General features: G+C 52.5%; 4 protein-coding genes across 6 annotated transcripts; 1 reads left to right on the top strand and 3 right to left on the bottom strand.

Moving 5' to 3' along the window:
* The first annotated feature begins 44,728 nt into the window (after positions 1-44,728).
* On the top strand, positions 44,729-60,116 carry Onecut3 (one cut homeobox 3). The gene is made up of 2 exons (XM_020183299.2): positions 44,729-45,914; positions 59,815-60,116. Exons 1-2 carry the CDS (start codon positions 44,729-44,731, stop codon positions 60,114-60,116), a joined length of 1,488 nt encoding a protein of 495 aa, XP_020038888.2.
* Positions 60,117-64,409: 4,293 nt separating this feature from the next.
* Atp8b3 (ATPase phospholipid transporting 8B3) lies at positions 64,410-89,031 on the bottom strand. The gene is given in 33 exon segments (XM_074053310.1): positions 64,410-64,501; positions 66,166-66,181; positions 67,542-67,669; positions 67,902-68,040; positions 68,168-68,298; positions 68,301-68,406; positions 69,752-69,835; positions 74,045-74,268; positions 74,361-74,727; positions 75,007-75,118; positions 75,315-75,390; positions 76,699-76,810; positions 76,942-77,047; positions 77,049-77,074; positions 78,427-78,539; positions 78,618-78,677; positions 78,680-78,861; positions 79,207-79,436; positions 79,528-79,559; positions 79,845-80,007; positions 80,009-80,054; positions 80,163-80,353; positions 81,171-81,259; positions 81,777-81,935; positions 83,884-83,966; positions 84,427-84,501; positions 84,603-84,671; positions 85,163-85,224; positions 85,615-85,713; positions 86,469-86,582; positions 87,202-87,332; positions 87,815-87,873; positions 88,943-89,031. Coding segments are annotated over 33 exon segments (3,765 nt in total).
* Positions 89,032-92,358: 3,327 nt separating this feature from the next.
* Rexo1 (RNA exonuclease 1 homolog) lies at positions 92,359-118,498 on the bottom strand. 2 transcript variants are annotated; one of them, XM_074054549.1, is made up of 16 exons: positions 118,362-118,498; positions 102,382-104,156; positions 101,408-101,512; positions 100,547-100,757; positions 98,451-98,614; positions 97,258-97,389; positions 97,000-97,123; positions 96,049-96,162; positions 95,825-95,962; positions 95,564-95,677; positions 94,829-94,902; positions 94,362-94,472; positions 93,835-93,950; positions 93,611-93,749; positions 93,343-93,463; positions 92,359-93,276 (listed from the first exon to the last, which is right to left on the bottom strand). In XM_074054549.1, exons 1-16 carry the CDS (start codon positions 118,375-118,377, stop codon positions 93,188-93,190), a joined length of 3,543 nt encoding a protein of 1,180 aa, XP_073910650.1. In that variant the 5' UTR covers positions 118,378-118,498; the 3' UTR covers positions 92,359-93,187. The 2 variants fall into 2 exon arrangements, with proteins under 2 accessions (XP_073910650.1, XP_020038875.1); XM_020183286.2 differs by lacking the exon at positions 118,362-118,498 and adding an exon at positions 117,988-118,253.
* Positions 118,499-122,105: 3,607 nt separating this feature from the next.
* On the bottom strand, positions 122,106-132,743 carry Klf16 (KLF transcription factor 16). Of its 2 annotated transcripts, none has more exons than XM_020183295.2 (2): positions 132,140-132,743; positions 122,106-124,401 (listed from the first exon to the last, which is right to left on the bottom strand). In XM_020183295.2, exons 1-2 carry the CDS (start codon positions 132,603-132,605, stop codon positions 124,100-124,102), a joined length of 768 nt encoding a protein of 255 aa, XP_020038884.1. In that variant the 5' UTR covers positions 132,606-132,743; the 3' UTR covers positions 122,106-124,099. The 2 variants fall into 2 exon arrangements, 1 of the variants encoding a protein (XP_020038884.1); XR_002213582.2 differs by lacking the exon at positions 132,140-132,743 and adding an exon at positions 124,865-128,020 and having other exon boundaries at positions 124,264-124,401.
* Between the last annotated feature and the right edge of the window lie 8,098 nt (positions 132,744-140,841).

Below are 140,841 nucleotides of genomic sequence, written 5' to 3' on the forward strand. Positions count from 1 at the left end.
TCAGGACACTCACACGCCCTCCCCCTGCTCTAAAATGCATGGGGAATCCACCCTTCCTCCGAGTGTCCCACTCATGGTAGTCTTTTCTTTGCACGTGTGGGTATATCCCAGACAGTCTGTTCTTGCTGATTCACAAAAGCATATTGTGAATACTTTTCCAAGGAATCAAATACTCTACAGCATCCCTTCAAATATGGGGACATGAGCATGTCATTTATCTGACATGTTCCTTTCTGGTAGACACTTAGCAGGTTTCCAATCTGTTTCTTTTTTTCTTCTTTTTTTGTGGCAGTACTGGGGCTTGAACTCAGGGCCTTGAGCTTGCTAGGCAGGACAGGCAGTAGGATGCTGGGAGCGGGGGCTGGGGAGGGGAGTTTCAGAAGCTGCACAGCCCTGAGCTGTGCCACTGAGCTGTGTACCTAGAGATGATTAAAGTTGTGTGCTATGTAGATTTTACCCCTACGATAGTGTGGACCTGAAGTGTCCCCCAAGTGCCTATGTGCTGAAGGCTTTGTCCCCAGGCTGTGGTGCCACTGGGAGTCGGGGGAAACTTTACAAGGTACGGGCTAGTGAGCACCACTTAGGTCACTGGGGGCATGTCCTTGAAGGGGATGTGGAACTCCAGTCTCTTCCTCTGTCCCTCCTACCTATGCCACTGGTGTAGCTGGGATCACAGCTGCATGTGTCTCTATTACTGGCTTGTTTGTTGAGATGGAGTCTTGCTAACTTTTTGCCCTTGCTGGCCTTAAATCCTGATCCTCCTGATCTCCACATTTGGAGCAACTAGGATTCCAGGCTGAGCTACCACAACCAGTAACACATACACAGCACTTGGGTCTCCAGTCTGGTGAGCTATAGCAAATGAATCACTCCCATGGGGTGTGACAAGGTGAAAGGCTCAGCCACACCATTCTGCCGTGCTTCTAATGCATGAAGTCAAGGTTGTCATATTATCCGTTATTTCTGTTTCCTTTGTGGGAATTCCCTCCTTGTGGTTTTTTCCATTTTGCTAGTCTGTGGTCATGAGGAAGCAGAGTAAGTTAGATGTCCATCCAGGGGGGTGCTGGTAAATTACACCAGGGTCTGTCCCGATGGCTGAACCCTCTGCAGCTGTTGGGCTTTCCTAGCCCAAACACCAAAGAATATCACTAGGTGAAAATCACAGTGTCAAGATCATCAAAGGACAAACACAGAGATGCACAGTCTTGAATAAGCCCTGTGTCTGGAGGTTCCTGGGAAGAGGAACAAGAAGAGGATCTTGCTGACATGTTCCATTGTGTACAGCTGAACCTTTTTTTTTTATACTGGAGCTTGAACTCAGGGCCTATACCTTGAACTACGTCACCAGCCCTTTTTTGTTCTGGGTTTTATCGAGATAGGGTCTCTCAAACTATTTACCCTGGCTGACTTCAAACCTTAATGCTCCTGATCTCTGCTTCCTGAGTAGGTAGGATTGCAGGCATGAGCCACTGGCCATTGAAACAAATTTCTTTGAAACAGGGTCTCACTATGTAGTCCAGGCTGGCCTTTAACTTATGATCCTCCTAACTCAGCCTCCCCAGATCACAGGCATGTGTCTATATACCCAACTCTGAAAAAAATTTTAACCACTGCATAGAATAAATATGTTCACGATTTGCACATCGCCACTGGTGCCGTCATCTTCAGAGAGCAGAGCCCCTCCTGACCCAATGTCAGACACCCCATTCTAGCTGACATTTGCACCTTATCTTGGACCCTACCCCACTCCCACCCATCACGTGTCATCTTGCAGTCTCCATCCTTCTTCCTGGACTTTGAGACTCATTCCTCCACCTGCAGATTATTCCTGGGAGACAGGACATTCGAGAATTATCCCTGGCACATGCTGTGTTTATTGGATGACAAGCAGACAGATATAGGGGCAGGGACACAGACAGAGGGGGTCCATGCACCACAGCAATCAATGAAATGTTAGCTTGTGGTACAGTTGGGGTAGGCAGTGGAATGAATGAGTGAATGAATGGATGATGAAGCCATGATGGACAAGTGAACACACAGGCAGACTAGACAAGTAAATGCTAAAAGCAATAAAGTGGTGGGTGAATGGGGGATAGGTAGACAATGGAAGAGTTGGACTGATGGACTTGTGATTGGACAGTTGAAGGATGAACAGATAGATGAGTGGTTGAATGGGTGATGTATGAATGGATGGGTGGATGAGTCTACAGATGACTGATGGATGTATGGTAAAAGTATGCATAGTGAATCAGTGGACAGATGGACAGATGGTTGAGAGGATGATGGGTGGGTGGATGGATGGATGAGAGATGTTTGGATGGATGGAAGGACATATTTTGGGTGATGGATATATGAATGGATGAGTGAATGAATCTATGGATGGAGGATGGATGTATAGTAGAAGTACAGATGGACAGATCAATGGACAGATGGAGGGATGAATACACAGATGGGTGTACTGTGGACAGGGAATGGCTGACAGAGGGATGGATGAACAGATGGATGACTAGATACATGAATGGATGAAAAGATCAGTAGGTGGCAGTTGTTCCTGTGAGTCCCACCCCAGTAGGGCAGCACAACATCATCGCTTGGCTCACAACTGCTGCACTTCTGGGATTGGATGCAGCCACCTGCCTCCTATGGGCCTCAGTCTGTAAGGGACAGGGGAAAGGGGACAGGGAAGCAGGTGCAAGAGTCCTCCATGCTACCTCTCTTCTCAAGTAAGGGCAGGTCCAGGAGCAGCCAGTGGGGTGGAAGATGCAAAGCAGTAATTAATCAACTGGAGGGGAGAAGTGTGAATGCTTAAAGACACAGGGACACCTGGCAGCTCCAACCAATTAGTGACCAGCCCCATGAGCAAGCTCTCTGTGGTGTGACAAAGTTGATTACTCCAATTAATTTTGTATTGACTCTGTGAGTCTGCTGGGAGAGGGCAGGCTGACCCAGGAGACAGATGTCACCAGCCACCCATAGCCCTGGCCCAGCTATAGCCCAGAAAGTGAAACCCTCCCTGCTTGAAGGAGGGTTGTGAGACCTTGGGAGTGGGTCTGTTTCATGTCTCCTGAATGCAGACAGGTCATGGCTGTGACTCACACCAAGACCTGCCACACTCCCATCTTTTTTTTTTTTTGCGGTACTGAGGCTTGAACTCAGGGCTTACACTTTGAGCCACTCCTCCAGCCCCCCCTTTTTTTTTTCCGCCCAAGCTGGCTTGGAGCCACAATCCTCCTGATCTCTGCCTCCTGAGTAGCTAGGATTACAGGCATGAGCCACTGGCACCAGCACACCATCTTGGCAAAGCCGGGAGAGGATGCTTTAGGCCACACCCCTCTCCAGCCTCAACTTCCTTGTTGACAGTGGCAGGGAAGGTCTCAGGGCAAAGAATCTTCCAGGGCTGGCAAGTGATGGTGTAATGGTCTCGATGTCTTTCATGGCCAAGGCTGCCAGATTGGAGGAGATGGGACAAGGGCACCATGAGCCAGACACTCATAGGTCACAAAGCTTTTCCCCACCGCAGCTTCTACAATAGCCCAGACTCACCTTTCCTGGACGTGGAGCAACTTCTCTACACTGGAAGGTGTTATACCAAGCTACCACAAGGCTTTAAGACAACACAAATTTACCTTCTCACCATCAGGAGGCAGAAGTCTAAGTCCAGGTTTGGCAGGGCTGGTCTCTCCTGGTGGCTCCAGGGAGGACCTGAGTTCTGCCTGTTCCATCTTCTAGAGGCACCACATTCCTTGGGTTGAAGTCCCTTCCTCCCTCTTCAGAGACAGCAGCACAGCATCACCCAGTCTCTCTCTGCCTGTGACCCTCCTGCCTCCCTCTTATGAGAACCTAGGTCCCGGATGATCCAGAATGACCTATCTGCAGGGTCCCTGCCATATAAAGAAACCATGGCCACAGGTCCCAGGGATTAGGATGTACATGTTCTTGTTATTCTGCCAGCCTCAGAGAGGCATCTCTGTATGGAGACAAGGCAGTGCCCTAACTCTGTGGTCAGAAGCTGGATACAGCCATGCCTGAGGCACTATGAAAAGACCCCACATGCTTTAAAATGAGATTTGTGTAGGATACAAGGGTACATGCTGCAAAGATCTCCTCCAGGAAACAAGAAAATGTTAGGTGCACTCTGGAGGGAAAGAAAGCAGATGCAGATTTTCTAGAAAACAAGCTGCAAGATGAAATGCCAGGAGAAGAGACTACAGAGAAAGACATTCCAGGACTGAGGACCCGGTGTGAGGAGTACACAGGACAGGGCAAAATTTCAAATATCATTAGGTGTGGTGTGAATCTGAATCAACACTACATGAAATAGATCTATAGTAGAGAGCAGGAGTTTGAGAAATTATTCCGGAAGGCAGAAGGGAAAAAAAAAAAAAGAGTATTGAGTCCCAGAAAGAAGAGAATCCTACAAAACACAGAAGAAAATTCTCATCTGTTGAAGAAAGGGCGGCTTCCATCTTTGTGGCAAAATTAAAGTAAAATAATGAATGTTACACTTCTGGAGAAACTGGTGCATTACAAGGACTAAGAAAAAAGTAGAAGAGTGCAAATTTAAAAAGGACCATCTAAAAAGTCACAGCCCAAAGGAAATGTGATGAATAACGTTGCATGGGACTCAGGGGCAATTAGGGGAAAAACTGACCATTGGAATCAAGCATGAGCTTTAGTTATGAAAAATGTGTTAATTGTGACCTACTTATGAAAGTCTATTTTCCATTGCTGTAATACCTGAGACAATCAACTTTTTGGAGGTTTCAGCCAATGGTCTGATGGACCCATTGCTTTGGCCTGTGTTAATACCACACGTCATGGCGGGAGCTGATGGTATAGCAAAACTGCTCACCTCATGTTGGAAGTGAAAGAGAGGAAGGGGCCGGACCCCACTGTCCTTGCCTGCTTATGTGCCCAAGAATGATGAGGACTGATTTCAAAGGCTCACTCACATTGTTCAGAGTAGATTTGCTCATGGTAGCCTCAACCTGGAAATAACCAATTACCCCAGTAGCCAAAGCTCCACATTACATCCCCACCTTTTTTTTTTTTTTTTTTTTTGGTGATGCTGGGGTCTGAACTCAGGGTCTCATGCTTGCTAGGCAGGTGCTCTGCCACTGAGCCATTCTGCCAGCCCACAGCCTACTTCTTAAGGGTTCTGCCACCTCCCAACAGTGTCATGGGCTGGGCTCCGAGCCTCAGCATGTAAACCTGTAGAGGACCCTTGTCCAGATCTCAGGACCAATGTGCTACACTAGAGAGGAGCTCAAAGCTGAGATAACAGAGTGGAGTAGGTACATGGGGACTATCTGTACCACCTTACTTTTTTTTTCTATAAATGTAAAATTGCTGGAAAAATAAAGTTTATTGAAAGAATCTACAAAAGGGAAACATCAGGCTTATTTCAGATTTCTCCTCTGCAACCTCATATTCTAAAGACAATAATGTCAGTTGTGATTTTTAAAAAAGTTATTCATTTTTATTAGAGTAAACAAATTGTACAGTAAGGTTTCACTGTGATATTTCCATACACACAGAAAATGGACTTCAAGCAAACTAACCTCTTAGATCAGTGTTTTTCTTTTGAGACAGGGTCTCACTGTGTGGCTCAGGCTGACCTAGAATTTGAGATCCTCCTGCTTCAGTCTTCTGAGTGCTCGGATTGCAGGCGTGTGCCACCACATTTGGCTAAAATAAAACAGTGTTGTAGGGCAGGAGTGGTGGCTCATGCCTATAATCCTGGCTACTCAGGAGGCAGAGATCTGGAGGATGGAGGTTCCAGGCCAGCCTGGACAAAAAGTTCAGCAGACCCCATCTCAACCAGTGACTGCATGGGGTGGTTCATATCTGTTATCCCAGCTACATGGGGAAACACAAATGGGAAAACTGAAGTTCAGGCCATCCCAGGCATAAAGCAAGACCCTATCTCAAAAATAACCAATGCAAGCCAGGCACCAGTGGCTCATGCTTGCAATCCTAGCTACTCAGGAGGCAGAGATCAGGAGGATTGCAGTTCAAAGCCAGCCCAGGCAAATAGTTCACGAGACCCTGTCTCGAAAAATCCATCACAAAAAGGGCTGGTGGAGTGGCTCAAGGTGAAGGCCCTGTGTTCAAGCCCCAGTACTGCAATAAATAAATAAATAAATAAATAGTACAATACAGAAAGGGCTGGCAGAGTGACTCAAGTGGTACAGTACCTGCCTAGCAAGCTCCAGGCCCTAAGTTTAAATCCCAGTACCACCAAAAAATAATGCCCGATAAATGTTTAAGACTGGAAAGAATATTGGTTATGCCTGTGGACCATGATGACTAAAGTAAAAATAAACTATGAAGTATGAAAAAGAAGTAATGGTTGGTTCAGAGCAATTCCAGACTACTTTAGAAGTAATGAGAACTCACCTCATCAAAATACACGGGCTACAGCAGGCCATAAATCCCCTGCCTCAGATGCTTAATGTTGCTGAAGGGAAAACCCAGCAAATGTAAATAAAGCCAGCAACCCAAGAAGAGCAGAGCAGAGCAGAGCAGAGCAGAGCAGAGCAGCCCCCACAAAACTAACGGAGGCAGAGAGCGAATTAATAAAGATAAAAGCCAGAATTAATGGCTTAGAAAAGAAGAAAACAGCCAGAATTAATAAATAAAACCCTCTACTGCTGCTTTGAAAAAATACTCTAAAGTACATATAAGCTAGTGTGTGTAAAGGAGAACGAGAGAGAGAGAGAGAAAGAGAGAGAGAGGGAGGGAGGTGAGAATTAGGACACGGAGGCTATGAAGCTATAAATATTGAGGACATTTAGATGCACGAAGATAAACCATTGTAGGATTCTATGCTAATGAACTTGAAAGAGGATAAAATGCATGATTTTCTAGGAAAACATAAATTACCAAAATTGATTTTAATGAAAACCACAAGAGAAATTTGTAAGATTGTGCCAAGCCAGGCACTGGTGGTTCATGGCTGTAATCCTAGCTACTCGGGAGGCAGAGATCAGAAGGATCGAGGTTTGAGGCCAGCCTGGGAAAATAGTTTGAGAGACCCTATCTCAAAAACACCCAGTACAAAAAAGGGCTACAGCATCTGCCTAGCTGTACAGCCAAAGGGGGGGGGGGAAAGACTCTGTCAGAGGGCCACACCCAAAGCCATCAGAAAGACGTATGAACAGATGTGTGTGCATGTACAGCCACAGCACGGGATTCACAGCAGCCCCGGCACATGGACACAGCGTATTCCTTCCATAGTGGAGTATCACGTAACCGTGAACAGGATGAAACTCTGACGCACATAAATGTGGAGGGACCTTAAGACATAGTGAGAGAAGGAGACGTGAGGCACAGTATGAGGCTCCAGTGATAGGAAACATCCAGAATAGGAGAATCCAGAAACAGGAAGTGGATTTGTGGGTGTGGGGATGGGATTGAAGACTAACTGGCACTGGGTTTCTTTTAAAAAAATTTTTTGGTGATACTGGGACTTGAACTCAGGGCCTCATGCTTGCTAGGTGGGTGCTCTACTGCCTAAGCCACTCTGCTAACTCTTTTTTGTGTTGGGTCTTTTTGAGATAGGGTCTCTCAAACTATTTGCCTTGGCTGGCTTCGGACTGTGATCCTCCTGACCTCTGCCTCCCACGTAGCTAGGATTACAGGTGTGAGCCACCAGGGCCTGGTTGGGCACTGGGTTTTCTAATGGGAGTAATTTAAACATTTTGATCTGGGTGTGGAAGTGCCCAGCACACAAGAGGCTGAAGCAGGAGGAGCATGACTTCTGGGCCACTCTGAGATGCATAGCAAGAGCCTCTCTCAAAAACTAAAACAAAACAAAAGAAGTTTTGAAACTTGAAAGAAGTGTTCATTACTCAACATTGTGAATGTAGTATAAGTCACTGAATTTCACTCTGAAATGGCTCATTGTGGCTATACGAAACGAGAGCTGATGGAGCACCTGCCTAGCAAGCATGAAGCCCTGAGTTCAAACCCCAGTACCACCAAAAGAAAAAATATCAAAAAAAGAAAGAAAGAAGCCAGGCATGTCTGCACACTCGGGTAATCTCAGAGCTCAGAAGACGGAGGCAGGAAGATGGTGATCTGAGGCCATCCTTGGGCAAAGTAGAAGATACTAACTAAAAATAAGAAATTAAAAGCAAATGGCCAGAGGTGTGGTAGAGTACCTGTCTAGCAAGCTTGAGGCCCTGAGTTCAAATCCCAGTACTACCAAAATAATAAATAGATAGATAATAAATACATAAATGAAGGTAGAGAGGAAGCTGAAGGCACACCCCAATGGTTTCATGCATGATCTCCTTTGATGCTAACAAAAGAAGGAAATGACCTAGACTTCGTGAGCCCTCTCAGAGCATGGAACATGCTCCACTCCAGTCAGGAAGTGACTAGTGTTTGCCCCAAAATTCATGTGCACCTGGAGGCTCAGAATGCGACATTGGGAAATGGGGTCATTGCAGATGTGACTAGTGACAGGTTGGATTGGCTGGGTGGCTCCAGTCTCATGACTGATGGCTTATAAGGGAATGGGGGTGACATTGCAGCAAGTTGTGTTTTACCAAGGGTCTCCAGAGTCACCAAAAGCTGGAAGTGGGTGGCACAAGGTAGGAACCAGCCTTGGCCATATTTTGACTTGGGATGTGCATGTCAAAACCATGAGTGAATGTGTTTCTGCTACGGCAGTCCCAGGAACCTTGCACAGATGCCCCCACTAATTATTTTACAATGCCAATGACCCCAATAACAAACCTTCCAGAGATAACGCCACAAGGAAATTCTCAGGCCACCTCCTCCTATTAAGGGACACAAAAGGATAAAGTCAATTCTCACCACAGTGAACCAGGGGGACATTTGAAAAAAATAAGCCACAGAACTGAAGTAAAGCTGACAGCTTGGTGGCAGAATTTTGTCATTGTTAGAAACACCCATCCTTGTGCCTCATCTTCTCAGTAGATCAAAGGGGACTGGCCAAAGACCATCCATAGATGCCGAAAACACTGAGCCAAAATTCTGGGGAAGACAGAAAGAGAAGGCCCTGTGTTCTGATGCCAAACACACTGTCAGCCACCATCCTCACGCACTCCATGGGAGGAGGTCTTGGGAAAGAGGCACCCCATTGCATCTTTGTTTTTTTTTCTTGCTGACCCTCATGTACCTTGAAGACAAGAGACAAGGTAGGAGAAATCTTTAAGCCCGAGGTAGATGGAGGGCGAGGACTGAACAGGGAGCCAGGTCCTTCTCTGTGCCATGCCTCCCTGTTCTCTTTCCTTAATGTGTCCCAAAAATGTGCTCAATTCAGGGTAATTTGTGAATGCACACTGTGCTTTGTTCCCACCCTGGACAATTTAGCTAATGCAATGAAGTAGGAAAACAAAATTGCATGGTTATATCACAAAAAACAGGCTTGACACCACAGTTGTGAAGTCAGTGAGAATTTGTTACGGTTGCAATAGAAACTGATACAACTATAATCCTAGTTACTTGGGAGACTGATATTTAGAGGATTGCAATTCGAGGCCAACCTAAGCAAATAGTTCTTGAGACCCCCATCTCCAAAATTACCAGAGCAAAATGGACTGGAGGTGTGGCTCAAGCAGTAGAGTGCCTGCTTTGCAAACCTGAAGCTGTGAGTTCAAACCCCAGTCTTCCCCCACTATACACACAACTTCCCCCAAAAAACTAATACAACTATCATCATTTCCAGAGTGTCATTGTATCATCGAACCTCCCCAGAGAATTTAGGAAAAATCTTCATGAGTTTAAGAGCATTATAGTGTAAATCCAAGATGTCAACAATAACTTTCTACAGACCAGCAAGGACCAGTGACAAGAAAAATTGGAAAGAAAGAATGTCTTTACAATAGCAAGGAGAGGGCTGGAGATATGGCTTGGTAGTAGAGTGCTGGTTCAAAACAAAATAAAAGAAAACAATCAGAAGAATATTCACAGTAGCAGGAGAAGAAAAATAAATCAAATGGTTTTATTAAAAAAAGAAGAAAAAGCAAGTCGGGCACTGTTGGCTCACACCTGTAATCCCAGCTACTTGAGAGGTAGAGATAGGAAGATCATAGTCCAAAGCCATGCAGGCAGAAATTTGAGACTCCATCTAAAATCCTAGGGCTGGGGTGTGGTTCAAGTGATAGTAGGGCTTGTGCAAGGCCCTGAGTTCAACTCCCGGTACTGCCAAAAAAAAATAAGAAAATAAGAAATAAAGGAAATAAACTTAAGAGCCATATAGGACTAAAAAAAAAAAAAAAAAAAAAAAAAAAACCAAGAAAAAAAAAATGCAGACACTAACAATTCCTTCCTGATGGGGGCATTCATTTCAGAATGTATGCAACCTTAAAGGTAGATACACTTTTGTATGTGTCAGTTATACTTCAATAAAGTGAGGGGGAGATGAAACAATTGAAGGACAAAAATCACATGCCAGATGAAAAGACTCAATAATGTAAAAAAATGTCAATTTTCTCTATATTAATCTATAAATTTTTATTTCAATACTAATCAAAATTCCAATCAGAATTTTTTCCACATTTTGCCTCTTGGCCTTTCAAGTGTAGATTTTTTTTCTTCTACAGACAAAAGAAGTGAATAAAATTGTTCTAAAATTCATGTGGTAGAATATATACTCTGGACTCACCAGGGCTTGTTTTTGTTTTTAGGAAAATAGTAGTGTAGGTGTGTGGGGTACTTTGTTTTTTAGAAGAAATTGCAATGTTTCATGGAATTGTAATAATTATACCATTGCAATTTTTCTGGTGGTACTGGAATTTGAACTCAGAACCTCCTGCTTGCTAGGCCGGAGCTCTACCACTTAAGCCATGCCCTCGGATCTATTTACTTTAGTTATTTTTTTTTCCTCTTTATTCATATATTCATATACTCATACATTGCTTGGGGCATTTCTCCCTGCTGACGCCCATCCCTTCTCTCTCCCCTCTGGTTATTTTTCAAATAGGGTCTTGCATTTATGCATAAGCTGGGTTTGAACTGTGATCCTCCTGATCTCTGCCTCCTGACAGCTGGGGTTACAGGCATGAGCCACGGCGCCCAGTTATGTTATAATGTAAGCTATATTAGCTTTGAATATGAGTGAGGTGGTTTTTCATTTTTGGATGAAGGCTGGCTGCTCTTGGTGCAGATATAATAAAGTGTGTCTCTAAACTTCTTTCTTACCTGAAAAAAACCCAATTTGGGGATCTGTATAGCCTCACAACTGTACAGACCTTGGTAAGATGTTCATGGCGGCAGTCTTTGACTTGTCTTGAAAAGTTGGTGACAATGCAAAAGTGCATATCCTGCACATAGGGTTCCTGCTGTTCTCAGTTGGTTGAGACTCTGGCCTGGCCCTTCCTCTTTTGAGGCCCTTTGTAGCGGCTGGAGCGGCCATGCAGCTCCCATAGATAGTGGGAGGCCTAGGCAAGGCCTGCACCTCGATTTCTATGTGCACATGTCACCTCCACTGCATAACAAACAGCCACAAGGTTGAAGGCTAAAATACCCATTATTTATTTATTAACTTTTATCAATTAATTTTATTATTTATTTATTTATTAACTTTTAGGATCTAAAGCACGTGACACAAGTGGTCTACCACTGAGTCAAATCCTGAGCCCTCCGATTTGTTGTAGATTAAAATTTGGAATAGTCTAGGGGTGTAACTCAGTGGCAGAGCCTGCGCTTACCAAGGGAGGGAGGGGGAGAGAGAGAGAGAGAGAGACAGAGCGAGAGAGAGAGAAGAGGAAGGGGAGAGGAGGAAGAAAAGGGAGGAAGGAAAGAAGGAAGGGAGGAAGGAAGGAAGAAAGAAGAAAGAAAACTTGGTTTACAAATTATCAGTGCTCTCGGCTTATAGTCTCACAGGCATGGCCTTGGGGAACCTCTTCCAAGCTCACCTGGCTGCTGACAGAATTCAGGTCCTTATATCTATAAAACACTTGGCAGTTCCTTCAAAGTCAGCAACCAAAAGAGAGGGAGAATCTTGGGAGCTTCTCATCTTACCTGACTGGGCCAGGCCCACCAGGATGCTGTTCTTATTGATTGACTCAAGGTCAATTTTAGCAGGGACTTACATTACATCTGCAGAATCCTCTACTTTGCCATATTAGGGGTAAGCCCATGCTGGACATGGTGGCACACAACTGTAATCCCAGCACTTGGGAGGCTGAGGCAGGAGGATCAAGAGTTCAAGAACCTCACCTACATAATGAGACAGTGTCTAAAAAAACCCAAAACAACAAAGAAGTAATTCCTGGGTAAAACCTACACTCAATGGGAGGGTCATGTACGTTATGTGAGTCATTAAAAGGATGACCCAGTGTGTCTGCTGCCACCCTCTGGCTCTGCTCTGGTCCCGGGTATGGCTGAGGGGAACTGAGTCATCCAGTTGCTTGGACGGTTTTTCCCTGCTTAGCCAACAAGTAGCCAGCCACAGACATGCCAGAGAGCCTGGCATGATAAGCAAAGCCAGCCAGTGGACACTCTAGTTCCGTGATCGAGAGTCCATACGCCTTGCCACATCACACACACTGCTGTGCACCATCGAGGGACTGCAGTGTGTGTGACACAAATTCCTGTGGCACCTGGTGACTGATGTGGTCTGTGTTAAGGAGGGTCTCAGCAGGAGAGACGGTAGGAAACCAAGGCAAGAGTCATAAACAGCGACTGGTGATGGCTCAAGGATGCAGTGCCTGCCTAGCAGGTGTGAGCATCTGAGAAGCCAGAAGAGGAAGACACTGGGGCTGTGAACCTCTTCTTAGTCCTGCTGGTATAACACAATGCCACAGACTGGGTGATTTATAAACAACAGAGGGTTACATGGCTCCTAGTCTGAAGGCCACGGAGCTAGCACCTGCTCGTCATCTGGTGATGACTTTCTTGCTGATGGAGACTCAAGGTAGAGACTCAAGGCTGCGCGGGGCATCACAGGTAAGACAGAGTCAGTGTACCAGCTCGTCTCTCCCTCTTCTTACAAAGCCACTAATGACCTCATGGGCCAGACCCTCGTGACCTCACCTAACCCTCATCACCTCCCAAAGGCCACACCTCCAAACTCCACTGTGTAGGACTTTGGGGACTTTGCTTGTCAGCTTCCCAACACTGTACCAAATGCCTGAGACAATCAGCTTATAAAGAAGGAAGGTTCACCTTGGTTCACAGTTTTAGCGGCTCCAGTCCATTGCCCGTGGATCTTTTTGCTTTGGGCCTGTGGACAGTTATGGCGAATACAAAAGAGGGAAAGGGGAGGAGACTGGGGTCGTACAATCCCCTTCAGGGCCACATCCCAGTGGCCTGAAGACCTCCCAGAAGGCCCCTCCTCTTAAAGGCTCTACTACCTCCCAGTAGCACCAAGCTGTGAACTGAGACTTAGTTAGCACATGGACCTCTTGGGGACATTGAAAATGAAACTAGAGCAGGGAATAATTTTCCAGAAGAGATTTTGGGGAAGCACCTAAACCATCGCACCTGCTATATCCGAGGCTGAGGGGTGCAGGGAGACAGCAACCATAGTAATTTTCCCATTTTCCAGGGTCCAGCAGGAGATCCTCAATGGCAGAACCCAACCAGGTCCAAGCAGCATGGAGGCCACCTGGGTCAGCTCTCAGACACAGAGTGGGGCCTAGGGTGAAGATGGGATTTTTCCAGCACAGTGTTTCTTAACACAAAATGTTTACTTTCTCCATAGAACATTGACACCCGCCACGGAATACTACTAAGCCCTGAAAAAAGAACATGGCTGCGCCATGTCTGTAGGGAAATAGAAAGCTGCTTGACATCTATGGTTGAGGGAACAGGAAAAATGTGACAGGTTGTGTGTGCTAGACACATGCACGCACACACACACACACTGACAAACAGAAAAAAGCCGTGTAGGATGCCCTCTATGCTGGTAGCTCTGGTTATCTGGGTAGTGTCAGTAAACACAGACTCAAGGGGCAATGTGGTACAGACTACCAGGAACATGGCCTGGCTCCAGCCTACACATACCAGCTGTGTAACCTTAGGCAGGTTGTATAACCTCTCTGTGCCTCCATGTCCACATCTGTAAAAGAATGAGTGTGACCACACCCAGGGTTGCTATAAAGGTTAAATGAGGTGATCTAGTAAGCACTTAACAACTCTGACTTTAATTCTTACTGAGTGTGCTTGGGACTGTCTGAATTCTTTTATGACAAGCCCACAAAAGGCAATAAAGTAGAGATGTTTTGAGCATAAACAGTGAAGACACAGACAGTGAAGTTTATATCTTTAGGGGAGAACACATTATCCTTAAGAAACTAGAGAGATGAGCAGGGTGCTGCTGTCTAACACCTGTGATCCTGCTACTCAGAAGGCAGAGATCAGGAGGATCGCAGTTCAAAGCCAACCTGGGAAAATAGTGAGACCCTATCTCAAAAAAAACCTTCACAAAAAAGGGCTGGAGGAGTGGCTCAGGGGGTAGAACACCTGCCTAGCAAGTGTGAGACTCTGAGTTCAAACGCCAGTACCAAAAAAACCCCCCAAAAACAAAAAACCAATAGAGACTAAAGAGATGAGAGATGAATCCTGCTACCTACAAATTAAACCCGGAGTGAAAGCAGAGTGAACAAGGCTGGGGAAATAGTCACGTGCTCCTGGCGGTTGATGTCCTGGAGACCTGACAGCTGGGGGGCAGCGGGGAGCGGACATGCCTGTGATCCCAGTGACTTAGGAGGCTGGCAGGGTAAAACCTCGAGACCCTATCTGAAAAGCAAACTAAAGCCAAGGAACTGGGGCGTGGCTCAAGTGACAGAGCACTGAGTTCAAATTCCAGCACCACCACCAAAAAAAAAAAAAAAAAAAAGAAAGAAAAGAGAAACCCCTCCAGAGATTGTAAGAAATGTTAAGAAAAACATACAGGCACATTAAGACAGGGACAAAATGTCAAGCAATTCATAAAAGCCCTGATAAATGGCCAACATGATTTGATGAGAAAGAAAAATACGATACTGCTCGACTCACAGAACTGAAGAGAACAGTGATCCCTTGCCCTGTGGGGGAGCCCAAGCCAGAACACTTGGGGAGAGGGCTAAAGGCTTCTTTCCAGGTAACTAGTCTTTAATCCATAAAGCAGTGGAGACGTGCCAAAGCCTTCACACCAGGTTTCATCACAACACCGTTAACAACCAGAGACTTCAAGACTTCCTGTGTGTGTATTCAAGAACCTGAACAGACTTGCTACAAAACTCAGAACTCCCAGTCCTGGGACTATTTTCCAAAGAACTGAAAATAGGGATTCAAATAAATACTCATTCATTGCAAGGGCAGGGGGTGTGGCTCAGTGGAAGAGTGCTTGCCTAGTATGTGTGCATGCCCAGTCCACAAAGAATGGTGGAAACAGCCCAACATCTTAGCAAAATGTGGTCTGTTCCCATGGAATATTACTTGGCCATGAGCAAGACAAGGCTCTGACACATACTACAATGTGAAGGGCCCTTGAGGCCATTATGCTCAGTGAGAGAAGCAAACGCACAAGGCTCCATGGTATGTGACTCCACTGATAGGAAATATGCAGAACGGGAGAATACAGAGACTGGTAGACATGGGTGCCAAGGGCTAGAGAGGTGAAGGGCTGACTTTTCCTGGAGGTAGGGCTGCATTTGGGGGTGATGGTCCTAGAATTCGATTGAGGGATAGCTGCATAAGTCTGTGAGTGTGCTGTAGACCATCGAATTGTGCACTTCAGAAATGTGTGCTTTTAGCTAAGCACCAGTGGTTCACGTTTGTACTCCTAGCTGCTTGGGAGGCTGAGGTTGAGAGGATTTCGATTTGAGGCCAGCCTGGGCAAATAGTTGATGAGACCCTATCTCCAAAATAACCAGAGCAAAATGGATTGGAGGTGTGCTTGAAGTGGTAGAGTGCCTGCTTTGCAAACATGAAGCCCTGAGTACAAACCCCATTCCCACAAAAAAAAAAAAAGGGAATAAAAAAGGGAGAACAGCCTGCTTTTCACTTTTTTTTCCTTTCTTTTTCTTATCTTATTTTAGTTTTTGAGGCAGGTTCTCACTATACAGCTCAGGTGTGATTTGGAACTATTTTCCTACCGTGGCCTCTTCAGTGCTGGGATGACAAGGGAGGCTGCCTCTGCCTCGCATAGCTCTTTCTCTTTCTTTCTTTCTTTCCTTGTCTTCTCCTTCCTTCCTTTCTTCCTTTCTTTCCCTCCCTCCCTCCTTTCTCTCTCTCTTTTGCGGTACTGGGGTTTGAACTCAGGGCCTACACCTTGAGCCACTCCACAGCCCTTTTTTTTGTGAAGGTTTTTTCAAGATAGGGTCTCACGAACTATTTGCCAAGGCTGGCTTTGAACCGCAATCCTCCTGATCTCTACCTCCTGAGTAGCTAGGATCACAGGCGTGAGCCACTGGCACCTGGCTTTGTCATTTCATTTTTAAGAAATGAAATTTATCAGCAATCATATTTTCTTCTTTACACTTTTCAGTATTTTCTAATTGTTCCTGACCCTGGTGATGTATTACTTTTTCAGTCAGAAAGAAAGAACAGAGAACCTTTTTGTGCGGATCATGAATGATGTCAGAAGCCATTTTTGTAAACTTCTTATTTATGTACAGTAATCGTGCACATTGGGACATGTTTGCTTGCATAGACCTCAAAAGCTTTCTCTGTGCCCAGTGAGGCTGGGTTTTGTGGTGATGTTCATGATCTTCTTTTAACTACAATTTTACCCCCTTGGACATGCATTATTTGTAGAATAAAAAATAATAGTGGGCTTTATTTTTCTATCCCCAAATTTCCCCCACGCCTCATGTGAATTTGTCCAATGACCTTTCCCGACACTCACAATAATTGATCCTTAATCAAATATTCAAATGGGTGCTCCAGGACAGCGCAGTGATTTGGCCACTTCAACGATAAATAATATTTCTTTGCCTGGCTCCCCCTCTGCCTCACCATATTCCCCAGCCCCTTTTTCCATAGCCCTATCCTGACATTGCCCCCCACTCCCCACCCCACTGGACTCTTGCAAATATCTTTTGGTTTTAAGGGTTCCCTGGGGAAGCCTTGTTCTAAATGAGGTGTAAAAATCTAAGCGGCACAAAAAAAAATAGCGCGAGGTTGGAATCAATATTCTCTTCACAGCTCCATCGATTAACAACCATATTCTTCATTTATTAATTATGAAGGGGGATTTCAGAGCTGCCGTCTCCTGCTTGCTCTGTGACATGGCGGCTTTCCCTGGTTTGCCCACCTCCCCAGCTTTGGGGCTTGTGGTACCCATGCTTAGCGTCCTCATGGCCACTCAGCATCCCGTGGCTGAGCAGGGCGAGAAGGTGGCTGACCCTACCTGTGGGCACAGGATCCCACCCAGACTTGTCTGGCTTTGGGGCTTGCAGCTAATGATTCTATTTCTGTTTCATGGCTGGTTTTCTCAGCTCCCCTCCAAACAAAAGAACAAAGCTCCTTGAAGGGCCTCACTGGCTTTGCCCCACTGTATTGCCCACTGGGTACACGTGCCCAGGGCACCTTTTATGAGAGTGAGATAGAGCTGTCCAAGACAGAGAGGCGGCAGCATTAACCATGGCAGGATCTCCGGGGCTGTCCCACCGAAGTGCCACCATGGAAGTGACAGCTGGCTGCAGGGCCAGTTGTCCTGCCATCTCCTCCGTGACCATGTGGGCTTTGGTTTACCAATCTGTATAATGGAGCCTCTCTCTGATGAGGTAATCCTTCATGTTAGCCCTTATCTGGGCTCAATCTGCTGTTTCTATCAGGGGAATGGCTTTGATCTGGGAACTCATTGGGTCAAGGGACAGGACAGACTCACCTTTGTCACCAAAGCACAGCATCAGGATGACCTAGAAGTGACCTAATAAAATACTGTGGGTGGAAGAATGAATGAGTGAAATGATAAATAGATGGGTAGGTAGATGGAGGGAGGGAGGGAGGGAGTTATGGGTAGGTAGGTGAACGGAGGGAGGAAAGGAAGAGTGGATGGATGGGTGGATGGATGAGCAAATGGGTGTGTAAATCAATTGGTGACTAGGTGGGGATTTAGATATGTGGGTGGATGGATGAAAGGATGAGTGGGTACATGGCTAAAAGGACAGGTAAATGTGGATGAATGAATGAGTGAATGATTTGTTGAATGCATGAATTGCTGGCTGAATGGGTGAGTAGGTAAATGAATGAACAGGTGTGTAATATGTGGGAAAGTTGATAGACAAATAAATAACGGATGAATGGATGGAAGGATGGATGGGAATGTGGGTACAGGCATAGTTGGCTAGGGTAGATAAATGGAAGGATGAAGGATCAAGTTTGGTAGATGGATGGATGGAAGGATGAGTGGCTAGATGGGTAGATGGATGGATGGCAGGATGGAATGAATGGCTAGATAGGTGGATGGAGGAATGGATAAATTGTGGGATAAATGGGTATGCTGATAAACGTATGGCTTATTGACTGGGTGAATGAGTGGATGGATGGATGGGTGGACGGATGGATAGCAGATGAGTGAATGGGTAGATGGGTGGATGGATGGGTGGGTGTATGTATATATGGATGCATGGATCAACAGGTAGTTGGATTGATTGACAGATGAGTGGGCGGATGTAGGAGTGGTGTAGATGAGGTTGGTGAGTGAGGGGAGCACACGGGGGGGGGGGGGGAGGCGGATGGCTGCTGCTGAGGTGTGATGGGTAGGCACAGAGGTGTATGAAACAAGGGTTTAAGTGAGATTCTTTGGCACAGGCTACCCATGCAGCACTTCAGCTTTCTGGAAGTCTCCAAGTATTTCTTGGGGCTGAAGTAAATTTTTCTGTGGAAGGAGCCCCTAGTCCTGGTTCAGAAGAGAACACGGGGTGGGGGTAGGGTGGGGGTGGGGTGGGGGAGACTACAGGCGAGTCTCACGAGTTGCAGAAGCAACCACTGGAATTGGAGCTGGGGTCAGGCAATGCCTGGGGGCGGTGCAGAACAGAATTCCAGGCAAGAAGGGATCTTGGGACGAGTGGGGGCGGTGAGCCCAGCCTCTGCCTCCCTCCAGAGGGTCTCTAACGCCTCAGCCGGCTCCACCCCTCGCCGCAGACTACCTCCCAGGCGTCTCTTGTCGCGTGCACAGTCTCCAGCCACCATGCCCATCAGCCTGTGCCCTGGCGGCCCGTCTGTCCCTTCCCCGCCCTTACCTCCGTGGGGTCCCAGAAGGAGGGGGCGCCCCGCGCTGGGTGCTGGGGCGCAGAGCCAGCCGCGGGAGCTGTCAGCGCGGCGGCGGTGGGGAGGGGGCTCCTCAGCCTGGGTCGATGGGAGCGGGGGCCCAGGCTGCGGTTTACACTGAATCCACAGAAATCACCGGAGCTTGAAAAGGGCTCGATAAGCCATCGATCGCCCGCTGCTGATCGGTGTGCCCGCCGCAGCGGGCTGGGGAGAGGGGGGCGGGGCAAGCAGCCGGCACCTGCCCTCCGCCCTTCCCCCCTCCTCCCCCCCCCACCCCGGCCCAGTTCTCCCCAAGCTGCAGCCCCAGGGCCTGTAAGCAGGCAGGGGCTCCCGCATCATGATGATCTCGCCTCCGCCCTTGGCAGTCCTGACTTCTGGATGGTCCTTCTCTAGTTGTTTTGGGCGACATGAGATTAAGAATGATAACACTTCTGGTCCCCTAGAAGACCTTGAGTTCTCTCTGTGACTTAGTTACCCTGTCCGTAAAATAGGAATTGTAGTATACACCCAGTCAGAATTCTCATCTTCCTTAACTTCTCTGCATCACCCCACACACACTCCCCTACCCCGCCTTGTGGAAGCTATTTCTTTCTCAGCTGGGGGACAGGGCTCCAGGCAGAGGGAACAGTGTCTGCAAAATCTCTAGAAATGGACGAAGCCCCAGGCATTCAGGGAACTACAAGGACAAGTAGTTGTGACGTGCAGTGCAAGGTGAGTGGGGAGAGGTGAGGGTAAATGGGCAGCATTTGGTGTTCAATCATGGAGGTCATAGGGAGCCATGGGAGGATTTGGAGAAGGGTAGTAACATGAGTTGATGAGCATCTATCCAGACCTGTGCTTTGGTATGGCCTTATGGTTGACCTCACCACTCTTCCCCACCCCCCAGGGCCCACTGGTCACCTTGGCTGCCCTACTCCCCTAGAGTCTCTCCTGACTAGCTCTCTAGAGACCTCACACATCCAAATCTGGACCCTCCCCTCCCCTACTCTGTGCCCTTCTATGGCTCTCCATTGCTAATCCAAGGCCTTGGCCTGATGTTCTACCTCATCCCATGACCTGTCCTGCTGCAAGTCTGGTCACATGCTGCCCAGCCTGCCAGGTTCTGCCCCATGCCCAGTGCAACCAGCAGTTGTCGCACTTGCTGTCCTGCCATACCACCTCCTCCAGGCAGGTCCTCTGCTTAAAGTTGCATTCCCTGCACCACATGCCAGTCATCCTTGCATGAAAACCCCTCCCCATTCCTTCCCCACTTTCCTAAATGGAGTCTCCTGGTCCTCTTTGGCTTCTGTATGACTTTCTCTCCCCAGCCAAGTGTGGGGGGTCCCAGGAGCCTGGCATCAGCATCCACAGAGTCTCAAATATAGCATGCTAGCTTTGAGTTTAAAGTTTAAGCTAGGAGGCACAAGGCAGAAGAATTAGGAGAGGGCCAGAACCTTTCTCCAACAGCTGGGGAAACTGAGGCAGAGCAGGGGTGTGGTCCTGATGTTCTCTACTCCCGCTTGCCTTTGAGTCCAGAACCACTCAGAATAACACACACAGCAATTCCCACAGCGAGGGAGAGAAGAGAAAAAGGAGAGAATGGAGATCAGTACTTGCCCCCTACCCCTAGCCCCCTGTCTGGACTCCTCCCTCCTCACCCTGAGTTCCAGCTCCCACCCAGACCCCCATTGGATCAAGCAGGGAGCCTAGGGGCTGCTCCACCCACCCCATCCTCTCCCCCAAAGTCATAGAGCTTATTTCATTCCCGTGTATCTCTCTCACCTCCATGATTAATAATTAAAGAAAATGTATTTCTTTGGGGACCCAGGATAAGTCAGAAATAACTACCGTGTTGGTATGCTGCAGAGGCTGGGGATGCCCAAGAGGAAGGATGGACCAGGAGAAAGGCCACAGGCTTCCAAAGATCTGGCAGCCCTGAGGGTAAGAAATGATATCTTCAAAATCCTAATGGTGGCAGTTATGCGTACCACTCACCAGGAACTGACTCTGGTCCCTGAGGCCCTGGACAGAGGCTTTTGGACTAAATGGGTCCCCCTCCACCCATTGTACAGATGGGGAAATGAGGTTGAAACAAAGAGCACCTACCACCACTACTTTATTCTGTATCTGCCACTGGTCCCTGCTGCAGAAACAGAGGCTCAGGCTTCATGCTGTACCCCACAACCCACTCCCTACACATCCCAGGTGGGTCATCCCCACTCCCCTCCCTTACAGTGTCTCAAAAATCTTGATTCATGCCTAAGTTCTGGGAGCTTTGTGCAAATTTGTTTAACTGATTGTCACAACGACCCCATTCATGAATGAGGAAACCAAAGTTACTGTCCAGGGGCCACTGGCACAGGGATCAAACTCAGGTTGTCCCATGCCACACTTGCAGCTCCTGTCAATACCCCTGCTGGCACCCCTTTCAACTGCCATCTTGGGGCTCCATCCATGTGAGGTGGGGGATGCTTGACCCCATATGGGGCCTGTTCATTGCCCAGGATCCACTGGTTAGAAATCAATGAGGTTAGAAGACAGCAAGATACGCCCATGTCCCAGCAGCCAGAGAGTGGGAAAGTCCACGTGGCCACCTATGGACAAATGGACACGCACTGTATGGTCCCTCTATGGTCGCTTAGCTCTGACACAGGCAACAACATGGAGGGACCTTGAGGACATCATGGTCAGTGAGAGAAACAGACTACAAGGATCCATGACGTTTCCATTGATAGGAAATGTCCAGAACAGGAGACATGGGAAGTGGACTCATGGGTGCCAGGGCTTGAGGCAGGGTCCGGGTGACTGATCAGGGAGATACTGTTGCTTTTTGGGATGACCGAAAATATTTTGGAGCTGCATCATGGTGAAGGCTCCATAACATTACGAATGTACTCAATTTCACCGCATTGTCACTTTGAAGTGGCTTTATAATTTAAAATTTTAACCTTAATTTAAAAAAAAATAGAGAGAGATTAAAGCAGACCTTCCTTCTCACTGAATGTCTGCATTTTAGGAATGTTAGCTCCTGAGGTGGGTAAAAAGCATTAAATTCCTTTTTTCCAGTTATAGATGTTGAGGGGTGGGAGTCTTTACTAACCTTTTTCTTCCTTCCTTCCTTTCTTTCTTTCTTTCTTTCTTTCTTTCTTTCTTTCTTTCTTTCTTTCTTTCTTTCTTTCTTTCCTTCTTCTTTCTTTCTTTCTTTCTCTTTTGGCAGCAGTAGGATTTGAACTCAGGGCCTCATGCAGGTGCTCTACCACTTGAGCCACTCTGCCAGCCCTTTTTTTTTATTGATTTTTTTTCAGATAGGGTCTCTGAGCTATTTGCCTGGGCTGTCTTCAAACCTCGGTCCTTCTGATCTTTGCCTCCTGCATAGCTATTCGGCATGAGCCACTGGCACCTACCACTCACTACCTTCTTACCCCCAGTAGGTTTCAACATGTTATCCTTACTCTGTATTGTCTTGCTATTTGCCAGAACAAAATATGCTGAACTAGCCTTGCTGTCCAAGCGAGGGGAACTTATGTCTCTTCCTGCAGCGGAATGCTGGGTAGTTACTAAAGATGATGGAGGAGACCAGGTGCCAGTGGCTCACACCTGTAAATCCTAGCTACTTCGGAAGCCGAGATTGGGAGGATCATGGTTCGAGGCCAGCCCAGGAGATAAGTTTGAGAGATCACATCTTCAAAAGTAACTAAAGCACAAAATGGACTGGAGGTGTGGCTCAAGTGATAGAACCCCTGTTTTATAAGTGTGAAGCCCTGAGTTCAAACCCCAGTCTCACCACAAAAAAAAAAGACAATGGAGGAGAAATGTTAATGGGAGGGGAAGATGAACACATAATTAAAAGATAGAGACCAAACAACGACTGGAGGTCGTGAGCTCAGTTGGGTGAAACCCCTGTCTGTTGGGTCTTAAAGGCTCCAGGCCTCCTTTGGCATTTTCCTGGGCTCCTAGCCCAGAGCCCTCTGTGCTGAGCAGCATCCTAAGAGCCTGGAGAAGACCATCTTTGTGTTCCCTCCTCTCTCCATGCCCACCTGTAATGGGCTGGGCAGTCTCCAAAAAAGTATATCCAACTGGAAGTGTGGCTCAAGTGTTAGAGCACCTGCCTAGCAAGCACAAGGCCTTGAGTTCAAACCCCAGTACCATAAAAAAAAAAAGTTATGTCCATCATGTACCTCAGAATGTGAACTTATGTGGAAAGGTAGTCTTTGCAGATGTGCTCAAGATAAGATGAGGTCATTATAGCACACTTATAATCCCAGGTACTGGGGAGGTAGAAGTAGGAAGATCTCTGTCTAAAGCCAGCCAGGACAAAAGTGTGAGACACTATTTGTAAACTAAAAGCAAAATGGCTGGGGGAGTGGTGACTCAAGTGGTAGAGTTCTTGAAAGCACGAGTCCTTGAGTTCAATCCCCATTACGGCCAAAAAATAAATAAATAAGATGAGATCAGACTGTATCAACATGGGTCCTAAATCTAATGACCTGTTTTTTTTCTTTTATTATTTATATGTGCATACAAGGCTTGGGTCATTTCTCCCCCCTGCCCCCACCCCCTCCCTTACCACCCACTCCACCTCCTCCTTCTCCTTCCCACCCCCTCAATACCCAGCAGAAACTATTTTGCCCTTATTTCTAATTTTGTTGTAGAGAGAGTATAAGCAATAATAGGAAGGAACAAGGGTTTTTACTGGTTGAGATAAGGATAGCTATACAGGGAGTTGACTCACATTAATTTCCTGTGCGTGTGTGTTACCTTCTAGGTTAATTCTTTTTGATCTCACCTTTTCTCTAGTTCCTGGTCCCCTTCTCCTATTGGCCTCAGTTGCTTTTAAGGTATCTGCTTTAGTTTCTCTGCGTTAAGGGCAACAAATGCTAGCTAGTTTTTTAGGTGTCTTACCTATCCTCACCCCTCCCTTGTATGCTCTCGCTTTTATCATGTGCTCAAAGTTCAATCCCATTGTTGTGTTTGCCCTTGATCTAATGTCCACATATGAGGGAGAACATACGATTTTTGGTCTTTTGGGCCAGGCTAACCTCACTCAGAATGATGTTCTCCAATTCCATCCATTTACCAGCAAATGATAACATTTCGTTCTTCTTCATGGCTGCATAAAATTCCATTGTGTATAGATACCACATTTTCTTAATCCATTCGTAATGACCTGTTCTTATAAAAAGAGGAGCAGACACACAGGAGACACAGGGCCACGTGACAATGGAGTCAAAGACTGTAGCAATGTGCCTACCAGCTAAGAGTTGTGACCAACCACCAGAAGTTGGATGGGACAGGCAGGACCCTGCCCTAGAGCTTCGGGAGGAAGCACAATACTGCCAACACCTTAATTTTAAGTTTCTGGTCTCCCAAACTGTAGAAGAATAACTCTCTGTTGGTTTAAGCAGCCTGGTTTGTGGTACCATGTTATGGCAGCATCAAAAATAAACATAACACCCAATGTGGGCAATAGGAAAATTTGGGAGGGTGGAGGATGCTGGGAAGGGCAGGGGCTCCCTGTTTGTCCCACCATAGTCATGCCTTCCCAAAGTTCTTCATTCAAGAGGGATTCCCACCTGTGTTTTTAAAGATGAAGTCAGAGTGGTGGCTCCAAAAGGGTCTGACATCAGCTCAAAGCTTCAGAGCAGGGTGGGTAGGGGGGAGGATCACTGTGGAGGTGGTGAGGGATGTGGGGGCTCCAGGGGAATTGAGGCCCAAGGGATCCTCAACAGCGCCCCAGTCCCGGTCCTCCTGAGCCTCTGCTCCCACCTATCTATGCTTAGTAGGATCAGGCCAGGATTCAAGAACTTCTTCTTTTTCACCATTCCTGGAAAAAAAAAATGTCCTGGCTTTAAACCCAAACAACTCCAAGGAAGAGAGGGGGCAATGGAGGGAGGAAAGGAAAAATAGGAAAAAGGATGAGAAGGGAAAAGGCAAAGAAGAAAAAGAGGAGTATGAAGGAGAGGAAGGTGAAAAGGAATGAGAAGAGGGGCTGCACCTGTCCTGAGCATACTAGCCTCATTTTTCCTGGTTCCCCCAGTTCTCAGGATTTTGAATGAATGTCATCTGTGGAGCATTCAGCAAAGGACCTGCCTCATTCAATGTTCAATCAGTATTAAGAAGATGTGACTCAAGGCCCTGAGTTCAAAAATCTCAGCACTGTCCAAAAAGCCATGAAGATGAATCTAAGGTGGAAAAAAAGGGGAGGAGGAAGAGGAAGAAGAAGGGGAGGGGGAGAGGAAAGGGGGGAGGAGGATGAAGAGGAAGAGGAGGAAGGGAAGAAGGGGACGCAGGAAGGCTACAGGAGGATCACCCTGCTTGGCCTGCATGCCTCTGTCCGGTATCTGGGGTCAGGGATCCTCATCTGAGAAGGACACATCGCTGTGCCACTGAGATATAAAGCGGTCTGGGACCTCTCACGGAGTTCATACAACAGCCCTGGGTTGGGCACTAGCACATTACAGGTGAGCAATTTGAGGATCAGAGAGCACAGCCACTTCGCGAGTTCACAAGCTGTTGGGGACAGGCTTCGAACCCTCACAATGTAGCCCCTGAGCCCACTCACGGGATGAGGCGGACACCAGCAGACAGAAAGCGCTGCCGGGTTCGCGTTAACTGCCGTCGCTGTTGTTGTCATTATTATTACTATGGAAAGGGGGTGGCTGGGAGAGGGGGCCCTGAAGCCCTTCTCCGAGCTTATTAAGCGCCTCGGGCTGTAGCGATCGATGGCCACTGGGCGCCGGCTGCAGCATCCCTCCCGGCCGCCGCGTCGCGCATGCGCGCTGGAGCCAGATTGATCGGCTGCGCGCCCTCATCCTTTGCAGTTCGGCCCCGCTCCTCCTCCCGCCGTGTTGCCTGGCAACTGCGGCTAGGCGCGCTCCCATTGGCCCGCTGCGGGCCGGCTCCCTGGCTGCGCGTGGTCAGTTGGTCAGCACTGCCGCGGCGTGGCCGAGGGCCTGGCTCCGGGCGCGGGTCGATGCCGCCTCCCATCTGACCTTTCCCAGTGCGGGGAGGGGGCTGAGGGTGGGAGCAGCCGGGAGGATGCAGAGAGCTGGACCATCTTGGAAAAAAGTTTATTGACCCGTTTCTTATCTCGAGGACGCACGGCTTCCTGTGAAGGAGCGATTGAACTGCCAGGGTGGGATGGAGAGGCGGCGAGGACCCCCTCCCTGACCCGCGTGGGACCCCATCTTGCCAGCTTACCTGGCTGGTTCCCTGTGCAGGCTTGGACCCCATTGTGTGCATGAAAAAACAGGACTAAAAGGGCGCACTAGGTGTTCTGAATCACAGAAGGTTGACAGGGCAGGATGGGCCGGTACCCAAAAAGTGGCCAGGGCTGCAGGTCTTCTCTGCCACAACAGTCTGACAACTGAAACCCCAAAGAAAGCCAAAGCACTCACCTGGCATTACTGGGACCCACTGACCTGCTGCCTACAATGCATAACCCTACAAGGAGGAACAATTATTTTAATTAAAATGCAGCATTAGGGGCTGGAGGTGTAGCTCAGTGAGTAGATAGAGGGTGTGCTTAGCATGTTGGGGGCCCTGGGTTCAATGGCCAGCACCAAAATAATAAAATTTAGTGTTGAGACTAAACGGCTGAAGGATGCTGTGAGATATTCATACCCAACCACATTTTATAGAGGTCCGGACCCAAGCCTACAGACTTCCGCCACTGGGTACTTGGGTAGAATTATGGGTACTGCCCTAAATCTTCTAGTTCAGTTAAAAAGCAAAAAGTCCCAAAGCCTTCAATAACGCATCGGGTTTATTAAAATGAATGACTGGACGTCAAAAGAAAGTACTGAATTATTGAATAAAGATATTGTTTATAAAATGTTGAGGTTCCCCATGTGGAGCCCCCAATATCTCTTCTTTCTCTGAGGGTGCAAAACAAAATTGAATTATTTCATGCAAAAGTGTGATCTTTCTAATTTAGCATGCATGAGAACTTTACTGTGTATCCCAAACTAAAACAGGTACTAAGAGATTTGTTTTAATGATCTCGATTAATCCCACATACACCCCAAAGTGGTGGTTTTAAAGAGGAGGAAATTGTCATTACAATTCTACAACTGCTTCTGAGGAAATCTTTTGGACAAAATGGTCACAGCCAAACTCTCCCAGGCCCGGTCTCTGTCCCTTGCACAAATATACTGTACAGAGCTTCAGTCTTCTGGCTACCCTCGCCAGTATTTGCAATTTATTTTATATTTTTCACGCAACACTCCACCTGATGTCTCCAGTCTCCTTTCCCAACCTTTGCGTTTCTAATTCCTAACAGCAGAGGAAGGTTGCATTGACCGGATTGTGTGGGGTTATTTTTGAAAGCAGATGCTGGAATTCAATTTTTATTTTAACCTGGTTATTGAGTAGGGAGGGGGATGGAGGAGGAGGTTGGCGAGTTTATGTGCAAGATGAAAAAGCTGGATTTTATCAAAGGATGAGCTGTTTTGAAAATGGCTGCTTGGAATTCTCATGTATGAACAGCTAAACAACAGCCTGAATACATGCATGTGTGCCAGTGAAGCATGCAATTCTGTATGTATCTTACTGCGTGAGTGAGTAAATGAACACCAGAGTGTATGTGGGTGACCATGCTGTGTGAATGTGCTTGTGTGTGCACATGACTGAGTAGGAGCCTTAATGTGTGTGTGCAAAAGTGCATTGTGTGAGTGAGTGGACAAGGAGGAGAAAATGCTGGGTACTATGTGGGAGATGGCATGTGTATTTCTTAGTGTGTGATGGAGTATGGATGTGCTTGTGTGAGTGGGCACACTTGCACTTGTGTGAGTGCACACATGTGTGTGCACGTGTGCTTAGGGTAGGATACACTTTTGCAGATTGGTGCATGTGTGTGTGTGTGTTTTGTGCTTGAGTGTGTACCTCAGGGGAGTGTGGAGATGGACACATACAAATGCATGCCTGTGGGATTATTGTTTTCTGATCATGATCTCATGTATGTATGTGCACACATGTATGAGCAGTTACACATGAGAGTTGGTGTAAGCATGTGTGCATGCACATGAATGATAGTGTGAGGGTTGCCTGAGTGTGATTGGGCATACATAGATGTGGGTGTGTGCATGTCTTTGTGTAAGTGTGAACACAGCACGAGTGTGCCTTGCACACCTGTGCCAAGATCTGCAGCGCCTGCCCCCCTTCTTAGAGCCTTTTCTCATATGCAGGCCAGGTCCTGCCCCGATGCCTCTTGGATTCTATGTGTGCATCTAGTTCATAAGTGTTGACTTCACTTGAGAGTGCTGTGAGGCCAAGGCCTGTCCAGCCTGAGCATCATTGGCCTGCAGGCCCAGGATGAAACAAGGGGTGAGAGAAGACAGAAATCTTATATGTTCCCTGAGAAAACTGGCCCAGTGCCCTACACACACAGGCCTTACAGTGCCCTGTGGAAGCCCTGTGGGCAAATGGAGAAGCTGAGGCCCAGACAACGGGTCCCCCCACATGCTGCTCTACTCTGTCCCTGCATGGGCTCTGCTGGGTCCTGGCACCATGTCCCTGTTAGACATAGCCAGGTATGGATTTCCAAAGCCGTCTCTCCATCTGGCAGGTTTATTAACCCAGTTCAATGGATTGAGTGATTGACATGTTTGCTTATCGCTCTTCCTGTCTGTCCAGGGACTTGGGCTGAGGTGCCCCCACCTCATCCCCATCAACCCAGGAGGAGAGGGGACACCAGAAGCCCTCAGAGTCAGAGATCAACATGCACATGGTCACAGCTATTCACAATTATACACTCTTGGTGACTGGGTCAGTTCAACTGGATCTTTCTAGAACGTGATATGCCAGTGTCCAGCAAAATTCAAAAAGCAAACTTTAAAAAAGCCAAGTTGGTGAACACAACACTTTTTTTTTGCAGTACTAGGACTTGAATTCAGTGCCCACAGTGCCATGACACATATGCAGGTATAAGGAAAGAAAATTGTAGATGCCAACACTGAAATATAGCTGAGATTTTTGCAGTGAAAAGTTTGGGTTTCTCAAACTAGCTGGCAACTTACATCCATGAGAAAAGCTGCACAGCAAAGCTTGTGGCAACTTTGATCATGACGTCTAGATCTGGATGGCTGGATGGGCCACTTCAGCACCAGATGTGGAGTCTTGCTCAGTCTGGAGGCAGAAGTCTGAAGTCAAGATGTGAGTGCAGGTGGAATAACACCTGTAATCCTAGCTACTTGGGAGGCTGAGATTGGGAAGATCAAGGTTCAAGGCCAACCTGAGCAAAAAGATCTCAAGACCCCATCTCAACCATTGGCTGGGCATTGTGGTACACACATATCATCCCAAGCTATGTGGAAGGTATAAATAGGAGGATGGTGGTCCAGGCTGGCCTGGACAAAATGACAAGACCCTATCTGAAAAAAATAGCTAAAGCAAAAGGGACTGGGTGACTCAAGTGGTAGAGCACCTGCCTAGCAAGCATGAGGCCCTGAGTTTAAACCCCAGTACCAATCAATCAATTGATCAGTCGATCAATAAACAGTAGAATCTAGGGCTGGGGGCACGGCTCAGTGGTACAGCACTTGCCTGGGCCTCAGAGGTCCTGAGTTCCATCTCCAACACCAGAAAAAAAAGCAAATCCAATTCCATCCTGTTTGCACCCTTGCCTGGCTGCCCCTTCTTTTCAGGGTAAAGTGTAACTCCTCCCCCATGCCTGGTCCAGCCCTCCTAAGCCGTGTGATGTCTTGACCACCAGGTCTTTGCCTATGCTGTTGCAGGTAGCCCTGGAAGCAGGAACTTCTCTCCACCTAATGTACTCCTGGGCCATCTACAGCCTTCAGGGCAGATGACTCCTCCTCAGGTGGCTCCCAGCCCTCATTTCAGGCATGGTTTGTCACCCTTAGAGTATGAGCTCCTTTATCTCCCTCAGCCCTATGCCCAGCTCTAGGCCTGGCACAGAGCAGGTGCCAAAAAAGGTCTGTCCAGCAACGATACAGTGGGTACAGTGGGAGAAAGTGGCAGTTTTTCAGTCGCATGTGTGCAATAGGGACTGACAAATGGGGTGAGGGCAGGAGGGTTATTAGCAGACGGTCCAGCCCTCCCGAGCTTCCAAAGCAGAGGAGGCACAGAGCCCCTTTCAAGAGTCCAGTGCCACCTTCTCTTGCAGGGCCCAGCACCCACCCACCTGCGTGAGCCTTGAGCAGCCCATTAAGCGATTTTTTTTCCTTCCACTTACAGCTCGCTGCATCGACAAGGAGATTCAATATGTGCCGAGGCGCTGGCCTTGGAAGAGAGATCGCAGCCGCCTCGATAAAATATTCCCTCTTGTCAGCGCCTCCCCCCAGCCCGCAGTTCCACGTTTGATCCCCTCCCCTAATGAACTGGGCTCTCTTCCCTCCAGGAAGATGAGATGCTGGCCCCTCCCACCCCTACTGCACCCCCACCTTCCACATTCAGCTGGACTGATAGTCAAGGCTGGGGGAGCATATCCAAACTCTGATTGGGGTCACTGCCCCCAAGAAGACCACCCAGATCACTCTCCCAGGCTCAGAGTTCTTGCAACCCTGGTGGTCTTATGCATGTGGAGACTGGAGGCTGGGGTCCAGAGAGGGACCAGGAGCTCTGAAGGGGTCTCACAGAGGTGTCTGGACTTGGAGATTTACTGCTGCCCATTCATTTGACAGAGGGGAGGCAGCAGACTAGCCACATGGGCCAGGACTGAGCCAAAGCCAGTGGCTAGGCAGGAATGGAGTGGGGGTCCCAGGAGGTGCTGGGCAGGCAGGGCAAGGACAGGAGGTATGGGACTGACAGGGGAGGACCAGCATAGTTTCCAGGGCTGGATAAAATGGTGGCAATCCAGAGGGCTGCAGAGACATGAATGAGTGAACCTGGCTCATCTAGCCTGTCCAGACAGGGGGCAAAGGACTGGAACCCCATCAGGGCAGGGCTCAAGGCTGGCAGTTGGCAAGCTGCAGAGGGAGGCCCCCTCCCCAGACCAGAGACCTGCAGTCTGGTTTCAGCACCAAGAGCTGCGCCCAGCTCCTCTGGAACTTCCAGGAGGGGGACTCCACAAAAGACATCACTATATAGAGCCAATCTTCCCCTGTGGGACTTTGGGGGCGGGGGACTCAGGACTTTCCTGGTCATTAGCATCCTCAACAAAATGGGCGACAGCACTCACCTCAGGGTGTTGAGGTCTAGGGTGTGTCAGTGCAGTGTGTGAACCGAGTTGGGGGGATTTTTCTCAGCATCCAGAACACTGCCAAGACTACCCATGGAAAGGGCTCCACAGTACTGGGGGGAGGATGAGTGGGCAAGTGGTTCCAAAACGTAAACTCTGATCCAAGCTCCTTGTTTTATAAAAAAGGGAAACAGACCTAAGTATGTGATTTTGCCTTATCCCTCCCCACAACCAGATTGCAGAATCTTCTCTCTAGGATCAAGGGCCTAACTGGGAAGAAGAGGAAGGGAGGGAAGGAGATGAAGGGGCCTTGCAGTAAGGCCACCACCCACAAAAAGGAGCCACATTCATTGTCCAAATAATAATGACCCAAAGTGGGGGAGACTGAAGTACCAGAGGAGAGTAGGTTGGAGAGAGACAGAGGACACAGGAATGGACTCAGAGGGAGAAGCCCAGGGAATGCAAAAGCCCTGTGGTTGGTGGGCTTAAAAAAGACAAAGAGAAGGGGAAGATGTATAAAGAAAAGGGCACTACAACCGGGTTTTGCAGGTAGAGTAGGTGTTTGTTAGGGAGAGGTGAGAGAGCAGGGCTGTTTGGGTAGAATTAGGGGAGCCTGGCACTTGGGGCTCAGCTGGAAGGATGTCCCCTCTTTAGCGGGGAGGCTGGGGGTAGATAAGGAGGGTCCACTGGCCCGGCTCACAGCTCAAGCTCCACTGGGAGCTTGGCTGGGACAGAAGTAGGTGGTGGGGGGGAAGGTTGAGAAGTGGGCTGGAAAGGCTGGGTCTGCTCAAAGAAACCCAGGTACCTAGTGCAAGGAGAATAAAGCCCAGACATCCAGCTCAGTCTCCCCCCCACTTTCCAGGTTATTAATTTTTCAGAGAAGAAAATGCTTTTTGTATTTTTTCCAGGCAAAATATTGATAATGGGCTTAATGTGTCTTTCCTGCTTTTGTGTCGAGAGAGCTTTTCTGTCCTGCTTGCTGCAAAGGCTGCCCCCTCTGTGAGCCCCCAACAGTCCCCCATCGGCAGCCCCCGTGCCCAGCTGTGAGGCTGGGCATTTGCAGGGACAGCCCTCACCCAAGTCCCCACCTCCACCAGCATAAAGCCAGACACTGCCCACCCCTCAGTGGGTCGATGCACCCTGCCAGGGGAGCTGGTGTTTCCGGCAGCTCCAGGCTGAACTACATCTTCCAGTTGCCTGAAATTTTGCTTCTTTTTCTTGTGGCCTTCGAGACTCAGAAGGTAGGGACCTCTGTTCATTCATTCACTCGGTCATTCATTCATTCACTCCTCACATTGCTTAGAACCTACTCTGTGCTAAGGCCCATGCTAGGGTTGGGGTCACCAACAGGATACATGCCCCTCTGTCCTTGGAGTCCGTAGTCTGGTGGCAGAGTAGGGTAGATACTAAGCAGAAAAATTCCAGGAAAGAAAATGTCACTATAAATTGTGACAAGACCCCTGTAAGAGAATCATAGACGTATGAGACCATAAAACAGGGGAGAGTCAAGGGCTGAGGGCCACCCTGAGGTGGTAACTGCAGCTGGGACTTGAAAGACAAGGATGAGTGGCCCAGTGACAAGGGGCTATGGGGACTGTCTCCTTCTTTGGAGGGAACAGCTTGTTCAAAGGCCTAGAGTATGAAATAGCAGACTTGTCACTCTGGGGTCTCAAACTTGGGTGTGCATCAGAATTTCTGGAAGGCTCAGGAAGCCCAGGTTGCTCTGGACCCTTGCCTCAGGAGACCCCCACATTATACGTACAGATTTAGATAGAAGAGGCGCGGTCTGAGAGTCTGCATTTTTGATGAGTTCGCAGCTCATACTAAGTTTGCTGGGCTGAGCTCAGTCTCTGCTCTGTGGACCACTGAGCTGGCAGAATGAAGACACTAGCCAAACCCAGACCTCCAGGGCCTGGGATGGGGAGGGGGCTGGAGCCAGATGGTCCAGAGCCCTCTATTATATGCATGTGCTCTGGGAGAACTCACCCAAGCCTCTAGGTCTCAGTTTCTCCACATGGAAAATGGGTGTGATAAGCATCCTGATTTCCTGCAGCTGGTGAAATGACACAAGTTGAGTGTACAGTGCAGAGCCTAGCACACAGTAGGCGTTCAATAAATTCTAGTGCCACTGGGAGTGGTGGCACACACCTGTTAGCCCAGCACTCTGAAGTCCGAGACAGGAGGATCAAAACTTTAAGGCCAGCCTGGGCAACACAGCAGAAATGAAAAAATAAAAAATAAAAATAAATGTGAGTGCTGGGTGTGAACACTGGTGATGACTAAGTGGCAGGTCAAAACACAGAAGCCAAGGACATGCCACCCATGTAAGCTGCATCAGTGTAACAAATCCCCATAAACGTACCAGCTTAATGCAATGCTTTAATTAGCTCAGCTCAGGACTTTGGACGTGTCTTGGCTGGCTCACCATCTTAGGGTCTTAGAAGTCTGTCATTAAGGTGTTAGCACTCAGGGTCCTTGTTCAAGCTCACGTGCTTATTGGACTTGAGTTCCTGCTTTCTTGCTGGCTGTTCATCAGGGAGTTGCTCTCTGCAATTGGAGGGCACGCATTGTTCCCTGCTATATGGTTCCCTGCAGGGACCCTGTCAGCAGGAGAATCAGTACCTCCAGTTAGCCAGGATAGAGATTTATACAGTCATCCCTGGGTATTCACAGGGATGGGCTCCAGGGCCCCTCTGGGTCCTCAAATCTACAGATGCTCAAGACCTTATATACAATTACATAGTATTTGTATAAAACTTGTGCACATCTTCTTGCAGACTTTAAATCACCTCTAAATGACCTTTTGCTTTTTGGATTTGTGTGTGGGGTGGAGAGAGACATGGTCTTCCCACATAGCCCAGGCTGGTATAAAACTCATGATCCTCCTACACTCCCCCCACACCAGTGCTGGATCATAGGGGTTCACCACCACTCCTGGCTAGATGACTTATAACAGCTAATTCAGGGCTGGGCACAGGTGGCTCACACCTGTAATACTAGCTACTCTGGAGGCAGAGATCAGGAGGATCATGGTTTGAGGCCAGCCCAAACAAATAGTCTGCAAGACTCTATCTCAAAAATTCACAACACAAAAAGGGGCTGGCGGAATGGTTCAAAAGGTAGAGCACCTGCCTAAGAGGCATAAGGCCTTGAGTTCAAACCCCTGTGTATGTGTGTGGGGGGATAGCTAATACAATGTAAATGCTATGGAAATAGTTTTTACATTGTATTATCCTTTTTCTTGTAGTGTTTTTTGAGACAGGGTCTCATGTTTTCCTTGGGCTGGCCTCAAATGGAGATCTACCTACCTTCATCTCCTGAGTAGCTATGACTACAGACACTTACTGCCATGCCCAGCTTGTTTTTACAGGATTTTGCTGACTTTTTCCTTGGACTGGCCTAAATATTCTTTTTTTTAAAATTTTTTTTATTGTTTTATTATTCATATGTGCATACAAGGCTTGGGTCATTTCTCCCCCCTGCCCCCACCCCCCTGGCTAAATATACTTGATCTCCATTTAGTTAAATCTGCAGATGGAGAGATCCAACTGTCTTACAAAAAGTTGGAATGACATGTGACACCTAGCCATATTCCACTAGTTATAAGCAAGTCAGAAGCCCCCACATACACTGGAGGGGAGAAAGCTATCCAGGATGAAATGCCAGAGGGCTGAGATCATGGGGCCACTTTAGATTTCTGCCAACCACACCTTTCTTGGGCTTGCACACATGCATACAGGCCCACACTGTGCAGATGGGCAAAGGAACTGGTTATAGAGAGGTCATGAGAAACAGGCTCAGAACCCCAGGAAAGGTGGGAGGAATTGGACAAGAATCCGGGCTTAGTTCCAGGCCACCAGAATGGAGAGCAAGAGCTACATCCCTGCACACGGCCAGGAGACGACCACATTGTAGAAGCCCTCTCTTTAGCACCAAGCTCAGGCTTTGGATGTGGGGCTGGCTGTGGCATGAATAATCCTTTACAAATGTTCCCCACCGCACACGCACACCCATCTGCAGGCAGGAGAGGATGTGCTGCTTCAGGGAAATTGGGCTCAGCGTGTGGCCTAGCCAAGCCCTATGCCATCCATGTACCAGGCTGGCCGGGCAACCCCCTTCAGCTCCTGGACAAGTGCATGGCTCAGCTCCCTCACTGAGCAACCCAGGGGAGCACCAGGGTGGAGGTATCATTATAAACCTGACAGGCCACATGTGCCCTGGCCTAGGTCAGATAATGGGACACCAGGTCACCCCAAATACTCTAAAGGTTCCCAGGCCACCAGCAAAGGAGCCCACAGTTCAGAACACGGGCACACAGTAGGTGCTCAATGAAGGAGCAAGACAAGGGACCTCAGGTCAGAGGCAGGATCATACAGGGTCCTCAGGCCCACGCTGACCCCTCCCAGTCACCACCCTGCCACCTTCAGTAAGAACAATGGCTAATGTGGGCAAGCACAGGTCTAGTCTGAGTTTGCTGTGCTGGGACTTGAACCCAGTGCCTCGCACATGCTAGGCAGATACTCTACCACTTGAACTACATCCCCAGCCCTTTTGTTTGTATTTTGTTTTTGAGGCAGAGTCTCTTTAACTTTGCCTCCCTCTCTATCCATCTTCCTGCCTACACCTCCCAAGTAGCTGGGACCACAGACAAGCACCACCGCACCCAGCTACTTGGCTTCTACTAAATCACAATAATTCAATGGGATCCCCATTTTATAGGCAGAGAAACTGAGGCACAGTGGATTGAGTGAAGAGTTGAGACTCCATCAGCTGGGGAGCAGGGCCAGCTGGACTCAGGAGATCTGGTCTGTCCAGCAGTAAAGACCACCACAGCCCAAGTCCATAGCCCACTTCTGTAACTGTCATAGTAACCAGAAGGCTGGGGCCTCAGTTTACCCACACATAAAATGGGGACACTCACCCTTGTCTTGTCCATCTGACAGGAACGGGGGTAGGTGAACTGAAATCAACACTGACAATTCTTTATATATATATATTTTTTGAGACAGGGTCTCCCTATGCAACTCAGGCTGCCTCTGCTTCCTGAGTGCTGGGATTACAGGTGTGAGTACCATGGCTGGCTCTGACCATTCTTAAAGACTTGGAGTCCAGGCCCCACCATGGGGGATTCCCAGGAGAATTTGACTCTGTCTCCATGTCCCTCTCTTGTAGCTCTGACACTTCAGCCACATTGACAGGAGTCAGTTTGACGACTTGAATGCAGGGGGCCCGAGGTTCCATCTCTGGCACCATGAAAAAAGAAAAAAAGAAAGAAAAGAAAGCAAGCCCCAGTGCTAGAAGGTCTAAGAAACAAAATCAGGGGGGTGATGCACACAGACATAAAATCAAGGCTGTAACTCCAGGAGCCTAAATCTACCTGCCCCAGAGCCCTGCTGCCTCCTCCCAGAAGCCTTGGCCTCATTCTGCTCACCTGTGAAGTGGGGGCCTTGTGGCCCAGCTTAGCAGAGTCTGTGGAGATGGACTGGTACAGGGCCTGGAGGGAAAGGAGGCACCTCCCTCCCCTTTGTCCACCCCTGCCCTCCTCCCTCAGGCCTCCTCCCAGCCTCCCAGCATGTTGAGCCGCCTGCTGGCTCCAGCTCCCCCAGGATCGATGGGAGGATCAATCCCAGTGGCAGAACTGGCTGGGAGCTGGGCGGGGGCTCCTCTGGGAGCCTCTTGCCCTTCCTTCCTCCCCAGTGTCCATCCTCCCTGCCTTCTGGTCCCTCACCAGTTATTGCTGCTTAGGAACTGGGCAATTCTTGGTGGCTGACTTGCCACCAGCCCTTTCTAGCAGATGTCCTGAGTGCGCACTGTGAGTGTGCTATGTCCCACTCCACAGATGGGGAAACTGAGGCTCTGGAAAGGTTAGAGATATGGATGGGGGGCTGGCATCTGAATTCAGAACCCATTCTTAACCCTGTGGGATTGAAGCCCTTGGCACTGTAAATGGGCCCGGGAGGCCACCTGCTCCAGAAATGGCTGGTTCAGAACAGCCAGCTTGGACATCCATTCCCCCATTTGTGAAATGGGCATATGAAGGAAGAGTCAAGGGAGGATGCAGTACTGAGCTGGGACTGGACACCGTCCACGTGCACACACTCCATTCTTTATTCTGCTCCCAAGACCTGCAAGACTTTGCTTGTTTGAGGTAGTTGAGAAATGCCGGCTTTGGGAGGCAGGAGCCTGGGATCTGCCTCAGTTTTCTCATCTGTAAAACCAGCAAGGGGTAGCCCAGACAGTTGCTCCATCCCTCCCAGTCCCTTCCTCTTCATGCTGGTGCTGTGACCCCAAGAAAGACCTGTCCCCAACCCTTGGCCTGGCTGTTTCCCAGGGGACCCTCCTAAGGAGCCAGTGAAAAGAAGGACAATGTCCCTGTGTGGCCCCTGCTGGACTCTCACTTCTAGTCTGAGCAAGGGGTGAGGAGGGACTGGAGGAGACTCCTGGGACATTGCCTTCTGGCTTCTGATGCCCAGGGAATTAATATCAGAAATGTTTTGTTTTGTTAAAGCAAGGAAGAGAGGGATTTATTATGGAGGCAATTACGGAGCGAAGCTGTCGGGGGACAAGTGGAGCGCTCCGGAGCTTGTTAGGGAGGTGGGCTGAACAGCAATTACAGCTGTTAGCACCAGAGGGGAGGGAGGAAAAGAGGGAGGAAGGAGGTCGTGGTGGAGGGAAGGGAGGAGGGAGAAAGGAGGGAGGAATGCAGAGAGTGGAGGGGAAAGGAAGTGAGGGGAGGACGGGAGGGGTGGGGAACAGAAGCTAGAGAGGACAGACTCCCAACCTGCCCTCACTCTTAAACAGCATCTTCCTCCATCTGAGGCCAGAAAAAAGCCCCAGCTCCCATCCCTGTCTCCCTGCAGCTAGTCCTGGCTCAGACACCCTATCCCACCAGGGGCTCCTGGAGGGTCTTAGGGGTCTAGAGCCTGGGATGTGGAGACCCTGGCCATATTCCAAAGCCTACTTGGCCCTTCAGCTCTCTGGTCACCTTTAAAAATTAACCACTGTGGGTTGGTAGGGTGGGAGGAGACCTGGAGCCGGCACCAAATCCTCTCCACCCTTTCTCAGGCTGTGAACCACCAGACTGTCAGGTTCAAGGCCCAGAATTGGGGACCCCCTTCCAGTGCAGACTGGGTTGCTCCTTCCTGTCTCTTAGCTGTTTCCCCCACACCAGTGTCCAGGAATGCTGGGTTCCCTGGGATTGTCCACAGGGAGTTCTCTGTGCAGCGACAGTGTGTACCCCCAGAATCCTTCCCACTACAAGCTCCAGCAAGACTTCAGCATGGTCACTACTTACTGGCAACATGGGACACCAAAGGAGTTCACCTGGACACACAGTTTGGCACTCAGTTCAAGGCCACCCACTCTTAAAGCAGCACACTTGCTGGTGGCCTGAGGCAGAGAGCTCAGAGCCTCCCTGTGCCTCAGTTTCATCTCACAAATGGGAAGACTTTAAGATGCTCCTCATAGCTTCCCTCCAAGCTGGCAGCAGGGAGAGTGGAGACTGCTGAGTGCTCCTCCAGGGGATGAGACCCCCCACACTTGGACAGGGAAGAAGGAGGCTGCTAATGATTGAATGGGGAAAGAAACACTTTCCTTCACAACCACATGACTCACCTGTGGGCTTGGGAATAAACAGCTCCCGGACAGAAGAGGGATGCAGCCTGCCTGGCCCCACAGCACAGCGAAGGAGGGATACTTATTCCATCTCCACCCTGTCTATTCCTAAAGGCTACCTGGGACCCTCCCCTGCTTGGCCTCCCAGATGGATATACACAGCTCACTGCCCCCCTTAACCTGGCATTCAAGGCTTGGCTTCCAACACCCCTCACCTCATTGACTCATTCAACAAACATTTTTTAATGGAGGCTTGTGAGGTGCGGGCACTAGGCTGATGCCAGACTTCTGTCCCTGGTCCATTCCCTTTCCAAATTACAAGGATTCTTCATTCCTTGATTTGCCTATCTGACCGGACCCCCTTCACATCCTACAAAACCCAGCCTGTAGGTCCCCTTCTCCAGGAAGGAAGAGATTGCTCCCCCAGTCCTGACCTCAGGGGCAGGGGAGTGTCTGTCTGCTTCTTCCCAGCATAGGACCTCCAAAGACCTCTGCTGTAGGGTGCAGGGTGCAGAGGTGGGTTTGTTAAATCAAGTGATGGACCCAGTTTCCCTTCCTCCCCACATGCAGATTCTGATTGGTGTGGTTGTACTTTCCTTCCCTCCTTCTCAACATGCCTTCCCTCCCAGAAGTGCAGGGGGAGGACATAACTGAGAACGCAGTCTTGCGCAGATGGGTGTGTGTGTGTGTGTGTGTGTGTGTGTGTGTGTGTGTGTGAGCTCTCCTCCTTCCTTCCAAAAGCAGAGGAAAGGGCGCAGGAGTTTTCAGATAAATGGTTCGTAAATGGAGCGCCAGCCCTGCCTTGACGCGCGCACTAGGCTACCAGAATGCAGATATAGCCATGTGTGACCTGCGCAGGATTTCGAAAGCGGGGGTTCTCACTCTAAATTGGGAACTTGGATTGGGCGTGCACCAGGCCTGTCCTCCCGGCTTCTGCCCTCTGGGCCACTGGGTGGACACCTCAAGGTGTCCCTGTGAGCTGGGTCTCCGCAAACCCAGCGGCCCAACCCCAGCGCAGCTCCTGCAGACGCCCCACGACCTCTGGGCTGCAGCCGCGTTGGGACCCCAGCGCAGGGTCTCGGAAAAGTCACGCTGCACCCTGTGCACCTAGGCTCCAGGATCTGAGGGCGGAGGACATTGAGAATTAAATATATATATTTACATTTTTAATCCTCAAAGGAGCCTGCCTTCCAGGAAGAGCACCGAGGGCGCTCCAGGGTTTAACAGCGCCGCGGCTTTGACGTGCCCGAAGTCTCCTTGTCTGCGGCATGAGGTTCACAGCCTGCAGCTGCAGCGGCGGTTGGGCCCCTCCGGTGTGCAGCGCTCGATGCGGGTTTCGTTACGCCCGGGAAGTTGGCAGCCTGTAGCGCTTTCCCGCGCGCTCGTTCCTTGGAGGCCCGGCTAGGGATGTCCTGGGGCCCCCTGGCGTGTTTGGTTCCTTTCCTCTACCCTCCAAAGGCCGCGGCCGCCGGTCTTCAGTTTCCCAGACTACAAAGTGCAGTAAAAACTGCACTTTTCTCTTGAGCGCAAGGCGGAGGGAGCGGAGGGAGGCGGGATCCTGGCCTGGGAGAGGACGGCCTACCTGTCCTCAGCCACATCTAGCCGCGTCGCAGATCCTCCAGCCCAGGTCCCAGATTTGCACCGGACAGGCAGCTAGCAGAGGAAGCGAAAGCGCAGGGAACAGAGGAAAACTGTTAGACCTCGAACATCAGTCGTTCTAGAATCCCACAGCCTCAGCGTGTGGCTTTCTGAATGGAGAAACTGAGGCGTGAGCAGGGTGGTGGATCCCCTACCCGAGCGCCCCAGTCCCTGGTGGGGGTGGCAGTGGATTTCCCTCCTCTAATTATGTCCCTTGAACTCCGTGGCCGGAGGGTGGCACGGAATGCGAAGGACATTCAGGGGGCCCCAGAGTCGCCCCAGACTGCTCCCCAGCCACCCAGTCCTGCTGCCCGGCGCAAACAATCGGTGTTTGCGGAGCGCACGGTGGGCGGCGCGGCACGAGAGCGATGAGGATTCGATGGAGCCACGCGCCACAGCGGGGTTGCTGGTGACCGGGCGGGCGCGGGGATCGATCTGGCGCAGCTGTCGCGGAAGAGCCTGGGGAGCATCCGCGCGTGGCCCGGGAGCCCCCGACCACGCGCAGGGATCCCAACATGTCGAGCCAGCTAGGCGAGAAACCCCAACGTCGGGGCACCGTGAGTGCGGTGTTCTGGATATTCCTGGACACAGTGTCCAAGAGTAGGGGCTTGGGGCACCACGCAGCCCGCGGGGACCCCCGCCACCGAGACCAGATCCCGAATCTCGCTGAAATGAAGCCCGGAGACCGGAGGCAAGACTCGCGGTGATTGGGAACCGAAAGTTGAAGTGTCGCAGGTTTGGGGAGCTGGGGAAGATGCCATCACCGATCTCGGGCTTGAGTCGAGCTGGAGGGGACATTAGTCATCAAAATTTATTAAAACATCTCCAATAAAAGGTAGAAGTGTACACAGCACCTACTGACTTTCATTTCGGTGGCAGACAGATCCCAATCCAAGAATTAGCTGCGAACCTGGCTGGAGAAAGAAAACTTTAAAAAAACTAAAATAGGAGGACAGAGAGCAGGGAAGGCAGAATGGCTCAGAAGGGGATGGATAAAGCCTAGAGACTAAGCGGTAATTCGTTGGGGAATGGTTAAGGGAGATTGAGGCTAGGGCCAGGAGGAGGCCCTGAGCCCTAGACGGTCCTACCCTGTGATCACTGGACACCCAGAGCCTTAGGATTAGCCAGTGCCCAGACTATAGTTCTTGGCTTCTTCCAGGCATGGGCTGGACACAGAGAGGGTGATTGTTGGCTTGGGGCAGCCCAGTGTGTGCTGAGGCACTCAGGAGTACATATGGGGCTCTGGGCATCAATTTCCAATTTTCCTGGAGGGGATACTGAGGCCAGAGAGCTTCTGCCACATGCTAAGATTCCCCTGGGACAGGGGGAGAGTGGGAACACCCAGCTCCCTTCCTATCCATCCCTCCCCACCCACAATTTACCTAATGACCCAGGATCGATCCAGCCCCAGCCACCGGCCTACCCTGTGGACACAGCTCAGTTCTATTTTACTAATTACTAAAAGGACGCTGGCGGGGGATGCAGGCTCTGGAGCTCCAGGGGGTCACACTGGCTTTCTGGGGCCAACAAAATTTTGTTCCAACTCCCAATGAGACCACAGCCCCTACAGAGTGAGATCTCTGTTCCTGGGGGGGGGGCTGTGTCCCCCAGCCTCAGACAGGCCACAGACACCTGGGTGCTCTGTGGCCACCTTAAGGTGTCCTGAGGCAGCAGAGTGGAGGGGACCACTCATTTCAAAGCCACAGATCCACCTATTTTCTTTCAAAATGGGTGCTTCTCCCATCAGAAAAACTGCAGTGTTCATTACCAAAATGAAAATGATAATGCAGTTGTAGGAAATATATAAAGAAACTCGAATAACCTCGAGTTCTCCCCACAGAGCTTCCAGTGCTTGGCTTTTAAAACAACTTCCTTCCGCTTTTGTTTTTCCACCAATACAGACCCCCAGCCTTGTCTCCCACCCTGACTTGGTCTTTGCTTCTGCTTCCTTGAACCCAGGCTGCTATCGTTTTATGGCGGCAATTGATTTTTAGACCCCACAATTATTTTTAATTATCTTGATTATTGCAGGATAGAGAGTTGGGGAGCTCAGACCAGGGCCTTCCACAGCCAGACTCACCCCTCCCCCAGACTAAAAAATTCAGTGTTCCAGAATCATCCCTTTCCCCCCTCTGTCTTCCCACCTGCAAGATGGGTTGATTATGTACTTAACCAGAAATTGTTAGTACTTGTTCTTGTAAATAAGTCCCAGAACTGTACTTTGGGGATGGTGCTGCCACTGGGGCAGAACATAGGAAGAACGGGGGGGGGGGTGAGAAGGGGTGGCAACTGAACCACCCCCACCTCCTACTTGTGGCCTGTAGCACAGGGAAAAGGGTGTTGTGATTCCCCTTCTGGGCTGGACGAGGAGAATATGCCTGGTACACAGTGAGCACTTATGAAATGCTGAGTTCTAAGCACCAAGTACTGGCAAGAGTCTCCTCTAACCTGTTTCACCCAGAACTTGGGTCAGGCTACCCACCACTGCCTGATGCTCCTCAAGTTCTGTGTTTAGGTCAACTAGTTCCCCCCCCCGCCCCACCCCCCGCAACTCCCTGGCACTCAAAGATGGCCCCTCTCCCTCTCTGGCCAATGAGGATATCATAGCCCCTTCCCTGCCCTTTGGCTGGGGTAAGCTGGAAGGCACTCCCTTCCCACAAACCTACTCTCTGCAGAAATCACACCTACACTGGATAGCTATGTCTGCAAAGGCACGATCAAGTGTTAGGCTTGAGGCTTTGACCTTGGGAGGGAGGGGCCACCTAAATGGGTTGCATGTGTGGTGGGGTGTAACTCCCTGATTGAGTCCTCAGGCCCTCAGCTTAGAGCCCTGGGTTTTCCCACTTGAGATGGAATTGGCCATGGGTTAAGAAGAGAGCCCTGATAGCTCTACCCTTCCATTTCCCATTGTAGAGGATGGACAATGGTTACCACAGAGCCAGATATCATGGAGAAGGCTCAGGAAAGGGCTGGGGCTGAGCAGTGAAAATGGGGTTGAAGGGGACACTCAGGTCTAGCTTGGCCACTCCAGGCTCTCCTTTTTGACCTTTATCTTACCACACTGAAATGATCTGGTCCCCAGGGGTCTCTGTGATTATAGGAAGGCCCCTTCCCACCCCCCACCCCCACCCTTTATCACAGTTCCTGGAGGTCCAGGGTCTCACCTGTCTCCAGGTGGTTCCCCAGCCAATGGAGAAGCCCAGGAGCAGGAGGGTTTCACAGCTGGGCTCCCAGGAGGAGAGGAGATGCATCCTCAGCCTCCCTGGGTTACAGGGTGACTGCTGCTCTTCAGTGGCTGGGGCAGGAGGGCAGAAGAAGAACGCTGGAATTGGGAAAGGCCTTTGGTACCCCTGAGGCAAGGCATTCCATTGTATGGTTGGGGAAACTGAGGTCCAAAAGGCTGTACATGGAGCGTGGAGTAGATCTTGACACCCGGGGCGAAATGTAGACTGGGCCGCCCTGCCTTGAATACCTCCTTCTTTCCCCACTTCTCCTCTGAAAAGTTCATGTCAGGGGCTTTGTGACCCCCTGTGTGTGCATGCGGGAGGCTGAGCTTGCAGAAGACACGCCTCCTGGGAGTCTGTGCAGGGTGACATGTGGATAACAGCATCTATCCAGCCATACCATCAAGCATTCCCTGAGAGGTAGTCGGGCGCCAGGCGGGAAAGTCACATTTGGACACCGGAGAGAACCATAGAGACACGAAATCAAAGACACGGAGTACCCCAGGCCCACCTAGGGGTCCTTGGACTCCCCCCCCCCCCGCTCAGTCCGTTGTGCCCCTGATACAAATGGTTCCAACAACTGCGTCCGCAAGCGGGCGCAGGGTTAGGGGGCCAAGAAGCCCCAGTATTGGCCCACTAAGGCGAGTTTGGCGCTGGAGTGGGTAGGGGCAGGCGGAGAGCGAGGCGGCGGGAGGCAGCAGCGGCCGGAGCAGGTGGGCGGGGGCGCTGACGTCAGACCCGGGCCCGGCGGCCGGCGGCTGTTCCTCTTCCACATCCTGGTGGCCGCGCTCGCAGCCGGGCCGGGCCGTGCGTCGCGCAGCCGGGCAGCCTCCCGCGCAGCCACCGGGGAGCGGGCTGGGGCCATGCGGCTGTCTTGAGCGCGCGGGGCCGGCGCCGAGCAGCGCGCGCGGCTGGCGGACAGCCGAGCCGGCAAGGAGCCCGCGTGCAACGGCCGAGCATGGAGCTGAGCCTGGAAAGCCTGGGGGGGCTGCACAGCGTGGCTCACGCGCAAGCGGGAGAGCTGCTGAGCCCGGGCCACGCGCGGTCGGCGGCTGCTCCTCACCGTAGCCTGGTGGCGCCCGGTCGCCCGGGCCTGGTGGCCGGCATGGCCAGCTTACTGGACGGCGGCGGTGGCGCCGGTGGCGCCGGTGGCGCGGGTGGCGCCGGCGGCGCGGGCGGTGGCGCTGACTTTCGCGGGGAGCTGGCGGGCCCGTTGCACCCAGCCATGGGCATGGCCTGCGAGGCCCCTGGCCTGGGCGGCACCTACACAACGCTCACGCCCCTGCAGCACCTGCCGCCTCTCGCGGCCGTGGCTGACAAGTTCCACCAGCACGCAGCAGCCGCGGCTGTGGCCGGGGCACACAGCGGCCACCCCCACGCGCATCCGCACCCTGCGGCCGCGCCGCCCCCGCCGCCCCCGCCGCAGCGCCTGGCTGCCAGCGTGAGCGGCAGCTTCACCCTTATGCGCGACGAGCGTGCGGCGCTTGCTTCCGTGGGCCACCTCTACGGGCCCTATGGCAAGGAGCTGCCCGCCATGGGGTCGCCTCTGTCGCCTCTGTCTAACCCGTTGCCTCCCGCTCTACATAGTGCTCCGCAGCCTCCGCCGCCGCCACCGCCGCCACCGCTGGCCGCCTACGGGGCGCCGAGCCACCTGGCGGGGGACAAGCTGCTGCCGCCCGCTGCCTTCGAGTCACACGCCGCGCTGCTGGGGCGAGCCGAGGACGCGTTGGCCCGCGGGCTGCCGGGAGGCGGCAGCGGTGCAGGTGGCGGTGGAGCGGGCGGCGGGGGCGCCGCGGGGCTGCTGGCGCCGCTGGGCGGGCTGGCGGCGGCCGGGGCTCATGGGCCGCACTCTGGCGGAGGCGGCCCAGGCGGTGGTGGCGGCGGCCCGGGAGCCGGCGCGGCAGCGGAGGAGATCAACACTAAGGAGGTGGCGCAGCGCATCACCGCGGAGCTGAAGCGGTACAGCATCCCGCAGGCCATCTTCGCGCAGCGCATCCTGTGCCGCTCGCAAGGCACGCTCTCCGACCTGCTGCGCAACCCCAAGCCGTGGAGCAAGCTCAAGTCGGGCCGCGAGACCTTCCGCAGGATGTGGAAGTGGCTACAGGAGCCGGAGTTCCAGCGCATGTCGGCGCTGCGTCTTGCAGGTAGGAGCGCAGTGCTCACCACCGGACCCCAGAGCGCCAGCACAAGGTTCCTCAGCGCTGAGCCGGGCGGCACTGGGGTGCCTGGATCCCCTCCCCACGCCCCGACCGTACGCCCCGCTAGCCTGGGGCTCCTCTCAGTTGGTTAGACTGCGACCGTAGCTTCTGACCATTTGTACCTTCGCCGAAAGGAAAAAAAGATTTGTGCGGTCTTCCCCTACCCCGCCGACTCCCCTTCCTCTTTGGGAACCCTAGGCGTCCCTTGTCCCCTTTGTGCTGCCAGGAGAGTCTGAGCCGTTTCCAGAAGCTCTGCTCAGGATGGATAATTGTGTACGTGTATACATGTGTATATGTCTGTGTGCGCGCGCCTTGGGTGTGTGGGGGTGCTGTGTCCCGGGAAATGCCCCGTTGTTAGTGTCAGCTCTGAGTGCTACTCTTCTCCGAACCGCCTTAGACAGGGACAGTTGGACCTCTAGTCCCCAGCCACCGAGCGCCAGATCGGTACACCGCCTCCGCAGCCAAGGCTGGCCCCGCTCAATCCCCAGCCCCCGGCGCGTTCTTCTTTGTAGCTTGTCCCGGCGATCGATAGTCCCTACCCGCCCCCCCCCCCTCCGCTCTGGCCGCTGGCAAAGGTCACCCGAGAGTGGGCGGGGGAGGGGCGGCCCCGGGGACCCTCGGCTCTCGCTGGAGGCCTTCACACTCCGGCCTGGCCGGCTGCCGGGCGTTTGCTTCTTCCTTGGATGCATGCGCCCCTGCCCGCCTTGCTTTCTGGTTTTATCTCTCATTTCTACTTCTCCCTATCCGAACAACTTGCTTTTCTTTCGCTTGCTTTCCGTGGTTCTCCTTATTCTTTCTTCTCTCCGTCTGTCTCTTATCTCTCTCCCACTTAGGCATCAGCCTTCTGGGGACCCGCTCCCTCCTTCCTCCCAGCAGACAACCGTTAGTTCTACATCTGCCCTCAGCAAGGAAGTGGGTCAGCACCCTACATCCTGTGTGTTTGTGGGGATGCAAGAAAAGCCCTGGCCTAGGTAGGGGTCTTCCCTGGCCTTGTTGGGAAGGGGGCTGTGCACCCAGCAGCAGGGACAATAGCAGCTTCTAGCGCCAGATCGATTAGCTTCTCTGCACACAAGGGCGAGAAGGGCGGGGTGGGGGTGGGTGGGGGGGGCTGTGTGTGCAGGCGGGGTCTCCAGCAAGATACCCCATTATCGCAGAGGCAGGAGGGATTCAACTGTACCCCCAGCATGCCCAGCGGGAGGGGGGGCTGGGGAAGAGGAGCAGCAGTTGGAGGACAGAAATGGTCCTGTGTTGTTGCCCCCCCCACAAAAAACTGCTCTCTCTCTACTCCCCAGGCCCATGGAACAACCTCCTGGAGCCTGCACCCACAGATGAACCTTGGTTTCCCCCTTCTGCAAGGCCAGGTGCCTAACCAGAACCTCCTGTGGGGATTTTTAGATTCCCCACTTTGGGACATTGGGGGAAATAAATTGTCTTTCAAGTGTGGCAGATACCTAAGTTCCCAGGGAGGTTGTTTGAACATGTTAGAAATGGCTATCAGTACATGGGCAGTTTTGTGTAAAGAACCCAACCGCTGGGTCCTGTTCCCTACCACACACGCAAGGATTTTGTGTTAGCCCCGTGGATGTTCAGTTGTATCAACACACTGCCCAGGTCTGCTCTGCTCTGCCATGTGAAAACCTCAGGTGGTAGAGAGCATATCCCATATGCTCCTCAAGACTCTAAGAGGCTCTTACCAAACCCCCATTTTGCCCCTGCCTAGCACCTCCTCTCCAGTGCATGTATTTGGGGATGTTGTGTCTGCTATGGTGTACCCAGAAGCCATGCCACGCTCCACATTTCTACCATCTTATGTACTTAAGGTGACCAGTTAGTGGTATTTGAATGACATATTTTGGGGGGGGACACAAAAGATTGTCTATCACAGAAATAAGCTGCTGCCCAGGTGAGAAGTCCCGTGGTGGGGGGAGGAGCCTGTGTGTGGACCACCTAATGTTTAGGAGCTCTTTCACCATGTTCACTTCCCTGGCCCCATGGCCACAGGTCTCAGTGCTCCCCTTCCTATCTAGATGTAACTACAGTGGGGAAACAGGCTGGTTGCTCTTGGCATTGCCGCCTGCAAGCTCTGCAGCTATAGTGAACAGTCTCAGCTCCCTGAGTCTGTTTGCTGTTGAGGAAACATGAATTAGAATCGTGGGCACCTCACGGAGCCTAGGCGGCTGCAGGTGAGCGCAGGGCACTGAGCTTTGGGGATAATGACCAGGACCTCCCGGCCTGTCCCCGCTCTGCTGTGACCTGGCCGCGCTTCTGCCTGCTTAGGGTCACTTCTATACCTGCACATTGCCTGGGATGTCAGAAGTGGTGGCCACGGGTTGCGGGGTAATTAGGCTTCGGCCGAGGCCTTTAGTTCCGGTTGCTGCGCAAATGGAAAGCGGTTAAGTGGCGGCAAATCGCAGCGTTTAGGGGGAGGCGACCGGCGCGTCCTACCCTCAACAAGCCGTGCAGCCGGGTGATGGTCGAAAGCGTCTGCAGGTGCTCGAGCCGCCTGCAGCGAGAACCACCTCAGACTATCCTCCAAGGAGGACTTACCCTTCCTCCTCCGCCTCCCCGATCCGCGCAGCGAGATCCGCCGGCGGCCTCCTCCCCGACCCAGAAAGTTTCCGCCCCTTGCGCGCCAGCCTTCTCGGCCCTCGCCACTGTCCCCAAGCCGCGGAGTGTCCCATCAGATGCGGGCCAAGGGAAGGGACAAAGACGGGTAAAGACACACATGTGCAGCTAGAGAAGGGAAAAGAGCGATGGGGAGGAGAGAGAAGCAGAGAGAGAGAGAGAGAGAGAGAGAGAGAGGAGAGAGAGAGAGAGAGAGAGGAGAGAGAGAGAGAGAAGAGAAAGAAGAGAGAGAAGAGAGAGAAATGAGAAGAAAAACCAAAACAGAGAATAATACTAGGAAGGAAAAAATGAGCTGGGAAGACAAAGAGAAAAACAGAGGCAGGAAAAGGGGAGTTGAGAGCGTTCTGGGGCTACAGGATCTCACATACCCAAGCCATGTCCTCATCCCTCCATTCACTACCTGGTTCCAGGTCTGGCAAGCCTCCCTTGTGTATCTCAGGGCAGGGGAAGGAGCAAAGAGGGAGTCACTGTTTTCTTTGTTTCATGGAAGTATACAAGAAATCCTACAAATATCTGAGTCCCAGATCCCGATGCATAGTCTGCGTGCCTCAGTTTACCCATCTATGAAAGGTGTGTTTAGAGGAGTGAGACCCAGGTTCTGACTCTACCTCTCTGTGATTCTGGGACCCGCCAGTCCAAGTAAGACCCATCCTGCAGTGCCCCCCCCCCATCCTATTCCCACCAAACTGGGAGCTTTGCCCCTCCAGCAGCATATCAAACTGTGATTATGGGAGAAGGGCTGGGGGAGGGGCAGCCGGCTCCTGGCGGGTGGGGGCGGTCGATGAATTCGAATTACCGTCTCTAATTCATCACCGTCGCAGGGTCGATAGCTTTGGCCGTTTTCAAATATTGTTTAAATTGCAACTCCGGAGGAAAAGTATTTTTTGTAACTGATCAGAAAAAATATACATATACATAATAAAATATCAGGAGGCAGCTGAAGAAAGGGACCTGTGTCTCTTCCTCCTTGTCCTCAACTGTTGGGAAGGCAGGAGCCCAGAATCCCTGAGGGATGGTGGAGACCAGAGTGGGGGAAACTGAGGCAGGGAGGGACCCCCCCCACCCCAGGCCCCATGGGTTGCTTAGCCTCTAAATGAAACAAATTGTCCTCAGGATAAAACCCAGAGCTGGTTCTGGAACCGAATGCTAATGGCGCTGGCATAGTAATGGCACATTTGGTGGGGGGAGGGTGAGCAGGAGCTATAGAGGCTGCGTCCCAAAGGATCTGGATATGGAAAGGAAAAATGAAGAGGCAACAGTCTGCCCTCCAGACTTGTCAGGTCCTGCCCACTCCACCCTGCTTCCTCCATCCTGGATGGAGAAGAAAAGGGAGAGTCCATACCACCACGAGCACTGTGGCACTTTGCCTCTGGTGAAAATCTCACTGCCCACTGGCCAGAGGTGCCTCCAGAAAAGAGGTCCCAGAAAAGAGGCCATAGCCCCACCAGGCAGGAGAGAGAACTGTCAGGTTGCTTGGGGAGCTCAGCGATCTGGGCCTCACATGGGCTTTGTCCCTGACTTATCTTGGGCAGAGTCTGAGTCTCAGTTTTCTCATCTGAGAGATGGACACAATTACAGGAACCCCTCAGAGTAGCCAGGAGTGCTGGAGAAGATTGGGGTCTGCAGACTCACATGGGCTGCAGGTGGGGGGAGAAAAGCAGGCATACCCTGAGAAGTGGGCCAGCTGGGATGCCCCAGGCTCACCCACAAGGGACAAGAGATGGAACCCTCTAGAATGATCTTTTAAACTGGATGCAGTGATTATACCCATTTAACAGAGAATCCAGCTGAGGCTGAGACAAGGAAAACCATTTGCCAATGTCCCACACCCTCTTTTTGATGACGAGCCAGGCTGGACGATGGCAGACAGCCCACCCAGCTTCCGTAAATGGAGTGAGGCAGGATGCCTCCACCCTCTGATGCCAAGCCTGGTGGAGTTAAGGGCCAGGGTGTGTGCCCAAGTTTCTTGATATCCTAGGGGTGGCATTCCTGGCAATCTGGACAAAGGTGAGGAAGTTCCTCTGGGCATTGAGACCCAGGACAGCAGCTGGGTGGCTCTGAAGCAGGATGAGGAGAAAGTGACCCTTCTGTGGTGAGCAGCAACCAGCTCTGCCTCTCCACCTCATGGCAGTCACCATTTGCTTGTTTTTTTTACAGGTTGTGAGATCCATGTTTGCCCCTTGGGCTCCCTGATGACAGTATTGTGGGCACATGAATCCCTGTTCTCCACTCTCCACCTCCCCTTAGAGCCTAGCAGAGGCCTTCAGAGAGGAGTGGGGACAGCTTCCAGTCTCCTCCTTTCCAGCTCACGATCCCCACTCAGAATTTCCTGGTGAACTGTTTCCTCTGTCACGCCAGCTGGCCAGGGTTAGCTGAGTCCAGCACTGGATGTCTCATCTGAGCCTGGTAGACAGACATGATCACTACTCCCACCCTATCCGTCATCCCAGAAAAGTCCACAGATGAGTCCAGGGAAATCCATTCTTGGTGAGAGGCTGGGGCTGGCATTCTGCACCTTTACTCTGAAGTCCCCTTAGACTAAAGTCTTACAGCTAAGACCCACCCATTCTCCTCCTTAGATCTCTCCATCCTGAGCTTCTTCCCTATCAACCATTACTACTCTACTCTGAATCAGCCCACCCCAACCCCACCCCAACCCCCCCAGTCACCACCGCCTCCTCCCTGGTCTCCATCTCTACTCCCACCTCTTGCTAACCTCTTCCCCTCAAGCTAAGGAGGCTTTTTATGGCCGCTTTAGAGCTTCTAACACTTCCTTGTCTGTGGCAACCTACTCCCCAATTCTGCCCTCCTGCATGGATAGGGGAGGGCATTTCTGGCTGTCAGGGTGGATGGGGACAAAGGCTGGGAAGTAGGAGTTGGGGTGGCTACTGGAGTGAGGCTGGGCCCCTGGCAGCCTCTTTGTATGAGCTGGCAAGCAGTCCAGCTTAACCAGAAGAGCTCAAGCTGGTTTGAATCAAGTTTTTAATTAAATATAGACCCTGATCAATATGGAAGGTAGTGCTGGGGGCAGGGAAAGGCTGGGACCAGAGGGAGTAGGTTGGGGTCTGAGAGATCCATGTGACATTGGGCAGGCCCTGGACACGGGGCAGGCCTCAGTTTTCCCCCTTGTCAAGTAAGTGTACTTGTAAGTGGGGCTCGGAAACTGGAACCTTCTATCCTCTGGAGTCTTGCCAGGTGGAGAGATCAGGGAGGAACCGTTGGGAAGCCCTGCATACTTACAGAGTCACTACACAAAGCCACAGATTCACAGCAGAGAGAAACAAGAATAGGGAAATGTGTCCGTGATCTGGACCAGTGGCTAGAGAGAGTTGCACGGATCAGCGTGTAGATTCACACTTTGACAAGTGCATAGACTCAGACTCCAAATTCTGAGTTCTTCTTGGGTCTAGCACCTGCAAGACCCCAAGGAAGCTCCGAGGCTCCGGAGCATGTGGAAGAACCTGGTGTCTCCTGCGCGCAGTGCTGCGCAGTTTGAAGACCTGCCCTGGAGGCTGGGGGTAGTGGTTCATGCGTCCTCAGGTCACCACCTGTCTCTGCTTCTGAGCAGACGCTGCCGGACCCTTAGCACTGGGGGGCTGGAAGAGGTCTTGCCTGCCAGAGGCTGTGATGCCTGACTGTAAGACGCTGGGCGCTGAGAAAACAGGGACCTCCGCGTTTCCAAGCGCCTTTGTGAGTCCCCAGGACCGTTGGGGAAGTATATGCTCCTCAGTTTCCCACCTGGCAAACACCGCCCTGCAGTGCTGGGTAGTGGTGCTAGTCCCGCCGCGTTCTGCAAATCCACCCTTTGCTAGTGTGGGATTCAGGAAAACCTAAACACCCACCGCTCAGTCGCCCTCCGCAGCCCAGCGGGACTGGGGCGCACGTGACCAGGCATCGGAGGACAGGGACCCCGGAGCTAAACATCCGCGGCTGCGGAGCTTCAGGGTACCAGGCGCGGATGGGAGAGCGTGGTGACCCGGGGCGCAGCCTTGAGGCTCAGCCTTGAGGCTCCAGTTCTTCCCCACCAGAGCCCCTGGAGGCCCGGTGTTGGGGCGCTGGGCTTCAGAGCCTGCTTTCTGTCCCCGTTCTCTTCCTCCACCTCCCTTCTGTTTTTCCTCATCGGATTTTTAAAGGACATCCTGTATTACTAATTTTTTAAATCAAGGATTCACTTCAGGCTAACCTGTAACTGGGGATCCTCCTGTCTCTGCCACCCCAAGGCTGGGATGACAGGTGTAAGCTGCCATCATGGACTTCTATATTATTTTAAATAGTTACCATATTGACCAACTCCCAAATTTAAATGAAACTGGAGGAAGGCTTCATTCCTCCTTTTTTTTTTTCAAACTCGTTTCAATTTCTCCTCCAGAGGGACTACATTTAAAACACCTTTAGTTGCAAACTCTTTTTATTTCCCTTCTTTTCTTAAAAAACATAGAGTAAACCTGGGTGGCTCAAGTGATAGAGCGCCTGACTAGCAAGCTTAAGGTCCTGAGTTCAACCCCCCCACCACCACCACAAAAAAAAAATACTAAAAACATGAACAATTATGTTGGGTGTCCTCCCCCTCCGCACAAGAGGCTGGGCAGTGAAATCCACATCAGTAGAAAACCACTTGGGTCCCTGTTGCCACCTGGTATTTTACTGTGTGGTCATTTCATTCATTGTTTAACCATGTCTCACTCAGCTCGCATTTAGGCTATTGAGAGACATTTGCGGTCACCCTAGGGCTTCACTAAATATGTCTGAGGGCGGCTCATTCTGCTGTGTGACTTTATCTTGGATTAATTTCCTAATAATTGAAATGCTCAGTCACACACCCATGTTTTCTGGGTTGGCCTCTCTGTCTTTTTTCTTATCACTGTTTCCTTTTCTGTCATCTTTTTCAAATTCATTTCCAACTGCCTACTGCTGTGCTCCTGAATGCCTTATTAAGAATCAAAGTTCTGTGTGTGTTTGTGTGCATGTGCTAACTCAGTTTGCCCAGTGTAAGGGCGCAGGAGTGGGGCATCTCTGTTCCCGAATGTCCAAACCTGAGCTGCCCCTGGGCAGCTACACCCCAGTAGTCCAACTTCCAGATGGGGCCCCCAGGAAAGGGCGGGCCCCTGCTGGTCTCTCTGATAAGCCTTTGAAAACCTCAGAACTAATTTGAAAATGTGCCTATTAAAATCCCATCTGGAAGCTGCTGAGGAGAGGGAGGCAGAGCTTCTGGAGGCCAGGCCCTGCCAAGGTGGGCCAAATCCTCCTCCCCCTTCCAGAGGTGGGCAGGGCAGGCAGGGGGAGGAGAAGGGACAGGTTGGAGACAGAGGAGGGCCTAAGGAACCTCTGAAGACCCTCACTGGGGACAGAGGCTTGGCATGTTCTCCCTGGAGAAGATCCATATTCCCGCCACCAGTGGGAACCCCATTTCTGGCTGGCCCAGGGTGCCTGGTCAGACAAAGGAAGTCAGAGCGTCTGTCCCACCCCCCCCAGGGAGGCTGAGTGACCTTGGCCAAGTCACCCATCAGCTCTGTCCGGCAGAAGCTGGTGTGGAATGCTCAGGGCAGCTCAGCATGGCAGGGACCTGGCGTAGGACACAGAGGGAGGGAAGACGTCACAGAGGTTTCTTAGTCCACCTCTGAGCATTCTGCAGCTGTGCCCTTCCCTGTCACCCGGACTTTGGGAGGCCTGGATTCCTGGTGCCATCCTGGTTTAGGCCTCTTCTGGTTGTGCCAACCTGGTATTGTCACTGTCTCTGTGCTCACCCACTCTCCAGTGTACCCAAGGCCTGGGCTTTGTCTCCAATTCCATCCTCCTGGCCTAAACCCATACCCATGGGCATGCCTGGCTGAGCCCATGCTGCCCCTATGGCCTCACCCCAGTGCCAGCCTCCTCGCCACTCAGAGCAGAGTGAGTCTGTTTCCATGTTTTGGGACAAAATGTCGGCTGCAGCATCCCATGTGTCCCTTGATTATTAGAGTGACATGTTCCCCCAGCCATCATGTTCTGCCCCTCTCACAGCAGTGCCTGACAAATTTGGAATGAATGAATGCCTGGCCTGGCCGCAGGGCTCCACTCTGGCACCCATTCACAACACACTTCATAGACTGCCATGATCCTGCTCTGTGGGGCTGTCATCCTCACCTACAGATGGGGACACAAAGATTATGGGTCACTTGATAAACCAGGAAACCAACATCCACACACCCAAGGTGAGTGTTCAAGACCACTCCAGAGCGTGACCTGTGTCCCCATTGATCTGGAATTGTGAGGGGGGACTGAGGCAGGCAGAGAAGGGCTGCCCTAGCTGCACCCTTAGCCAGTCAAAAGTGACTGTCATTTACTCTGAGGTCCCCCATTGCTCACAGCCACAGCCACTCTCACCAGGTCTGCATACAGCTGCCCACACTTTCCCACCAGCCACAGAGTCCACTCTTGCTACAATCACAAGTTCTCCAGATTGTCACACATAGGCAGCCTGGGCACACATGGACATCCACAAATTGTAGCCAAGTGCACGTGTACAAGCCTTGAGGCCATGCAGCTCCCTGCTTCACCCTCATCCCCACCAGGCCATCAGAGAGTCCATAGGCAACCCACATGGGCACAGAGGTTTGCAAGCTCAGAGGTGCCCTCTGAGCCAAGGAGGAGGCAGGCACTGCACTGTACCCCAGTTCCATACACAGCCACACTGAGGGCTTCTGGGGGGGGAGGAAGGAGAACAGCAGGGAGAGGGACAGGTAAGTTGGGGGGAAGGTGAGGCAGAAAGGAGTTGGTGTCTTTCAGATGGTCACCTTCAACTGCAGCCAGGATGCAGGCAGATCCACTTAGGAGTGACTAAACCCCCAGCCCCCAACTGAGAGGGAGTCCCTGCCACTTGATCAATGGCTTAGCTATACTCTTAGCTGTGCTAGTCCTTGTACAAACACACTCAGCCTTCTGTAGACCCACTCTGTGCTGGGTGACTATGCCCTACAGAGTCAGGGCAGGGCCATAAGAAGGGACAGTGACAGGGGATCCCAGAGGAGGGAGTCAGGGCTCTGCAGAGGGTGAAAGGAAAGGACCTTTGCAACTGGGCCTTAAGGAATGTGTAGGAGTTACCTGGCTGGGACAGTCCAACTCTCTACTCCAAATGTCAGTTTCTCCATCCATCTTCTGTCCAGGAAGCTGGACAGGGGAGAGGGGAGAGGGGAAGAGGCTTAGGACCTGTCCTGAGAGGGGGCAGAACCTCGTGGCCACACAGAGCCCAGGGATTTCCAGATGGAAACAGGGGTAGGTCTTTTCTAACCCTCACCTTACTCAAGACTTTTGTTTCCCATAGTCCAGCAAAGAGAGGACAGGTTGGGACCATTATGCAGTTGAGGAACCAGAGGGTCCAACACTCAGCAGTCTGATGGCCAGCCTGGCCCCTGGGTGGCCTGATAACCCTAGCAACTTTCTAGAAAAGCAGGAAGCAGGGAACACGTGTGCGCTGGGGCAAGTTCAAGGGTTTGAAGCAAAAGGGCTTCCATCCTGAACTTGGGAGTTGCCCCAGTTCATTTCCCTTTGCCCCCCACCACACCGACCAAAAGGCTCAGTCTAGGCTGGGGCGGAGACGGCTGCCCTCTGCCGGAATCAGGAGGAACTGCAGGACAACTGGTCAAAGAGGGCAATCAAGGTCGTGTCCCTGCCCCGCGGGGGCAAAAAATAAGATGATAAGTTTGGAGAGTGAGGGGCAGTGCCCTGGAGCTGGGCTTCTTGACACTGCAGAGCCCCACCCCCCATGACACATGTGCTGTCTCCATCTGAGGATAGTGGTTGATGGTCCAGGACTGCTGGGATTCCCAGGAACCAGGCCACCTCCTAATCCCTAGACCCCAGCAGAGGGGACAGAAGGTGGAGGACTGATGTTGTATGATCAGAGCTTCTCTGACCTTCTGCTCTTCGTCTCCAGCGCTCAGTCCCTGGAGTCTACAAGGAAGTGAGGGCAGGCAGTGGGGGAGGGGCCCCCAGTGGATCCTGCCAGAATGGCCTTTAAGGACCATGCTGTGAGCAAATAGAATGAAGAAAAGGGTGGGGTAGAGAAGGGAGTGATGGGATGAAATGCAGGCTAGCAGGCTTCCAGGGAGGGAGATACTTGAGCCAAGACTTGAGGGAGCTATGAGGCAACTTGAGGAAAGCACATAAGGGAGAGAGGACAGCTAGTGCAAAGGTCCTGGGGTTGGACTGAAATGAGACCAGTATGTCCACAGAGAAAGAGCTGAGGGAGGAGGTGAGGATGGAGAGGTGACCTGGATGGAGGTGAGTGGTCCTGGATAAAACAAGGAGCTGCAGAATGATTCTGGACAGCTGGCTTGTGCTGAAAAATGCCTGTCATGAGACTGAGGCCTACAAGGGGAATGACTTGCCCAGGCTTCCAAGCAAGTCTACTGACCCCTCCAGCCCCAATAACCCCACAGGCCAGGTCTGCCTGCTGCCCATCTGTGTCCAGCTGGGAGCCCCAGGGAATGGGATCACTTCACCTTGTGTTGGACACACACAGGGTGGGACTCTGTAGTATGACAGTGGGGTGGGGTCATGATGCTGATGGTCTATGGTCTGGGTAGAGGGGAAGAAAGCAGGCGTTGAGGGGGAGGGATGGGCACAGGTGGAGGACCTGATGGGGTAGAGGGAGACTGACCCTGAAAGAGGCCATGGTGGTAAAACTGATGCACATGATGGAGGAGGAGGTGATGGAGGAGAAGGAAGTGGTGGTGGTGGAGAAGGAAGTGATGGAGTAGGAGGAGGCAGAGGAGGTGGTGATGGAGAAGTAGATGATGGAGAAGGTGGAGATGGAAGTGATGAAGGAGGAGGTGATGGTGGAAGAGGAGGAGGAGAAGGACTAGGTGGTGATGGAGGAGAGTTGAGAGCCACTGTGCTGACACGTGGAGGTCCCTGTGGAAGCAGTGGCCATGGACCGGGTTCTAGCAAGCAGCTTGTGGAGCAAGCCACGCTGCCTTCAGGTTGACTCCCCATCCTTGCCGCCTGTCCCCAGCTCCGAGAACCCTCTGCCCTCTCTCCCAGCCTTTTTTCCCTCCATAGAACAGGCTCACACCTGCCCTGTGGTTGGGTGGCCTTTGGTGGGGTATGTGAGTGGGTGGTGCTGGATACTCGTGCCTTGGAGGGAGGTTTTCGTCCCCCCACTCCCACATCTGCGGGGGTCTGTGGGGGATGGGCCGATGACAAAAGCTACTAGCAGTAAACAGCTCCGACTGGAGCGGATCGATCTGGGCTGTGAGCAGCTGTAATTAGATTGAACGCTGGGAAAGGGGGGCGGCCCAGCCTCTTTCTGCTGCCATCGACAAAACACGAAGTTTTTTTCACGACTCTACTGCGCCTGGCCCTTCCCCCCAGTCTCTGCCTCGGGGTCCCCATTAGGGACTCAAGGAGACCACACCTCCCCTCTCTCCCTGGGCCGGAAGGGTCAACCGCTTCTTGCCGGCCTGCAGCTGGGCAACCCTGCCTCAGTGACTTGCCATCTCTGTGTAAATAAGGAGAAAAATCCCCTGCTTGTGGAATTATGGTCACAGGGATTGAGTAATAGAATCCATGTAAGGCTCTGCACACCTTGGTCTTGTGAGTGTTCCAAGAAGCATTTAAGATTCTGTCTCCACTGTAAATGAAGGATGAATTTAAGAGAAAATTGTTAGGTGAATGAATGAATGAAGTTTTCAAGAGTGCACAGAAGGGTCCAATTCCTACCATTTTTTTCCCATAGGACTGGGGTTTGAACTCAGGGCTGTGTGCTCTACCATCTGAGCCACACCTCCAGTCCATTTTGCTCTGGTTATTTTAAAGAGAAGGTCTTGTGAACTATTTGATCAGGATGGCCTCCAACTGGATCCTATCGATCTCAGCCTCCCAAGTAGCTAGGATTATAGGCATGAGCACTGGCACCCAGCGATTTTCTTACTCCTTTAATTGTCCCTTTTACCTTGTCTTGTTTCACTGATACATTTCTTCTGAAATGTATTTTTCTATGTTCTTCTCCCTCCCTCTCTCTCTCTCTCTCTCTCATACACACACACACTAGGTGATTTTCTGACACGTTCAATAGCCTGCATCATCTTATTTAATCATAAAATCTGAAGCAGCCAATTAGAAGCTCCAAGCATCTCCAGCCAGAGGGAGAGGATGCAGAGAGGTGGCATGTCGGTTCACACACTCAATGGGTGAACCCCCTGTCCCTGAGAAATGAATCACACAGCTCAGGGGACATTCATTTATTTTTGCGGACATCTGTGGACATTGATCTGGTGCACCATCTGGCCCCAACTATTCTGGAACCCAAAAAACCCAAGCTCACTATGCTGTCCCACTGGGCCACCAGGACTGGCACAGAGGAGGTTAGAGTAGGGAGGTGAAAAGTTCCAGGAAGTGAGACGGGCCAACGGAGATTCTGATCAAGTTCAAGTATCCCCAGGCTTCTGGAGCAGTATAACCCCTCCCTATCTAAGGCCCCTTTCCTTGGACCCTCTTGGCTCCACAGGGTCCCTAGGTGCTGGAGAGGAGAAAGTCTACATAGGTCTGAACCTGCTGTGGGGCCCAGATACCAGTATTGGGCAGTAGATGTCAATGTCAGACTGAACTGGGTCCTAAGATGGTCAGGCCCCACAGGGATAGCGCAAGTGGGGAGTATGTCTGGCCAGTTGTACACCAGGACGTACAGTTAACTGTCTCTTTCCTCCAGTCTACACAATGGGATAACTTACATGGAATTGTGCCCCTGTCATTTCCCAACATGACATCTCCCAGGTCGGAGCTGCAGGGTGTGTGTGTGTGTAGCCAGCAATCCTAATTTCTGCAGTTTTCCGGGTCTTCAGGGTCAGGGTACAGGGTCAAAGTCTGGGGTGGAGGTGTGGGGCTTTGCTGGGGGAGGGGAGAGCAAGGGGTTTGTGGGTAGGAGGCCTAAGGGGATGCCTGAGATGGGCACACTTGGGAATCGTGCTCACACAGTGTTCTTTTCTTTGTCCCCTTCCCACCTTATCTGCTTCCCTATGTCTGTCCCTACCCACTCTCTCTCTGCCTTCCATTTCGGTCTCTGCCTCCCTGCTGCCCCCTCCTGTCCTTTATGCGGCCCCTGCTCTGGACATTTCTTCTGTGTATCTCTGCGTCTCTACTGCCCTTGCTGCTTCCCCCTCCACAACCCCTGTGACTGTCCGTCCCTGGGTCCCCTCCCCTCCCCCCCCGGGCCGTCTTCCTGCCTGCTCCCGGCCTCCCACAGCCTGCAAGCGCAAGGAGCAGGAGCAGCAGAAGGAGCGCGCACTGCAGCCCAAGAAGCAGCGGTTGGTGTTCACCGACCTGCAGCGGCGCACGCTAATCGCCATATTCAAGGAGAACAAGCGGCCGTCGAAGGAGATGCAGGTCACCATCTCGCAGCAGCTCGGCCTAGAGCTCAACACTGTCAGCAACTTCTTCATGAACGCGCGGCGCCGCTGCATGAACCGCTGGGCCGAGGAGCCAGGCGCTGCCCCCGGGGGCCCGGCTGCCGCCGCCGCCGCCGCCACAACCTTCTCCAAGGCCTGAGGCGCCCGCGCCCCCGACGGCCCGGCCCCATCCCCTCCCACCCCACCCGGGAGGGGGCAGCACACCCAGCCCCGGGCACCATGGGCCCCTCCTCCCACGCCCCAGGCCAAAGGAAGCCCCACCCCCAGGGGGCGGGGCACATGGAGTCCCCCCCTCGCCCTAATTCAGGACGCCCAGGGGCCCTCGAGAAAAACCAGGGCTCACTGTGTGTCCCCCCAAAGCGGGTCAAGAAGCACATACTAGAAATATAAACCGGGTATTTAAAGAAAACGAATTTTAAGAAAAACCCTCCTTCGACAGACCCCGCCCCAGGGGGAGGCAGCGGACCTGTCGCCCTTCCCCCTGCCCTTCCGCAGGCGAGGTTCCCCGTGCGCCCTGTGCCCTCCCCAGGAGCTCAGCCCCTTTCGAAGTCTCCAAAGCCCACGACAGGCTGGATCCTCCCAGTGCCCCAATTCCTCCCCCCAAGCCAACCCCTCCGCTGGCAGGAAGCCCCCCACAGCTAAGACCCCAGCCGCCCCTCCCCGCGGCCAGGACCCCTTGTGCCAAGAATCGCCTGCCTTAAAGCCTGGGGAGGGGGCATGGAACCAGCGCCCTTCCCGCCCCCATCCCAGACCGAGGGGGTGGCAGCGCCAACATGCGGGTAAATTCCAAACACCTCCCCCAGCACCTCGGTCTAGTTCACTTTAACTTCACGCACCTTGATGAATGCCACACAGGGAAGACGCAACGCAGGAACCGAAAGTGACACTGGATTCCTCAAGACGGGGACCCACAGAAGTACCTGCCGCTGGAGTCCCTATGCCGGCGCCACGGGGTGCCTCTGCTCGGAACCCTCTGGAATTCACCGTCCCACCCCGGGCTCTCTGGGGTGCAGAACTGGGCCTGCAGAGGACTTTCGGAGTGAACCTTGTCGCTATGCCTCTCTCCAAGGAGAGAAGATGCTCAAGAAGTTGAAATCTGCTTGCTCCATTTTTTTGCCAAAAAAAAAAAAAAATTACAAGGGGAAGGGTCAGAAGTGAAGATGAGCACCCCCACCCCCCAGCTTGCTCATCTTGGCTAGGTGACTTCCAAGACTGGCCAGCAGCTGGATCCAAGAGCCCTCCTCAGGAGTTCAAGATCGGGGCTGGAAGGAACCCTCCAAAGCACTCCCTCCATGGCTGCCTCCCAGGGAGGGGTCCCCCACTTCCCTTGGAGAATGCAAGAGACCTTTCTAGTGATATCCCCCCACAGGTAAAAGGCTACCTCACTCAACGTTCATGTCTGTGATTGGAAAAATCACGCTTGATACCAAAGATTTTCCCCAGGATTTGTGCTGGACCCTAAGGTTCTCTTCCCTGCCCTGCCTCTTCCCCCACCCCAGAGAGTTAGAGAGAGAGAGAGAGAGAGAGAGAGAAAGGGAAGAGGATAGCGAGGTCGGTGAGTGCCTTTTTCTTGAACCAAAGATGTGTGTAGAGTGTCCTCTGTCCTTATCGACTCGCTGTTCTCCCAGCTTAAGCAACCAGTGTGATGCTTCTAGAATCCTGTTGGGGCAGGATTCTGAGTGTAGAGTTCCCATTCCTACTCAGTTCCTACTAAGCAAGTGGTCTGTCTCTCAGACACAGGCACAGGCACAGACACACACTGATATACACATACAATGTACACACTGATACATACCCACACACACACATGCATACATGCACACACACGCCAGCTCCTGTTTCTTTTCATGTTGTCCTGGGTGCTGTGTTTATGTGTGCATGTGGGGGGTGGTCTCAGGATCCCTTCTTCTGCTCCCTACTGATACCTGGGACCCCTCTTTGTCTTTCACCCCCAATTTCCTGCTCTAGAGCTGTCTTGCCGAGCACTGGCAGGTAACACTTCTCTGAGCCCAGTAGGCCCAGGGCCCATGAAAATACTCTGATTTCTTTTAAAATCACAAGAAAAAAAAAACCTTTAGGTCAAAGGTAATGTTATACTATAATATATTTGTTTTATATACATTTGGTGGGGGCGAGGGGGTTGAGACAAGATCCCACTATGAAGCCCAGACTTGCCTCAAACTCAAGATCCTCTTGCCCCAGCCTCCAGAAGGAGCGCTGGGATGGCAGGCGGGTACCATCAGGCCTGACTTGTTTTTTTTGTTGGTTTTTTTTTGTGTGTGTGTGAGTTTGAACTCAGAGCCTACCTCCACCAGCCCTTTTTTATGATGGGTTTTTCTGGGGTAGGGTTTCACAAACTCTTTGCCTGGGCTGGCTTCTACCTTGATCCTCCTGATCTCTGCCTCCTGAGTAGCTAGGATTGCAGATGTAAGCCACCAGCCCCAATTTGTCTGTCTTTTGATGGAGGAAAGACAGGAAGGAAGGAGAGCAATGGAGTGCTCCAGGTCCACAACCTGCTTAGAACCAGAGAGAGCTGCCTACAGGGTACCAGGTTCTGGGAACCCCTGTGCTGGGGGAGACCCTTACCACCCCCCAGCCTTCAAGGTCCTAGGCCAGGTATAAGGAACTTCTCTTGTTCTGCATTGTAGAGTGAGTGTTGCCTAGGAGTCTTCTGCTTGTGGAATCTTCTAGTCACAACAGACTGTGATCAGACCAGGGGAACCTGGCTATCATTGAAGTGGCCCTGGGCTCTTGGGTCCTTTTCCCTTCCCTCTCTTTTTTTCTCCCTCCCTCCTTCCTTTTCCTTTCCATCTCCTTCTTTTCTATCTTTTTTGTTTTCCCTCCCTTCCTCCTTCCTTCCTTCCCTTTCTTTTCCTCTCCTTTCCTTTTTTCTTTTCTTCTCTCTTTCTCAGTGCCCAGGACCTTGCACATGCCAGGCAAGCACTCTACCATTGAGCTGCACCCAGCCCCAGTGGATCCTTTTCAAACACCATTACCACATATCTCGCACAGGAACACGCACACACACGCACGCACTGGCTCCATCTCCCAGTGAGGCCAGGCCCCTCACTAGGCCCAGATGGACCCCATCCCCTCTCAATGTCCATCTGGTCATCACCTACCAAAGACCTTTGTCCATGTGGGAACCCGATCTCCAGCACAATTCCTTCTAGCCTTTGACAATTCTCTCTGAAATACCTCAAAATATTTAATGTATAGTTTATGTGATTAAAAAAATCCTTAGCTAGTTTTTGGAATACGTGACTTGAAGCTTTATACCGTTAAATTATAATTTTGCAGACGATGGCATGTCGTTTCTTTGACCGCTTCCGTGGGAGACGTATTGAATGTCAGGGCAGTGAAGCCGGTGGCCAGAGGGAGGGTGAGGGCGGCGGTGTTTACAGACTTCTTATTTCCACAAGTCTTTGAGGAAAGAGGGCATGTGAGAGACAGGTGTACCTTTCTGTTCCCTGCCTTGTTCTGTTCCTCGTTTTTTGGAGTCATGTCTTATAAGAGTATTTATTATTCTATGTGTTCTGTGTTCAAATGTAATTTAAGAAAAAAAAGGAAGAAAAATGAAAAAAAATACGAGATGGAATTTGATTTGATGCATGGCTAATGTACTCTTTCTTGCCAATAATGTAATAAGTGATGGGGGGGTGGGGTGGGGTTCCATGTCACATGTTGTACTTCATGCCGGAGTCAGTGCTGTTCTGTGGTTCTTTGAGCTGCTCTGTGTCTTTATTCCCCTTTCTAAGGAACTGTGTTCAGCAGGTGCCAAGGTCCCAGGTGGAAAGGAAGGGGAGGGTCCCTGAGCAAGCTGGACCTGAGCACTGGGGACCTCCTTTACCTCCTGACCTCTGCATGACACACTTGCCTGCTCCAGCCAGGGAGGGGCTGCTGGCCTGGTTCCTGGATCTTGGATGCACATGACTGTCCACCTTCCCCTACCCGGGCTGGTTACACTTTAGCATGAACCCTCAAGTGTCTTGTTCAGAGAGAGACAATCAGGCAATTTGGTTCTTGTTGTCCAGGTGGGAAGAGTGGCTGGGTGTACTCCAACTTCTCTAATCCTGAGGCCCACCCACCTCCACCAGGACACCCTTAGCGGCACCGCCTCCCCCGCCCAGGACTGGGCATGAGTTCACTTTTCTGCCTGGCCTGGGAGGTGGGAGGATGCACCCCTGCAGCCAGCCCTCCCTCCTGTCAACTTCGGAACTCTGGAGAACAAGCCCCCCATCATGATGTCTCCAGCATCATGAAAAAGGACTCTGGGGCCATGTCTCTCTGCCTGACTGTTTTTCCATGAGAGCAGGTTTCTGAACCACCCCCAGTGGCCCTTGGAGGGAGGAAAGAGGTGGACAGGTTGACTGGGCACTCCTTGTGCTTCCTCCCTGGGAGGTCCCAAGGATGCAGGGTGAGAGGTGACAGCTCACTTCCCAGGACAGGGCCCATTCAGCAGAGCTGGGGTGGCCAAGAGGGATGTCTCGCACCCCGCAGGACAGAGGACCCCAGTCTGCAGGTCTGCAGAAGATGGCAAGGACAGGGGCTCCCCACTATTTCACCTTTTTGTTCCAAAGTGTTCAACCAAAGCCAAGCCATCAAGGCCCTAGGGCTCCCCCACCAGACTCACGAGGGTTGGTTTGGGGATTATCTGTGTGGGGTGGGAGGGTGGTGAGGGAGTCCCTAGTATTTCTAATGAAGACTAGAACGTAGGGCTGGTTTTGCTATTCAGACCATTGGTTCCCTAAAACATAAGGGAAGAGCAGCCCTCCCCACCTCCACTCCCACCCTCAGGCAACAGGCTTAAAAGGTTTAAAAAAAAAAATCATCACCATTGTTAACCATTGCTGTGCTGGGTTTATTGTTTTGGTTTTTTCTTCAATAAATTATTTTCTAGTCACTCACCTGGGCTTGTGTGTTGACCGACTGGGGATGAGCCCAGGAGGGGAGGAATGGGGTTCCTCCATCCCACACCTGGTGAAGGAGGAAGGGGATGGAGGGAAGAGGGACCCTGTCTCTTCCTGCTCTGTCTGTCCTTTGAAGATCAGAATCTTGGTGCCTCTGAGCCAAACAAGCCCCAACATGCAGACTTGTCACTGCCCATTGCTTATCTGAGGGGAGGAAACTAGGGCAGCCTGATGGAGGAAGGTTTGGGAAGATTGGCAGAGTTGGAGCTTATGCACTTTCCTGGGAAGGGCTGGCCGGCAGGCGGTGGGGAGCCAAGGATGTTAGGCAGACTTTGCTCCCCCCACATTGTCTACTGAATGAAAATAGCTTTCCTTTCAATTCCCCACAAGACCACTAGGAGTCAGTGTTTGTTTGATTTTTTTTTTTTTTTTTTTTTTTTAAAGAACCAGGAAAGACTATTCTGGTGGCTTCACTTCTCCAGAAGTGTAGGATTGGACTGGCCCTGATTTATTAGGGGAAGGCAATGACTGCTCCTCTGGGTGCAAATTGGTCCTCCAAAGGCACCAGAAGCTGCTCCAGCCATGGGTGATGGCTGCCTTTCCATGGCAGCTGGGTCTCTGCCAGTGATGTGTGGGTCATCTTGGGAAGTGGCTCTGAATTTTCCTTGTGTCGGGGGGGGGGGGGTTCCTTTTGCCAGAGATTTGGCCAGCTCTTCCAAAATGTTGTCCACAAAAATGACCTCCCCTCCAAGGACTCTGGCTGGCTCTCCAAGGTCTGGTGGGAAGGCAGTGACTGATTGGCAGAGCTGAGAATGGTCCTCAGAAGGTGACAGCTGGCTTTCTTGGAGTGACGATGTCTTCTGGGAAGACCCAGATGGCCTGCTCACATTGGAGGGTGACCTTTTGGTGACAGTGGGTTGGGTTTGTGGATAAAGAGTGGACTGCCTTTCCACAGTTAACAATGAGCTCCCAGCAGAGGAGGGCTGCCTGTCCTGAGAGGATTCCCTCCCCTGGGGCTGGCAAATCTTCTTCCCCAAGAAAGTTGTCTTTCTAGCAGGCCCGAGTGACTCCTGGAGGCTTGAAGGAGTGCCTTCTTCATCAGAAGGAATTGGGAAATCACGGAGAATCTCACTGTTGACCTTGGGAGACCTCCGTAGGATCGTGCCCTGAGTGATGAGGTGTGCATAGCCCTCTTGGTGAGAGAAGGCATAGCTGGAGCGCCGGGCAGGGGACTTCCGGTGTAAAGAAGGAATGTGCTCCATGGTGAAGACTCCTCACTTGGGGCCTCCTCCTCCTGCAGAGCACAGAGGAACAGTAGGGACATCAGTTTGCATTACTTTGCTGATTGATTTTGGGTCACCCGGTTGGCCAGGTGCTTCCTGAGCCAAGGTGAGCCAACTACAGTCTACCCTGGAACCTCATTCTGGATCAGCTAATCAGAATCCTTCCCTGGGAAGGTGCATTGGGCACCCCTGGCGGCAAAGCCAGAAGAGTTAGCACTGTGTCCTATGTGATAGAAGGTAGCAGAAGCTGAGCAGGGAGAAACAACAGAAGGTGACAAGTCTGTGACCAAGTGCTGCTCTACTATTCCAGTCAGTTTTGGGCCCTTCTCAGCTGCCACTTGCCCTTCCACGTTTTGGTTATATGAGCTAGTGAGTACACCCTGTTTCTATTATGATAACATAATGGGCATGGTGGCTCACACCTGTAATTGCAGTACTTGGGAGACTGAGGCAGGAGGATCATGAATTCAAAACCACCCTGAGCTGCATGGCAATACACTGTCTCAAACAATAAAATTAAAATTTAAAAAACATTATGTTCACTTTCTTAGCCATGGTTAAGTGCACATTTCTGTGGCATTAAGCACATTCACATGGCTGTGCAGTCATCACCATCATTCACTACCAGAACATTCTCATCAACCCAAACTGAAACTGTTCCCCTTAAAACACTAACTCCCATCCCTGCACGAGCCCCCAGCACCACAAGTCCACTTCTTGCCTCTGGATTCTCCTATTTTGGATGTTTTCCTATCAGCGGTGTCACACACTTGTGGGCCCTTGTGTGTCTGCTTCTCCCACTGAACATAGCATCATCCTCAAGGTCCCTCCACACTGTAGGGCGTGTCAGAGGCTTGTCCTGTTCATGGCTAAGTGACGTTCATGTTGTGTGTATGCGCATTCATTCACCCATGGCTGCTTGAGTGGTTTTTCTTTTTCTGTTTTTGGTGGGACTGGGGTTTGAACTCAAAGCTTTGTGCTTGCAAAGCAGGCACAACTATTTGCCAGGGCTGGCTCAAACCATGATTCTCCCAATTTCAATCTCCCGAATAGCTAGGATTACAGATGTGAGCCACCAGTTTCACCTTGCTTGGGTTGTGTCTAAGTGTTCCCAAGTCTTTCCTTTTGCCTAAATCATTTCAATGTTGTTTCTGTTACCTCCACCTCAACTCTGGATACCTCAAGGTAGTATCTGATGGCATCAGTGTGTGAATGCAGGTTGACCCTCTGTGCGAGGATGTGGTGTTATGTCCCCTCTTGAGGAGTCTGGATCCATGAGAGCACAAAGAGTCTCCAGGGTTCAGTATGGGAGGGCCAGGAGGGGCTGAAGGGGTCCCAGGAAGGTGCAAGGGGACCCCAGTCCTGCCTCACCTTGGGGTACAGCTGCCTGAGGAGACGGTGGATGACAGGAAAAGCCAGGACAGGCAGCGTGTTCACGGACACATTCAGCAGGATCACCAGTAGGCTGGAGGGTTGCATAAGCACGTTGTAGTCAGCATCTGGGGACAAGGTGAAGGGTATGGCAGAGATCTGGCTTCCTTCCCCTCTCTTCATCCCCATGGATGCCCTAGACTACCTCCCAGACCTCAGCCCCTTCCTTGGGACCATTTGCCAGGCAAATGTTGAAATCCACCTGCCACCTGTGTGGCTATCCTCAGGCTGCATTTTGTGCCTGGGGCCACCATGCTCCCAGGTCAGAGGCATCCATCATGCCCCCCTCACAGGGCTCACAGAGAAATGGGAACGTTGGTGGGGAGATCCTGTAGAGCCCTAAGCTCTGGGTGAGACATGTCGTGACTGCATAGGAGCCAAGGCTGAGCAGAACAGCCACCGTGCACAGGACAGTCCAGTATTTGATGACCAGGACAACCTGGAGAGGAAGAGAGGGGTTAGCCAGGGCTACGGGGCTGGGTCAGGGTACATTGTGGGCCCCCCTTCACCTCAAGAAGAGGTCAGATGGCCCCTGGGGGTGGGGGCTGGACCATGGCCCCACCTACCTCCATGATAACAGACAGCAAGCCTGATAGGGCCACAACAACTGTGAAGGACTGGTAGTCACTAAGGCTGGCGGGCCCTGCTGTGTCTTGGCTGATCTACAATGTCATAAAGAAGTTGACCAGAGAAGTGATATGCCATGGGCAATGGCTTGCAAGAAAACCCAGTAGTTGAAGAGCTCATCTTTTTGGCCCGCCATGTACAGCTCTGGCATCTCCAGGCTCTGCTCGGCACTCACATCCTGGGCAGGGGAAAAGGCTCTTGAGATAGGGCAGTGGGTGCCGTCTGGCCACTCACCACATGTGGCAATGTGAGTTCAACTGGGTTAAAACAAAATGGATGCTCTGGCACTGGTGGCTCACGCCTGTAATCCTAGCCACTCAGGAGGCAGAGATCAGGAGGATCACGGTTCAAAGCCAGCCAGGGCAAATAGTTCTCCAGACCCTATCTGATAAAAACCCAACACAAAACAGGACAGAAGGAGTGGCTCAAGGTGTAGGCCCTGAGTTTAAATCCCACACCGCAAAAAAAAAAAAAAAAAAAAGAAAAAGCAGATGTAGAGAGTTCTGGAGCTCGGTTGCACAACCACACTTGGCACACTATTGAACTGTGCACTTGTAAGAGCGTAGACGGAGACTTTCACATTGTAATCGGCCCTGGGTATCCGAGGTCCCTGTGTGATCAGAGCCAACCAATTGTAGGCAGAAAAGATTTTGAAAAAAACAATTTTTGTCCTGAATGTGAGCATAGATTTTTTTCCTTATCACTGTTCCCTAAGCAATACAGTGTGACCACTGTATACAGCATTTCCATTGTACCAGGTTTTAGATCGTATAAAGACCAGAAGATGTGCACAGGTCCTGTGTAAATACTACACCATTTGCTATAATGGACTTGAACATCTGTGGGTCTTGGTGTCCACAGAGGTCCTGAGACTAAGACCTAAAGAATCCTAAGGAACGACTGTGTTTGTACTTCACTATACTTTTTAAAATGTAAGGATGCTGGGCGAGGTGGTACATGCCTACAATTCCAGCAATCAGGAGGGAGACTGAGGCAGGAGGATCACAAGTTCAAGGACAGCTGGGGCTGCATAATGAGATCCTATCTTAAAACAAAACTAAAGGGCTGGGGAGGTGGCTCAGTGGTAGAGTGCTTGCCTAGCAAGGCTAAGTCACTAGGTTCCATCTCCAGTACTGTCAAAAAACAAAACAAAAATCAAAAGCAACTTAAGGGCTGAGATGTAGCTGAGTGGATAGCATGTGCTCAAGCAAGCTCAAGGCTCTGGGTTACATGAAAGAAATATAAAATTTGCTTCCTCCCCATCCCCACTGTTCTGCAATGTTCTAGGAGACCCCCTTCCCCACTCCAGGCCATTTAGGTGGACGACAGAGGGCCTGGGTCTCAGGATGCAGGGCTCCCACAGAGGAGGAGCTCACAAGAGGCCCCTCCAACAGCCCCCACCTCCCATGAGACAGCTCCGTGGGGAGCAGATAACCTTTAGTGGGGTGCTACAGAGAGGGGTGCCAGGCTGCACCCCATCTGGACCACCCAGGGAGGAGTAGGCCAGACAGGTCTCTGCTCACCTGCTCAAAGAGCCCAATGTAGAGGACCGGGAGGATGGTATACATCAGGTTGAAGAGGGCCAGGAACCAGCCTTCATACAGGGGCTGTGCACAGAGCAGAAAAGGAGACAAAGATGGCCTTCAGAGGCCTGAAGGCCAGGGGCCCAAATGCATCTTCACCCAGGAGCTGAGCCTGGGCAAAGACACTTGGGGAAGGACCCAGGTGAACAAGGCAATTACCGTACAATCAAAGCTGGGCTTAAGTCCAGGGTTTCGTTAAGGGGGCTTGATGAGAGCTGGGAGATAAAAAGTAGGGAGACTTGCAGTCAGCTCTTCGAAAGCACACCTCCAAACAGCAAGTTGTACCTGATGGCTCCATTAAGAGTTGCAGGTGGGAAATGCCTCAAGAGAATGTGCTTCCCGATCATGCCAGAGTCGCACTAGCTTAGACTTAAGGGGAACCCCTGATGGGTGAAGAGCTGGGAGAGCTCCTCCCGACATGGCAACCCAGTCCAGCTAAAAATGGATGTGTATTTCAACCTGAAATCACTTCACGTGCATTCTAGGATGGGGAGAAGAACAGGGGAGGTAAGGGCTGAGTGGGGCTATGTGCTAGGGGATGGGGTCGGGGTGAGTGCACTTGCAGGTTCTAACACGTGCAGTCAGAAAGGCAGTGGATGGACATAGACATATATAACAGACAGAGCTAGATATAGGTAGATAAATACAGATGAAAAATAGATAAGACAGATAGAGACAGATATAAATACAGATGAAGCCAGGCATCTGTGGCTCACACCTGCAATCCTAGCTACTTGGGAGGCAGAGATCAAGAGGATCAAGGTTCGAAGACAGCCGGGCAAATAGTTTTGAGACCCTATCTCAAAAAAAAAAAAAACAACCAAGAAACATCATAAATATATGATAGATAAAATAGAGGTACAGATAGAAAAAATAAAGAGCTGAAGTCAGGCCGGGTGCCTCACACCTTTAATTCCAACTACTCAGGAAGTGGAGATTGGAAGGATTAAGGCTGAAGGCCAACCAAGTAAAAAGTTAGTGAGACCCCCATCTCAACTAACAAGCTGGGCATGGAGCTGTGTGTCTGAGGTTCCAGCTATGCAGGACGCCATAGGATCTTGGTCTGAGGCTAGCCGAGGCAAAAACATAAGACCTTATCTGAAAAAGGGCTGGGGGCACAATTCAAGTGACAAAGTGCTTGCCTACCAAGCAGGAGGCTATAAATTCAAAGCTCAGTTTGAACTAATTAAATAAATTAACCTCAGTTTTAATTAATTTTTTTAAAAAGATAGATGATTGATAAATAGATAAGATAGATGTTAGATTATCTAGATGACAGATCAAATATCTAAAAGGTGATTGATAGATAAGACTAATACAACAGATGACAGATACATATAGGTGAATAGATAGGTAGAGATGATAGATGATATAGATGGATAAGTGATAGTTTATCTAGACAGATGATAGAGGATTGATAGCCAAGATACACAGACAGGATAGATGACTGATATATAGATGATACATGATAAATATGATAGACAAGGGGGAGCGGGGATAAAGGAGAATGGTGGAGGGGGTGAATGTAACTATGATATACTGTGAGAACTTATGTAAATGTCACATGTACCCCCAGCACAATAATAATAATAAAAAAAGAATTCTCAATATAGACAAAGATCAACCAGGAGAGTATATTGTATAAAAAAAGACATTAAAATATGCCAACTGGAGGGGGGTGAATTCAAGTGTGATGTATTTTATATATTGTAAGAACTTTTATAAATGCCACAATGTACTCCTACTCAACACAGTAATTAAAAAAATGCCAATTGAATATGGTTGATACATTTCATACACATATATGAAACAGAACCATGAAATCTAGAAAAAATATGATGGATAAGATAGGTAGATAGATAATAAATATAAATGAATAGATAATAATAGAGATATGTATAGATGCTAGAAAATAGATAAATGAAAGATGGTAGGTTACACAGATGACAGATATGACTGATATAGATGATATGCAAAGATGACTGATATGATAGATTAACTGATAAAACAGGTTGATAGTATAGGTAGATGGATAAATGATGGATGGTTGATAGCTGGAGATGATTTATAGATAAGTTAGGTAAATATAATAGATATAGATGGTACACAGAGATGAGAAATAGATAATCGCTGCAGATGGATTTATAGATGGCAGATGTAGATGGTACAGATAAATACAGACAACAGATGGAGATGATAAACACATGATACAAATGACAGATAGGTGAAATACACATCTACAGATAAATATAGATGATAGGTTGATGTCCTCTGACAGGGTAACAGCATCCCAGAGCACTGAGCACACCACACACTCAGTTCTTGGTGTCTAACATCAATTCTCTAATGAAAGGAACCAGGGCTCCCTTCGGGATGGCTGGTCCCAGGGCTGGGGAAGAAAAGTGCAAATCCAGCCCAGTGCCTCCATGGTGCCAGAGTGAAAGATATGTCCAGAGAGCAGAAGGTGCAGGACAAAAGGATAATTCTAAGACAATTTGGGCCACAGAAATATAAAACAAATAAAATGTCCAAGAACCAACATTAATTTGGATAAATTTGTAGTTTTTTTGTGGTACTGGGATTTGAATTCAGGGCCTTCACCTTGAGCCACTCCACTAGCCCTACTTTTGTGATTTTTTTTTTTTTTTGAAATAGGGTCTCGTGGAACTATTTGTCTGGGCTGGCTTTGAACCATGATCCTCCTGATCTCTGCCTCCTGAGTAGCTAGGATTACAGGTGTGAGCCACCAGTGAACAGCAAATTTGTAGTCTTAATCTTGGGCCCTTCTCTTCTTCTTTTTTTTTTTTTTTTTTTGACAGTTCTGGGGTTTGAACTCAGGGCCTCTCGCTTGCTAGGCAGGCCACTCTACCACTTGAGCCCCTCCGCCAGCCCCTGATATGAAATTATAGTTGAACATGTAAATGGGGGGAAAGAGGCACCCTCCCTGCAGAAGAATCAAGCAAATGCTGTGGGAAAATTCAAGTTTTCCCTTTCATTGTTGCTGTTCAACATGGAACTGGAAATCCTAGCAGAACAAATAGGCAAGGAAAATAAATAAAAGGCATCCAAATTTGGAAGCAAGAAGAAAGACAGGTCACAGGTCCTGTATGTAAACTCCCCAAAGTATCCACAGGAAAGCTAGGTCTGATAAACCAATGCAGGGCACAAAATGGATACATGTTATGTCTGGTGTTTCCTACCGTATACTGGCAGTGACTGACTCAAAAAGCGAATTGAAGGCTGGGGGCGTGGCTCAAGTTGTACAGCCCATGCCCAGCAAGCAAGAGACCCTGAGTTCAAACCTTAGTAAAACCAAAAACAACAACAACAAAAAAGCCAGATGTGGTGGTCTATGCTATTTGGGAGGCTGATGCTATTGGGAGCATCCCAGTTTGAGGCCAGCCCCGCAAACAGTTCTCAAGACCTTGTCTTCAAAATAATCAAACCCAAATGGACTGGAGGTATGACTCAAGCAGCAGAATGCATTCTTTGCAAGTGGGAAGCCCTGAGTTCAAACTCCAATCCTACAAAAAAAAAAAAAAAAAAGGGCTGGGATGTAGCTCGGTGGCACAGCGCTAGCCTAGCATGCGTGAGGCCCTGCGTTCGATCCCAGCACCAAAAAAGAAAAGACAAAAAAAAAAGACCTCTCCCCCACCCCAAAAAAAAACAACAAAGCAGTATGTACCTCTGTGAAGAGGGAGCTTAGGTAGAGCTCCCTCTCAAATGGCTACATATCAGCAACAGGAGCCATCACCTCTCACAAAATTTATTTCCACAGTTTTCTTACATGCAGGGATAATCACTGCCCTATGGCTCCTCTAAGGTACCAAAGAGCACATCTAGTCTTTGTCACCATTAATAGTCCAGAAGCTGGGGACCAAGCTCCCACAATCTCACCTCTCCCCCCCGGGGGGCACATCTGGGGCATCTTCCCTTGCTTCAGAGCTCTAATTTGCCAAATATCCCTGAAAATGTTTAGCAGAGAAGGGAACAGGAACCATATCCCCCTTTATCTGGACTATACTTCTGTGAATGCAACCTTATACAAGGTTTTGTGACCTCCAGTGGGAGGGAGACCCAGACTTTTAAAAATATACATATTTTTTGAGATTCAATCCCAAATTCTGGGATTACAAGCATGTACCACCACACCCAGTTGGACTCCAAGGTTTGTACCCACAGCTGCCCGGAGCAGGCAGGCAACTTAGGTGGCTCTTTCCACCCACCACATACCTGGGCAGTGAAGCCACTGTAGAAGGAGAACCAGATCTGGCCCATGATGCAGGCCACTGTCTTGTAAAAGAAGAAGCGCAAGAACTTGCAGACCCGCATGTAGGACCAGCGTCCATGAACCAGCAGCAGCCGCTGTAGGAAACAGAACTGGGCCAACATGTAGTCACTATTCTGCACTGCCTGCATGCCCTCCTGACCTGACAGCCCCACACCGATGTCTGCAGCTGCAGGGTACATGAGGGGGGCGGTGTCAGCCATTTGGTTGACTGTCAGAGGAGTCCCATGCCCCCCGCCCCTGCTCCCCACAGCCACCCACTCTTGATCATATTGATGTCATTGGCCCCATCCCCAATGGCCAGGGTCACCACTTGCTGGTATTTCTTGACTAGTGACACAACCAAGGCCTTCTGCTTGGGCATCACCCGGCAGCAGATGACTGCCTGGCACCTGCAGGCCAGGTCCACGAAGGCCTGCTCCCGCTGCACCTCTGGGTTCTTGTGTTTCTTTGAGGTCCTGGACTGTGCTGGGACCAGTGGGGCCCTTAAATTCTGCCACATCTGGGAGATTTGCCTGGCTGGGTGGAAGTCTTTCCTCATCTGGCCTGGCTCCTGACAAACCCCATCTACCACCATGTATTGGGTCAGGGCCAGGGGCTCCTTGTGCAAAGACAGTTGCAGCTGGTCCTGCATGGTGAGAAGGAGGGTCCACGTCATTTGGTCTGTCCCCCCGACCCCAGTCGATTGTCCTCAGCTGGGCCTCCTATGGAACTCCCTGGTTGGATTTGACCTGTCTCCCCCTCACTGCAGTTCCTCTGGGTCCAATCTCTTGGGGTTTCCATTTGAACTCACAGCAGCCCCCTTCTTACCCCAGGCACCTTGAGGCCCCACCGCCAGCCTGATGCTCCTCCCAGGTCCCCTCCTCCACACCAGGGACCCCACTGGCCACCTCCAGCTACCACTGACCAGGAAGTCTCCGTCAATGACCATGGCCATGTTGACCCATGGCAGAAACCTCAGCTTGTTCTCCAGGGCCTGCAGGTTGTTGTTGCTCTCCCAGTATGTATCCAAGATGTGGCTGCAGGAAAGCGGGGGTCAGCCTGGGCTGCCCATCTCTCCCATCGCCCCACATGCCTTGGTTTCCCCCTCTGGTGAAGGGGCAGTCAGGCTGCCTGCCAGGCAGATCTGAGGACACACTTCAGGTGCCCAGGAGAGCCCTGTCTGGGCCATGGGCCCTCGGGTCCTTGCCCCCTCCTCCTGGGCTACCTGCTTACTTGATCTCCTTCTCCTCCAGAATGAACATGTTCTCTGTCAGTAGCTGGCAGGCAAAGCCAATGTTCACTGCAGTCTCTGCAAATCAGCCCAGCTCAGGGTCTCCCCTGCTCTGCCTGGTCGCCACGCCCACCCTGCCCCCTAGACCCTCCTCCCAGTTCAGCCAGTGGCAGTAGTGCACCCCATCTTCTAGCCGTGGTGATTTTTTCAGAGCAGGGCTCATCACCGAGGCCGACCAATGAGGGCCAGTTCTGAGACCTTGGCTGCCCCTTTGAGCAAAGGGGCTGGCTGTTGGCCTGGTAAAGGCTACACTACCCCCAGAGAGGTGAGTTTGAGTCCTGGACTATCAGGCATGACTTGTCTAGGGCCTAGAAAGCTTTTAAGAACCCCCCAAAATGTCCTAATTTCTTTTAAAATCTGAAAGGGGAAAAAGGCAAATGTAATTCTGCCTCAATTTGTCTTTATGGCTGGAGGAGTGACTTAAGTAGTAGAGCGCCTGGCTAGCAATCATGAGGCCCTGAATTCAAACCTCAGTACTGCAAAAAAAAAAGAAGAAAGAAAGAAAAGAAAAAGAAAAAAATGTCTTTACATACTGTTAGAATGTCACTCTCCTTTTTTGTTGGTGGTACCAGAGGTTGAACTCGGGGCTTCACACTTTGCTGGGCAGGTGCTGAACCACTTGAGCCACGCCTCCAGCCTTAGAATATCATTTTTTTTGGTGGTGGTACTGGGGTTTGAACTCAAGGCCTCACGCTTGCTAGGAAGGTACTCAACCACTTGAGCCACTCTACCAGCCCTGTTTTGTGTTGGACAGTTTTGAGATAGGGTCTCTAACAAACTGTTTGCCTGGACTGGCTTCAAACTTCAATCCTCCTGATCTCTGCTTCCTGAGTAGCTAGGATTACAGGTGTGAGCCTGGCTAGAATACATTCTTAACATTTGTGAGTGTGAGTGTTATGGGGTGGGGGTGTGACGGGGTGTGGAAGGGGCCCACAAAAGTGCTAATGCAGTTCCTAATGCTGTAGGCATGTGCCACATTCTCTGAGAAGCAGAATCCTGGGGAATCCAAAAGTGGGACATTGTTCTTATATGGCTGGAAACCTCCGGGCAGGTGCCTTGAGCACTCTGAGCCCTGCTATGCCCACTGCCCATGTGGGTAGTAGCAAGGGCCCCCACCTTGTAGTACTATTGTGAGGACAAAGCTCACCACGCACTGGCCATGGGAGGCACCCTGACTGTCACCCAGGTGTTATTACTTCTGTCTCTCCCTTTCCCAGGGACAACGTGGAAGGCAATGCTTGACCCAAAGAAATGAGACAGGCACATGGCTGAACTTCAGATAGTTACAGGATCTGTGTGGGGGGCAGACAGAGATCAGACACCCACCTTGCTTGTCCCCTGTGAGCACCCATACCTTCATGTTTGCTTTCTTGAGTCTCTTGATAGTATCTGGAACACCATCCTGGAGTTTGTCCTCAATGGCTGTGGCTCCCAGTAGCTAGGGGAGAGGTGGGACTCAGAGAGAAGCCCCAGTGGGGATGGAGCTCCCTAATGTGGGACCCCGGGTTTCACTCATCAGTCCCCCATGCATCTGCCTACCTCAAGGTTTTGCTCCATCTTGTTGTACACCTGTTGCAGGGCCTGTGCCCGATTCTGTAGCAGGAGACAGGCCTCGTGATGTTGGGACTCCCACTCCTCATAGGCGTCCTCAGCCACCTCTTTGTAGGCCAGGCAGTGTTCGCAAGGTCTGCTCTGCAAAGGCCTGTGGAGGCTGAAGCTGTCACCGCCCAACCCCACACCTGCTCTGTCTCCCTCTTGACACCAGGTCTTTGTACAAAGCACGTTCCCACAGACAACCTGTCCTGCACCTCACTTATCACAGCAGACTCAGACTTCCCTCTGTGTAGCCCTCCTGGACCACTCCCCAGTCAGGACTTCTCCAGCCCGGCGCCACTCCCGCAGCCTTAGGGAACACCCAGGGGTCCTTCAGGGCTCTGTGTCTCAGGCACCCTCAGGCAGTCCCAGAGTACACTCACACCTGAAGATGACCAGGGCCCTGGAGGTCCCCAGAAAGAGGACTTTACCTCATTTCACACCTGCCCCAAGCCTTGAGCTCCAGAGGGTGACCCCAGGTGTTGCTGGGGGCGAGACGGCATGAGAGGTCAGGCTCAAGTGGCACAGCAGGGCTCCAGACATCTTCCTGCAGCCTCAGTTCACCCACCTGCTCCATAGATCCATCTTGATGAGCTCCTGGGCTCTAGATCTTTATTCTGAGAGACCAGATACCTGAGTCCCATTCCTCCTAGCAGAGCAGGGCACCCTAGGTTCCCCCAGAAAGGCTCTGGGGGAGCCCCTGGCTGGACACAGCAGCTATAAACCTGTAGGGTCAGGACTGTGCCAGAGGGAAAAAGTCTAGGGGTTGGCAAGGGCTCCATATAAGGGGGTTGGAGCAGAAAAGGCACCCTGAAGGGGGAGGCCTGGTGGCTGGGCCTGGAGGACTAAAAGCTTGTGACAAAAGCATCAGAAGGATCAAATGTACCAAGGCCTCAAGGTGTCACCTGAACACAGGGAGGCGGATAACAAGTTAGAAATTGGGATCCTGGGAAAGACTGAGGGAGGGAGGCCAGCTGAAAACAGGAAGAGAAAACCTCAAATGATGAGCTGAGGAGCCTTGGCCTCACCCATGGAGAGGAAGGACTGAGCAGGGAAAGCTTATTGTGTCCTAGAACCCAGGCCCGGTTGAGTTCTAGGAGCCAAAGCCCAATCTATCTACAGATTTCATGTCTTTGTGTGAATTAGGGAAGCACATCCTGTGTGGGTAGGTATGATTTGGAGTTCAGTCCCCTCCCAGCCTCTGTAGATGGGTGGGAGGTGGGAGGGAGAAAATGCTGTGTGCACTGCACAACCTGCCCAACTGTACATAGCTGCCTCAAGGGGCTGCGGCCGTTCCTCTACCTACTCTCTCTTTTTCCTCCTCCCTCTGTCCTCTGTCCCTGCTTACACACACACACACACACACACACACACACACACACACACACACACGCACACACACACACACACGCACAAACACATATGCGCGCGTGTGTGCACCTATCCCCAGCTGGGACTTACAACCAAGGCTTCCTCTGTGGTCACCTCCGTTTCACCCCTCTCACGCAAGCGCTCCAAGATGACTGTGTCCGCACCCTTGGTGTAGAGGCAGATGGAGCCTTCCAGATTTCGAACTGTGGGAAGAGAGAGAGAGACCAGGCTGCTCTCACTTGCTTCCCTCCCACCCGCCCCTAGCTAGGATCGGAACTCACCCAGCACAGACATCCGCTTGCGAGCGCTGTTGAAGTCCATCATGGCCAGGACCTGGTAGATTCCTCCCCCAGCTCCACCACGGTGATGGTGTCCTGGGTGCGTAACCTGAACACGTAGCCCAAGTTCCTGGCTGCGGTGACTACAGCCTCCTCATCTGGGGAAGCCGCCTGGTACGACAGCTGGTCTGGTGAGGGAACGGCAGTGACATTCACACCCTTCTGTCCCTTCTCCTCCCAGAGCTTGCTTTATACGGGCTCTTCTGGGGTCATGCATCACGGTGGAGGGGAGGAGACAGGAACATAGGTGCTCATGAATACTTGTGGAATAATGATTCTCGGAGCCTGTTCAACTACTATACCCACGAGCCCCTATCTACACAACGTCCCCACTTCACACCAGATTCTCGGGGCTCGAATCCCAGGCCTGGACTTCCTCATCCCTGACAGCCACACACTGTCCCCCCGCAATACCAATACTGAGCTATCTTGTAGCTCCAGGCCTGGATAGCCTTCAAGTGGGGGGCCTGGGATATGGCTGAGCACCCTTCACGTTGTACCTGGGAGACTGGGTTAGGCAGGGTCAGGCAACCCTGGGGCTAGGGAGCCATCTTGGGAGCCCTCTCCAAGGAGGAGCGGCAGAGCCTGGTGGGCCACGCACTCACTGTCTTTCTCCTGGACCATGACTGTGTGGCAGATGGCAAGAAGTCGCCAGAACTCTTGCACCACCCTGTCCTGCCTGTGCTGCACGAGGTGCAAAAGCTGCTTGTTGTAGTAAAGGAGTTTCCCATCTGCAAATTCATTCCACATGTAGGGCTTCTCCTGAGGGTGGTGGGGGGACAGGACAGGCTGTCCCTGGGTGGGTCCCTGCCCATCCCCCATCTTCTAGTGGCGCAAGGACAGAGGTGCTCACATGATGGTGGGTCCCATCCTTGTCATCTGGACCTGGGGAAAGACAGCTTTAGGATTTGGCTCACTGGGAGCTCAAACTTGGGGTCCCACAGCCCTGCTCCAAGCTCAAGTTCTCAGGGGTCACATGCTAGGCCTACAGCAATGTGATCATGACCTGTGATAGCAATTTTGGGGAAAAGGGTGGGGTGTGGTGACCACTGTGCCCCTGAGCCTAGGGCACCCAGCCCCTGACTCAGGTGTTGGGGCATTTGAAGACCCTTGGGCACTGCTCTCTTGGGGCAGAGGGAAATGGTGAAGGGGTGGGCAGGGGGTCCCCACCGTAGATGTGGCCGTTGATACAACACTTGTTGAAGGTCATCATGTTCTGTGTGAGCGTGCCCATCTTGTCTGAGAAGATGTACTGCACCTGGCCCAGCTGGTCACTGAGGCTGGTGCTTCGGGCCTTGGCAGGTGTGGTCTGAGGCTTGAAGAACATCTGCATTGTCCCAGTTGACAAAAAGACTGTTCCCCAGGTAGAGGAATTCAGCTCTGCAAAACATGGCTGTTACGCCTCTGCCTGTCCCTGTCCACTGCCTCGGGGGCCTCCCTTTGCCCCATCTGAGGAAAGAACACACCCTAGTGGGGTGCAGGACTCACATGATGAACAGGGTCATGGGTACCACGGCACTGAGAAGGATGAGGAAGCTCCAGAAGATGAAGAAGGACTCCATGACCACAGTCTTCGTGTGCATGGCAGACACATAATAATGCTTCAATTTGAAGTCTTTGATCATGAAACTGAAGCCCAGGGTCAAGGCCAAGGATATGACCACCAGGGACAGGAAGATCTACAAGGCAGATGGGAGATGGAAGGTGTGGAAGGGCCGGGGTGCCCTGAGAACCCCAGGGATTCACTGACAGGGACGCGCCCATGCAAAAGGACAAGGTTGGAGATAGGAGGTCCCCAGAGTGAGGTGGACCGGGATGGGGCAGGAAGGGGGTCAGGGAAGGAATGCTCCCAGACTCTTTGCCGGGCTTTTGTGGTTTATTTTTTATTATGGTAATATATAAAACTCATGAAGATGAGTATACAGACTTACGGATTACCTGGTTTGGATGGGGGGGGTGTAAGAATTTTAGTATTTCATATAGGTTTGGAAACCAGTATCACTATCTATCTAGCAATTATTATTAGCTAGCTAGCTAGCTGCCTAATCTGTCTATTTATTTGGCTATACTGGAATTTGAACTCAGGGCCTCACACTTGCTAGGCAGGAGCTCTACCACTTGAGCCACTCCACCAACCCTTTTTGCATATATGTATTTTTGAGTTAGGGGCTCTCAAACTATTTGCCTGAACGACAATCTTCTTGATCTCTTATGAAGCTGGGATTACAGGCATGAGCCACTGATGCCTGACTCAAAATTTATTTTCTAAAAATATGCTAGGCAAGTGATCCATCAGTGAGCTACACCCTCGGACTAAAACATTTACAAAATTGTATTAACAAAGATTCTCTGGCCCAGCTCAGCTTGTACACTTTGCTGAGAAAGAAGGAAACTGAGGCCCAGAACACAAAGGCTAGAATATCTCTCAATAAGATGGGCGCCTTTCCCTACTCCTCCTCAATGTCCTCTGTGCAAGGAATCTGGTTGGAAGCTCACCAAGACCACCAGTTTGTTCATGAGGAGGTCAAGCTTGGTCCTCCTCAAATGGATCTTGCCACAGTTCTTCATGATCTTTGTGTCAGCACCTGTAGGAACTGCATCCACCCATCTATCCACCCACCCATCCACCCACCCATTTATCCATCCATCCATCCATTCATCCATCTATCCATCCACCATCCACTCACCCATCCATCCACTCACCAATCCACCCATCCATCCACCCACCCATCCATTCATTCACCCATCCACCCACCCATCCATCCATTCACCCATCCATTCATTCATCCACTCACCCATCCATTCATTCACCCATCCACCTAACTTTCTATCTTCTGGGGATGGGACCCCAGTAGAGAGAAGGCTAAAGGTCTAGGCCCCAGAGAGATCACCCATTTGCTCATCCAAAACAAGGCTTTGTCTGAACATGTCCATTTTTACATAATTTAGTGCCCAGAAAAGCCAAACCACGAGAGCCCACATTTCTCAGCAGGTCTACAGCAGTCATGCCTGGCTTTGCCAGTTCTCGTCAATGACTTCAGGGTTGTTGCCTCACCCCACCCCACCCATATGGGGCATTCTCGGGCCTCTGTGTGACCTTACCAGTGTAGATGACGAGGCCGTAGCAGGTATCCACGTTGTGGATCCTGCAGCCACGCAAGAGCAGGTTACCAATGCCCAGGGAATATTTTCTGCTGTTCCACTCCAGGCTCCCCACAAAGTGGTGCATTTGGCTGTTGGGCTCCTCACATATTACTGTGCCTGTGGCCATCAGCAACCATGGTGTGACTGGGTGCAAATCGTCCTCCTGTGGCTCCCTGCCAGCCCTTCACCCTTATAGGACCTGTAATGCCCCAAACTTCCCCCACTGTCACCCCACTCTACCATTTTCCTCCCTAGAACACTCCAAAACAGGCTTTATGGCCTCAGGCCCTTTGCACACACAACCTGATCCTCGAGACAAAGCAGCCCTGCCCAGTCTTCTCCCTTGTGCTTGGATCCTAGGATACTGCTAGACATTTATGCATGTTTATTCATGTGACTCATCATTATCATCTGTGAGCCTACTTTCAATCACACAGTAATCCCAGAGCCTGGCCTGGCACCTGGCACACAATATGTACTCTGTAATGCATGAGGAGGGAAGGTGATAAGAGATGATCCTCAAAAGAGCCTCACCTAGCACCTACTGCATGCTAGGCCCATCCACCATCATGCCACTCACTGTCACTTGCAGCAGGTGGCTGATGGTCTCACTCTTCTTTGAGAAAATGGGCTCAGTTGCAAATACAGGCTCAGTGCAAAGTTGGTGAGCATTAAAATAACTATGGGGTGTGGGCTGGGACCTCACAATGTAGAGGGCTGAGGAGGTCATTCTATCTTAGGGACTAAGAGCTTGGCTGTCCTGAAGGAAGGAATTGGAAATGTCTAGGGTGGAGACAGAGGCAGCACCTCTCTGAAACCTCAGTCTCCTTATCTGAAAAATGGAGCCATGCCCTGAGGTGGCAGATGACAAACCACAGCCTAGAGAAAGCCTCTGGACAGAGTATCTGGGATCTCTGGGATGTGGGGGGAAAGTGCTGCATTGGGGGTCACTGCCTCTTTTTTTGAGCCTATCTTCCACATGGGATCAAGTGGCAAAGCATTGGCAGCATTCTAGAAAGTCAGGACAGTCAAAGGAGAGGATGAGTATAGCCACCTTCTGCCGGAGCTGGCCTTTATTCAAATTTCTTTTTCTTTTTTATTCAGGTCTTGCTATGTAGCCTACACTGAGCTCAAATTTGTGATCTTCCTCCTAAATGCTAGGATTATAAGTGTGCACCACCATGCCTAGCCCTTATCCCTGATTTCATGGACAGGAGAAACCCGGGCTTGGCTGGTTTGAGAGATAGATTCTGTGCCTGAACCTCTGAGACTGACTTGCATTTGCAATAATACAGGAAAATAAAAAACTGTTAACTTGCCTTTGCAATAAGTTAGGAAAAAAACAAAGCTGTATCAGTTAGCAAAAGGTAACTGTATCCACACCATGCAAGTGAAATGTTTTCAGGTGGAAAATAAGAAACTGCAGTTGTGTGGGGTGGGGATGGCATCCTTTTCCTGTGGACCTTTTCTTTATTTGGACCGTCATCCCCAGCATATGGGTTGCCTCTTTCACAAAACAACCAAAAATGGCCAGGTGCTATTGTCTCATACCTGTAATCCTATCTGGGTGGCAGAGATTAAGAGGATTGTGGTTTGAGGCCAGGCTGGGCAAAAAAAGTTCAAGAGACTCCTCTTCAAAATAACTAGGGCAAAGTGGACTGACTCAAGCAGTGGAGCACCTGCTTTGCAAGCACGAAACCCTGAATTCAAACCCCAGTCCCACCAAAATCAATGTAGTTCTCATGTTTTAAAAATAAAATGCAACACCTAGTGAAATGCTGTCACACATTTGCAGTCATAGCAAGACATAAAAATATCCCAGCTTTAGCACTGATGGAGGCAACATGAAATATTCCTGGGACAAACCAATCTGTTAGTAGCAACCTAGACCCAAAAGGCTGGCAAATACACATTATAGAGAACAACTTAGTGAAAATTGGCTGCACTAGGTGGGTGCTGGACCCCACCTGACACCCACCACCATTGTTTACCCTAGGAGCATCATCAAGCCTGCCAAACAGAGGCCTAGATGGACACATGGGATTTACTTACACCTCCCACTCACCCTGGAAGTGCGCCATCTTCCTTGGACTGGTCAGTTCATGGTGGGTGACTGTCAGAGCCTGTCTGAACTTCAAGTTGGTCTCCCTGGTTAGAAGAAGAGGCAGGAAGGTGCAGGAGGTGGTGAAAAGGTGTTGATGAATGATGCCATGGGGCACGGAGGCACGCCTCCTCCCAGAGACCCTTGAACATTATGCTGAGCACCTACTGGGAACCAGCAGTCAAGTGTAAGGCTGAGGCCCAGAGAGGGAAAGGGCCTTGCCCACGATGCACCGCATGTTTGCAAAGGGCCAGGTCAGGGCCTAGGCCTTCTTGCCCAGCATGCAGTAGGGCCTGCAGATACTCTGGTGCCTGGGATGCAGGTCCCCTCCTCTGCTTTATCTTACTCTGGAAATAAGCAGGTTGGAAAAGCTTGCTCCATGCCTCGTAGGTCTTTCCCACATAAATATTCATGGGGTGAGTGACTGGAGACCTGAGAAGGCTACTCCAGCCCTCTTTTGGTAGCCTCAGGTTTCTCCCAGACCCCAGGGATGTCATGGCTTCTTACCCATCTATGTCAGCAGTCTCCACATAGCACAAGCTGCTGGGCTCTGTGCTGGCCAGCAAGAACAGGTCGGCCGGCCTGTAATGGGGCAGGGAGGACACAAGATTATAGGGGGATGGAAGACAGGGTGGGAAGCCTTTCCCAGGGGCGCTCCACAGGGGTGACAATGACTCACCGGTACAATGCTGTCCTTTCTGAGACACACCATGTCTCCCACACACAGATTCTTCCATTTCTTCCACGTGAAGCTGCAGAAGGGAGATACAAGAAGGCCCTGGCTGCTTTCCCATAGCCCAAGCCCATGCTGGGCGAGCAGAGGGCAGGGGGCCAGAGTTCCCACCTCCCTGCCTTTGCTCCTGTTGATCCCTCCTGCAAGACCAGTTCAGTGGCTGCTTCCCTCAGGAAGCCTTTCCTGACCTCTGCCTCTCTGCATAGAGTCCGTATCTCTGTCCAGTGACATCAGGATCATCTATTCAAGTCCTTTTCAGTCTCCTTTGTATGAACTGTGTGCTCCTCAAGAATCCATGGCCTCTTTGTCCCTATCCCTTGGCTGACTCCAGGCCTAGTACACAGCAGATGTCTCATAAATACAGGCCTAGGTCCTGGTCAGACTCAAACAGGGTATCTAGGAGCATGGAAAGTGCTGGCCATTCTGTGAGCATCCTGCTCACTGTGCCCCCTGCTCTGTACTCCAGCTTCTTTGTCCAGGTCTGTCCCTCCATGCCCACCCCAGCCTCACCTCTTCCCCCTCAGGATCTGGCAGGACCTGTTGTTGATGGCCTGGTCACTCCTGTGCCGCCCCTGGGCCAATAGGATGGGGTTAGAGAGGTAGTCCTGTCCCCTCTCCACACTGTTGTAGACCAGTCACTCCTGCTCATAATGGTGTGTCCTCGTCAGCCAGAGCCACCCCACAGTCTATCCAACTGCTGGGGGTAGGAGAAAGAAGGCCTAACCCAACCCCAGAGTGGTTGCCAAGATCTCTGGTCACCAAAACCATGAGGCTAACAGGGCCTGAGGGCCCTTGGCTACAGGACAAGGATGACAGAGTACACCACAAATGCTATGGCTGATATTCTTGGGCTCGTAGCCACCTTAAGGCTCATGGAGCCCATCCTGTACCCCCCCATGCTGGGATCAGGGCTCCCACCCAACTTCCCACCCTGAGGCCAGTGCCATCCTGACCCCACTTACAATATCGTCCACCAGGTCTCGAGTGGCCCGGATGGTGATTAGGCAGAGCAGTGGGGCGAGGAGGGTGAACCAGGGTAGCGTGGAGATCTCAGGGATGGCCTGCATGGATAGTCACCTCATGCTCTCCTGCAATACATGATCACCCCCAGCCCCCCGCCCCTGCCCGTCTCCCTTCTCTTCCCTTAGTAACACTGTTTCTCTGGTCATTCTTTAAGTCTGAGCTCCATCATCACCCCCTCCAAGTAGCCACTCCAGACTACAGTCTCTTTTCAGACCTCCACTGGTCCCTGAATCTCCCATAGACCAAGGTCATGGCCACTGCTTGTCCCTGCACCTGGTGCCCAGTCGAGGACCTGCACACAAGAGGTGCTCAATCCATGTTTAACAGCTCCATGAACAGAAGCAGAGGGTCAGTTTACCCAGAGCAGAAACAAGAGGCTAGGCAGGTAGGGTGCTCTGGAGACAGTGCCATAGCCAAGAGTAGGGTCCCAGCTGGCCATCTGCCCCACACTGGCCATGCAGGTGCCAGGAAATGACCCAGCAGGTCCTGAGAACCTATCAGGATCCCCAACCCCAAAACTGAGTGATGAGATGAGCAGGGTCAAGGGGGTTGTGTGGCCAAGATAGTCCCACCGTGGGAGGGACTGCCTCCTCCCGACCTCCAGCCCTGCCATCTTCATCATTCAGCATGTACTGAGCACCTCCTGTGTGCCAGGGACAATCAAACGATGGGCACGGGAGAAGTCAGACTTTAATCTGCTCATCACACTGGCATCGCTCAGTCTGCAGAGTGAAGCAGCCGAGCTGCTCCGGAGAGGGCTTCCCAGAGGAGGTGGCTCTGAACCCTGCCCCACCTGGAGGATAGTGATGAGAAGGAAGTAGAGGTTGGACACGCGGTGAAATTGCTCATAGAGGTTCAATGGCAGGAAGGAGAAGAAGTTGTACTTGGCTGTGCAGATGGCATTGTTCTGGAACAAGAGCCATGGCATGGGGTGCTGCCCAGGCCCAGGGGACCCTGTGGCCAGCCTGCCCCATCCCAGAACCTCCAGAGAGGCCACAGCCAGCATTAATGAAGTGTCCACTGAGTCAGCATTTAAAGAGCACCTGCTGAATGCAAGGTCTCCAGATAGTATCAAGTATCTAATAAATGTAAAGCCTCAGGCCAGCAAAGAGTGAGTGCCTGCTGGATGCAAAGCCTTGAATCAGCATTAATTGAGCTTCTACTGAGTGCAAAGAGTCATTGAGCTGTGATGCCAGTGTTTTCCAAAATGAAACACTCAGGGGGCTTGGGAGAGGACTCTGAGGGACAGCTGCACTGTCAGGGTTGTGCATCAACTTACTTAAATGCACAGCAGGTGAAGCAAAGGAGACCAGTGGCTTGGTGAGAACATTCCTGTCCTCGTGGTTACAATTTAAATGTCAAGCAAACACCAGGAATAGGCAGAACTGAGGGAGCATGAAAAATAAACTCCCTTCCCAGGATGGCTTCTGGCACCATCGTGGGGAGGGGGCACAGAGGCCCTGTTGGGAGAGGGGAGGGTGGGGTCCAGGGAACTACTTTGGCAGGGAAGTGGCGAGGCTGCCCACCTTGTACTTCTTCCTCCGCCAGCACAGGAAGCCCTTCTCCTTGAACTTCTTCCTCCGCCAGCACAGGAAGCCCTTCTCCTTGAACTTCGTGTGGAAGGTGTGGTTGTTGGCACTCACCTCCCAGGAGAATGCTGCAGTGAGAGGAGTTAGGCACTGCTGGAGACAAGTGCCCAACAACGCCCCAGAGGACGAATGGGTCCTCAAGGGACCCAAGAGCTGGGGATGACCGGCTCACTGTGGGAGATGTCAGGGAGCTCATAAACAAACGAGAGGGGGTGAAGGTACTGCTGGGGGCCCAACCTAGTCCCTGCATTGTGCTTAGTGGGTTCCAAGACCAGCCCCTCCTCCTTCCTCTGAGCCACCTCAACTCAGAGAACAGGCAATGGGAGAGCCATTAGTGTCATTCGTTTTACAGACAGGGCAAACTGAGGCCTGGTGATGGGCTCCACATGCCCAACCTGGGCAGTCCTATTTCAGATCCTGAACCTAACCATTCAGTAATAGGGTTCGTAACCCAACCACAGCCCCATTCAAGGACAATGGTTCAGGTTGGGGGTGGTGCCCCAGCCTCCCACCACTCCCTCCCCCAGCCTGTGAAATAGGATGGCACTACCTGTGTTCTTGTCGTCTTCCACATCTTTTCTGTGGGTAAGAGTGTCCATGTTGGTGGCGCTGTTGGGGGAGAGGGACCCACAGTCAAGATCATACTTGTGGCCTTAGTCTTGCTGGGTGTTACCTGATGCTCTGCCCTCAAGGAGTTCAGGGTATACCCTCTCTAAAGTGTCACCTCCCAAGCCCAGCATGGTGGTGCACACTTGTCATCCCAGAACTGGGGAGGCTGAGGCAGGATGGTGAATTTTAAGCCAGCCTGAATAGTGAGACTTTGTCTCAAAATAAAACAAGAGCTAGGGGTGTGGCTTAGTGGTAGACCACTTGCCAAGCATGTGCAAGGCCCTGGGTTCCATCTCCAACACTGGCAAAAAAATAAATAAAATGTCCCATATCCATATGTAGTGTCCTGTCCGTCCCTGGGCTCTGGAGGCAAAGCCATTGGCTGTGTGGCCTCCCCAGGATACCCTCAGACCCAGGGGGCCACAAACCCATCCACAGACTCCCCAGTCTGTGGACACAGACTGACACACCCAAGCCTTACCTCCCCCACTACAGCCATTCACCTACTGGCCTCCAGTCACTGCTCCCATGCCATGGCCAGCCCCTCTGCCTCTCACCAGGAAGGTCTCGCCTGCCTCCTCTGGTCTCCTCAGGAGGGCCACTCCTGTCCCGCTTGCCTCGGGGTCAAGCATCCATGTTTGTTGACTGACCAAATGGTGCCCAGGGTTAGATATATATACCAGAGCAATGTATACAAGGGTCTAGCTGCTCTAAGAGACCTGGCCTTGGAGCTGCTGGGGCAGGATCCAGCTAGGCTTAGCCACCCCTAGAGGGGTGAGCCGCGATGTGGGAGTGGAGGCAGATACCAAACCTTCTGAAGAGCCAGGAGCCTTCCTCACTATCAGGCCAGGAATCTGAGTCTGGTTTTGTCTCGGGGGGCCTGATGTCACCCTATGAGATTATATGAGCCACCCATAAATGGCAGCCCTAGCAGCTTCCCAAAGACAGCCCCCCCAGCCCACACACACACACACACTACCAGGCTAGTAGCTCCTTCCTTTCCGAGCACCAGCCCAGGCTGTTCCCTGGTCAGGATACTTTTCCACTGGTCTGGTCAGTGCTTGCTCACCCTTCTGGTCTCACTTCACACTTCCCAGATGGTCCAGACTGGGTCCTGTGCCACCTCGGGAAACCCCTTCTGTTCAGGATGTCCCCCATCCCGCCTCTGATCCCCTCTCTCTAGTCTCTCCCCGTCTTTCTTGCTTGCTCAACCCCAAACCTCCCCAGGGCAGTGAATGCTGGTATATGAATCATCTGTGCCTCCAGGGTCTGGTGGAGCAGGGCCTAGCTCAGGGCCAGCTCCAGTACTCCTGGGACCCTGAGAGTCAGTCAGTGCCGTTCACTAGATGAAGAAAAGTGAGGCTCAGGCTATGGGAAGTGGGAGGGGCGGGTCTGGAGGAGACTCTCAGATGGCCGGAAGACCCCCATCCAAAATTACCATGATTGCTAACGCCAACCCCATTCTCACTAACCAGATGTTTCATTAACCAGAAATCCGAGTTTCACCAGCAGCAGTGATGCAGGGTTCCGATACACCTATCACAGCCCCGGGGCCTCCCTGGACCAGTGCACAGAAGGCTGCTCGGGGCCGACCAAGTGAAAACAGGCCATCTCGGGGGCGGGGCCAGGAGAGGCCTTGCCTGGAGGAGGGAGGCCAAGGCAGGAGTCTAGAAAGGCCTTGCTGAGACAGATCTGGGTGGGGGCGGAGCCGGGGCCTCCGAGAGAGGGGTCCGGAGGAAGGCGGGGCCAGGAAGAAGGCGGGGCCTAGCCTAGGGAACAGGGGGCAGGACGGGACCTCAGGGGCGGGACTAAGGCAGAAGGCAAGGCGAGGAAGGAGACAGGGCCTCTAGGGGGCGTCACCTTGAAGTGGGGATAGGGGCAGGACCTTGGAGAGGGACCAAGGGCCAGGTGGGGCCTATGAAGAACCTTGTAAATAGAGCAGGACTGAGCTGGGCACCGGTGGGTCATGTCTGTAATCCTAGCTACTCAGGAGGCAGAGATCAGGAGAATTGCGGTTCGAAGCCAGCCAGAGCAAATAGTTCCACGAGCCTCTATCTCGAAAAAACCTAACAAATAAAAAGGGCCAGTGTAGTCCCTGAGTTCAAACCCCAGTACAGCAAACAAACAAACAAACAAACAAAAAAAAAAAACGGGGCTGGAGTAGGCACAGATGGAAAGCGATGCAGTGTAAGGCCTTGCTGAGAGGCCTGGGCAGGGGAAGGGAGAGGGAGAGGGCTGGGCGGGGTCGAACCTCAGTGGGTAGGAGCAGGACAAAGCAAGGCCTGGAAGAGCTGTGTAAGGGTGAGGTCTTCAGATCCAAGGGAGCCGGTTGCAGGAGGATGAGGGTGTCAAGGCAGAGCATGATTGGGGTGGGCCAGTGGGCGGTGCTTTCGTCTGAAGGGAGGATTTGGGAGAGGGTCTTTTTCTTTTATTTTTTAGATAAGAGTCTCACTATGCACCCCAGGCTGGCCTCTAGCTCACTATCCTGCCTCAGCTTCCTGAGTGCTGGGATTACAGGTGTTACCACCACACATGGCAGAAAGAGTCTTTAAAGCAGGTCCTGAATAATATCTGGTCCAGCCAGGGCAGGCCTTGTAGATTGGACAGGGCTAAACCTGGAGGTGTCCTGTGGGGTTTGGAGTGGATAGAAGGCAGCACAGGCAATTGCAGGTACATGGAACATGTCTGAACCTGAGACCTGGGTTCCTTCACTCATTCATCCCTGTGCTTTAAATGAGCACCTCCTACACACAAGGACCTTGTTGAGCCTCCAGCTGAGCAAAGCACTGATAGCTATTGATCCTAAGGCCACGAGGAAGCTCATGGGGTTCTGTCTGGTGTATGTGCTAGCCAGCAGGCTGCCAGGCTCAGGATCCTTTCTGAAGATGTCAGGGGTAAGATTACAGCCATGAGACTGGGCAGTACCTAGGCCCGAGTGGGCATGTGGGGTGGCGGCTTCAGAAGATACCAACTCCCTCAGGTTCTCCTTACCTCCTTACACCACATCCAACTCTAAGGTTCCTCTCTCTGGTCTGGCCCCCACCCAACAGACCACATTGCCGGTTCTGTGTTGAACTCTGTCCCCTCATTTCCTGCTTAGCCCCATCTAGACAGGGAGGCGGTGGGAAAAATAAATGATCCCCCTTCCCCCCCCCCCCCACCGCCTCAGAGAGGCAACCTCTGCTAGGATCTGGCGAATAGACTCAGCTATGGAAGCCCATAGTGCAAGACTGCTTGACTCCTGGAGGTGATAACAGACTCACCCTTCTTTTGTTCATTCAACAATTACTTATCCAGCGCCTACCCAGTTATGAGAAAGGGGGTGTTTGAAGAAATCAGTCAGGTGGAGCTGAGGGCCCAGATTCTCAGGGGAAAATCACAGTGGGAATACTTCCCAAGCACAGAGGATGGGTGTGCAAAGGTCCTGAGGCTTCTAGTGTGGATAGGGGAGATTAGTGGCAAAAAAAAATGTTCTGTAAGGCTTGGAGAGAGCTGGCCTTACTGAGCTACCAGCTGCCCTATGGCAAACACCCTTAACATCCAACTGCCCACAACCTTCCCAAGGCACCAGTGTGTCTTGGGGACAGTGGAGGAAGGTGCCACACAGAAACACACAGCAACAGGGCTTCTGTGAATAATCGGCACCATTTATTTAGAAAATGCTTTTACAGAAGTGGGGTGGACGGGCAACTTGGTCACAAGAACAGCCCCTGAGGGTGGAGATGGCCTGACTTAGCCAAGGATCTCCAGGAGGGCCATACCCCCAAGCATGGATTCCCAGGGTTCTGGAGAGATTCTAGACCTAGGACCTGGAAAGGAAAACCACAGGAACAGGAAGCCTTGGGAGGAGGCTGGGTCCTGTCCTTCAGATCCTTAGGAAACGTCTTGACTGACCAGGTGGCAGGGTGCCTTCTCCAGCCAGTCTTGCTCTCTGTGGCTATGTGTGCTGAGGCAGAGAGGCCCTGAAATCTCTGCAATCTTTTTATTTCAGATAAGTGGTGGGGCCTAATTACCCCAGGGCCTCCTAGCAACCACCACAAGCCAGCATTCTGACATATGGGGGCCAATTCGGCTTGGTCACTTAGAGCTGTGTGTGCACTGCAGAATGTATGGCATGTTGGGTGAGGGAATGGAATAGCCTCAGTGGGCCGGGCCCCTTCCCTTAGACTGGCAGCAGGCAATGTCTCTGCCCCTGCACCTCTATGTGTAGCTCCGCCCTGGTAGGCAAGGCAGCAGGAAGCCAGCTCTACCTTCACACAGTGCTGGGGACACAGCCTGGGTCTCTCAGGGCAGGCCATCCAGGTCTACTGGACATGGACCATATTCCATACTCAGAGCAGGAGTGGAGCAGGCTGGGGCCACAGCTAGTTTCCATGAAGGTGAGCAATTTCAAATTCTTTCCTCACCCTGGCCCCAGGAACAGGAGCCATACAGGGGTGTACAGAGGTCTTGCCTGGCCCCAAGAGCACCACAAACTGCAAAATCTAAAATCCATACAAATGTTTATTCTGTCCCTGCCCAGGGTGGGGGGTGCAGAGAACCTGTGGGAGAAGGTGGAGCTCTGTGGAAGACATCCAGGGACCCCTGGGGCATCCAGAAGGCAAGACCCCGGGGCTACCTTGGCTCTCTGAGGTCATGGGGCCAGGTTGGCTTGGGGGTGGGGGAGTCCTGGAAGCTGCCGCCCTCAAGGCAGGCCCAGCCACCTGGAGCCAAGGGCAGACACCCAGGCCCACAGGGCTGGATCTTGGGGCCCCAAACCCCTGACTTGGGTCTGGCTCATGCCCACCTTGTCCCCCAGCAGACAGGCAGCACCAGGGCAAGGATCCTCCCACAAGAGACGGGAACTGTGCAAGTCAACAGGTTTAAATTAAAAATTAATAAAAATAACAATATAAAATAAAAAGGAGGACAACCCCTGTCTCAAATAAGCACACAACAAGCCCACCCTACGCTTCCACATCAAGTATAAAGGGGCAGAGAGAGGAGGTGATGTCCCACTGCCCTCTGGGCAATGGGCTCCTGGCTCAGGGTGCAAGCACAGCTGAGGCCAGGTCTGTCCTGGTCAGCAGCAACTCCAGAGGCCAGGCCTGGGGGCATGGAGATGGGGCCAGGTGAGGGCTGGCAGGGCTGGGCTCCTAGTTGGTCTTGGCAGCAGCTATTGTGATGCCAGCTTGTCCCGCTCCTCAGTTCCGCTCTCTCGAGGTGCACAGGGTTAGCTCTCAGATTTATTGCACTGTTTTGGAAGAGGCCTGGGACTAAGGATGGGCCGGGGCTGCAGGAGAGGCGGGCAGGTGGGCAGCGAGGGTGGTGGGAGTCATCGCTTGGTCTTGGCATCTTCACGGATCTTCCAGATCACAAGGTGCATGCAGGCGCTGGCATCCTCGCTGGAGCTGTGCCCGTCCACTGCAGAGCAGACACGGTCATGAGCTGCCCCATCTGGGGAAGAGCCCCTGGGAGGCTGCTACTCACCGTTGTCCTGGATGATCTGTCTGAGGTAGTCGGCCATGAGGTTCCGCAGGGAGCGCTTGTAGGGGAGGCCCAGGCGATGAGGGAACAGCACAGAAGTGTCCACCACGGTGCTGTGGATGACCTGTGGGCCAAGTGGGCAACACTCAGGCTGCAAGGGGCCCAGGGCAAAGGCAGTCTCCCTATCCAGAGTCTGGAGCTAAGGGAACCCAGCATAGCCAAAAGCAGCTTGAGACACATGGGGTAGCATGGCACAGTCAGGCAAGGGTACCTTCAAAGCCAGCAGGTCACTCTCTAGGCTGTGTCCAATGAGGATGGTATCAGCGCTGAACATGCTCAACAGGACAGCTTGAACGTCTCGCAGTGTGATGCTTGTGTCTGTGAGGTCTGCCTCTGTCACCCCCGAGAACCTAGCAGGATGGACAGGATGGGGGTAGTGTGCTAAGCTGGATGCAGGAGGGCCAAGTAGAGTACCCGTCCTGGGCCTGTGCGCACCTGGTGTTATAGTCGACAATCTCATTGTCAGGCTTGACGAAGGTGTCATAAACCACTTGCATCTCTGTGTCCACCACTGTGACGCGGGTCAGCTCCAGGCCGTATGTGGTGTAGGACTGTGGGGTGAAGGATGGGCCAGTGTCTCCTAAAGCCACCACTATGCCATAGAGCCCTGTGGGGCTGAGGGAGGCCTCACTGCAGACAGGGAACGAGGGCCAGGGACTTCGGTAGGGGCCCTTGCCCAAGTCAGCATTGTGCTCACAAGCCCGCACACTCTGCAGGCAAAGTGGACCCCTAGGTACATGTGGCCTGCTGCCCTCCACTGTGGGAAACTCAGCTGTGTTGAGCAGTGTATATTTTTCTTGGATGGGAACCTGTAGACAACACCCTTTGCAGAAGGATCTGAGCAGATGCAGCAAAACTGTGACCGTGCTTCAGCCTGTTACATACAACTGCCAGGTCTGGCCCTACTCTAGTTAAGCTACCTCCACACAGCAACAAGGTCCCTGCCGGCCATGAAGACTCACCATCTCACAGTCAAGGGCAAAGATGCCTGCATGGGCTTCTTCTGAGTGCTCCTTCTCAAAGGTCCTCACAAAGCCCTCAAGGTTCTCCTTCCGGCCATCCTGCACATGTTGCTGGGGGGAGGGGGGACCTCAGAGACAAAGCCAGAATGGCGGGAGCAGTGGGGGTGTAGATGAGACCTGCTCACCCTAGTCACCCCCAAGCCTATTCATGCAGAGGTTCTGTCCCGTACCCTGGACCAGAAGCTAAGTCCCAAGCCCGGAGGGGGAGCTCGCTGACATGTTGCGGTGTGGGAGGACATACCCCAGAGAGGCCTGTAAGTGCTTGGGTTCTATGACAGCTCAGGAAGGGCTGGTCGAGGCCTCATACCAAGACCTGAGCTTAGGACTCAAGTGTCCCTCCACCCCAGACCAGTGTGGCAGAGTCAGAAGTCAGGAATGGGGACAAGGGATTTGGGGCTAGGACTTACCTTTGCAACCTGACAGCCGACAGAGCCAATGGCCGCTGAGCAGCACATATACTGTGTCTCCCAGCCCCCAGCCACTAAGGGAGAGATCAGGTCAGGAGTCCAGCACAGCATCTCAACACCCGGTGGTGCTCACTACCTGCCCAGCCTTGCCTGTGGTAGGGCAGGGCTTCCCAGCAAAGGCTCCCCAGCCCTGGTCAAGAAGGTGGCTGCTGCAGGGCTGGAGACCCTGCCCTGGAAAGGGTGCCAGCCCCTATTATAGGTGAGGATTTGGGACCAGGAACTTAGCCATGGGGCTGAGCCAGAAGTAGATCAGACCTTTTCCCAACAACTTGAAGCCAGGACATGCCAGGTGCATAGACCCACATGGTTGACTGCATGAATGACACTGGCCTGGGAAGGCCATTCCACCCACAGAGAGGCGGTGCTGTGCACATAGTAGTGGGCAGGACACATCTAGATTACAAGAAGCTAGCAGGCTGTAGGCTAGGCCAAGCCCTTTGTTCCTGTGGGTGCCAAGAGCCTCCACCTCACTAAGCATCCTTACAGAGGTGGGCCATAGGCAGGGTGCCAGGGGCAGATTGTCAAAGACCTGCAGACTGTCAGCATTTCAATGTTGTTATGGGAAGGCATTACTTTCACAATAAAGAATGTAAGGGGTCAGAGTGAGTGGGAGCTCAGGTGTCCTGGGAGACCACCGAGGGGTCTGCTGGTGGGGAAATGGCCCTCAGGCCTCACCTCGGTTCCGGCGGAGCCGCCCCCAGTGGTAGTAGCACTCCTCGTCACGCACACAGCGGCCAGAAGAGGACACGAGGTACTCGGTGCCACAGCGACAGCAGATTCTGCAGGAGGCTGCAGGTGGAAAGAGGAAGAGGGTGAGGAGGTGGCTTACAGCAGTTGAGGTACTCTGCAAGTCCACTTGACCCTGACCATGTCTGCACCTAGCTATCCTGGGCAGCTCCCCACCCCTAGAGGTGGGCTTAGTCCAGGTTAACTCACAATCCTTGGGCTTCTTCTCATCAGCTGTGAAGATGACTGCGCCCCCTGGGCGCTGGGGGTGAGGGAAGGGGTAGCCATTCTCTTTGAGCTGCTCCAGGGTGAGTAGGTACTCCCTGAGACGGCGGTACAGGGTGGCTCCTGTGGACACGGATGTTTAGGATGGCAGTGGGGTTGGGTGGGGGCCCATGAGCCCTTGAGGAAGGGGGATGGAGACACCATCTCACCTTTCAGATCCTCTACTCTTGGGCTGCTGGGGCGGTTGAGTGAGAAACTGGTCTTGGCAGCCAATTTGCCCCCCAGCACCACCTCATGGGACACCAGCCTCCGACCACTGGTTTCTGGAGGTAGACAGCAAAAAGAAGAGAGGAATCAGCTGGATATCTGCTCCACCCTACTGCCTGCCCCGTGGCTGCTCCCTAACCCAGCTACCTCAGTGGCCTGGACAGATTTCCACAGAACCAGAAGGCATGGCTCAATGTGTGGTGTCAGGCCACTCCCCTAAGAGCCATCACCTCAGGGTGACAAATAGCCTTGAGGCTGCTACGAGCCCCATGTCACTGGCACAGTTTCACTCTCTAAGGAAGGCGAGAGAGGCCGAGACTAAGCAGTCATCTAATGGCTTTTGAGGGCTTTGTGTTGTGATGAGCTGCCCAGCCTACTGAGGTTGCCCAAGCCCTTCCAGCACGGGCCGAGAAGCTAATGGAGGTGGGGGGGCTAGGCGGCGCAGGGGAGGTGAGAGTGAGATCGCAAATGCGCCATGATTGCTTAATGCACCCTCTTGAAAGGCAGTAATGAAATGCCTTAACCCCGCTCTTTCTTCCTCCCCAGAGCTTAATGCACAGAGCACAGCCTGGGCGCCACGGCTTCTCTCTTTGAAGAGGCTGCGAGTGGCTCCATTAGCAGGCAGCCCTAGGCTCGGAGGCCCTACTTGCAAAGGAGGGTGGGTAATAGCAAGAAAAGGCTGTTTCCAGGGCAGGCAGCTAGTTTCACCTTACATGGCAGACTGCACAGGAGGAGCCAAGCATAGGCCCATCAGTGCCCAATGCTTCCTGGTGCCTTTTGCCTGGGATCCGGTTGGGCCCAGGGCTGTATGCCCCATTTAAGACCCCATACTTGCAACCTGTGACCACCCCAGCTCTGAGCCTGTCCTTCACACAGCCCTGCCCCTGACTCACTGCTGAGACCCGGCACTGTGTTGGGTACTAGGCCCCTCAGCTTCTTGAGGGTGTTCACGGCAACGTTCAGGTATATGTTCTTGCTGGGGCTGCGGTCGTAGGCCACCTTCTCCTCGTTCAGCGCCTGAGGGGGAAACATGGTGCTCAGTCCTGAGGCTTTGACAAGTGCCAGACCCCAGGAACAGCAGTGGTGGGGTCACAAGGTGAGCAGGGGGCTGCCAAAACCAGCTGAGAGCAGGGTAACACCAGCCTACTGACCTTCTCTATGGCCTCTTGACTGGACGAGCAGAACTTTAGGCACTCCTCCATGAACAGGTTCAGGTAGCGCTGCCGGATGACAGTGGGGACCTTGCCCCCAAACTCTTTAGGAATAACGGGTTTCTTTAGACTCTGAAAGAAAGAGAGGTGGCAGGTATGTGGACACTTAGCATGATGGGATCCAGCTGTCCTGTGCACAGCTCCTGCAGTGACTTCAGGATACCAGGGAGAGTAGGGTGTATGCTCCTGGCACAGGGCCTCAGTTCACAGATGCAAGTCATTCTCAACAGGGGAAACTGAGGGTGGACACTCATTACACTCGGCTCAGACTTTTAAACCAAAAGTATTCTAAAAAAATAGTCTATCAGGCTGTTAATTAAGGGGAAAAAAGAGCATTAGGGCTGGAGTATGGCTCAATGATAGAGTGCTTGCTGAGCATGCAAGAACCCCTGGGTTCATTTGAAAAAAATAGAAACACTGCTGGGCGCCATGCCTATAATCCTAGCTACTCAGGAGGCAAGAGATCAGGAGGATCGTGGTTTGAAGCTAGCCCAGGCAAACAGTTTGAGAGACCATCTTGGAAAAACCCATCACAAAAAAAAGGGGGCTGGTGGAATAGCTCAAGGTATAGGTCCTGAGTTCAATCCCCAGTACAGCCAAAAAAAAGAAGAAACATAAAAGTCTATTAATTAATGCTAGGCACCAGTGGCTCATACCTGTAATCCTAGCTACTTGGGAGGCTGAGATCAGGATTGGGGTTTGAGGTCAGCTCAGGCAAACAGTGTGCAAGACCTCAGTTCCAAAATAATCAGAGCAAAATGAATTGGAAGTGTTGCTCAAGCGGTGGAGCACCTGCTTTGGCAGTGCCTGATTTGTATGGGTGAAGCCCTGAGTTCAAACTCTAGTCCCACCAAAAAAAAAGTTTATTAATTAAAACATACACACAAAGGTTAGGATGTGGCTCAAGTAGTAGAGCGCTTATTTAGCAAGTACTGGGCCCTGGGTTTAACCCTCAGTCCTGCAAAACAAAAACCATGTGCACGCGCACATGCATATGTACGCGCGCGCATGCACGCACACACACGACTCTATGAAAGAAGTCTGAAACAAACAGGCAGATTGTGCTCCATCTGGGGTGTTGGTGAGCAGAGCCAAGGGAAGAGCCCTGAGGGGGCGTGGTGGGCATTGGGTACCTGTAAAGATGGGCTGTGAGCGATGCGCTTGGGGGTGATGGTGGTGGTAGTCTTGGAAGCCATCCCTGACAGTGTGCGTGTCTTCAATGGCTGGCTGCCAGGTTCAGGGCCATTGGGGGCCTGGCTGCTGCTGGCCGTGAGGGTCCTCTTGGCACCTGTGGGAGCTGGTGGGGGACAGGGGACATGAGTGCAGGAAGACAGAAGACCCATCACTGAGCTGCGGAGCACCAGGAAGCTGCGGTCGTTGAGCGTGAGCAGCACATGCATCTCTGAGTACAGCGGGAGCGGACGGGACGCTGAGCTCGGGCTGTGGAATGACATTAGGCTCTATCTGCTCTCTGGCAAGTCCATGGAGACAGGGAAACAAAACTCAGCTGTGGAGGCCACTCAGGCAACGTTGCCTTCGGGGTGGTTTGGTAAGTGGCGGGGGGCGTGCTGGGCCTCTGCCACATGTTCTGGCCCCCGACTCCAAGGCATTGACGTCTGAGGGGGCGGCCCTGGTTCCTGAGCAAAGGACCAGAGGGTCTGGGGCACCCCGGCCCAGTCATTGTGATGAGCCACCTGCCTACCCACCATGGCCTCTGTGTTCTGCCTGTCCCTCTGATGAGGTCACAAACCACACAGTCAATGCTCTCAAGGGAGGGGTGGCCTGAAAGGCTGTGTCCCCCCATCTCATCCAGTTCCCATGTGCCTGTGCTAGATGGTGGGGGTGTCTGTCCAGCTCTGAAGTAGGGGAGTGAGACTGACAAAGGGGATGAGCATTCGGGCTGGGATCATCTGCCCCCAGTTTCAGAGCTAGGCTCTGGGTGGGATTCTCCTCAAATGTCTGGTTCCTGAAGGGCTCAGAAACTCAGAGCAGGGACCACAGCATCCACAGGTTCCCACTCAACCTACCACGGAAGTGAGGCCCCACTTATTAAGGGGAGAACCTTCCCCCCCCTCACCACCTCCAGCTGCTCTAACCAGCCCCCTAGGGAGGAAGCAGGCTTCTGACCAAGCTGCTCACTTGACTCTTACCAGGTAGAAGTTTTGCCCATGACTAACAGAAGATCTTCCTGGCCCATTTAGAAATGTGTTGGAGGGGTGTGACAAGCAAAGGGAGTCAAGGGGATAGGGGGGCCTTCCCAGCTCAGGGTGGCTGCACCTAGGGAAGGCTAGACTCCCCCAGGCCACAGTGACAACTCTGCCCCCAGGTGGCAGGAATGAGGCAAGCAGGCCCAGGGCACTCAGTGTTCTGGGGGAGTGGAGGGGAGGGCCATGGGATCACACAGAACAGGGACAGATCAGGGCCCCAGGACTGCGGGGCTTCAGCCCTCAAGCCAGGCAAGGGGTCTGGTCACAGCATGCACAGTGCACAGTGAGGACCTCCCGGGGAGCCCATCAGATGCTCAGGCCCCCAACCCCTCCCAAACAGAATCAGCATTTTCATAAGCTCTCCAGGTGATTCTGTCACTTGCTTCCAAGTCATGGAAGCACACAGAAGACAGACCTGCCCCCCTCTGATGTCCTGTTCATTCTGACCATTAAGGGGTAGCCCAACCTTAAAATGAAGTGGGTAGAAAAATGTATGTCTCAAAGCAGCGCCACCAGCTTCACCCCATAAAGACTCTGGCCTGATTGAATCTAGGCCTCAGTCACACCTGATATGTGACCAGTCCCCACTAACCTGTTGGCCTGCAATATCCTTGGAAGCCTGGGTCAGGAAGGAGATGAGGAAACTGGCACAGGTCAGGCTTTTGTGGCTCAGTCATCACCACAGAGAAGACTATTTTTGTTTGTGGTACTGGGGTTTGAACTCGGGGTCTACACCTTGAGCCACTCCACCAGCCCTTTTTTGTTATGGGTTCTTTCAAGATAAGAGTCTTGAAAACTATTTGCCCAGGCTGATGCAATCCTCTTGATCTCTGCCTCCTGAGTAGCTAGGACTACAAGCATGAACCACAGGCACCCAGCATGGGGAAGACTCTTAATCCCCACTTTACACATAGGCAAACTGAGACCCAGGCTGGTGCTCAGGTCATTAAGTGCTACAGGAGGCCCACCCAGCAATCTGGGGCCTATCCTCTCATCCCCCAGGAGCAGGGACCAGGACTCACCCGTGGCCAAGCGGGGTTTGGGAATGTGGGCGATCCTCCTCTTCTCTCCAGGGGCTGAGATGTGCACTGAGGGCTTCTCAGTCGGCCGAGGGGCAGCCTGCAGCCAGCTTGCCGATTCCTTCTGTGCCTGCTGGGCCCGTCGGTAACACACCTCCTGGGCAGTCGGTGGTCGAGCTGGGGGCACCACAGGGCCCCTCTTCAGGGGCTCCGCCTAGACAATGATAGTTCCCAGGGCCTGGCCACATGTCTGGAGCCAGAGCTCCAGTGTGGGGAGGTCTGCCCCTAGCCTCCTCCTGATGCGCAGAAGTCAGCACAAAGCCACAGTCCCAGCCCAAGCTGACTGTGTCCCAGGAGCATCTTCAGCCTGCTCTCCACTCCTGGGCCTGGGGGCCCAGGCTGCGACCCAAAGCTTGACAGACACAACCTTCCCAGAACCCCTGGCCCTGCCCTGCTGGAGGGTTTGGGTGGCCAGGGAGACTGGAACCCCTAATCCTGGAGCCAAGTTCTCTGCCCTGTGCCTTCTGTGCTCATTGTGTACCACAACTACTGAGGAGGCTCAGAGAGGTTGGGTAACTTGCCCCAGATCACAGACCAGATCACAGATCACAAATCAGGATTTGACTCACTCTTCCCTGCTCTGTGCTAATGCCTACAGCTGGAGACAATCTAAGGCCAAGACATGAGTGGGATGCACTTCTCTTCCAGGATATAGTGGTGCTGAAAACAAGGTTGCCAAAGGAACCCTCCAGTGGGGCATGCAAGTATCTGGCTTCTGTGGACAGGGCCTAAGCCCCCCAAATGCAGCAGATTCCCCTCCTCCTCATGCAGGCCCTCACCCCAGATTCAAACCTAGGTTCTTACCTCCTTGCCTTGCTTGGAAAGGTGAGAGATCCTCCTCTTCTGCCCCGGGAACAGAGTGGTCAGGCCTGTATGACCCTTCTCTTCACCCTTCTCATTCTTGGGGGGCTGAAACACATGTCTGTGCCTCAATATGGGGGACTCCTCCGAGCCCTCACCTGGCACACACCTCCTCTCCACCTTGCCTCAGATCATCCTCTGGCCAGTGGAGGATGAAACTTTCTAAGACCCTAAGACCTCAGGCCAGTCATGTAGGTGAGGTCCCAGCACCAGCCTCCCAGGCCAGCAGTGCAGTGAATTCTGCAAAGGGGCATCGGCTCAGATAACTGGATGAGAGCCAGAGCTGGAGGGAACAGGCCAAGTCCAGCTTTGTCTGTTTAGGGTGAGCTCCCTCTGGTGGCCACTGTGGGGATACTGAATGAGGAAACCCAGATGGGTCATTGCTGACCATAGGGAGCCAAGACTCCCTAATGCTGGGAACAGAAAGGAAGGAGAGAGAAGAGGGTATGGGAGCCAAAAGTAGGGCAAAAGGCCAAAAAAGATAAGAGAGGGGCTAGGGAAGGGAAGAGAGAGGAGGTTGAGAAGAAAGAGGTGAAGAGGCTAAGAGGGGGGGAGAGGGAAGGCGAGAAGGGCTGTGTGAAAGGTGGGGTGGGCACAGGTGAGTGGACCCGCGAGTGGGCCTAATACCCCTTGGCTAGTCAGTCTGACCCGTCAGTCGGAACGCTGCCGCGGGAACCCAGCTGGGCAGGCTGTAAACCAGCGTCCTCTTTCTGGACGGGGTGCAGGGGGGCAGGAGACAGCTACCGAGGGTTCCTGAATTTTAAACAAGTTAAGAGGCCTGTGCTGAAGAACAACTTCCACCGGTTGCTGAGGCTCGAGTCATCTGGAGACAGCTGTGGGACGAATGTCCCCTTTCGGAGCCCTTGCCAGGGCTGACCTGATGGGGAACCCAGCTTCGAATGCCCGGTGCCCCTCACCTGCCGGGCCAGTCGGCCCTTGTTCTCCGTCTTCACACTGGTAGACTCATTGAAAATCCGCAGGCACTCCTCCATGGGGTCTGAGTCAAAGTCAACCTCCTTCTCCAAGGCCGAGTAGTCCACATCCTCCTCCACTTCTTCCCCAGCACCCAAGGAGGAGGAGGAGGAAGGGGAGGGCAGGGCAGGGAATGGGGGCAGGGAAGCCTTGAGCCGCTTGGGCAGCTGTGCCTCAGGGAGGCCCAGGCTGGAGTCTGAGTCTGAGTCTGAGCTGAGGCTGGGAAGGGCGGAGGGCCAGACCCGTGGTACCCCAGTCCCCAGCCCTGTATCCTCATCCTCACTCTCATCCCCGAAGAGGTCAGCATGGCTCAGGGCCCGCTTCTTCAGCTTAGGGGCGTCCTGAGAAATGCCCTCATCCAATGAGTGGGCCTTGCGCTCCACTAACTTTCCGGAGGGCAGCTTCCCACTGCCCTTCCTGTCTGGCAGCTGGTGAGGACCAGAACAAGAGTTCTGGGGCTGGAGACCCAAACCAGTGGGGCAGCCAGACCCATCTTTCCCTGAGCTGGCCACCAGGGTGGCTGAAGATGGCTTTTTCTTGGTCCCTTTGGGTCGCTCGGCCTTGTGCCGGGGGCTGCTGGTCTGTGGGCTCTTGTCTGCACATGGTTTCTCTCCAGTTCGCCCTTGGTCCTTGTCCTTCTTCTTGTCTTTCTTCAGGGTATTGTCCTTGTGACCAAGGATTGATGGGGTTCCATTTTTCTTCTTCTTGGGTTTGCTCTCCTTGGGACGGCCCAGATCCTCGGGGACCCTGGCTGGGGAGCTGGGTTTCACTGGGGATGCCCTGTCTGGGTCCTTTGGAGGCTGTCCAAGGTCCCCCACATCACATTGTACTGCCATCTCCTTGGTCTCCCGCAGGCTCCCTTCCTCAGGCTCCAAGCCTTCCTTGGAGGATGGCTTCCCAGAGGCCTTGCTCTCAAGGCTGGCCCCAGCTTTGGGGGAGCTGGCCCTGGTCTTGGGTGAGCTGTCCCTGGTCTTGGGAGGACTGGCCATGTCATCTTCTGAATCTGAAAACCTGGCATCGCAGCCGCTGAAGGGATCGCAGGGCTTCTTGAGAGGTGTGTAGGGCTCGCTCCCATGGGAGCCCCGGGGCCTCTTAATGGCCCTCTTGTCCCTGGAGCTGGCTCTGCTGAGGTGGCGAGCAGAGTAGTTGGAGAGGGGGTCATACTCCAGGTCTGTGGATGGCTTAGAGTTGTCCACTACATACTTGCCACTGGGCACAGGGCGGTTATACCGCCGGGGCTGGCTCACAGCCTTGGGGACATATTCCAGGGTGCCACTGGGGCCCCCCACTTTGCCCTGACCCCTCTCCAGAGATGCCAGCAAGTACCTGCTGCCTGGCTCAGCTGGAGCAGCTAGTGGGGTGGGCTGGTAGCCACCATCAGGCGTCAGGAGGTTGTGGCTGCTGGGGGTGTAGCTGAAGGCCAGTGGGAAGGTGTCCTCATCCAGGCCCGTATTGGGGCTAGTGGCAGGGCTGCCAGGCACCAGGGCAGAAGCCCCACCTACACCATACTCAGCCACACTGTGTTCCCGGGCTGTCTCCAGGAGCTTCTGGTAGCGCCGCTGCTCCAGTTCCACCTCACTGCGCACAGCCTCAATGGCCTGGTTGACCAGTTCTAGCTCCAGCATATCCGAGCGGGGCTCATCGCCCTGGCCCAGTGTGCCATTCTCCCTCTGTGTTGGGGGCTTGGGCAGCTCTGGATTGTATGGGTCATAACTGAGCCCTGGGAGGGAAGAAAGGACATAAGAAGCAGTGAGAAGGACAGATAAATAACCATAGCTGGCCTTGGCCTCAGCGGGGAAGGGAAGAAAACCAGCCTTCCAGAACCTACAATACACCAGGCTCATGCTGGGGGCCCCAGCAGATGCTCACCGAGGCCCTGCCTGGCTCACCTCCCCTCTCCCAGGCCCAGTGCAGAGGGCAACTGGGTCGGCATGTGACTGTCACAGAGGGGCAGGAGGGAGGAGCACAGACCTAGTGACAGCCAGCAGCTGAGTGGGTTCCAGGGACTTCCTGGAATAGCTTATGCAATGAACTCCACAAAGCAATGAAGGAGACATTACAAATAGGAACCAACCGAATTTTGAAGCTCCATGGTTCAAGGTTCCAGGGTGGGCTGACAATCGCACCTTGACAGTAGTCACAAGGGTAAGACCATCCATGGGCAATGTGACCCCAGCCAGCAGTTTGCCTGTTCACCACTTTACCCAAGTGTAGCCCATAGGTTTTTTTTTTTGAAACACAGACTCCCTATGTTCATTAGGCTGGCCTCAAGTCATGCTTCTGCCTCAGCCTCTGGAGTTGCCAAAGACTACAGGCATGTGCCACTGTACCCAGTTCCCATCAGTTTTCCTGCTCACAGCAAAGTTCACAGGCCGTCACGGACCAGGACTAGGTGGATGAAGGATGTGCCATTCATTGCACCATCCCACTGTATTGGCACAAGATTTTTCATACGACTTTCAAGGGGAAATATCTACAGTGTGATACCACTGATGGGAAAAAGAAAAAAAGAATTATACGTTCCATGAATACACAATATTTGGAGCCTAGTGCAGTGGCTCACATCTGTAACACCTGTTACTCAGGAGGTAAGAGATTGAGAATATCACAGTGCGAAGCCAGCCCAGGTGCAAGTTGGTGAGTCCCCCATCTCAACCAATAAAAAGCAGGTGGTCCCCACCAGTCATCTCAGCTACATGGGAGGTGTAAATAGGAGGATCACAGTCCAGGCTGGCCCAGGCATAAAGTGAAACCCTATCTCAAAAAATAACCAATGCAAGAAGGGCTGACAGAGTGCCTGCCTAGCAAGCGTGAGGCCCTGAGTTCAACATCCAAGTACTGCTCTCACCCAAAAAAAAAAAAAAGCACAAAATTCAGAAAATACCATGAACAGGGGCAGGGGTCAAAGCATATTTGTTAATATTTTATTTGAACAGTGAATGTTATTTACACAGTTCGGAGGCACGATCTACAAGACCAGCACAACCCCAATCCATGGGACTCAATTAAGGGGACTTGTTTATGCACAGAAGTGCAGAAATTCTAAACAGCATGTGCACATAGAGCCCTCTGTTCCCGAAATGTTGTTAGGCCAGCATGAGAAATTCTCCAGGTAAACCTGCAGCATCTCTAAGGCGAAGTCAGTAGAATTAATATCCTGGGGTCAGCTGAAACTGGCCTTAAAGACATCCTGTCTTGCCTGGACCATGGAGCTTGAGGACGTTACTTCTCATGGTAGAAGGGACACAACAGATGGGATCAAGCTAAGAATCCTGAGCTGGGGATCACCCTGGATCATTCAGGCACAGGGTCTTCATGAGAAAGAGGCAAGTCAGAGACAGAGTCTGAGAGACAGTGCATTGCTAATCTGAAAAGGGAGGAAGGGGTCGAGAGCCAAGGGATGCAAGGCCCTTAGAAGCTGGATAAGAGATGGATCCTCCCTGGAGCCTCTGAAAGGAACCATCCCTGCTCCACCTGGACTACAGACCTCTGCTTTTCACTATTGTATGAGGTTCATTTTTTTTTTTTTCTGGTGGTTCTGGGGTTTGAACTCAGGGCCTTGCACTTACAAAGCAAGTGCTCTACAACTTGAGCTACTCCACCAGACCTTTTCATATTGATTATTTTTGAGATAGGGTCTTGTGAACTATTTACCTTGGCTGGTTTCTAACCAAGATCAAATGTGTGTCGTTCTAAGCCACCAACTTTGTGGTAACCTGTAGCAGCCATAGGAAACTAATACCCTAAAAGTAAAAACTTTTGGAAAAGATTACCATAAACAAAGTCAAGAGACCAGAGAAAAATATACATGTGCAATTTATAGGACAAAAAAAGCCAACATTTACTCCGAAGGCAGCTCCCACCTGTCATGAGAGGAAGACAAAGTGCAACAGAGGGACAGAGAAACCAGGCAGCTTGGGGAGGAGATGCAAACAGCCATGAGACAGCGTAAACTTTCTAAAGCAGTGCGTAGCTCTGCCCTCACACACCAACGGGATCAGGAACACATGGGATGGACTCTTTGAAAGCAGACTTGCAACAATCAGCAGCAGTAATAAACACCTGCAACTCCAGCACTCTGGAAGCTGAGGCAGGATTCAAAGTTTGAGGCCAGCCTGGGCTACAAGGTCTTGCTGGAGTCAAGGACACTGGTGTCAGACTGGAGGCATGGCTTCTGCTTTGCAAGCATGAAGTCCTGAGTTCAAACACCAGTTCCACCAAAAAGACTAAGGCATGGCTTAAGTGGTAGAGCCCTTGCCTAGCATGCTCCAGGCTTTGGGTTTAGTCCCCAGTACCACCAATAATTATGAGCAGTCTATCCTTACACTTGAATTCTCAGTATCCACACTTTATAGAAACACCTGCACAGAGGTGATGTGAAGACAGAGCAACTGAGCAGGTCCACTGGGGTTAAAGAGGACAAGTGGGCCTTTTGGCCACCTGGCAAGCTACAAGGCTATGAGAAATCAGAGGGTGGCAGGACTGGGAGGTGCCACATTAAGCCCAGTATGTTCCCTTCTTTTGAAAGTGGTTCCGTGAACACGATCAAAACAATTATGGGAACAGGATGCCACTGAGCCCACATCACACTAACTGGTCAAAAATCTTGGAGGTGGGGGGGGGTCCTTTTAGACACAAACGCAACTGTGTCTTAATTTATTCTATATACAATGCCAGCTGCCAAGAGGGACTTGCAGTGCTGAAAGACATGTCCAGAACAGGCAGATAACAGAGGAGCAAGAAGGGCCTTGAAACCACGTAGCAAAAAGCAACAGATAGGCACTTGCTTAGCCCTGGTTCTGCACTGGAATGTGCACATTCCCTTTGTAGTTATTATCAGGCGCACTGCTGCTTGTTTACAAAAATCTCTGTGCAGTTGGCACCAGTCTACAAGTAGGACCCACAGACACTCCTGCAGGGAGCTGGGCAGCTAAGAAACACAAATCCATGGGGCAGAGACTTTTCATTGGAGCACTGGGAAGAGCAGCAGAAGTGAAGGCCCCTGAGGCCAACCCTCCAAGTGTTGAGGCTATCCAGGCTGCTCCCCCAAGACCTATCTATGTAGGCAGAATGTGGTCCCCAACAAGTCCCGGCTTTCATCCCTGGAATCTGACTACATCACCTCCCATGGCAATAGGAATTCTACAAATGGGATCAAGTGAAGGACCCTGAGACGGAAGGACATCCTGGATCTGGTCAGAGATGCTCAGACCTGAGCTCATGGCTGGATCCAGCCTGAATACCCAGCCCCCACCAAGGGTTGCACCAAAGGTCCTGCTCCCTTTTAGGCCTCTCTACTGACTAGGGCTTGCCCCTATAGCCTGTTTCCCCTTTGGTACTCTAAGGTGGCATGCTGGCCTAGACAGGTCCACAGGCTTCTAGTGCACAGCTGCCAAGAGTCCCTGGCAAACTATGACCTATAAACTATGACCCCTAGTGGCTCAGAAGGGGGCAGAGGATAATGAGGTTCAGTGGTGGCCTGAAACTTGGGGGTCCAAAGCTCTAGATCATGCTACTACACCAGGCTGCCCTGCCTCACTCTGCCTCAGAGGCCTGGGTCATGTGGGAGACCTGTCATGGCTGCAGAGGCTTCCCAGGAAAATGTTTTACATGACACTGGGTGCCCTGGGGACTTAGGATACACAAAAGGAAGGACCCTTAACACTGGGCATGATGGCATATGCCTGTCATCCCAGCACTTGGAGGTTAAGGCAGGAGGATCATGAGGTCAAGGTCAGCCTGAGTTCCACTGTAAGACCCTGACTCAAAACACACACAAAAAAAGCCAAAACCAAAACAAAAAATATGATAAAAAGAATAAAAAAGGAAGCTGCGTGCTGGTGGCTCATGCCGTATTCCTAGGCTGACATTGGGAGGACTGAGTTTCGAGGTCACCCAGACAAATAATTCTCAAGAATCTCCCTAAAATAAACAGAGCAAAATGGACTGGAGGTATGGCTCAAGTAATAGGGTGCCTGCTTTGCAAGCACAAAGCCCTGAATTCAAACCACAGACCCACCAAAAAAAAAAAAAAAAGGGCCCTGCAGTGGGAAGGATCTATATACCTCCCAATTACTGGAGGGAAAGGGTTCATCTGGACAGAGGTGTACAGCACTTCTTCGAGGGCTTGGACTGGGTTAGCCTGTGTTTGATAAAGACTAACTGGCTATTTATCAGAGAAGGGATTGGGCACACAGTAGGGACTGACAGTTCTCCCCACCCCCAACCTGCTCCAGCTCCGCAAAGGCTCTGCACAGAGAAATACATCCTTCTTTCCTCCCTCCCACCCAGGGCCAGGAGGGGAAGGTGCTACTCAGCCCCAGCACTTTCCAGGATGCCAGAGCCTGCCTGGTTATGACTTGAGGGATGTCCCTCAAGAAGGTTGTGTGCCAGCATCAGAAAAGGAGGGAACATAGGAGAGGCCAGGTGCCAGGGGTCACAAGACACTGTGGCCTAGTTTTAGCCTGGCAAAGCTGGCTCCCAGTATTAGATGGAGCTCCAGCACTGGTCCACTTTCTCCCTGACCAGCCATCCCAACTCAGACCTTGGGAAGGCATCCTGCAGCAGGACCCAGGTTGGACACCTACAAGAAGGTGACATTTCTCCCTGGAGTTTTGGTGTTGGGTAGAACCAACAACCCACCCACCTTTCAGCCATTGCTCTCTGCTTCCCACCCTCCCTTCCTGGCCCTGCTGGGGTCCCCAGGGAGGAACAAAAAGCCTGGCAGCACTCTGAAAGAAATTACCAGAAGACAGCAAAGACAGCCTCTGAACTTTCTCTCCAGGAGGCAGTAGAAACACTGCCCCCACCCATGTACCTCCCAGGATTTCTTCTGTGACCAGAGACCCCGTGAGTTCCAAAGACCAGCCCTCACCCACTCCCCACATCTTTTTCTAGCCTCTGCCCAAGGTCCAAAGACTGACCTAGACCAAGATACTGTGTAGGGGTCCTGCCCAATTTTTGGCCTCTGATACAACTCTTCCAGGCCAAGTGTCAGGGCCAGCATGTTTTACCCTGCAGAGTGGCAGGTGGGAATACCAGAAGGAAGCCCTAGAGCTCACGCCCAAGACAGTCACGGGGGTAGAGTGCGACTAGGCCTCCAACCTGGGCCCAGGGAAGCTGCCTACTGGCATGAGGGCTCAAAGGACATTCTCCAAAAGGCCAAAATGCAAAGTGTGAGAGACGGGCTGCTGGCTCAGCCTCCAACTCTGGGCTTTCCCAGGTTGAAGGCAGGGCTTCTGGGTAGGTGAAACCACAAGTCAGATCCTTGAGGAAATTTGCCCAGGACATTCGCTTACCACCCTGCCCACTGGGCTGCGTAGGGTTGAAGCCTCCCTGGTAGGATGCCAGGTGGGAGGACTACAAGGAGTTAACAAGGACAAGAGTTAATTGCCCCTCCAATGCTAAACTGCAAAGGATAAGATAGGCGGGGGGAGGCAGACATGCTAACAGGGCCTCCAGGATGGGGAAGGTGGCCCTTCTCCTCTTTTATAGGTGCCTGACTGGTATGAATTACTTTCATTGTTCAAATAGAGAACTCTTCCTAACCCAGTGCATTTTCAGTTCTGGAAACACACTTCCCAGCAGGGGTTCCCCTATTTCCTGCCCCCCAGGCTAATAACACTAGAGGCTGGGCATCAGGTGGTGTCTCAGGGTGCTCACAGGGAAGATGGGGTAGGGATCATGCAGGACTATTTCCACCCCACCAGAGCAGCCGCTGCCAGGGTTTCACAGGCTGGTTCCAGGATCAGGACCACAGCATCCTTTTAAAAAAGTACACACAAGACAGGGTCACACATGACAGCTACAATTTTATTGCTTGACACAAGGGGCTGGTGCTGGGGATGCCACAGGACCTAGCCTCTAGGTGGGCCAACACAGCCCTCATTCACTCTTCCAGCTGATGGCTCTCCCTGCCCATAACCACATAGAGACTGGCAAGCTGAGTCCTTCATCTTAGGGCAGGAGAGGTACAGGCCTCCCACCCTCTCTCATCAACAACTCCGAAGTCCACTTCCTCCAAGACCCTCCCTCTGGAACTGGCCATGGCTGGCACATCTAGACCATGAAAGAGAAGAGGGGCAGGTGAAGACCCTGGCCTCAAGCTGTGTCCTGGGCTTCTGGGTCCACCTCCCTGTGGCCAGCTCCTCCCTGAAGCAGGTCTTACTGCTCAGTGCCAATGGGGAAGGGCAGAGGAGCTGTGATGTATGACTTGTTACCTGGGTTGAGATGGAATACCTGCCAGGACAAAGGGAAAGCTGGTAAGCCCAGGCTAGGACGTACCTAGAGAAGGTCAGGCCCCAGAACTCCCAAGCCCATACATCTGTCACCTTCCCAGGGTCTGAGAACTGTCTCCACTGCCTACCTTTTTGCAACTCGATGCACTGACCGAGGAGTAGGGCAGGACTAGGATGTGGGCCCAGAAGAGTCCTCTACAAAGGGTTGAGAATGAATGAATGAATGAACAAACGAATGAAAGAAACACTGACCAAGAGCCACAGGCCTCTGTGGTGACAGGAGATACCAGAAAGAGAAGAGATGCTAGTTGCAGGGCACATAGCTCCCAGTAGGTAACTGGAAAACTACTTGGGCCCTGCAGCCCTAACCTTCCATAGACCACTGACTTTGGAACACACTAGGACTACAGTGACACTCCCGGGCCTATGCTAGAGAGGCACAAACAAGTGAACATGTCAGTGATGCTGGGGGCTGCCTCGCCATCTCTCCCTAAAAGTGCCAGGAGTTCCCAAGCAACCCTATAAACCACAGAGCATGATAACTATTCCAGGCCTTTTTTATCTGGCGGGACCAAGGTTTGAACTCAGGGTTTTGTACTTGTACAGCACGTGTTTTACTGCTTGAGCCATACCTCCATTTTGGTCTGGTTATTTTTCATTTTTTGCAGTGTTGGGGTTTGAACTCAGGGCCTACACCTGGAGCCACTCCACAAGCCCTTTTGTGTGATAGGTTTTTTTGTTGTTGTTTTTTTTCCCCGAGATAGGGTTTTGCAAACTATTTGCCCGGGTTGGCTTCAAACCAAGAGCCTCCTGATCTCTGCCTCCTGAGTAGCTAGGATTACAGGTGTGAGCCACCAGCGCCCAGCTTGGTCTGGCTATTTTAGACATGGGGTCTCTGAAACTATTCATCCAGACTGACCTTGAACTGACATCCTCCCTAGTCAGCCTCCCAAGTAGCTAGGACTACAGGCATGAGCCACTGGTATCCAGCCAGGTCTTTCTGTAGGCTGTCTTCCTATCCAGAACCCTGGATAGTACACCCCAACTCCACTTCCAGCCTCCAAGCAAAGCCTCTTCATCCTTTGAAATCCAGATAAGTAAATGTATGTCACTGTCCTGACTCCTCTGCAATTCTGGGAGCCAGCTATTCTCTCCTGGAGCCTGGCCTGCATATATGCCATTACTCCCATGCCTGTCATCCCATCCCTGTCTGGTCCCACAGGCACTTACTGAGTCCATGGAAAGGCCCTGACAGGGCACCAGGGCCAATACCTGATGTTCTAAGAACACTGGCTCTGGTTATCACCAGCCCTTGAACACTCAAGTCTAGGCCATCCAGCAAATTGAGGCAGGATCTCCATCCTTACCACTGTTCCTAGAGAACATCTGGGTACACACACGATCTAATCATCTAAACCAGCTGGTGCATGCATACACTTCTTCCTATAGTGCTTTCTGACCACCATGGGTGCTCCCCAGGATTCAGTCATTGATGAAGGAGGAGAAAGGCAGCCCAGAGACACCTAAGAGACCAGTTACCACCATCCATACTTACTTCCTTTTTAGTACTGCACTTTTTCTTATTTCAAGAATGGACCTACAAGTGAGGTATGGTGGTGCACACCAGTAATTCTAGCTATTCAGAGGCAAGAGGATTGAGAGTTTGAGACTAACCCAGGCAAGGCAGTGGTGAAACCCTGTCTCAAAACAAAAACAAAACAAACAAAAGTTGGGGGTGTGGCTCAAGTAGTTAAGCACTTGCTAACAGTGCAATACCTTGGGTTCAATACCCAGTACTGCAAAAAAAAGGTCAATCTGTCACACAGAGAGAGTGTAAATAAAACGAAGCCCTTGCCACCACTGATTTACTATCTACTCTTCATCGTCACTTACTGCAAGGGGCTACTAAGGGAAGAGGGAGAAATCACATTGTGCTCTACAGTAGGGAGCACTGGATACCCACTGTGTAGAGACCACCGAGGCCAAGGGAGGCTACACCACAAGTCCACTTCCAGGCCCAGCCAACTGCACACAGAAAGCCAAGTCAAGATGCCTGTATCTTGGGCTGGTGGAGTGGCTCAAGAGATAAGAGTAACTGCCTAGCAAGCATGAAGCCCAGTTCAAACCTCAGTGCCATCAAAAAAAAAAAAAAACCTCTGCATCTGTGGCTCGACTTTCCCCATGGGGTTGGGCAGGCCAGAGATACCTGTGTGTCCTGTCTGGAGTCCCTAAAGCAGGCAGTACGAGGCTACCAAGGTTTGGGGGTGGAGTGGGGCACACTTAGGCACCAGCAGATCCCCTGAGCTCCCTCTCAGTCCCCACAGGTCCCAGCAAACTCTACCCTGAGTGCTCAAGCCGGGGTAGGGCTTTTGGTATTTCTGCCTGTTCCTACCTGTCACAACCAGCTTCCCCATCCCACCTAAAATACAAAACTGGGCAGGTGCTGGGATACCAGGCAAGGACTCCCTCAGCACTGAGCACTGTTGACACTGGGCTAGGTCATTCTCTGGCAGGGCCCAGGGTACTACAGGATGCTGTGTAGCATCCTATAGGTAGAGCTGCCCTCTACCCACTCTATGCTAGAATCTCCCCTAGCATGGCTCCCCTAGTTGTGACAGGCACACGTCCCCAGACATGGTCTAAGGTCCTGGGGACAGGATCACAGTTTGCAACCCCTACTCTGACCCCCCAAAATAGATGTCTCATTTAAACAGCCCCAGTCCAAAGTTCCATGCCAGGTTTGCACAGGTCACAGAGCCAGATTCTCAAAGTCCCTGCACACAGAGGTGCCAGATGAGGAAGCCACCTCAGAACACAGCAGTGTATAGTTCAATCTGTGTGTTGTAGGTGCGGTCACAGCTATGGGGAAAACAAAAAAAACCCAACAATCGGGTCTTGAAAATCTGGGAGGAAACGTGGCAAGCCTGAGACATGGGATGGGCAACTAATGAAGCCTTCTGAACTTTCTGTGTCCTCCAAGGTTTCTAAATAAATATTCCTCCCAGCACAGAAAACAAATACTTTGGAGACACAGTGTTAGGTGAAGATAGCCACATGTGCAAAGGGTGTCCATCAGGTGGGGCTAACTCAGGCTCTTCTTAGCAGCTTCAATTCTCCACACTTACTAAAGGTACCTGCCTTGGAAACCCACCACCTTTCTTCTAATCCCATCTTTACAAGGAAGGGAGAACAATAAAACCACCCACTCAGCACAGGACTGGGCAGGGCTGGTCTGGGCTTGGACACAGAGGGACCATGCACTTAGGACTCTTGGGTTCCCTGGAAGAGAAGGGGCTCACAGTGGCTTGGGGAAGAAACGGCTGATGGCCAGGGTCCTTTAGCAGAGGTGCCTCTGCCCATGAGACTCCAGGTAGCAACTGGGGACCTTTGTGGTTATCACACCTGGGGGGTGGGACAGGGGTGCTACCATTCAGCAGGAAAAGGCCAGGGATACTAGTCCACATCCTACAATGCACAGGATGGCCCGGCCCACAACATCCACAGGGCCAACTTTTCTCCATGGGTTACAAAGCGCCCACCTGGACCATGGAGGCAGCTGGCTGGCCTGACACTGAGTGGCATGCTGGCTAGTGAAAGCACCCTTAGGTCCTCATGGCCCCTGGCCAGGTCTGTGATGCACACATCTCCCCCTACTGGACATTATATGCGAATCAGTTATTTCCCTGGAATTGGGGATTGCATGCAGCAGCTCCCTTGCTGGGAAAAGCCTGGACCAGCCACAGCACCCACGTTATGTCTCTGAGAGGCCTACACAGGGTGACTAATGTCACTCCCCCACCATGGAAACTGGCTAGCACCCAGCCCTGGGAGGCAACCCAGTGCATCCCTTTTCCGTGAGGCACACAGAGGAAGGAAAACCCACCCCTGAAGCAGGGAAGTACCTACTCTCCCTAGCCTCTCTCCCCGTTCCTGGCTCAGCCTCCTAGGACATGGTCAAGTCCCTTCATTCTGTCTCTCCCAGGGCAGAGCACAGAGCCTGGCCAGTGCTAGACATCAGTCATGTGGCCCAGGGATGCCAACAGCAGGACTTGACAGAAGGCGGCAAGCAGGGATGGGGTCTAATGGCCACATATGCATAAGCCAGAGGCTTCCCTACCTGTGCAATGGGGCTGATCCTTCCCACCAGTGTGCACAGCACAATCTGCCCAGGTGCATGCTGTGGGAGTCCAGTAGGATCTGGGAACCCACTTGGAGTACACAGCTGAAGAGGCCACAGAAGGAATGGGTTCCAATCTGTGCTGGGAAGTTCAGGTCAGCTCCCAAAACTGGGAGAAGCCAACACACAGAACTGCAGCCTACTCAATACCTCAGCACTCCCACTCCAGCCCTACATCTGGTTGCTGACCTGACCACCCATCCCATTCCCTCCTCCTAGGAACACACTCTTTCCTCTCTTGCCATGACCAAACCTCGTATAGAACTCCTGCCCTTGCCTCACTCCTAGGAATCAACATTGTCCACAGTCCCACCCAGAGTAAGTCATGAACAATTCCTGCTGGGCCTGTGTCCAAGTCCAAGACATCAACATGATCCAGTCCTAGGGGCTCTTATGGGTAGAAACTGTGCATCTCACTCCCGGCTGTTTCCCTGCAGGCCCCTGTGTTGCAGGCTCCCTAGGTAGGCAAGAGGGTCAGTCTGCCAGGTACCCTGATACCCATCTTCTCATTGTGGTTCCTTGCACCCTACCTCGGTCAGCTGGGAAATTGTCATCTGGGAGAGTTTCTACCCCAAAGGGAAAGCCAGGGCTTTGGGGCCTCTAAGAGCTGCTGGGTCAGCCCTTCCATGCACCTGGCCAAACCCAACTAGGATCCAAACAGCCAGGCAGGTCCAAGGACAGGGGCAAAGAGGGAAAGCTGAGTCCTTCAGTCCTATGGCACAAGGTGGTCCTTTGGCTCCCTGATCTAGGTGCACTGGCCCACCTGCCCCTCCAAGTCAAATCTACAGACACTGCCCAGTTCCTGGGGACCCTCCCTACAGCCTTCAAGCCCCATCCCATGCCCCCTGCTTCCCAAGAAGGATCCCCTCCCACTTCGGATGCCCCACTGCTCCTGGCAGCCCCAGACCCTGTCTTTGCCAGTGATGGTGTGAGCAAATGCCCTTCATTACCCAACTTCAGTCTCCCCATGTAGCGCCCAGTCCAATGGGGCTCCAGGGCTAGTGTGAGTGCAGTGCCTACACCTCTAGCTCTGGGAAGCAGCTACTCTGTCCACCTGGAACTTCATGGGTCTGTTTCCTTGATGTCCACTTCTAGAGTAAGGGCAGACAGGTGCAGAGCAGAGGCTCAGAAACCCCTGCAAGAATTGAACCAATGACAGCACCTGGATTAAAGCAAAAGCACCAACTGAGACGGCCGCTTCTCCCTTGCCCTCCACAAAGCCCAGGGGACACAGCAAAGGCTAGCCACTTTAGCCTTGCTCAAATCTCCACTAGGGTCGGTGCAAGACCCCCACTCTCCTCTGGCATCCTTAGAGGGCAGCCCGACAAGAGGCAACAGAGGGGCAGAGAAGCCCTACACAGTAAGAAGAGTTGAGCTGGGATGAGACCCTCGCCCTCTGCAAGGGAAAGCAGCCAGAGATGTCCCTCCCCACTAAAGCTGGGAGCAGGGCTGCTTATTCTTACCAGCAAAGGGGAAATGCAACAGGTGAACTGGTGTAAATGGTGGTAGGCTGGTACATTTTCTCCATGGGTCTGTGGTACACATAGGACCTCACTAAACCCCCAAAAATGATCCTTTGGGAAACCAATTGGCTGCTTGTGGTACAGAAAGATATGAGAAGACTGATGCAGCATGCAAGATTCCAGACTCCTCAGATGAGAAGATGGAAGGCAAGCATAGACTCTGAAAGGCCAGGACGGGGCTAAAGTGAGGCTCAGTAGTGAATGCAGGCTGGCATACGTGAGGTCCTAGGTTCCATCCTCAACCAGGGACCTGAAGGTCAGGTGGCTCTCCAGAACATCACAAACAACATCCATAAATAAACAAAGTTAAGAAATTGAGTTTGGACAGGGTAAAAATGAACATCATGAGCTGGACCCGGTGGCTCCAAGAAGCCATCCCCACGCACAGCCTTCTCCACCAATGCCCCAAAGTGCCCACCAGAACTGGGGGCCTGTTTCTTGGGTAGTGCTACCTCAGGCAGAGGTATCTTGGGTACACCATCTTTCTTCCTGCTCAGCAGGGTCCTGAGAGCGAGGTGTGCTTCACTTGCAGCTCTGAAACGCCCACATCTGGCACAGTAAGGATGCTGGGTGCCAGGTGTGGAGTAGGACCATGGATACACTGCAGGTAACTCGTGCAGGTGTTTTGCGGATTTGTGGGTGGGCAACTGGAGAAATAGGAAAACATCCTCTTTTCTCTGACAAAGGAAATAAGGTCTATAATCTAATCCTGAGTGCTACTTTTAAAGATCCTGCACCCAAAACCACTGTTTTAAGGAGAACGTGGTATTTGTCACCAGATCACCAGACTAAGACACCTAGGGTATAAGAAATCAGGGCCTCAAAGAAGGGAAGAGCCACTCACACGGGATGAAGGTCACTGGGGGAGTATGAATGACACTACACTTAATAATCCTCTATCCAGGAGGTCTGTCTTTATTATGTCCCTGTCTTTTGCTCCAATCCAAATCCTCAGGGTTCCTAACGGTTCACCTCAAATCCCACACCTCCTACAAGAAACGCTGCCTGATCCCCCGAGGCTCTCACCAAGGCTACCATGGCACCGATAATCACCATGATGGTGCTGGTGCGACGTGCAGTCCAACGAAACGCAGAACACTCCTGCAAAGCCTATGGCCGCCTGGGTCAAGTGGGTTCTGACTTGCTTCCTATTCGTTCGTGTCTGATACATGGCTGGACACACAGCAGGTGCTTCTCGAATTAACTACTGGAGACTGGAATGGACGCCACCAGGGGCGAGGCCGGGGAAAGTATCGTGGAAATAAACAAGAGCAGCCACAAACACATGAGGTCAAGACAGCGGCGGAAATGGTTTCCCTACAGAGGACTCTGGCCCAAACCCCCTCCCCCGGGTCACGCCTAGTGCTCGGCGCCCCAGCCCGCACCTTATCTCTCCGCCCTCACAACCTCGGAGAGCACGTCCTCTTGTTTACGTTTTACACTCGCGGAAACAGCCCAGCCAGTGATACAGGGTGCCAGGGTGGGGGGCTTGGGAACCGTCACCCGCGAAGGTGTGGGGAGAGGGCTGGACAAGGAAAGGCAGTGCGGATGGGCCCGGTGGTGACATCCAAACCTGAGCAGGGAGCCGAGACGGTGCGGGCGGGCGGGCATTACCTGCTGCCGGGGGCGCCGCTACGCCGCCGCCGGGGACCCGGGCCCCACGGTGCCGGAAGTGGCAGTAGGGTCGCCGGCAAGGCCCCCCAGGTGCCCCCGCCCAATACGGGCAGTCGATAGCCCGGAAGAAACCAGTGGAACGTAGCATGGTTTGTCCCGCGGCAGGGCTCTAGCCCGGAGCCGCCCGGGCTCCCGGGCCCCTCACTGGCGCCGCGGCCGTCGCCGCCCGCGCCTTACGAACCTCGCCGCCGCCATCTTGCTCCGAGGCCCCGGGAGGCCCCCAGGACGCCGCTGCAAGGGACCCCGGGAGGGGTTGCCCGCGGCGCGCCTGCTCAGGAAAGCCTGCTTCCGCGGGGCCGCGGCGGACGGCGTACCTATGGGCAGGGGCATGAGAAGGTCCGGACGGCTCAGACGGCCCCTCCTGTGGCCTCTACGAGCTTCTCGGGCACAAGCGTCGGCTGTTTGCGGCTACAGTTTCATCATTTTGAACCTCAGGCCCTTGCGGTGCCTGGGCTGTCCACAATGCGCCTGACTGAAAAAAAAAAAGTGCCTCGTGCCCAGTTTGGTTATTTGCATTTGGTTAGCCTATAGCCTTAAAGCGCCCCCTGGAGAACGAGGCGAGTCTTGCGTGTGGGTCTTACCTGTCCTGTGCCAGGAGATACCGACGATGCCACCATCACACTCAAAAACTCACCTGGCCCTGGCATACAGCTGTTTCTCAACGCATGCCTTAATCTCTCCCACGACTCTTGTTAGCAGACTGATTCCTACATCCACACTCACTCGTTTGTTCACGGAATACTGAGCGCCAGTTATATACAAGACCCTGCACTAGATGGTACTGACAAGGGGAACAAGGTGTGGATGTGGAGTCTTGCAATTCCGCAGCGTAGGCTCACTTTTTTTTTTTTTTTTCGTTGATACTGGAGATCGAACTCAGGGCTTTGTGCTTGCTATGCAAGTGCTCTACCACTTGAGTCACACCTCCAGCCCCAGACTCACGTCTTAATGGGAAGTTATAAGAATAACCTAAGGGATTTGGGTGAGATAGTAAAATGGTACAAGTTCCCGGAAAACAGTATGGAGAGTCTCAGAAATTAAATATAGCAATTCCACTTCTGGATACGTACCCACAGAATTTAAAGCCAGGTATTGAAGAAAGATTTCTACACCCATGTTCACAACAGCATAATTCACAACAGTGGAAACAACCCAAGTGTTTACTGATTGACGAATGAATACATACAGCATGTATTCCGACATCACAAAGTGGAGGGACCTTGAGAACACGATGCTCAATGAAATGAGCCAGACACAGAAGGACTCACTCTTAGGTGGTGAAGATCCATCTTGTCCAAGCCAGGAGGGTTAGAGGCATGTAAAGTCTCAGTTGGATTTCTCCATGTAACACCCTTTCTCCCTGATGATGTCCCATCTCAGCTCTCACACAGACATTTCTCATTCCCTACAGTGTAGTGATTTCATTAATCCCTGTCTATACCCCAAACCCCACCAGTATGGGAGTGTTAAGGATCAGGACCTTATGACACCCTAGGTACAGAACCCACAACACAAATCTGTTGAATTGAACTAATGAAGCCAAGTGAATGAATCCATGCTCAATTCAGTGGGTGAAGAACACTCTATATTAAATTCCTGATAACTGGGGTGTAACTTTTTTTTTTCATTTTGTTTCTTTGGGCAAGATGTAGCTGTTGCCCAGGCTGGCCTTGAACTCCTTAGCGCAAGCGATCCTTCTAACTCCCAAGTATGAGTATGGAGAGCAACACCACAACAAGAAATGCAGTCAAAGGGGAGCTGGTAGAGTGGTTTAAGTAGTAAGAGCACCTGCCTAGCAAGCATGAGGCCCTGAGTTCAAACCCCAGTGCCACCAAAAACAGGACATACAGTCAGAGGCAAGCATAGGGAATTCCACCTGACCAAGTATCCTCCGGTTTTTTTTTTTTTTTTTTCTTTTTGTGTGGTACTGGGGCTTGCACTTAGGGCCTACACCTTGAGCCACTCCACTAGCCCTATTTTTGTGAAGGGTTTTTCGAGATAGAGTCTTGCAGAACTATTTGCCTGGGCTGGCTTCGAACTGCAATCCTCCTGATCTCTGCTTCCTGAGTAGCTATGATTACAGGCATGAGCCATTGGCGCCCAGCTTATCCTCTGCTTTTTGTTTGGTTTTGGTGCTGGGGATGAACTCATGCCCAAATGCTCACCACTGAACTTCATCCTTTTAAAGTGAACAATTCAGTGGCATTCAGTACATTCACAAAGTTGTGTAACCACCACCTATGTTAAGTCTGTCACCCAAAAGACCTTCAGTTGGGCCTCTCATGAAGAAGTAGCATTTAGACAGGGACCTGAATGAGAGTGAGTGCTATACCCTAAAAAAAATCTCACAGAAGAGTCTTCCAGGCACTGTGCAAAGGCTCTGGGGTAGGATTGAAACTGGCTTGTTGGTAGAACGTAAGGGAGCTGAGGACTTGGGCTTTAACCTAGAGGGAGGGTTCTAACTTAGTGCCCAGAGGCACCTTCTGCTGGTTTCTGTGCGGAGGACAGATTGGGTGAGGGACACCAGGGGATCAGGGCAAGTGAGCAATGCTTGGGCTGGACCAGGAGGAGGTCCTTAAAGTAGGGAGATGGGCTGTGAGTGCTGCCCAGTGCCAGAGCGCTTGCCTAGCATGTGTGAGGTCCTGGGTTCCATTCCCAGCACCACACACGGAAAAAAAAGGATTATGGGCATCTACGTATTTGTGGTTCTGGGGATGGACCCAGGGTACGTGGGCAACCACTCGACACTGAGCTGCACTCTAAGCCTTGGAAATACTTTGAAGGTAGATTCCACAGAGATTTCCAGATAAACTGGATGGAGAGGGGAGGCAGAAGGGAGGTGAGGAGGACCCAAGGATTTTGGCTGGTACCTTGGAGTGACAGGGACAGCTTGGAGCTTGGGCTGGGAACAGCCGGATCTACTGAGGGCTGGACATGGGGGTGTTGTCGGCCTGCAGAGGGTCAGACTTGGACCGGTTTTGGGGAGTGAGCGTGAAAGGAGCGTGTGACAGATGGGATCTTGCGGGCGCAGGTGGAGGACATCCAGGTGGGTCGAGAATGCCAGAAGCCCACGTGGGAGCCTAAAGCCTGGTGGAAATGTGCCTGAAAGAGGCTGTGGGCATAACCCCACATTCTAGGAATTGTAGAAAACCAGGTAGGAGCTGGAGAGGGCAAGAGATGCCTGTGAGCAGTGGTATTCAGTAGAAAGAAGTAAATGACGCGGGAGCCCTAAGGATGAACCAGCGGGGCTGTCCTCTAGAAAAGGCGAGGAAGGCGAGGATCCGGGACTCAAGTCGGGGACAAGACTAGCATTAACCAGGAAGCGGACCCTAGAGGCGCAGCACTAAGCCAGCGCCGGTCTCGCATTACCATGGGCGACCACCAGGTAGCGAGCCAGCGCTTTCCCCGGGTGGGGCTGGGCGAACGCCGCGGTGGCAGGTGCGTGGGAAGGGGTCGGCCCCGTCTCCGCCTCCCGCGACTCTGCGGGCTATGGAGATCTGGAGTCTTTCCAGCGAGGGATTCAAAGCTTCCTCCCGCTTCTCTATGCTTAGCGCCTGCGACCCACCAAGAAACCCTTCCTCTCCCACGCGGGCCTCCATTTCCAATCGGAAGCTGGCATACAGTAGGCGCTCAATGCGTGAGCGGCGGGACTGGGATGTCGGGGAGCGCTGCTGAGACCTTCCGGGGAGGAGCGTGTTGCGCCTTTGCACAGCCCACACTGGGGCCGGAAGGAGAAGAGGAAGGGGGCAGGAGGGGGGACGCCTCCAGGGTGCAGTGTCAGCACCACGGTTGCCCGGTAACGGGGCGGCAGGCGGACGGGGGGCGCAGCTGCGGGAAGCGTGGGTGACGCTGCGCTAAGCGCGGTGTTCTAGGCCTCAACGCAGGGGGTTGGCACTTCGGGTTGCAGCCAGAGGGCTCTAGTCAAGATCCCCAGATACACCAGCGCGCTGCCTCAGTTTCCCCCAGACTGCAGTGCTGAGCAAGTGGGTGGGACGGAAGGGCACCTGAGCCTGGTGGCTGAGAGCCCTCCTTAGGAAAAAACCACACAGACACTGGGGCAGGGTTTAAAAAAGGGCCCGTTTAATTAAATACAAGGGTGCGGTGGGAGGGGGAGAAAGCACGAGTCCCTGGGGCCTCCTCCCCTGCCCGCCCTGCAGAGGCCACCCTTAAATAGCTGGAACCCAGGTCCCTGTGACTACCACCTCCTGGAGGGATGAGCAGGCTTGGGCCTCTTCCCATCCCTGTATCCTTACAGGATTGCTACTCCCTGCAGAAGGCAGGCAGCAGCTTGGGGCTGAGCCCAAGCAAGACATCCAAAGACACGAGGAAAACAGGGGCCCCAGTCCCTCACCCGCCCCCCACACAGACTAAGGCATCTCACTAACGCTGCCAGAGAAGGGTTTGCAGGCAGATGGACGGGGGAAGCCCTGCAGGACACCCAAGGGGGATGCTTGGGTGAACCCTTCGAGCCCAGCTCCAGAAGGGTGTCCCCTGCCTCCCCCGCCAGGACCCCAGACATGCTTCCCTGGATCCTGCCAGGCTGGAGTTGGATCCAGGCAGAGGTGACATCATTCAAAGCCCCCAATGGGGTGACAGAAAGTTCTGGAACAAATGGGGATGCCAAAGACCTCCTGCAGCTAAGCTGGGGGGGGGGAGTGGAGGGGAAGAGGGATATAGGCCATTTTGGGGTCTCAAGCAGGGAGCCTGGGTCCCCTTCTACTCCAGGATGGAGGTCCTTGATACCTATGTTCCAAAAGAAATCCAAGCCACAGCTGGAAGACATGGGAGAGTACCCTGTAGATTACCCAAAAGACAGCTCTCCCCACCCCCCAAGTACAGATTGGTGACCCTCCCTCACACCTACATCCCCTGAGGACAACGGACCACCCACCGGCCCAAAAATAGGAAGGGATTGGTGCCTGAAAAAATATTCTATCTGGTCCAAAAAAACCAAAAAAAAAAAAAACAAAAACAAAACAATGCGCTAACCCTAGGAGGCTACAAAGCCTCCGCTTCCAGTCCTGGGGCCCAGGACCACCCCTTCTGGGCACTCAGGAGCCAAGGGATGGAGATGGGCAGGATGGAGCCTGCCAGGCCTCTGGGGCCCTGGGCAGGGAGGGTGGCAGTTCTGGCCCAATGGCCACCAGGGCCCTATACAAGATTGTCTATCACGCAGTGCCACAAAGGCCAAACTCAGGGACCCTATCCTGGTAAGAACCAGGACAGGCCCATGGTGCCAGCCACCCACAGTCTCTCTCACACACACACCCAGAAGGGAAGCAAGGCCCCAGGCCAGCAGAGGGAGAGAAATAAATAAACCAGTATTTGCTTCACATGCCTACTTCCCCCTGCTGGCCCTGCCCTAAATGAGCAGAAAAGCTCTTTGGAAGGACCTCAATCCCTCCACACCCCTAATCTCCCAGACTGAGCCTGGAGCCCTCTGGAAACCCTACCACCTCACCCCCCAGGGTCCGAGGTGCTGGGTGATGACCCCTCCGGTGAGAAGAACTGTGGACACCTGAGATTGAGTACCCAAGTGGGGGGCGGCCGGGCTGCACCCCCATTTCCCTGAACATCTCCAATGGCTTTCAGTGGGGTGGGGTGGGGATAGGCAGGGACCCACGGGAACCCCGGTTTATGGCTCTGTGCATACTTTGTCCCAACCTGAAGGGAGCAGCCTGGGGGCCGGGGACAAGCAGTGGGCAAGGGAGGTCCCTGGACAGGCTTCACCCCATACCCCACCCATGGGGGAAGGCAGGGAATAAGAAAAGGTAAAAGTGAGACCTGCAGCTGCCCATCTGGGGTCCCTGTGAAAGGGATGGGAAGAGTTAAGAATCATGGCTATTTACAGACGCCGGCCTCAGGCCACCTCCCAAGCAGGGCTGACCAAAATCCAGTCTCAGGCCCCCACCTTGCTTTCTTGAGGTGGGTTAGAGGCGAGGCCGGGACTGACCGGCCATGGGCCCCAGGAGGGCAGGCATGTCCTCCGATTGCTGGTGGTCCCTGCAGAGGCCTAGCAAGGGGCCACGCTCAGGGTGGGCAGACCAGTGCCCTACAGGCCCACAGGAGCTGGGCTGGGTGCTGGGCTGGGTGCGGGGCTGCCCGCCAGGCTACAGGGCAGGGAGTCGCTGGGCGAGGTGCTGCGAGTGCCAGGGCGACGGAGCAGTTCCGGGCGGAAGCCTGGGTGGCGGCGGGCGTGCTTGGTCAGGTGGTCACTTCGGGTGAACCGCTTGGTACACAAGGGGCAGGGAAAGCGCTTCTCGCCGGTGTGCGTCCGGTGATGGCGGGCCAGCTCATCAGAGCGCGCAAACTTCTTGTCGCAGCCAGGCCAATCGCAGGCGAAGGGACGTTCACCTGGAGAATGGAGAGTGGTCAGCAGGGAAGGGCAATGGAGTGCTCCTAAGGGTCCTGTCACTTGTCTCAGCCCTTTTAGAGCTCCCCATCCACTGTAGAGGAGCCCAACGTGAACTCCTAATATTTTCCCTCTATGTCCCAGGAGCTTTTAGAAACGATGGTACTGCGAGCCATTTCTGCTTGCTATTTATAGAACCCAGAGACACTTAAGACTGCAGTTTCCTCCAGGTCACCTCCCCACACACCCCCCACATTAGGAAGGGTACACTGGTTTTAGGTTTCCTATGCACTCAGACGGAAATATTTAATTTTGCCAGAGGCTCCAATAAGCACACGGCCATGAGTCTTTTCTACCACTCCCTGTCCACTTCTGCCCCAACCCCTGTGGGAGATCTAAAACCGCCCCAGGTGTCTGCGGTCTCACACCACCCTTTCCTCTTCCAAATGATCATGCGGGCGCAACCTCGAACAGGGCAGTCTTCAGCTTCCCGTGCCGGAGGCCCTCCATTGACCCTCGTGGGCCCTCCATGGGCAGAGGAACATGTGAACAGTCCCTCCCCCCACTGCAGGCCACCTACAGCCTCAAAGAATCAGGCACAGGCCAGACTTGGACCCTGGTTCCAAAGCTGGGAAGAGAGGCCGGTGCTCTGTGTACTGGAAGCTTAAGGAGACGGAAGAGACATGGCCTGGAGGGTGCTCAGCGGGTGAGCAAGCCAGGCAGAGGGGGCGGGACCTCCGGAATTCGTAGCTGGCTGGACTGGCCCTACCCCTGCGGAACAGATGGCGCTGGGCAAGGACGGGCCACCACCCAGCGACTTCCTCCACAGACCCCTCCCACAGCCCAGACCGGCCTCGCCCATCTTTTCCCCGAACCAATCGCCATCCCTGCCAGCCCAGCTCCAAGCTCCCAAGAAACACGCAGCTTTTAACCGTGTGATCTGCGTCTCCCCAGCAGACAGGAGGCTCCAAGGTCTGCGGAGGGGTGGGTTGGTCCCACCCTCGGACTCTGGTCTACCCAGGATACCAAAGCCTTAGACCAGCTCTGCTCACTCCTGTAATACTAGCTACTCAGGAGGCAGAGATCAGGAGGACCACGGTTTGAAGCAAGCCACCGGTAATAGTTTGTGAGACCCTATCTGGAAGAAAACCCATCACAGAAAAGGGCTGGTGGAGTGGCTCGAGATGTAGGCGGGCTGGTGGAGTGGCTCAAGACGTAGGCGGAGTTCAAACCCCAGTACTGGGAAAAAAAAAAAATTAGGGTGCAGAACTCGACAGGATGGGATCATTTGGCCAAAGCCCTGCACCCATGGTGGGAAGTGCAGAGGTGACCAGAAGCCAAAAGGACTATGGGCTAGAAACCGTGCTCAGCTTGTAAAGTCTCAGCTCTAAGCGGCTCAAGGGGTCCTTGGGGAAAAGGGCTAGCGAAGGGGAGGAGAAGGTGGGGCCAAGACGTGGAGGGGCACCTGCCATCACCCTCCCAGGGAGGAGCAGGAAGAAAACCTACCCTACCCCGCTCTATCATTCCTCCACGACACATCCAACACCCCTAGTACAGGACTCAAGGTGGTTTATTTCTGGGGTGCCTATAGGTCACATTCACAATCGAGGAACCACAAGTTCCAGGAGGCTGTGACCCCAAACAACTGTGTAGAAAAGCTGGTGCTGCCTCCTCCACATCCTACGTCACCCCTGAACCATCCAGGAGGCAAGGTTGGGAGCAGGTGGGGAAAGAATCCCAGCGGGGACCGTCCTCGACCACACCAGCACGAAGAGACTCAAAATAGCCCTGGAAGGGACCTCCATCCTCTATCCTGACCATGAAGAACTGACAGTCCAAGGGGCTCAGCCTGGAGGACTGGGAATCTGGCAGGAGGCAGGGCTGGTGGCTTTGGAGCAGACCCAGGGATGGGGGGCAGCGACGCTCCTCCAAAGGGGAATGCACTTCTGTCGCCATCTTGCCGGGTCCAGGAGGGAAGAAGACCAGAAGGGAGAAAGAACATCTCATTGCCGTTCTCCCAGCAGTTAGCTCACTTCCCCTTTCGAGCCGCCTCCCACTCCGCCAGCTCCCCGGTCCCTGCCTCCCACTCCACCAGCTCCACTTTGCAAAGAACAGGTTCCTGAAGACAGCGGTGTCTGCGCCAGCCCGCCCGCCAGGCAGGACGCGCGCAGCCGCCGGGAACACAGCTGCCGCACGTAGCTTAACGGCGGCGGGGACATCCGCAGTCCCAGCCGGCCTCGCTCACGTGTTCTTCCTCCTGCCGGGCCAGGGTCGCTGGCCTGGGCGCCTGCCAGCCCCCGCTCCACGCTTGGCGGCTGAGGTGCGCACGTGCACACGTGGGTGGCAGTAACGGGGTGTGCTTCCCGCCCCCACAACGTTGGGCGCACGACTGCGAAATGTTTGGCCCTCTCCGCCAATCTTAATCCATTTACAGTGAGGGGACCTTAGTTAACTTTGGGGACACAGATAGGGGAGGCTGAGAGCAGGCCCACCAAGGACCCTCAATTGCAGCCACCTGGCTGCTCCAGGTTACCTGCCTGGAGGGCAGGCAGCAGGGAGGAGGATACAGTGGGTAAGGATGAAGCAGGAAGGCAGGTGTGGGCGGTGGTGAGGTGAACTTGACCCTCTGATTCAGGCGGGGCGGGTGAGCAGAGGCCATACAGGCCACCTAGGTGCCATGTAGGCTCAGAAACATGGAGGCTGCGATGTCCTGCAAACCTGCTCTGGCACCTGAACGGTCTGCAGATAGTCCCAGGAGGTGGTACCCCAGGGGACAGAGGTCCTGTGTCTGACGTCCTGAGGCTAAGAGGTTTGGATTGGGGAGGGGTCTGGATAAGAAACCTCCCAGCAGCTGACAGATGTGTGGAGAAGAGTCCCACACATGCCTAGGGAGGGAAAAGGGCTTCCTGAAGGTGGCCCCTAAGCAAGTCCCACACCTAGAAAGGTTGCAGAATTGATAGTGAGGTCCCACTTGGCCAGCTTAGAGCGTATCACTTGCCTCCACTGTGGTCTCACATATCAACTGGTCCTTGGACACCCTCACACCCAGCCCACCTTGACCTACAAACCCTGGGTTCCCACACTTCCTTAGGACTTACTTTTACAATCATATTTCACTGTTCCCACCAAACTGTAGGCAGGCACATTTCTGGGTGGTCTCAATCTCTCACCTTCCACATGCCACCTGCCTGCCAATCCCATCACCTTCAGAGTAAATTCAGACCCTGCTTCCTGCTCCTTGTGGCTTCCACCCCTAGCCTGAGCCTAGACTAGTGCAGTAGCCCAGCAGCTCTGAGCTGCTTCCCAGAGCTGCTCTCCATGCCTTATCTGCTCAGCATCACCCCTCAGTGATCTCCCTCTCCCACTTCGTTGGCAGCCCCTACACCAAGCTGTGAGCAGGGGAAAGGCACTGAGTTCCCAAGCAGCATGTTAGCATGCAGCAGGTGATTAATCCATACCGGTGCAAAGGATCCACAGGCCTAGAGGATTGGACTCTGGCAATGGCAGGTAACACCTGCTCAAGGTGCAGGGGTGTGCTCTGCCCCTGCACAACCCCCATGTGGGAGCAGTTCCATCCCCATTTAAGGGGCAGCAAGGCCACAAAAGCCCAGTGTCCCTCCTCCCTCTTGGAGGGCCAGACAGCCACTCCCCACCCAGTCTGGCACTTCTCAGGGGCTCTTGGAAGGACACATCCCATGAGGCTCCCCAGGAGTATGGATGTTCTACAAACAGCCCTAGCCCAGCGGCCCACCCAGCCCGCCCTCCCCTGGGAGGCCAGCTCCTCAGCTGGTATCATTTACCAACTCCCAGCCCATCTGGGCCATTTTTATCAGAGAGCCTGGGTGGGAGCTAGTTATCACCTGGCAATGTTGAGTGATTAGCCCTTTCCACTAGCTGTGGAGCTTGCAGCTAGTCCTAGCTGCTGTCCCTGGGGAGGGGGCTGGATGGGAGGAGCAGTCCCTGGGCACCCCACTGGGCCTGACACTGCCTGCTACAACAGAGATCCAACTTTTCACACCTCAGTTTCCATCTGCCCGCTCCTGTCTCCTCTCCACCACCCTGCCAAATCCTTGGGCTGCTCAATCTGAAAACTAGTCTTCTCTGCACCCTTAACTCCAAACTCCCCCCTGCCAACCCAGCCAGTAGATTGGCTCACTTTCCTCCTCCCAGACCATGCTCCCATCCTAATCCCTTCTCCATAAACGGATTTTCCTCTGCAATGTCAAACTAGCTTCCCCAGCCGCCTGCCCTCCCTCCCCCACCCCGCCCTTTGCTTTTGGGATTAAACTCAGCCCTTCACCTTACCTGCTCTGCCCCTCCCCTCCTCAAAACCAGCACCCCAGAGCTAGCCTGCTGTTCCCTCTTCAGGGACACACCATTCCCTGCCCCGCCCAATCCGGCTGGCCTTAGCCAGCTGAGACCTCTTCCTCCAGGAACCCTCATCCTCCACCACCACCAGCAATGCTGCCATTGCCCACCCTTCCTTCCCTGATTGAAGAGTCCTGGGGGCAAGAGCTGGTTACATCCCCACAGGACCCTGCATAGTCCTGGCACCCAGCAGGCACACATTAATGTTTTTCCTATTTAAGTAAACTGGATATTTAGGAACAATGCAACTGGGGGTGATCCTGAGGCCCACCAGGGGGTATTGGGCGATGTCCCAGGACAGTGTGGCTATTATGACTGGAGGAGCTATTGGTATGGAATGGGTGGAAGCCAGCAATGCTACTCACCCTGCAGTGCTCAGGACACATCACCCCAGTGAATAACCTGGCCCCAAAGGGTCAGTCTCAGTACCAAAGGGAGAGACCCTGGATCAGCAGACCCTTTCCAGGTCTGAGCTCCATTTCTGGAGAGGGTGTCCCAGACACCCAAGAGCACATGGCTGACTGCGCTGGGCACTGGGAGCCCTGGAGAAGCCTAACACGGATGGAGGAGGTTGGGAGAGCAGAGTCGACAGCCAGCCTCTCCTCCCGCCCCCGCCCCATCGCTGGCTCTCTCCTGGTATCCAGGGCAACGGCGTCAACATCTCCCACAGCCTCCGAAGTCCTTCCCCGCCCCACACAGGGGCACTCTGCAGGCCTAGAGGCTGTAGGCCAGGCTCTACCCTCTTCTGGAAAAAAAAAAAAAAATCTTATGGCCCCTCCTGGCGTCTTCACTACAAACCCAGTGAGGGCAGAGATAACCAGGTACAAGGCTGCATATCATCTGGTCTCCTGCTCTGGCTCCTGGCTTTGCTCATTTGTGCAAGGGAGCTGAGCCCAACTGCAATTCCCTTAACACAGAGGAGAAAGTCCCCAGGCAGGAGTGGGTGCAGACAGAACTATCTCCCTATCAGTGGTCTTAGGGGATGGCTCTACAGGTAGCTGTTTCAGGATCTGCATTCAAGGTGAATCCAGCTGGTCTTGGAACCACTGGATAAGCATGGCCTTTCTGACCCCCTTCCTGCCAGCCACCCTTCCCTTCCCTGAGGGCTAGAGAAACCAAACCAAAGCCCCTTCCATTGAAAGAGACTCTTTAATCACAAGGTGGTCCTGGGGAACCGTGAATAGGAGTCATCTAGCACGTAAGTGTCCCCAAACCCTCCAGAAATGAAATCAAAGGTGCCAGGGTCCAAGACTCTCTCCCAGTCCCCAAGCAGTTATTATTTTAAAGGGGCTTTGGCACAGGATGCCATACATAGCCTTCCATCGGGTGAGGACAGGGATAAAGGATCCATGAAGGGATGGTACCCGGTTCTCCCCCACTGCACAAGATACTGCCTCAGATCACCTACACCCAACCCTAGACACCATGACTTCACCCACGGGGCTTCGGTTTCACATCACACAGGGATGATGCTGCTGACATCTCAGGGTGCAGTCAGGATCCCTTTCTTCCCCATTGGTTTAGGGGCAGCTGTAGCCATCACCTAAGATGCTATGGAAGCATCCCTATCCCTAGTGGTATGCCTCCCCCTTACCCAAACCAAGAAGTCAGCCAGAGTTGGGAAGAAACCAAACCAGTACACCAGGCATAGAAAGGGTGCTCTGACCATCAGCAAAACAGTAATTCTCTGGGTAGGCAAGCGGGGGAGAAGTGAATGAGATAGTTGGGGTCCCTTCTCTCAACAGGATTGCATTTCACCTGCTTGCTGTTCCAACTGGCAAACGCACCCTGGGCATTCCTGGACCCCAGCCCAACAAGCCAGGGCACTCCTGGACCCCAGCCCACCAACCAGTCACCCCAAACATCTCTCCTGCAGAGCTTTGCGTATAACTCCCAGAAATCTCCCAGCAGAGGGTGGGGCCTCCTGGTATGAAATGAAGACCCCCCAACCCAACCATGTCCAGCTTGGTGTCTAAGATGGCAGAGCCTCCAGACTCCAAGGGAGGAGGGCAAAGGCTGGTGGGAAAAACAGAAAACATACTCTTTATGTCCATCACGCCGCTGCTCTCCTGCACTCCAACTTCTGGAATCTAAGTGTGGCTCCTCACACCCCAAGGATGGTGCCTTCTACCTTCCACCTGGGGGTGGAGGCCCTGCAGTCTGCCTGGGGTTGCGGGCAACCATCTCCACTTCCCAACACTCTCTTCCAGTGTAACCCCCATGGCTCAGAGTAATCCACACAAAGACCCTTAGAGGCAGTCTTGTATCATTTGTAAAATAAGAAACTAGGCCCGACGCACGTAAATCACCTGCTAGACGATGGCAGAACCAGGATCCCCCATTCAGCGCAGCCGCAAAGCCTGAGCCCAGATGGCCATCCCTACTTTCCTACGTTTCTCGGTTAGGTGTGAATTCTCCAATATCCGGACCCACGCCGGTGCAGCCTCAAGTCATCTGCACCGAGCTCTGAACACCCCGACTTTACCCCTGGGGCCCCAGTTTCTCATTACCACACAGGGACGATAATGCTGGGATCCCAAGGTGGGCACAAGGCTCACATTTTCCCATTCCAAACTTCAAGCCTAGAGGGAGGAACCCATGGGGAGAAGCAGAGTAAACTGACAAACAAGAGCAGAGGAGCTGTCAGAATGAAACCATAACCAGTGCACACCTCGCTTGGGGTTCCCTTAGCCCCTGGATTAGAAAGGACATTGGTGTGGCTGGATCGCTCCCTACTTATACCTTGCGCACCTTTCGTGAACCCCTCACCAGGTATATAGATCCTCAAACACGCTGGTAAAACTTGTTGGGAACCCACTCTCCAAAACTCCACTCAAGACCCGGCCGCACCCTCCACTTCGTTAAAATACACGGAACGGAAAGAAACGTGCCGAGCACCCCCACCCCATCCTGACCGGGTGCCTCACCTCCCTCCTTGACGATTTCGCGCGGATCTTTCTCCCTCTTCAGATAAAGAAACTGAGGCTGGGGGAGGAACAGGTCCGAGAAGAACCTCAGAACTGAATACTAAGACCACCATGCCCACCAATCAGACTAGCAAGCAAAAGCGAGGTCCAGGGGGTGGTGTGCTGGGAGAGCGATCGCGAGCGCTGATCCCACAGCGCCAGGCTGGGCCCAGACCCCTGTCGCCTCAGCCGCCCTCCGCGCGCTGCCCGACCGCGTGGCCGCCACGCCCCCCGAACGCGCCCCACCCACCGAGGCCCCGCCCTCCCGGCCGGCGCGGCGGCGGCGGCGGCGGCCCGGACGCGCCCCCCTCCCCGCCTCCCACGCGCCACGCAGTTTCGGGGTCCTAGCGGGGGAGGGGGCTCAGGAGATGGTCCCAGCCCCGTTCAGGGTCACTGCGGGGCTCACCTGTGTGCGTCCGCAGGTGCGACTTTAGGTGCGAAGACTTGTAGTAGGCTTTTGCGCAGCCTGGGAAGGGACAGCGGTGGCTCTTGGCGGCGGCAGCGGGCGCGGCGCCGGGGGCGCGGCCCGAGGACGGAGACGAGGCGGCCGAGGAAGAGGAGGCAGGCGAGACGCCCCCCGGGACGGCTACAGGCCCGCCACGCAGGTCGGCCAGGATGCTGGCGGCCAGCAGGTGGGGCGCAGCGGCGCCCCCAGGGCCCGGACCGGGGGCAGCGGGTGGCGGCGGCGGTGGCGGCGGCGCCCCTAGGGTCCCGGGCGGGGCGGCCTCACGGCGCGCCGCACGCACATCCAGGCCGGCGTTGGGGCCCGCGCCCTCGGGGCTGGGCCGCCCGCGATGCACCACGGCGCCCGAGGAGATGGCCATGAGCACGTCGGCAGCGAAGTAATCCACGCACGCCACGGCTGCCGACATGCCGGGCAAGGACGCGCGGCTTGGACTGGGCGGGCGGAGCGGAGGTGGCGGGAGTGGCACCCGTCCGGCCGGCAGCGACTGCTCGAGTGCGGGAGGCGGAGGAGGAGGAGGCTGGGCGCGCGCCGCCGCCGCCGCCGCCGCCCGCGCTCGGCCCGCCCCGCCCCGCCTGACGCGCCCTGACGCACCGGAGCCCGCGGGGGTGGCCGAGGCCCGCCCCTCCCGAAGGACGCCCCCTCGGGGCGCCGCGGCCACGCCCCCCTCCCGGCGCGCCCTCCACCACCCTGGGAGCCGCGCGCGACCGCCGAAGGCGGGGCTGGAACCCAAAGAGCCCGCCCCCAGGCGCGCCCACTCCTGCGATTGAATGCGCCCTATACGTTAGGACGGGAGCCCGGGGAGTCCCACCTTGTCCTAGCGCGCACCCCCTCCCCACGCCTGCGGCGCAAGGATGGCAAGTCCCGCCTGCTCTCCGGAACGCCCCTCTTCACCGAGCGCTTCCCGCCCCTACCTAGGACGCTCCTCCTCCCAGGGCGCACCACGCCTTCTCCCGGCGCGCGCCCCTCCTCGCAGGCGCGCCCACCCAACGCCGGGGCGCGCCGCTGGCGAGAGCCCGCCCCCTACCCGGACGCTTCCTCCTTAGCCCCGGGCGCGCCCCCGTTTTTGATGGGGGGGAGGGCTGAAATCCGCACGTGGCCGGGGTGGGGGTGCGGAAGCGGCCAGCCCCGCCCCCAGGCCACGTGCGCTACCCTTCCTCCCCTTTCTGCTTTGGGCCTTGCTTTGACCGGCCACTTCTGTGCGGTCGTCTTCTCAGTTCCCGACGCCTCGTATGCCTTCCCGGCCTAAGAACCGCAGTGGAACCCGTGATGTTGGGGAGTCCTTCCCCTCCCAGCCACCTTGCTTGCGTTTCCCTTTCCGCGCCCGGTTCCGGAGTTACTCGTCCGTGGCTCACGGGTCTGGGGATGGCAGGGCTAGATAGAAGAAGCGAGCAAGGCCGCAAAGGAAGGACCCGGCTCGGGGCACTTCGACAAGCCAGAGAATCCCTGCCTGCCTTGCTTCCCGGTTCCAGGCTAGCACTCTTAGGCCTGGGACAGGAAATCTAAGACTAGCTGATGGGGCTTTCGAGCTGTGAAATAACGGCGAGAACGCCGGGAACACACTTGGCCGGGATCCCCCAAACCTGCAGGCCCAAGGCGGCGGGCGCGCGGAAGTGGTTCCCGCCCCTTCCTAGCTCCCGCCGGGCGGTGGAGACAGTGTAGTGGCCGGCACTGCCTCCAGAAGGCGGGGCGCTCAGACCCTCAGCCGCCTGAAGCAAAGGGTGAACAGCTGCCTTGGCACCACCCTGGTTTTGTGTGTCCATTTTCCCCCACTGTATATCCCTAGCTAGATGATTTGGCCCAGCTCGGCTCCTGTGTCCTAGCCTGGCCACTGTCTTCTGAGTTCCCGTTCTCTAGGCCCCACCACACTTTGTGGTGCCACCTTGTTTCTCTTAGGTGGAGGCTCTGGGGACCCCAGCAATGCCTAGTGAACAGAAGAGGGGAGGAGACGGAAGTTCGCCCTGCACCGGAGGCTTTAGGCTCCTTTCTACAGATCTCTCTCAGATTTGGGCTCCAAAAGCTAGGGACCATGTGGCCCTCAATGGGTGTTGGTGGGCATCATTCCTGCCCTGGCTGGGTCTCCTCCTGTCTTTGAAGGTCGGCAGTTGGACCACCTGGGCTACCAAGAGGAATTTCAGTGCTCCCCAGGTCCATGTACTCCAGGAGGGGCTCCCAGTCTTTGAAGGCAGGTCGAGGGCGGGGGTGGGGGGGGAAGCCACAGAGAAAAGTGGAGATGCCCCAGAACAGGCAAAAGGAATGACCCATACAAGGCAGTGTCACCCAATGTGCCCCAGTAAGACGTGCTGTAGGCCTCAGGTGCCTGGCACTTCCAGTCCTCATCAGGATTTAAGTCGGTGGTGTGGTGTTACCTGTAGCTTGACCACTCCACAGGCAGCAGCCCTCATGTGGTGTTCTGTTCATGCCCCAAGCTCCAGCAGCACACTGGACAGGTATAACCCTGGAGCCTGTGTTTGTTTGCTGTCCCTGTTGTGACCCTGCCATTCCATCTTACAGATGGAGAAATCAAGGCTGGAGTACCAGTAGCAGCTTGCCTGTACTCAGATCCACTTACTTGAGGGTTCTGTGCTCACAGTTCAGTGCTGAGGGTGTTTAGAAAATACCAAGCTTGCACTCAGGCTCAGAATGGCATATGGCCATGAGCCTCAGCAACTTATCCATCAGTAAGTGAGGGTCACCTCTACCTTTCCTTGACAGTATTCATGGGGTTCATGGACAGCCCTTGCCAGCCTCATGGGACAGTCTTGACAGCCAGAGGGCCCACAGAGCAGAGTTCTGCAAGGGACAGGGAGCAACCAGGTGTCCCTAGGGGGTCACTGTCAGGGCCATCCCCCTGAGGATCTAGAGTGATCTCCTGGGGTACAGGTGAGGGCAGAGGTTACATAAACTGGGGTATGCCCACAAGTACCCTGCAGTCCATGCACCTAGGGGAAAGGTGCCCCAAACTGGCTCCTGAGTACCCCACCTCCATCAGGTGGTAAAGGTCAACAATGAGTGTGGCATGGCAGGAGGGGGTCTTAGGTACCCAACATGAGAAGAGCGCGTGGTGTCTGGGTGTTCTTTCACAGACCCATTACCTTAGTCTAATCATGAGCAAAAAACTCATGTTAGGGGGAGCATTAAAAATGCCTGGCTTGTGCTGGTGAAGTGGCTCAAGTGGTAAAGCCTGCCTAGCAAGCATAAAGCCCTAAGTTCAAACCCCAGTACTGCAAAAAAAAAAAAAAAAAAAAAAGACCCAACCAAAAAAAAAAAATGCCTGGCTGTCCAGCAAGATGATCAAGGTCAACAGAGACCAGGACAGTCTCTGAAGCTTCAAAAAGTCAGATTTTAACATACTTGAGCAGTCATGAGGACCACGTGTTGTGTGGGATCCTGGATGGGGACCTGGGACAGTAAAGGACATTGCTGTGGCTGTCCAGGGGAAACCTACCAAACTGGAATCACCAGAAGGTGGGGTTCACAGCCCAGTAGGCTGCTTTCTACCAGGGCAGGCTGGTGAAGGGCCCTGGGACTCCGTCCTACCTGTACACAGCTTCTCTGTAAATCTCAATTTATGCGGTTAAAAAAATTCAAACAAGCATAAAAAGTGAGCGTGTGGAGAGTTCATTTAATAACCGAGTTACATCAGCAACACAAGTCCGTAGCACACATGAGACTTGACAAGTTTTTTCCTTGTTTCAGTCCAGCTTATCAAAGTGTTAACTATATGGTGCCCTTAGACCCTCCTACAAAGGAAGCCCACCTGAGGCTGTGGACTGCTGCAGTGAAATGGAACAAAAAAAGGACAAACTTAGGTTGTCAGTTACTAAGGGATGGTAACTATGTAACTGTTGGACAGAACAGCCCATCTGGATGGACAGACTCTGGCTTCAGAGCACATAGGGAAACAGATCCCCAGATCACATGTCCACACCAAGCATTTCATTCACTATTTTCACCTGTCTCCATGGGCGGTTCATGCACTAGCCACTATGACCTGGTGCTGCAGAACAGAAGCAGGCAGTGGGAGGAGATGGAGCAGCTGCTCAGAGGGCACTCCAGGCAGCGAGCACTCAAGCTATTGGTCCTACCTTTGAACACTTGACCTTTCAGTGGATATTCTGTCTGCCTCGGTGGTAGCACATTTACACTGAGACACATTTTGTATTATATTACTGCTAACCTACCCCCATGACCCAGCTACATGTATTTCTACATTAGCCTGGCTAAATTATTCATCCTGGTCTGGACACTGCACACGCACAGGATGATGAGCAGCTGAGAGATCACGGTGGGCCAGAGGACACGGCTTAGTCACCCTGGGGAAGTGGTAGGCAAGTGGCTGTCCTCCTCCCTTTGGGGATTGTGCTCCCAGCCCAAGAATGCAACAAGATGACACTATAGCTCACTAGCCTAGGAGTCTTTCTGGGGGCCCTTCGGGGCTCACACCCCCAAGCTAGGAGCTCCCAGGGAGGGAGGAGGGGCCAGCACCTCCTTGATAGGCCTAATGCCCCAGCTCCCCATGCTGACTGCAGATCCAGGACCCCTGGAGAGGAGCAGCTCAGAGGCTCCATCCTGGCTGCCAGTCAGTCACCAAAAGGATTTTATATAGGGATCATGCCTTTGGACCACCTCTGGCAGGCCCATGGCCTCTCTTCTCCCCCTGGTCTTTTCCACTCTACTATGATCAAGTAGGCAGAGACTTCACCTTGCCCTGTGGGATAGTGAGATTCTTCAGGACACCCTGCTAAGAGCACTTAACTTCACAGCACACCTGCTGGGCTACTCCCCAAGCCACTGGCAGGGTCTTACCTTTGACACCCCCCCCAACCCTTAGACTCATCAGGCTCCAGTTTGCATTTGCCAAGAGGGTTGCTGAGGAGAGCAAAATGGTCTGTAGTCAGGTGCAACAGAGCTTGTAGACTGTCACAGTTTTGCTTTCAACAATCTCTGCTGCCATGGCAGGGTGACAGAGTACTGCAGAGCCCGGCCAGGGTCTATGAGCATCTTTCTTGCAAGCAATAGGGACAGTGACCCCAGAAGCCTAGAGTTGCTGTGAAGATCAATTTGGCTGAGGCAGCATCCAAAACAGGAAGGAGGTGGACCAGAGATGAGGTGGACCTGGCTGATTCAGTCAATGGACTGTCCTGAGCCCTGGCCTCCAGCTGGTCCAGATGCACAGATGACCAGCACCTCCCTGGGAGCACAAACACCTTCAGCCAGATGCTTATCACCCCAAGCAGAGGGCCTGGGGATGGAAGAGGTGGCACTGCCCCAGAGGTCCCATCTTGGGTGAGAAGGCACTGTGGGGGAGTATGGTTAGAACCTGGAGCAGCCATGTCCCCATCCTCTTCCTGAATCTCTGCTGGGCCCTACTGCATCTCACAGAGACTAGAGAAGCCAGCCCCATTGGGGCTGGGTTCAAGAGAGGATGCAGTGATCTGGAGACACTGGAGTGAGGGGACAAGGAATGAAGTGGCCCCCAGGTGATGGATGCATGTGGAATGCCAGCCAGGGACACTCAGGACCCTATGGGAGAAGCTGGCAAGGCCACAGCCACAGGGCCCTGGCCAAGGCCCAGACTGCCACAAAACACTTCAGCCAAAGGCCGAAAAGAACCAGGTCTGGAACTATACAAAATGGAGAACTGGAAGTTGACCCTTCTCCATGGCAGGCAGGCAGGCAGGCAGGTAGGCAGGCAGCCTGGCTATGCAAGTGTGAAGGAAGGGGCTTTCTGGAACACACCATTGACCCAGGGGGTGGGATACTGCAGACAGGCAGGTACAGCCTGTGGTTACCAGAGCCTGTCCTTACTCTGTGCAGTGTTCGAGATGGGCAGAGAGAAACAGCAGGGAAGGTTGTGCACCTGTGCTGCACATGCTGTGGGCACTACAGAAGGAAGGCTCTTAGTTTATACCACAGGTGGAAAAGAAGGGCATGATGCACAGTGAATGGCCACAGCCAGTGAGGAGTCAGAGAGGCTCCTCTGTTTCACAGTGTCTAGTGGAACAAGCATTACAGGGATTATATCCAAGTCATCAACTATTTGAGTTTTATCACAACTTTATTTTTTTGGTGGTACTGGGGTTTGAACTCAGGGACTCATGTTTGCTAGGCAGGTGCTGTACCATTTGAGTCACTCCATACCTCTGCTTTTGTGTTGGATTTTTTTAGAGATAAGGTCTTGAGAACTATTTGCCCATGCTAGCTTCAAACCTCCTCCTGATTTCTGCCTCCCAAGTAGCTAGGATTACATATGTGAGCCACCAGCACCTAGGCTACAATTTATAAATCTAAGCAATCTCTATGTTTTCAAAAAAAAAAAAAAAAGTTAAGGTAGGGGAACCAGAAAAAAGAAATGTGCCCAAGAACAATAAGGGGAAGATGGGTGTTGCAATGCACACATATAATTCCAGCACTGGAGAGGTGAAGGCAGGAGGACTGAAAGTTTGAGGTCAGCCTGGGATACATAGCAAGACCCTATCTCAAAAAAACACCAGCCAGGTGCTGGTGCCTCTCACTGTAATCCTAGCTACTGAGGAGACAAGAGATGAGCATTTAGGTTTGAGGCCAGCCGGGGCAAAAAAAAAAAAAAAAAAGCAAGACCCTATCTCAAAAATATCCAACACCAAAAAAAAAAAAAACAAAAACAAAAACAAAAAAAACAGGCGGGCAGAGTGGCTCAAATGGTAGAACACCTGCCTAGGAAGCATGAAGCCCTGAATTCAAACCTCAATACCACAAAAAACCAGTAATAATGTAACAACAGTGAGGGGAGATTGGGCCTCTGGACATTAAGTAGGTGGGCAAGGGGGTTCCTGCAACCTGGGTTAACAGTCTAGAAAGAGATTTGATCTGGCATGCAATAAAGATAGTACTTAAGTGGGAGAAAGAATAACTTTTTGGGGGCAAATGATTTGGGTAAAAACAAGCAAAGCAAAACAAAAAAACTAAAACTTTGCTCTTTACCAGTACTACTTTCTTAAATTAAGACAAAAAATTTAGGGATATAGAAAGTAAGTGTTTTATAATCTTGAAGGTATTTCTGAGCATGACACAAAACACAAAAGCCCTAAGTATGAGTTAATAATGACTTTAAATGCCTGGGTTAAAAAAAGACCTCAAAGTCAAAGACAAATGAAAGAGTGGGGGATGATACATTTAACTGACAAAAGGTTAATTTCCTTAAAATGTAAAGTGCTCCCACTAAATTATAAAAACCAACAATTCAACAGAAAACTGGGGAAAGAACATGTTTACAGTATGATTTTTTCCAATTTCAAAATGATTTCTTATTAGTGGACGAAATAATTAACACAAACTAAATCTGACAGAAGCATTCAAAAAGTTGATTATAGGGGCTGGCGGAGTGGCTCCAGTGGTTAAGAGAACCTATCTAGCAAGCTTGAGGACTTGAGTTCAAACCCCATTGTCACTAAATAAATAAGTAAAATAAAAAGTTGACTATATTTACAGGAAACTCAAATAGAGCTACAGGAAATACTACTTTTATTCCTATTAAGTCTATCTGTGAAGTCAAGTGTTGGCAATGGCGGACACTAGCTCTCACTGTTGGAGGCAGTGAATTGATACAACATGGTTCCCAAACAGAGAGCCATAGGAAGCCCTTTGACTGAACACTTCTGCACTAAGGAATTTTGCCTACAGAAATATCCCTACTAGGATAAAACAAGAATAAGTAGCCTTGGGCTGGGGGTGGGGCTCAGTGGTACAGCAAGTGCTGGGCATGCTTGAGGCCCTGGATCCTACCTCCAGCACCACAAATACATAAATAAAAATAAGAAAAAGGAAAAACAACAGTCAGTCTAGCATTGCTTCTTATTTTAAAAGACTGCAAAGAACCTACATTTCTACCAATAGGAAGGAGGGCAAATGTGTTAGCGTTAAAATCCTGTGCAGCCTTTAACATGAAATGATTCCAATCTGTGTCCCAAATACGCAGAACACTGCAAGCTTTTCTAAAAGAGCCTCCAGCAAAATGACCGGCCTTTTGTAGAAACACAAGTAGATGAACCTGCATGGCCTTTCTTTGTCGGCACAGATGAAACTGGTTTATCCTCCCCAAAGGAGTACGGGGCGGGGGGGGGGGGGGTTGGTTAAGTTTTCATCAAACATTCTCTCAGGCTCTGCATTTTCTTATTTCTTTTGGTGGGACTGAGGTTTGAACTCAGGGCTTCATGACCGCAAAGCAGGCGCTCTACCACTAGAGCCGAACCTCCAGCTTATTTTGTTCTGGTTATTTTGGAGACAAGGTCTCGCAAAATACTTGCCTGGGCTGGCCTCGAACCACGATCCTCCCGACCTTAGCCTTTTAAGTAGCTAGGATTACAGGCATAAACCACCAGGGCCCAGCTCCCTGCATTTTTTAAAGCCGTGTACCTGAAAACGTTTTTGCTCCATTGTAAGCGGCTGCTCTGACCTCGTTGCACCCGAACACCACGGATTCCCAGCTCTTGGGGAGCTTAGGTTCTGATGGTGTCAAGACCAACAATGCTCTGGGACAAGAGTAACACCCAGGGGTCAGTGGGAACAGTGGGTTAGAATGGGGAGGAGCTGTCAGGCAACACGGTAGCCGGCGACGGGAAAGAAGACGCGTCAGAAAACTCCGGCGCACAGCACTGATCCGG

This window comes from Castor canadensis, chromosome 14 (assembly GCF_047511655.1).
Source record: "Castor canadensis chromosome 14, mCasCan1.hap1v2, whole genome shotgun sequence".
In the NCBI taxonomy this organism is placed as follows: Eukaryota; Metazoa; Chordata; class Mammalia; order Rodentia; family Castoridae; genus Castor; species Castor canadensis.

Coding starts and splice junctions, on each gene's coding strand:
- Klf16 (XM_020183295.2), bottom strand. CDS start 132,605: ATGTCGGCAGCCGTGGCGTGCGTGGATTACTTCGCTGCCGACGTGCTC. Junction 124,402..132,139: donor GCACCTGCGGACGCACACAG/GTGAGCCCCGCA, acceptor TCCATTCTCCAG/GTGAACGTCCCTTCGCCTGC.
- Rexo1 (XM_020183286.2), bottom strand. CDS start 118,135: ATGCTACGTTCCACTGGTTTCTTCCGGGCTATCGACTGCCCGTATTGG. Junction 100,758..101,407: donor TTTCCAAGCAAGGCAAGGAG/GTAAGAACCTAG, acceptor ATCATTGTCTAG/GCGGAGCCCCTGAAGAGGGG. Junction 93,464..93,610: donor GTGACCTGCTGGCTTTGAAG/GTACCCTTGCCT, acceptor CTTGGCCCACAG/GTCATCCACAGCACCGTGGT.
- Onecut3 (XM_020183299.2), top strand. CDS start 44,729: ATGGAGCTGAGCCTGGAAAGCCTGGGGGGGCTGCACAGCGTGGCTCAC. Junction 45,915..59,814: donor GTCGGCGCTGCGTCTTGCAG/GTAGGAGCGCAG, acceptor GGCCTCCCACAG/CCTGCAAGCGCAAGGAGCAG.